General features: G+C 41.2%; 5 protein-coding genes and 1 pseudogene across 8 annotated transcripts; 5 read left to right on the top strand and 1 right to left on the bottom strand.

Moving 5' to 3' along the window:
- Positions 1-96: 96 nt before the first annotated feature.
- LOC133524630 (uncharacterized) lies at positions 97-14,132 on the top strand (annotated as a pseudogene).
- On the top strand, positions 4,676-5,083 carry LOC133524623 (small ribosomal subunit protein eS28-like). Its single transcript, XM_061860760.1, has one exon. The coding sequence runs from the start codon at positions 4,753-4,755 to the stop codon at positions 4,948-4,950; it is 198 nt and encodes a 65-aa protein (XP_061716744.1). The 5' UTR covers positions 4,676-4,752; the 3' UTR covers positions 4,951-5,083.
- Positions 14,133-27,496: 13,364 nt separating the features above from the next.
- Positions 27,497-36,972, bottom strand: LOC133524513 (double-stranded RNA-specific editase 1). 3 transcript variants are annotated; one of them, XM_061860590.1, is made up of 11 exons: positions 36,795-36,972; positions 36,461-36,519; positions 35,094-35,165; positions 34,469-34,576; positions 33,997-34,108; positions 33,098-33,219; positions 32,815-32,917; positions 32,388-32,501; positions 31,119-31,264; positions 30,435-30,657; positions 27,498-27,677 (listed from the first exon to the last, which is right to left on the bottom strand). In XM_061860590.1, the coding sequence occupies exons 1-11, from the start codon at positions 36,808-36,810 to the stop codon at positions 27,556-27,558; spliced, it is 1,197 nt and encodes a 398-aa protein (XP_061716574.1). In that variant the 5' UTR covers positions 36,811-36,972; the 3' UTR covers positions 27,498-27,555. The 3 variants fall into 3 exon arrangements, with proteins under 3 accessions (XP_061716575.1, XP_061716574.1, XP_061716573.1); XM_061860589.1 differs by having other exon boundaries at positions 27,501-27,677; positions 31,119-31,282; XM_061860591.1 differs by lacking the exon at positions 35,094-35,165 and having other exon boundaries at positions 27,497-27,677; positions 31,119-31,282.
- Positions 36,973-39,005: 2,033 nt separating this feature from the next.
- Positions 39,006-65,908, top strand: LOC133524535 (uncharacterized). Its single transcript, XM_061860620.1, has 13 exons — positions 39,006-39,757; positions 40,545-40,760; positions 42,290-42,420; positions 44,005-44,188; positions 45,551-45,742; positions 46,144-46,289; positions 46,750-47,388; positions 52,870-53,481; positions 53,989-54,146; positions 54,279-54,370; positions 54,712-55,042; positions 57,126-57,234; positions 58,128-65,908. Exons 2-13 carry the CDS (start codon positions 40,562-40,564, stop codon positions 58,323-58,325), a joined length of 2,991 nt encoding a protein of 996 aa, XP_061716604.1. The 5' UTR covers positions 39,006-39,757; positions 40,545-40,561; the 3' UTR covers positions 58,326-65,908.
- A 2,577-nt stretch (positions 65,909-68,485) lies between these two features.
- Positions 68,486-73,298, top strand: LOC133524512 (uncharacterized). Its single transcript, XM_061860588.1, has 3 exons — positions 68,486-69,264; positions 69,713-69,854; positions 71,141-73,298. Exons 1-3 carry the CDS (start codon positions 69,088-69,090, stop codon positions 72,049-72,051), a joined length of 1,230 nt encoding a protein of 409 aa, XP_061716572.1. The 5' UTR covers positions 68,486-69,087; the 3' UTR covers positions 72,052-73,298.
- A 1,212-nt stretch (positions 73,299-74,510) lies between these two features.
- Positions 74,511-78,712, top strand: LOC133524511 (uncharacterized). Of its 2 annotated transcripts, XM_061860586.1 has the most exons (3): positions 74,511-74,653; positions 76,360-76,954; positions 77,244-78,712. In XM_061860586.1, exons 2-3 carry the CDS (start codon positions 76,621-76,623, stop codon positions 78,167-78,169), a joined length of 1,260 nt encoding a protein of 419 aa, XP_061716570.1. In that variant the 5' UTR covers positions 74,511-74,653; positions 76,360-76,620; the 3' UTR covers positions 78,170-78,712. The 2 variants fall into 2 exon arrangements, with proteins under 2 accessions (XP_061716570.1, XP_061716571.1); XM_061860587.1 differs by lacking the exon at positions 74,511-74,653 and having other exon boundaries at positions 76,246-76,954.
- Positions 78,713-103,048: the final 24,336 nt, after the last annotated feature.

Genomic DNA, 103,048 nt, shown 5'->3' with positions numbered 1-103,048 from the left:
TTTTGGAAAGTCTCTTTGGTACGTTGTTAATTACGAGCGTTTTACGACTACTGTAAGCAAGACTTCAGAAAATAGTGGGTATAGTAAAGAATATTGTTTTACCGTTATAAATAAATAATCGGCCTCTGGGACAATTGCATCGCTAGGGCGCTACATATCGAAGTACAAATTGCACAGAAGCATTTAGTTTGCGATATCATTCACAGAGAATTTGCTAGATCTGGACGCACTGCTTCGGAAACATTCTCTAGACTTTGCCATCCAACTTTGTTATTTGCCGTGGTTGTCTGAATTTTTAGTAAATATAATATATAATTTAGTAGGTTACATAATTATATTAATTTCACGGTCACGTATTTGTAGTTACTCGCGCGACTTTCACTTCGAAACCTATAGTTCTCCATTTTCAAGCACTAACGGTGCATGAGTAACGGTCACGATAGCCGCGCACCACATATACAGTTTAGTATGTTTGATTGAGACTTCATTTGTTGCAGATGAGATGTGGAGTTCAGTGGACGGCAGCGGGAGCGCCGGCGCCGCGCCGTGCGCGCGCGGCAAGCACTCTGCCACATTGCTCGGAGGTTACGTTTACGTGCTCGGTGGAAGAGGGGGAGGAGGTTCTGTACCACTGCGAGACTTCTGGAGATACTGCTTAGGTGAGTGCGCTTATGAACTAGGAATTAGGGAGGCGTTCTACCTTTGGTGGGAGGAATGTTTGAGTGCTTGGAATCTATGGTCATAAGGAGTTAGGTAAGTACTTTGTTACATTGCTCGGAGGCTACGTTTTCGTGCTGGTAGACAGAGAAGGTGGGCGCTTAGTGTTGTTGAGCGACTTCTGAAGATACTGCTTAGATAAATGCGCTCTTAAACCCTTAGGGGAGGCCTTCTGCCTTTGGTGGGAGGAATGTTTGCGTGCTTGAAATCTATGGGCAACTAGTAAGTCAAGCACTCTGCGACTCTCTGGCTGCGAGGCTACGTTTACGTTCTGAGGGGTAAAGAAGGGGGGGTTTCGTGCCATTGAGGGTTTTTTTTTATTTTGATTATATAGTACAAACGGCCAATACATTAATCTCACTAAAGGAAACACTGGGAATAAAATTTTCATCACACTTGCTCGACGATACGGTTCGTAAATCCTTCGAAATTCGTCTTGCCGAAATTAGGCAGTAGTTTTTTTTCTCACAAGTGTGATGAAGAAAATTGTGTGTGGCACGGACGGTACAAAGGATTACGAAGTCGTATCGCCTCCGGCTTCGGGCTTCAACTCACACTCGTTCGTCAATTCTTGTTTACCGCCCTCAATATACAATGTATGTACTAACTATTACATGCAAGGATAAAGTAAAAGGTTCTAAACGATTCGGGATATTGAGGTAGTACTATTAGTTATTCTGTGACTTAGGTTAAGATGAAAGGCATTCACTAGGGTTATTGTACTGGAAATCTATAAGTAAATTCAGTAACCGCCTATATTTTCCTACAAAATAACAAGCAGCACTTAGGCTCAGGTCGTGCGAGTCGATCGAGTTTAACGAGGCTCGAGTCGACGAGAGCCGACTGTGCCGAGCGCTCCGCTGGCTCGTTAACGTCCATGTTCGGACGTAACCTACCCCAATTCTATATTTTCGCATAAAAGCAGAGCCAACTTTGCACCGTGTTAGATAGCACAGAGTGTGGAAGTGTTACTTTAAACGTAATGATTTTATGGAATTTGCTTAGACGTAGTTAGCTTAGACGGACTCTAACTATAAAATCCAGCAGATGTATGATGGTCGCGGTTGTACCATATGCCATCGAGGCCATCACGTTCGAACAAACGACACAATAGACGATTAAAGCTTACATTCATGCAGGATTCGACTGCCAACAAAGCTCGTTTGTGATTTGGCAGAAGTACCTTTTTTTTATACCACGACGGTGGCAAGCAAGCATACGGCCCGCCTGATGGTAAGCAGTCACCGTAGCCTATGAACGCCTGCAACTCCAAAGGTGTTACATGCGCGTTGTCGACCCTTTAAAAATCTGTACACTCCTTTTTTGAAGAACCTCATACTGTAGACCCTCGGGAAAACCTCGGCAGGTAGCTCATTCCACAACCGGAGCGTGCGCGGGAGGAAGTTCCTCTTAAACCGCACAGTGCGTGACCATATAGGTTCTAGGGTGTGAGGATGCCGACGGCGGGCGGTGCGGTGATAGAAAGTAGCCGTGGGCATCATGTCAAACAATTCTTCAGAGCACAGCCCAGCTTAGCCCAGCACAGCCTTTATGTAAGCTAAAGCTTTCCTGAATAGATATTTAGCGACTAGTGCACTACTATAGTAGCGTTGCATAATACATATTACAATAAAAACCCGCTTCCATCTCAGGCTTAGTGTTTTCATACACAAGGAATTTCATACAGGCTTAGTGTTTTCATACACACTTAGACCTGTACAGCAATCTTCTTTTGTTTTTAAACGTCAAGTTGTGACACAACGTCTTGGCATTCAACCATCAAATACGTAGTAGTAGATTCCTAATTTGTTTTTAGCTGTGTATACCTAGTGTGTAGTTTCAGAAAAACACTTAAGTATACAAATCTCGACAAAAAACGGGATTGCAGGCCGCGTATACCTCTCCTGTGTCTATATCTACTTGGCCTATAATCCTTCATTTCCCGGCCTCTATATGTACTATTTTTTTACAAGTACTAGCCTATTATGGTGTCCCACTACTGGGCAAAGGCCTCTCCTCCTCCAAAGGATAAAAGTGATTAGGTAAGTACCTACCTTCTTACCTTACGTACAACTTACGAAGACATCGTGAGTAATCTCTATTAAGTATGCCGTGTATTTATTAAATTCCGTTAACTCCGGGGCATGGATAAGCACGTTTAAAGAAATTAAATGGCATAGTTAATTAAAAAAAAAACTTTTATAAATGTATGTTGCATATAGCATTTTTGTAACATGGGCATTACAATTCATTCAACCATCATTCAACCAGACAATTGAAAACTATGACATAGCAATGTCATTTCGAACATCAATCGTCCAAGATAGTATTTACGTTTAGTAGCAAATGTACACACTCGTACTAAACACTAATCAATATGTAAACAGGCCCTAAGGGAAGTGTATACGCTCGTGAGGGCCTTATAAGATAAAAATAAATTATTGATTATCTCCTAAATGGAATGAATTAGAATACCGATGTCTTTGAAGCTCAAGAATATACCCTTAAAATTAACGGAAAAAAAAAACACGGTGTATAAGGCCTTACTTTTTCCTCTGAGTTGGGAGGACAGGTCAGGAGGATGGCAGTCGCTTTCTTAAAAACTAGTACCTATGCCAATTTTTGGGATTACATGTCAAGCGGACCCCAGGCTCCCATGAACCGTGGCTAAAAGTCAGGACAACGCCAAGAAGATGTCGATGTTGATACTAACTTCCTTGATGCGATGGTTTTATATCACTCTAAGTAATATTTGTTGGTTTAAAACGTTTCTATTGTCTATTTCTTACCTACATAAGATTTTCCTCAACGGGCATTCAGACTTTCTGGGGTATAATTTTGTTATTAGTTACCTATGTCTGAGCCTCGTGAACAAATTCTCTAAAGGTTTCCATTTTCGCAATTTTTTGTACCAATTGTTTTCCCATCAATCGACCGACTGAACCCGTTTAGCTAAAGAGCCCTAGACGATCGAAAGCCATTCATCCTTTCGCTCTGTGAAGTAAAAACGCAGATACCTATCTAACCCTAGATGGAGCACATAATATTACTTGCTATCATCACACAAAAAAAAATAGGACTATCTTACACAAATTGACTAAGCCCCACATTAAGTGTTGTTTGTGACAATGACAACGATGCCTATACATGAAGGTAATATGAAGAACAAATATACGAGCTGATCACACAAATAAATAATGCCTTTACCGGAATTAGAACCAACCACCAGACCACAGACCATCAACTTTATAGGCAGAGTTAGGTACTATACCGACTAAGGACTAGCCCAGGCCAGCGGTCATCCACACATTGGCATACAAAAGCAAGGCCCCTCATTCATTTGCCTTCATTATCACGACCATTATTTATATCACGTTGTGATCTTATTTTATTAAAAACTACTTCATAATGCGGTATCTGTGTAGTGTGTGAGCCTAATCAGGTCGAGAGCGGCTGCCGAGCGCTCGAATCAGCAGCTTTTCTGACAGCTCGGCAGAATTAATCGGTGGTTTCCATCTAGAAACGTGTCTCCTTGAAATACTTGACTCAGTTTAGCTTTGCGCTGTCTATTTGTATGTCTATTGTAGAGAGTTTCAGTAGATTACATAATGAGGCTATTTAAGTAGTAAGTATTTAACTGAACTTGCAACATAGCTAAACGGAGACTTGAAATCTGATCATCATCATCTTCCTCACGTTGTGCCGACAGTTTGCCACGGCTCATGGGGGTCCGCTTGGCAACTAAACCCAAGAATTGGCGTAGGCACTAGTTTTTTTCGAAAGCGACTGCCATCTGACCTTCCAACCCAGAGGTTAAAACTAGGCCTTATTTGGATTAGGTAGTCGGGTTTTCTCACGATCTTTTCCTTCACCAAAAAGCGACTAGTAAACATCAAACGATATTTCGTACATAATTTCCGAAAAACTCGTTGGTATGTACAAGCCGGGGTTTGAACCCGCGAAATCAGCTTTTTCGTACACGCCTCCTAGCGCGCACGTGTGAATTCCCAAGTTTTGCTTGATAATCCAAGTAAAATGGACAAGCCCAACGTTCTCGCCCGCGTCGTTAAGGTGCTGGGTCGCACCGGGTCCCAGGGACAGTGTACCCAAGTCAAGGTCGAGTTCATCGGAAAGACCAGCCGTCAGATCATCCGGAACGTGAAGGGCCCGGTCCGCGATGGCGACATCCTCACGCTGCTCGAGTCTGAGCGTGAAGCCAGGAGGCTGAGATAAACGGTCTTGTGCCGCTTCTAGGTTAAGTTCCATATAACCAATGTTTACACTATGTTACTCTACATAATATGAAGCCGTCAAAGATGAACATCTCAAGAGCTCGCAATACATCCCGAGTGCAAGTCGTACGCTCTTACCGCTAGGCCACCAGTCTGATATTGCTTTGATATTCCATATGAGTCCTCCTGAAAAAGAGCTTAGAAATCCGTGGAAATGTATAAGGCTGAACAGGAATCGCTTTACGAATATTAAAAACAATTTCTGTATCTGATAAATTGGGAAGTGGGATAAATAAAGACAACACACGAGTCAGCGGAGGCTCATCCTAACGACGCCATTAGTGACGGCGACTGAACCGAGATGAGTCGGCTTTGGAATTATATTATTGCTTGAGAATTACGAGTCGTAGAACTCGTAGATATTCAATTATATAGTTGGGTTGTGTCTATATCTGTAGATCGTGTCATTCAAGAAGACGCGAGCTTTGCCTCGTATTGTCGTGTTATTAAAGGTTAGATTCGACAAATCTGCGCGTCATCGTGGATGACACGCTATATATACGTTTTTATAAATGCCGTACATTGTTGCTATTGGTTATCTTAACGAATTCCTATTAATTGGCTTGAATAAATAAAGAAATAAATATTATAGGACATTATTACACAAATTGACCAAGTCCCACAGTAAGTAGTAATAGTAATAGTATATTGATTGTATGGCATAGCTGTAGTATACCTACCGATCTAGTTAAGTAGTGTATAAGTTATAAGTATGTAGGTTATAAATGGGTAGAACATAACATGGTAAAGAGCGCTTTATCCGCCAACAAACTGTCTTCAGTTTGGCGGAATATAATTATGTAAAAACCATTTAAGTTTTTTTGTGATAAATAAATTAAAAAAAAAAAGCTCAGCAAGGCTTGTGTTGAGGGTACTTAGATAAGATATTATAATAAATAAATCTTTATAAAAAATTAAATACATAGAAAACACCCACGACTCAGGAACAAATATTTATGCTCATCACACGAATAAATGCCCTTACCAGAATTCGAACCCGGGACCACCAGCTTCGTAGCCGGTCGTCAATATATACGTCATATTACACCTCGAAGACAAACGAATAACCTAAATATTTAAGGTCGAGGTCCTTAAGAGTCCTTATTCCTACAGACGAGCGTATTTTGTAAAATGCTTCCTTTTTCATTCAAGATTACGACGTAACTATTAGTATTTATTCAAAAACTGATAATACTTAAATAATCGTTTCCTAAACTAGGGGCTCCAACAGTTCAAATTTTCATTTTCTCTTTTAAACCTCTTTTTTAATGAGGTTTTTTGGGAGTCTTTTCCAAATTTTGCAGTGAGATGTGGCGTTTCGGTTCTCAATTTTGCTATAAACAAGAATCATTTGGTACATGAATGACTACAATTTGATTCAACATATCTCGTACGAGGGGCTGGAATGATTAACAATCGAAGATTCATTTGAAAAAACTGATAAAATACCTTCCGAGTTTTCTTCATTTTTTTGGCGAAAACAGGGTTTTATTATATTTTATTTCCGCAAATTGTACGCATATTTTGCTTTAATAATATTATAGCAAACTGTAACTTTATGTTAACCTATAAAAAAAAAATCGTAACTATGGGACCTACATTGCCGTAAATTTATATTTTTTTAAAACACGTATAAATCACGCAGCAGCGACGCCCCGCTCTCAGTCCGCGCGGAGCGCGCTTAGAGGACGGACCTGTGCTCGATTGTCAGGCATTCGTTGCGATCGTAATCAGCTACGGAGTTCCGAGAAGTGCTATATACTGCGATTAGAAAATCTTAATAAAAGTTCATTTTTTACAGTATGCCTAACAGACTCGCTTATTGATGGATTTTCAGTGTTACTTTTTTTTATACTACGTCGGTGGCAAACAAGCATACGGCCCGCATATGTACACCTGCAACTCCAGAGGAGTTACATGCGCGTTGCCGACCCTAACCCCCTCCCGCCCCTCGTTGAGCTCTGGCAACCTTACTCACCGGCAGGAACACAACACTATGAGTAAGGTCTAGTGTTATTTGGCTGCGATTTTCTGAAAAACGCATTTTCACTTGAAATTACGTTAGGGTTTGCATTATTATTTTTGACCCGGATGAAGTCCAAGTTCTCATGATGGAGTCAGGAGTTGGTCACCAGAACTCCTAATCTACTAATTATAATCCCATCGTGTTTGGGCTCAAAAGATTTGCCCTGACGAACACCATCGATCTAGATGAGGTCCAGGGTCTCATGATGGAGTCAGGAGTTGGTCACCAGAACTCCTAATCTACTCATCATAATCCATCGTGTTTGGGCTCAATAGAGTTGCCCTGACGAGCACCATCAATCTAGATGAGGTCCAGGGTCTCATGATGGAGTCAGGAGCTGGTCACCAGAACTCCTAATCTACTCATCATAACTCCATCGTGTTTGGGCTCAATAGAGTTGCCCTGACGAGCACCATCAATCTAGATGAGGTCCAGGGTCTCATGATGGAGTCAGGAGCTGGTCACCAGAACTCCTAATCTACTCATCATAACTCCATCGTGTTTGGGCTCAATAGATTTGCCCTGACACACACCATCGATCTAGATGAGGCCAGGGTCTCATGATGGAGTCAGGAGTTGGTCACCAGAACTCCTAATCTACTCATCATAACTCCATCGTGTTTGGGCTCAATAGATTTGCCCTGACGAACACCATCGATCTAGATGAGTCCAGGGTCTCATGATGGAGTCAGGAGTTGGTCACCAGAACTCCTAATCTACTCATCATAACCTCAACGTGTTTGGGCTCAATAGATTTGCCCTGACGAGCACCATCATCTAGATGAGTCCAGGGTCTCATGATGGAGTCAGGAGTTGGTCACCAACTCCTAATCTACTCATCATAATCCATCGTGTTTGGGCTCAATAGATTTGCCCTGACGAGCACCATCGATCTAGATGAGGTCCAGGGTCTCATGATGGAGTCAGGAGTTGGTCACCAGAACTCCTAATCTACTCATCATAACTCCATCGTGTTTGGGCTCAATAGAGTTTGCCCTGACGAGCACCATCAATCTAGATGAGGTCCAGGGTCTCATGATGGAGTCAGGAGTGGTCACCAGAACTCCTAATCTACTCATCATAACTCCATCGTGTTTGGGCTCAATAGATTTGCCCTGACGAGCACCATCAATCTAGATGAGGTCCAGGGTCTCATGATGGACTCAGGAGTTGGTCACCAGAACTCCTAATCTATTCATCATAACTCCATCGTGTTTGGGCTCAAAAGATTTGCCCTGACGAGTACCATCGATCTAGATTAAGTCGAGGGTCTCATGATGGACTCAGGAGTTGGTCACCAGAACTCCTAATCTATTCATCATAATGGTAATTTGATGGTGCTTGTCGGGTAAATCTATTGAGCCCAAACACGATGGAGTTATGATAAATAGATTTCGAGTTCTGGTGACCAATCCTGACTCCATCATGAGACCCTGGACTTCATCTAGATCGATGGTACTCGTCAGGGCAAATCTTTTGAGCCCAAACACGATGGAATTATAATGAGTAGATTAGGAGTTCTAGTGACCAACTCCTGACTCCATCATGAGACCCTGAAACATCATCTAGATTGTTGGTGCTCGTGAGGGCAAATCTATTGAGCCCAAACACGATGGAGTTATGATGAGTACATTAGAAATTATGGTGACCAAATCCTGACTCCATCATGAGATCCTGGACTTCGTCTAGATCGATGGTACTCGTCAGGGCAAATCTTTTGAAGCCCAAACACGATGGACATTATAATGAGTAGATTAGGAGTTCTGGTGACCAACTCATGACTCCACTCATGAGACCCTGGAGTTCATTTAGATCGATGGTACTCGTCAGGGCAAATCTATTGAGCCCAAATACGATGGAATTATAACGAGTAGATTAGGAGTTCTAGTGACCTACTCCTGACTCCATCATGAGACCCTGGACTTCATCTAGATTGATGGTGCTCATCAGGGTAAATCTATTGAGCCCAACTCGATGGAGTTATGATGAGTAGATTAGGAGTTCTGGGGAGTTCTGGTGACCAACTCCTGACTCCGTCATGAGACCCCTGGACCTCATCTAGATCGATGGTGTTTCGTCAGGGCAAATCTTTTGAGCCCAAGCACGATGGAATTATAATGAGTACATTAGGAGTTCTGGTGACCAACTCCTGACTCCATCATAAGAACCTGGATGGACTTCATTCGGGTCAAAAATAATAATACAAACCCTAACGTGATTTCCAAATAACACTGAAACTCTATAGCACTAATGTCGGTAAACGATTGGCATCTTGACTAGGCAGAATGGGTTGCGTAGCCACCATGCCAATCGATACGACAACGAAACACTATCTGCTCTCTCTCGTACTAATATGCACAAACGATTGGCATCTTGGCTGGGCCAGCATGGGTGCGTAGCCAACCATGCCAAACGTTTACGATACGACAAGGAAACACTATCTGTCTCTCTATCGCACTAATATGCGCAATCGATTGGCTTCTTGGCTAGGTATCATGGGTGCGTAGCACAACATGCCAATCGTCTACGATACGACAACGAAACACTACTCTCCTCTATCGCACTAATATACGCAAACGATTGGTATTTTGGCTAGGCACGAAGCAAGTGTGTGGCCAACATGCCAATCGTTTACGATACGACAACGAAACACTATCTGTCTCTCATCGCACTAATATACTTTATTTATACCTGCAGTCATTTACTAACTTCTTCATTTTCCATTGGTGTGAAAGAGACAGAATAAAAAGCAAGGGTTATAGTACACTCTGTAGTATGTCACTGTATAGTAGTAGTTGTACATAAAAAAAACTAACTGTGCATCTACAATAAAATAAAGGACGTGCCCATATGATATATCATATGACCACTAAAATTAATGTTGTCTTGAAATTATATTGAAAACTATCAAGATTATTCTAGTCCTGCATTGAAAACGCGCGTTCGCGTTGCCGGCGCTCGCGTACCGAGCGCCAACGCCATCTATCGAGCGTTATTTCGTGAAATCGGAGAAACGCTCCAAGGATTTAAGGGCTCTTGGGAACTAATCATGCACCTACCCCACAGGTTGAGAAAGACACATGTGTTATATATAGTATTAATTAGGTACTTATCAGGGTGAAGGTTACCTCAAATGCGTGCTAATAGTTACGAAGGTCAGGGTGTGGTCATAATTAGCACCTATTTTTGTAACTGCTTAACCTTGTAGAGTTCCTCAAAACACAACAATTAAGAATGTCTAATACCCTAGAATCATAGTACCTACCTATGGGTCTGATCTGAGGCGCCAACACTACAGTTTTCTACAGGTACATTCAAAGCACAGCGTAATCACCGGTTATCCGTCATTGGAAACGAAGTGTTGGAAGCTTCGGCCCGGCCTCGAACGGTTCTGATAGTCATCCTATAAAGAGAGGTGGGTGTACAAAAGTGTATGGAGAGATCCAAAACCATAAATAAAAATATCAGAAGTTACAAATTGTAACAGTTGTTCTGTTGTTACAGCCACGGGAGAATGGGAGCGACTGGCGTGCTGCGGCGAGCCACCTCCATCTTTACAAGAACACTCGTGTACCGCACACGGGAATAAGCTTTATGTTTTCGGTGGCGAGGCTGGTGCGCTCGGCGACACTCCACTTTGGGTGTATGACACAGAGGTAACTATTGAATAGAAAATGTACATTACCCCTTAACCCTTTAACGAGCAAGACTGAAAAAAATCCTCAATTAGGTAATCAAGCCTCATCGCCAATCTATAGTCCAAATAAATGTTATAGTATTTTTTGGGACCACTGCCCTATAAAGGGACCACCCCATAGGCGGCAAAGCAATATTAAAAATTTTCGAGCCGTGCGGCGCGCTGCCATGAGCCGGCCGGCTATGGCGGCTATCAAAGTTAAAAACCGGACAAGTGCGAGTCGGACTCGCCCACAGAGGGTTCTGTCCTTTTTTGTATTTGTTGTTATAGCGGCAACAGAAATACATCATCTGTGAAAAAGTCAACAGGACGGACGGACGGACGGACGGACAGCGGAAGTCTTAGTAATAGGGTTCCGTTTTACTTTGGTACGGAACCCTAAAAATGGCAGGCGCCGTATCGCGCACGTGCTGCTGTCGGAAAGTGGCTTGCTCCCGGCTTCTAGCCGCCTGAGGGGTATAGATAAAATTATCATAAACCTTGAGGTCTTGAGCTCAGAACAGTCCCTAAAAGGAATCCCACTTTGACATCCACACGCCCCGCTCTGTCCGCTTGCCGCCGCCAGGGCGCAGCACACTCTTCCTTGACCCATTGGTAAAATGCTAATGCCCCGAATGCTATACATAAAAGTAATAAATATTCGACTGCGCCGTAACAACTTTTCACATCTAGTTGCGGGTAGTAACGTAACCCACGTTGTACGAGTTTTTAAAGACGTTTCATGCACTCACAATCAATCTATTTCTTAATTTCAGCTCGGTTTCATGGCGCAAAGCTGCCCGGCCAACCGGCGCCCCCTGGACGCCGAGGCCCACGAGCTCGGGGCGGTGGGGCCGGGCCTAGGGGAAGACGTGGACATTCTGCTCATGCGCTGAAGGATTGTCTGCTGATCTTTGGTGGTTATAAGGATCTGAGGGGGTCTACTAATGAGCTGTGGGCTTTCCACTATGGTAAGTACAAACAGAAAACTACATAAAAATTAGGTAATAGGCATTTAATAGGCAACCGGCACCATCAGGCCGAAGCAAGAATTCTCATGGTAGTGGTGCCGGTTAGGATGACGTGGGCATTCTGAACATGTTCTGAAGGGTTGCCTGCTGGTTTTCGGCAGCTGTAAGGATATTGAGCCTGACACTATGGTGACTTGGTAAGCATATTATGGTTTACCTATTGTAGAGTTTGTGATTACATTCATTCGTCATTAGTCCCATTCGCCTTTTAGGCTAATCAAATTAGATCCATAGCGTTTTGAGGAATTAATTCCCAGCAAGCTGGAAATTGTTTTAATACCTTCATTTGGTCCTAAATGCATGTAATCCGAGTTTGCGCAATGCCAGGAGCTGCAATAACCCTTTTGCAATGTTATATATCAGAATCGAATCGTGGCACCAAGTGCGAACAGCCAACGCGGGTCCGGCACGGCACCGGCACGCCGCTGCACTCCACGACGCGCGTCTCTACGTTCACGGCGGACAAAGTGACCTTCGTGCCTGTGCTGATCTGTGGGCACTATGACACCAGTAAGAATTTTTACTTATTATTAATTATTCAAGAGAGCTGACTATCGATTTTTCGAGATAATTTATACATACCTACCCAGAATTAGATGGACCTTAGTTTATTCAGGAAGCTTTTTAAGAGCCCATGTTTCCCTTTCGCTTCGAAAAAAGCTTCGTATGGAAAGCAACAGTATCTAAAACAGTAAATTTTGGTATAAATGCGACAGACCTTGGCCAGTAGCAGTAAATATCATACTCCTAAAACTCATGAAATTCTATATAAATGATTTGTTCTATTAGTGTCTCGAGTATGGACAGCAGTGCGGGCCGCGCGCGGCTCGCGCGGCTGGCCGGGCGCGCGCGTCGGCCACGCGGGGCTGCGCGCCGGGGGCCATCTCTACATCTTTGGAGGAGAAGCTGATGGGCATGCTTGCAATGAGCTGTGGAGGTTCCACTTTGGTATGTACTATACGTTAAACACTACACAAAAACGACCCGACTTACTACGAGAAATTTAGCGGAGGAACTTATTAGGCCCATATACAAAACTTCCATAAATAAATCGTTGAGAAACCTGAGCTTTCTTATTTTTCAAATAATCTGCGTCAGCCCGGCAAATTTTCCCATCTTGTATTACATCACCAGTAGTTTTTCCAGAACAAAATTGATTCTGCCAGGATTCCGTTGAGAAAAGGTTGATTCCAGAATTGTGCCAAACCTCTTAGTAAGCACTTTAGCTATACGTAGAGGACATGAAAGCCACTGCTTTACGAATAAGTAACATTTTTCTCTCCTTGGCAAATAGCAGGCGAGCGTCAAGGTGAGGTTTTGGTATTTCCTAACTATCTAATTTGTCCTTTATCTTCCAGCGACGGAGACCTGGGAGCGCATCGTGCAGAGCGTGAACTGGCCGTCTCCCCGCGTGGACTGCTGCGCCCTCCTCGTGCCCGGCGCGCCGCGCCGCGTGCGCTCCGCCCCCGCCCCCGCCCTCGCACCCGCCGCACCCCGCCCCGACCCTCCTGCAAGTCTCCTTAAAGAACTTTCTAGATTATCCTCTATACACATGAGGCGAGCCGCCCGCTGCAGCTATTCCGCTCTAGGGCAAGATTCCACGGAAAGCTTAGCCAACTCCCAGCTATCGAAGTCACATTCCTCATACGTCATAGAGCGCTCGAGCGATGCCGGACCAAAAGAAGCTGACGAGGCCGAACGCTTCCGTTCTGATATCTCTCGGGAACCCATCTCGGTCCCAGATTTCGCTGATATGGTTCTCCCGACCCCAGTTTTATCCCCTATCGAGGCAGCTAAGCTAGTTTATCTGGACTCCGACGAAGAAGAGGATATGAAGCGAGAAATCGAGAGTATACGCAAGAAAGATGACGTTCAAATGCGACGACTCGATACACCAAAAGTCGTGGCGCTTCCTAAATCCGCCTCAGTCAGGTTTAGTAAAGATGTGACTACTACCGAAGAGGAGGAGGGTGAGCTGTCTACGTCAGACTACGCGAGCGCTGAACGCGTTAATAGACTATCAGGGGCATCGCTAGGGTTTTGTAATCCTCACTACTTAGGTCCTGACGTTCGAGCGTTAGCAGCATTAACGCCCGACTCAGGAGTAGGCGCGGGGGATATCGAGCTGCACGATTTAGGTGAGCGCCGCGCTCGAAGCGCTCAAACGCAATGGAGATTCACAGCTACATTTACTACTGGTTGGGGGTCGAGAACCACCCCACGTAGCCCGACTCCAAAGCCCGCTGTCCCTTTGGACTTACAGGCTGTTGTAGATTCGTCCGTTCTTTGTCGTGCTAGACTTAAATATATTTTTCTCGTAAGTGAAGTTTTTGAGATGTATCAAGTGCTCGCGTTGGAGTTGCCTTTTTTTTGTCTGTTACGTCATTACTAACATATGGTGTAAAACGGATGAATGCCGGTTTAATAGTTTCCAAAAAACAAACAAACCGTTTTTTAACCATTAAAAATCAAGGTAGCCGTCAAAAAGCAACTCCTGCGCAGAAGCACTGTAATATAGGTACTTCTAGCGACTCAGAAGCGTAAAACGTGTTTTCTTTGACGTGTTCCATATCCAAACTGTTAACTGAAAGACATAAAGACCCACTGATAGTCAGTTAAATGTTGTTAAGTACTTTCTCAAGTAGGTACCTATAGTGCTCATATTCTCAAAGGGTGAAAGATATTTGAACGCGGTTTACGCTCTTGAGTAGGTACTTCTAGTGTTGGCAGTAAGCGTCGTAGGATAACTTAGGGATCTGTAACGTCCATACTTCTATCGATTAATTACAATCAAGAAGCTTAAATTAAGACTGGAGTTTTCACGTAGACGTAAAGAAAAATATTGTGACATGTTGAAATGAGGCTACTACACGGTCGGTAATGGCTTCCGACTGCACTCTTTATGTATTCGGACCGTGTAGAAGATTATTAACCAAACCTAGGGGCCTACCGCGAAAACCGAAATCCGCAATTTCCGGGGATCTTTCTCTTTTACTCTCACTAAGACGTAATTAGAGCGACAGAGAAAAATGCCCGCAATGACGAACTTCGATTTTCGCGGTTATAGCCCTAATCCCTACCAAGGTCAGTTGGCTCTTATTTCGGGGATTCCCTTGCAAGGGAAGGGCTTATAAGAAGCCATAGTAGGGAATAGATTTCCCATGATGATTCAAAAGTATTTGCATAATTTCTAACAGTCAAGGGTTAAGAGAATTACCAAATGTTTATCAAACTCCAGATTTATTATAAGCTCCTTGGCTACATACAATACGCTAAGGCGTAGCCAACTCAAGTATTATAAGGAATACCTCTGTACATTAAGTTGTTCGTTGTTTCTGTTGTTTTTATACTGTTTTATTTGTAGATCGATATTGTTTTACTCAGTAAGCTTGACTCTGTTTCGTTGTTTGTATGTATTCGGTCGGCAGGTAACAAAGACCCTGGCAATAATTGTTTCTCGTTATCTTTTCTCAACCTACACCTGTCGTGCATCATCGTGAACATAGTCGCAAAGTTCGATATTGGACTGTACATAGTCGTGCGCATCAATTACCCCTTTAGCGGTCAAATAATTAAAAGTAAGGCAGCGTAAAACCATTTCGGGTTCTACACCTAGATGCTACTTGCTTTAGCTTGTTTATAATATATAATATGGTCTGTTTCGTCTCCAAATTTGAGGTTAAGCAGCCTGTTTTAGCTGTTTCGACAGCATAGATACATTAAATACAATTTATATAGATAAATTATGTACAGTACATTATATAGAACGTCAGACTAGTGATACAGTCAGACCAAGATAAGTTGGCTGCGATTTTGATAGTCCAGGCTGTGAGTGTTAAGTAAACATGATTTCATAGAAGTGTGACGTTTAAAATAACAGTTGCACCACTGTTTAGGCTGTCAAAATCTCGGCCAACTTATCTTGGTTTGACTATAATAGCACTTTGTATAATTAATTGGGAGAATTATTGCCAGTCTCAGCACCCTCGTTGACTAGACTAACGGTGGCCACACGTCAACCGCAAGACTGATAGCGTAGTGTAGAGTGTGGTTCTGTTTCGTCTGTTCTGTTGCCCCGTACTTAAAGTTCGTGCACGAGCTTCGAAGATTAAGGGGAATTCATTAAGAGTGGTTGCGATGTCCGCTTGTGGAAACAATCGCCATCGGATATATTAGAACGGCCAAGATGCTGAAAAATATCTAAACGAACCTTTTTAACGCCTTGGCAATATAGGTGTGTTAACATATTTATATATTCACGAGCACCTTGGATATCTGGCGACAGTACAGTGTACACTGGAGGTGGTCCAAGAAATTCCTTCCGATAACTCGAAGATCTTGTACGGGTCTAGATGTAGGTATGGCTGTTTTGTTCCGTAGTTAAACGTATCCACATTTGTGACGACTTGTCCATTAAGTACAATTTGAGGTTATTAAACGTATGATATCCAAACTGGTTTTATTGATGTACTTCCTTCGGCTACTGATTCATATCCCCTAATTACATTGGCCTGTAACATCAATAAAATGATTACAGTCCAACAATAACTGAGTAGAATAGCATTTCCCAAACTTTGGGTCGCGAGGGAAATTTGACTGGGCCCTGAAACATAAGACCACATGCCAACAACAAACAACGAAATTCTGGCCCTCGGTTGCTTGCCTGTCTAATAAAGCTATTAAAGTACTGATTTCCATTAGCACCTCATATCTATGTAAGGCCGGATTTTCGGCAATGATGAGGTGGGTCCCGAATTTAGCAGTTTTTGTTAGGTAGGGTAGGATCAGAGCCCAGTCAACTTTGGGAACCACTGGAGTAGAAAATTATTAGAGGCGTCAATAAGCTCTGCTTTCACATAATTGCAAAGTAGTCAATCATTGACCCTTTTCCAGGCATAGTAAGGCTTATCGACCACATACGCGCCAATAGAATTTCAACTTTATTAGCCTTCCCATTTAAGGTTCAAATTAGATAACGCTTTAGGTAAATGTAACATGTCTTCAAATCTTCGAGTAACACCGGTACAACACCGGCTTCCGCCACGTCGGAAGGGAGAAGCCTTAAGCGACATCTTACCGAACAAATCATTCTGCCATTTTTTGCGGGGAGAAACGTGCACGCAGTCGCACTTCTCACACACTAGGTACATATAAAATCCAATCTGTAATTACGACACAAGTACAAAGAAAATGACACACGTCAAAGACAAATCTTTCACACCTCGATCTTTTTGTGTACGGACGAGTCACATGCACCGCCATAGGTACAGTTGTACCTATGCAGAGGGGAAATAGTATTAATGCCGTCTCCCTTCCCGGTGTTGCTCGAAGCTTCAAATGAATCATCAAAGCTGGATTTATTGGAATAAGTATATTTCGATTTTTTGGGAAATCCTTGTAGGTTGGCCTGGAAAATACACCATAGCAAACACAAGTTCGTCTTGTACACACACAGCTACTTGTAGTGTAAAATTACTAGAGATGGAACGAATATTCGGCCACTATTCGTCCGGATACCGAAAAGTACGTTAACACGTAAATAACGGTAAATTAGGGATAAAAAAAGTAAACTACAAGTAATCAATTATTAAGAACAGTATAAGCTTTCAGACTACCTTTATATTTATAGATAGAACAAAGACATCTTGCATTATTGTATATATGCTTGCTTATCATGCATACGCTCAAGCTTGCTTACGCTATGGTGTCATGCTATGGGGAAATAGCACCTATGCACACGACATATTTTTAACGCAGAAAAAATATAGCCGCATACTTGCAAATATTCCTCAACCCGTAAGCTGCAAGCCACACTTTATTAACTTAAAAATTCTAACTTTACCTTCTTTATAAATATATTCTGGAAATAGCCACTTTTGTCAGGAACAACATTCATTTATTTAAATTTAATAATAGCGTACGTCGGAATAATAAACTCATCCCTCCAGAACCGATACTAAATATCTACAAAAAAGGCCCATATTACAACTCAATATTAATATATAACCAAATACCAATAAATGTACGAAATACATAGATATAAGAAGTAAGGAGATTTATAACGAAGCATAATTTCAACGAGTCTCGCTGTCTCCAACTGTCCCCACCACATCATTAAAGGCGTGGCCAGACAACCAACTCACGCGCTGTGATTGGCCAAACCGCGCGGTGTAGGAGCCTAGAGCGGCGGCACTAGAGTGAGGACAATTCGATAGAGCTATCGATATTTTACATGTTCTGAACATGAGTAACATGACCTTAGAGTTTTTTTTAAAGTAATAATTGCCATAGACTTAATTGATATTCCTTTAAATTTTTGACCTTATTTACGAGCTAAGAATTTTAAGGTACGTGTAAGGTATATTAGTTGATCCATAAATTCTCTCACAGAGGTTTTTACTGATAAAATGTAATACAAAGCTTTTAATTTAAAAAAAAAACATGTACAATGATGCGAAAGCTTGTTTATGCTTAACTAATCAAATTGGTTTAAATTTTAGTCATTATTTGATGTAATGTTTGTTTAAATTGTTTACTTTGGGATTGTCGTTAGACGTGAGCGCTTCATTAAAAAAATAGTTTCAGTTTATTATAGCATATTTCGTCACCAATTGAAAGCAATTCCAGCATGTTACATAGAGTTATGAAGAACTGCGAAAGCAAGTATAGTAAATTATATTGTAAGTAAGCAGCTAGTGTCCTGGAACGAGAGGCTTCTATGATAGGTCTCAGGATCAACCAGTCGAAAACCGAATACCTCCACATGAAACGGTACAAAAACACACGCGTCAAGCGTGACAGTCTTCATGTTGGAGGCACCGTTTATCGTGGAGTTGACAAATTTCGGTACCTCGGATGCACGATTACCGACACAAACACCAGAGAGGAGGAGATCAATATACGCATCCAAAACGCCCTGCGATGCAGCGCAGCCCTCCATAAGGTGTTGGCGTCCAAGCTTCTCAGCAGAAATACTAAGTTACGGGTATATAAAACTATAATAAGACCAATCCTTATGTATGGCTGCGAAGCTTGGACACTAACACTGAAAGAAGAGAGTCAGCTCCTGGTAGCGGAAAGAAAGGTGTTACGGAAGATCCTGGGACCTATCAAAAGAGATGACGGCACCTGGAGGATCCGTAAGAATGCCGAAATCGAGGAGTTAGTGGCCGAACCCAATATCATCGGCGAAACGAAATGCCACAGACTTCGCTGGTTCGGCCATTTACTGAGGATGGGTGAGGATCGAGGTGTTAAGAGAGCTTATTTGGGATAACCGACTGGTCGCCGTCCAGTGGGTCGGCCCAGATACCGCTGGAGCGACAGTGTACAGGCGGATCTGTGCCAACTCAAAGCCGACAACTGGCAGGAAGTGGCACAGGATCGGGACAGGTGGCATTCTCTCGTTTTGGAGGCCAAGACCCTCTTTGGGTCACTGCGCCACGATAGTTAGTTAGTTTAGTTAGTTAGTTAGTTTTATATTGTAAGTATAATGCACCATTAAATAAGCTTTTAAATCATATGTACGAATAATAAGGAAAGAGAAATCATAATTATCAGTAAAAATCTTTCTGATAGAACTTTTGGATCGACTAAGTATAACAATATACTATTATTTTAAACATATTTATATTCTATCGTTATATAAATGAGGTGAAGTGTAACTGGAAACATTTTTCTTGAAAATGATCCAAACAAATAACACTTTTCTCGCTCGTAAACCAGTTAGGGCCCTCTACCTGTAGCATCTATCAATTTTTTTTAATACTGGAATTTTTCGGGTACTGAAAAAAATTGCAATCATGAACATATTTGATTATACCTAGTGCAGTTATTAGAATCGTTGCTAAGAACCTGAATAAAATATACTTATAGGTATAAACTATAATGTTATAAATAAATTGTACTTAATTAAATCAGTTTATTTTTTGGCTTACCTATTCGATTTTTAATCCAAATTAATAAGTATTAAATTAAACATTAGGTGCATATAAAATAATTGTAAAATTTTACTTGAAAAATAATTACTTTCATTCACACTATATCCAAACATTTTTATCGATAACGCTCAAAGATCAATTATATGCACGAGCACCACTCTACTTCGCGGCGTCAATGAAGGGAGCGGTTGGCGGTCGTACCAAGAAACAATAATGCCCCTGTGAATATCGTTAGCGGTTTAATGCATTGCGCCGTTGCTATGGACACTACAAATAGTTTCCATGCCAAAGCGTCAATGTAGGATGCATAGATAAATTGGCACGCGTTTGTATGACAACATGGTCTGACTCAGAAAAATCATATGTCACTGGATTTATTTGTTAAAATGTGTGGTTTTATTGACTAATACGTGAAAAAAAATGTGGTATGTAATTCCATGATCCTTATAGTTTTTGGATGCACTCCTATTTCGACACAAAATAACGCTATAATTCGGCATTTCAATAAAATTGACGCGCACATTGTTCAATGACAGCTAATTTGCTACTGTCTTACGGCGGGCCGGTATGGCCACGATGTGGCCATGTCGCGGCGACACGCGCCACGCCTCCGTCAGCCATCTAGTACTTTCTATGATCTGAGACGAAATATCACAATTAATAACTTATTTACTACTATTAGATATTAAGGATATCTCGAACGATCTTTTAGTTTTATTTTGTCAAGTGACAGATAGTTGCCGCGGTTTTGGTAAAATGTGACATTGACATAACCTAATTCAGTATTTTAGTGATAGATCTCTCACAGATCGGCACTGTTCTGGACCCAAATAGCTTAAGAATAGCAATATGCTTGAGGTTAGGGTCCAGAATATGTGTACCTCACACGTGCACCTGCGGCAAAAATGTGGACCAGCTGGGCCGCCATGGCCTCTCTTGCTTAAGAAGCGCCGGTCGAATATATCGCCACGGTACTATAAAACGATTTGATCCGTCGCGCGCTTGCCACCGTGTCTGTGCCTGCGGTTTTAGAACCCGTGGGCATGGCGAGAGACGACGGCAAGCGTCCCAACGGAGCTACCTTAGTGCCGTGGAAACTAGGAAGGGCCCTGGTGTGGGACGCAACGTGTGTCGACACCTTTGCACAGTCCCACATTGGATCAACCCGCATTCAGGCCGGCGCTGCGGCTGACCAGGCCCAGATCCTCAAGCGACGCAAATACTCAGCCTTACTCAACGACTATGAGTTTGCGGCGCTCGCGGTTGAGACTTTGGGTCCCTGGTCAGCCGACATGAAAGCATTCATGAGGGCATTGTCGGCGCGGCTGGTCGACACAACAGGGGACCCCAGGACTGGCGCGTACCTCTCTCAACGCATCTCCCTTGCGATACAGAGAGGTAACGCCGCCAGTGTCATGGGGTCTATGCCGCAGGCCGACTTATTGGACGGGGTGTTCTCTATGTAATTGGGTTTATTATTATTTTGTAGGTAAGTATATTTTTTTTTCCTTTGTTATTTTTAGGTTTAACTAGTTTTCATTTCATAATAGTATTATTTAATTTAGTTAGTTTTATTTAATTTTATTGTAATGAATGTATTAGTAATCCCTTTATATTATGTATGTTAACTTGACAGAATAAATAATTAACCCTTAATTAGTTTACAATAGTTTATTTATATTTGAGTTTTCTACAATTAAACCTCTTATTCAACCGCTTGAGTTTTTTCTTCTCAGTCGTAATCTAACTGTCAATGTCACATTTTACCAAAACCGCAGCAACTATCTGTCACTTGTCAAACACTTGACAAAATAAATCTAAAAGCCTACTATTCTGTTGCAGAGTTCCTGGAGGATAAGTACCTATAATGGAAGAATTGTTATCACCCCATTACATTTGTTTTAGAATTATTTTAAAGAATATACTTGCTATACCCTGTCCGGGTCCATGTGATAATTTAATATTTTGTAACAACATGTGTGTACATACCATGATTTGCAATAAAGGAAACAAAGAAATAAAGACATGAGAAAAATAATACAAAATAAAAAAAATTACACACGACGAAAACTAACGCACCGCACTGTCCGCAATTCAATACGCACTGCGTGCAGAATAAACGCAATTTCTATCAGACTGCCTACAGCGAGAAACAAGTTGCAACTTGCACAGCGCACGCGCGCGTTCGAACTTACTTCATTTTAGGCATTTTAGGTAAAAGTACTAGTACTCCACGCTGCACTAGTCACAGACATGGGCACTTTATGTCATAGAAATATAGGTTAAATTTGAACAACGAAGATTTTTTCTGTATTCGAACTTAATCTTGTTACTTTGACATAAAGTGCCCATGTCGAGTACTAGTGCAGCGTCGAGCAATAGTACTTCTTTATTCAGTATTCGGCCAAGCCACTATTCGTTGCATCTCTAATAATTACGTTGGCTTTTGCCAGTTTGTCACCAAATGTCATATTTCTCTGCACAATTTTTTGACAAAACTATCGGGTTCCTTATTTTCTCTACAATTTCTACTCTTTTTTTGTCGGAAGTCTCGACAAGAATTTATGTGTATATGTGTAGGCTACTAAATCCGTGGGTTACAGATAGTAAAGACGGTTTCAGACTAGCCTATTTTTCTGCGCGTAAAATACGGTCACTTCGGCGTGTATGTATGTATGCCTACGTATTTGATTTTTGCAAGCTTACACGCGCGTTACTTTACCAAACTTTCTATACGAGCTTACACGCTCGCTTACGTTCGTATAACACGCTATTCTGAAACCGTCCTAAGTGGGCGCAAGAAAAACAAGGTCTTGAATACATTCATTTATTTCCATGTACTCATTACAAGTTTTAACACATCCGGGCGTTATACTTAACCCTTTCAAAACTAAACATGCAGTCGAAAAAGTAATTTTCATGCCTTTAGGGCATATGCTAGTGACATTTGTGTCACATGGCGATGAAAAGGCTAAGAAGAACGTCATTTGCCCACCATGTGTTAAGTACAGCTACTTTTGGGAAGATAAACTAGCTAGTCTAAAGTAGCTATCGAACGATTTCACGAAGTATAGGTAAAAAACTCAAGTAAGTCACCTGTTGTATGTAGTTGTGACGTGTTCGAATAGACAATGCATTTTTAAGACACACACAAACAAAACAAATGTCTATTCGAACACGTCACAACTACATACAACAGGTGACTTACTTAAGTTTTTTACCTATACTTACTTCGTCTACCTTAACTAATATACTCTTAATGACTACTTATAGCTATATAAAAATAAATTGAAGTCCACAGATAATTAACTACATATTTTAAAGATTAATTGATAGTTTGTTAATATATATTTGGTCTAGTCATGTTAAAACGATACATAAAATTGATCATCGATGTTTTTGAGTAATACAAATGTACAATATGGAGACGGCCTTGTGATAATTTCATATTTAGATGTAAGGATGTACTTGAAACAGGTACAATTTATCCCCATTCTGTATATTTATAAAGACATCAATTTGAGATCAATCAATACATGAATACTCATTCACTTTCTTCATCACATTTTGCGTTTATTTTCCTAAAATGCTGTCTCTTGAGTCTTGTGTTATCATGCTACGCGATGTTCAACTTTTGTCCATATATATATGCACTGTATACCATGCGATTTGATATTTAATATCGAAATTTAACAGTTGAAAAATCTTGATAACAGCTAATGTAAACTCACGAGATTCAAACTCTGGGACGAGGACTGTGAATATAAATATTTAGAAGAATTACTTAATGTAAGTTTAAGAATTTTTTCATACATATATACAGAGACAATGAATATAATGATGTGTGGGTTTCACGAGTTGCGCCTAGAGAAATAATCGGACAGACAGACGGACATGACGAATCTATAAGGGTTCCGTTTTTTGCCATTTGGCTACGAAACCCTAAAAACGATCCGATTTACAAAATAGTTACACTCTTTATCTATTAAATAATGTTTTTAGATTGAAGACCTCCCCTTCGCTTGTCTTATAATTAAGATTTTACAATGTCTTTATTTTACGTTTTTCTTTTGTTAGTATCCCTCACGACATTGAAGAAACGAGGATGGACACGTTGCAGAGCGCGGCGCACGCGGCCTCCTCCTTGTTGGACGCCTACTGCTGCATGGGCGGCGCGGCGCCGGGCGGGGGCGCGGCCGCGTCGGGGAAGGACACGTTGCAGAGCGCGGCCTCCTCCTTGTTGGACGCCTACTGCTGCATGGGCGGCGCGGCGCCGGGCGGGGGCGCGGCCGCGTCGGGGAAGGACACGTTGCAGAGCGCGGCCTCCTCCTTGTTGGACGCCTACTGCTGCATGGGCGGCGCGGCCGCGTCGGGGAAGGACACGTTGCAGAGCGCGGCCTCCTCCTTGTTGGACGCCTACTGCTGCATGGGCGGCGCGGCGCCGGGCGGGGGCGCGGCCGCGTCGGGGAAGGACACGTTGCAGAGCGCGGCCTCCTCCTTGTTGGACGCCTACTGCTGCATGGGCGGCGCGGCGCCGGGCGGGGGCGCGGCCGCGTCGGGGAAGGACACGTTGCAGAGCGCGGCCTCCTCCTTGTTGGACGCCTACTGCTGCATGGGCGGCGCGGCGCCGGGCGGGGGCGCGGCCGCGTCGTGGAAGGACACGTTGCAGAGCGCGGCCTCCTCCTTGTTGGACGCCTACTGCTGCATGGGCGGCGCGGCGCCGGGCGGGGGCGCGGCCGCGTCGGGGAAGGACACGTTGCAGAGCGCGGCCTCCTCCTTGTTGGACGCCTACTGCTGCATGGGCGGCGCGGCGCCGGGCGGGGGCGCGGCCGCGTCGGGGAAGGACACGTTGCAGAGCGCGGCCTCCTCCTTGTTGGACGCCTACTGCTGCATGGGCGGCGCGGCGCCGGGCGGGGGCGCGGCCGCGTCGGGGAAGGACACGTTGCAGAGCGCGGCCTCCTCCTTGTTGGACGCCTACTGCTGCATGGGCGGCGCGGCGCCGGGCGGGGGCGCGGCCGCGTCGGGGAAGGACACGTTGCAGAGCGCGGCCTCCTCCTTGTTGGACGCCTACTGCTGCATGGGCGGCGCGGCGCCGGGCGGGGGCGCGGCCGCGTCGTGGAAGGACACGTTTGCAGAGCGCGGCCTCCTCCTTGTTGGACGCCTACTGCTGCATGGGCGGCGCGGCGCCGGGGGGGGGCGCGGCCGCGTCGGGGTAGGACACGTTGCAGAGCGCGGCCTCCTCCTTGTTGGACGCCTACTGCTGCATGGGCGGCGCGGCGCCGGGCGGGGGGCGCGGCCGCGTCGGGGTAGGACACGTTGCAGAGCGCGGCCTCCTCCTTGTTGGACGCCTACTGCTGCATGGGCGGCGCGGCGCCGGGCGGGGGCGCGGCCGCGTCGGGGAAGGACACGTTGCAGAGCGCGGCCTCCTCCTTGTTGGACGCCTACTGCTGCATGGGCGGCGCGGCGCCGGGCGGGGGCGCGGCCGCGTCGGGGAAGGACACGTTGCAGAGCGCGGCCTCCTCCTTGTTGGACGCCTACTGCTGCATGGGCGGCGCGGCGCCGGGCGGGGGCGCGGCCGCGTCGGGGAAGGACACGTTGCAGAGCGCGGCCTCCTCCTTGTTGGACGCCTACTGCTGCATGGGCGGCGCGGCGCCGGGCGGGGGCGCGGCCGCGTCGTGGAAGGACACGTTGCAGAGCGCGGCCTCCTCCTTGTTGGACGCCTACTGCTGCATGGGCGGCGCGGCGCCGGGCGGGGGCGCGGCCGCGTCGGGGAAGGACACGTTGCAGAGCGCGGCCTCCTCCTTGTTGGACGCCTACTGCTGCATGGGCGGCGCGGCGCCGGGCGGGGGCGCGGCCGCGTCGTGGAAGGACACGTTGCAGAGCGCGGCCTCCTCCTTGTTGGACGCCTACTGCTGCATGGGCGGCGCGGCGCCGGGCGGGGGCGCGGCCGCGTCGGGGAAGGACACGTTGCAGAGCGCGGCCTCCTCCTTGTTGGACGCCTACTGCTGCATGGGCGGCGCGGCGCCGGGCGGGGGCGCGGCCGCGTCGGGGAAGGACACGTTGCAGAGCGCGGCCTCCTCCTTGTTGGACGCCTACTGCTGCATGGGCGGCGCGGCGCCGGGCGGGGGCGCGGCCGCGTCGGGGAAGGACACGTTGCAGAGCGCGGCCTCCTCCTTGTTGGACGCCTACTGCTGCATGGGCGGCGCGGCGCCGGGCGGGGCGGGGGCGCGGCCGCGTCGTGGAAGGACACGTTGCAGAGCGCGGCCTCCTCCTTGTTGGACGCCTACTGCTGCATGGGCGGCGCGGCGCCGGGCGGGGGCGCGGCCGCGTCGTGGAAGGACACGTTGCAGAGCGCGGCCTCCTCCTTGTTGGACGCCTACTGCTGCATGGGCGGCGCGGCGCCGGGCGGGGGCGCGGCCGCGTCGGGGAAGGACACGTTGCAGAGCGCGGCCTCCTCCTTGTTGGACGCCTACTGCTGCATGGGCGGCGCGGCGCCGGGCGGGGGCGCGGCCGCGTCGGGGAAGGACACGTTGCAGAGCGCGGCCTCCTCCTTGTTGGACGCCTACTGCTGCATGGGCGGCGCGGCGCCGGGCGGGGCGGGGGCGCGGCCGCGTCGTGGAAGGACACGTTGCAGAGCGCGGCCTCCTCCTTGTTGGACGCCTACTGCTGCATGGGCGGCGCGGCGCCGGGGCGGGGGCGCGGCCGCGTCGTGGAAGGACACGTTGCAGAGCGCGGCCTCCTCCTTGTTGGACGCCTACTGCTGCATGGGCGGCGCGGCGCCGGGCGGGGGCGCGGCCGCGTCGGGGAAGGACACGTTGCAGAGCGCGGCCTCCTCCTTGTTGGACGCCTACTGCTGCATGGGCGGCGCGGCGCCGGGCGGGGGCGCGGCCGCGTCGGGGAAGGACACGTTGCAGAGCGCGGCCTCCTCCTTGTTGGACGCCTACTGCTGCATGGGCGGCGCGGCGCCGGGCGGGGGGCGCGGCCGCGTCGGGGAAGGACACGTTGCAGAGCGCGGCCTCCTCCTTGTTGGACGCCTACTGCTGCATGGGCGGCGCGGCGCCGGGCGGGGGGCGCGGCCGCGTCGGGGAAGGACACGTTGCAGAGCGCGGCCTCCTCCTTGTTGGACGCCTACTGCTGCATGGGCGGCGCGGCGCCGGGCGAGGGCGCGGCCGCGTCGGGGAAGGACACGTTGCAGAGCGCGGCCTCCTCCTTGTTGGACGCCTACTGCTGCATGGGCGGCGCGGCGCCGGGCGGGGGCGCGGCCGCGTCGGGGAAGGACACGTTGCAGAGCGCGGCCTCCTCCTTGTTGGACGCCTACTGCTGCATGGGCGGCGCGGCGCCGGGCGGGGGCGCGGCCGCGTCGGGGAAGGACACGTTGCAGAGCGCGGCCTCCTCCTTGTTGGACGCCTACTGCTGCATGGGCGGCGCGGCGCCGGGCGGGGGCGCGGCCGCGTCGGGGAAGGACACGTTGCAGAGCGCGGCCTCCTCCTTGTTGGACGCCTACTGCTGCATGGGCGGCGCGGCGCCGGGCGGGGGCGCGGCCGCGTCGGGGAAGGACACGTTGCAGAGCGCGGCCTCCTCCTTGTTGGACGCCTACTGCTGCATGGGCGGCGCGGCGCCGGGCGGCGGCGCGGCCGCGTCGGGGAAGGACACGTTGCAGAGCGCGGCCTCCTCCTTGTTGGACGCCTACTGCTGCATGGGCGGCGCGGCGCCGGGCGGGGGGCGCGGCCGCGTCGGGGAAGGACACGTTGCAGAGCGCGGCCTCCTCCTTGTTGGACGCCTACTGCTGCATGGGCGGCGCGGCGCCGGGCGGGGGCGCGGCCGCGTCGGGGAAGGACACGTTGCAGAGCGCGGCCTCCTCCTTGTTGGACGCCTACTGCTGCATGGGCGGCGCGGCGCCGGGCGGGGGCGCGGCCGCGTCGGGGAAGGACACGTTGAAGAGCGCGGCGCACGCGGCGCGCGCGGCGGCGCGTCGGGCCTCCTTCTTGTTGGACGCTGCAACAACACCGACGGTCAACACTCGAGCCTTATTACTTTCACCACCGAGCAAGCCAACGAACAAATACCTAGGGACTCCGTGCACACTAAAGGAGGCAGTTAGCGACCCGAAAGCCTTGCTAGGCTTCGTGGAGGAGCTGGGGTGGTTAGAGTAGCGCTACCTAATTACCAGTCTAAACCGACTCTCGCTTATTGATAGATTTTAAGTGTTACTTGAAATTACGTTACGTTAGGCTTGAAATTATTATTTTTGACCCGGATGAAATCCAGGTTCTCATGATGGAGTCGGAAGTTGGTCACCAGAACTCCTAATCTACTCATCATAACTCCATCATGTTTGGCCTCAATACATTTGCCCTGACGAACACCATCAAACTAGATGAGGTCGAGGGTCTCATGATGCAGTCAGGAGTTGGTCACCAGAACTCGTAATCTACTCATCATAACTACATCGTGTTTGAGCTCAATAGATTTGCCCTGACGAGCAGTATCAATCTAGATGAGGTCCAGGGTCTCATGATGGAGTCAGGAGTTGGTCACCAGAACTCGTAATCTACTCATCATAACTCCATCATGTTTGGACTCAATAGATTTGCCCTGACGAACACCATCGATCTAGATGAGGTCGAGGATCTCATGATGGAGTCAGGAGTTGTTCACCAGAACTCGTAATCTACTCATCATAACTACATCGTGTTTGAGCTCAATAGATTTGCCCTGACGAGCACCATCAATCTAGATGAGGTCCAGGGTCTCATGATGGAGTCAGGAGTTGGTCACCAGAACTCCTAATCTACTACTCATCATAACTCCATCACGTTTGGACACAATAGGTTTGCCCTGACGAACACCGTCGATCTAGATGAGGTCCAGGATCTCATGATGGAGTCAGGAGTTGGTCACCAGAACTCGTAATCTACTCATCATAACTCTATCATGTTTGGGCTCAATACATTTGCCCTGACGAAAACCATCGATCTAGATGAGGTCCAGGGTCTCATGATGTAGTCAGGAGTATGTCATCAGAACTCCTAATCTACTAATCATAACTCCATCGTGTTTGGCCTCAATAGATTTGCCTTGACGAGCACCATCGATGTAGATGAGGTCCAGTCAAGAGTAGGTCACCAGAAAGGCAATACTCTAACTCCATTATGGTTAGCCAACATGCCAATCGTTTATGCTACGACAACGAAACACTATCTGTGTCTCTATTGCACTAATATACGCAAACAATTGGCATCTTGGCTAGGCAGCACGGGTGCGTAGCCAACATGCCAATCGTTTACGCTACGACAACGTAACACTATCTGTCTCTCTATCGTACTAATATGCGCAAATGATTTGCAACATGGCTAGGCAGCCCCCCCTATATATGTGCTTAGTAGACCTTGAAAAGGCTTTCGACCGCGTACCGCGCGAAGCTCTCTGGGTGTCCCGAAAAATTCGTTATCTTAGACAGTTTCATGAAAATATGATGGCTACAGTTCGGCATGAAAACGCGTTTTCGGAAAAATTTCGGGTCACCAGTGGAGTCAAACAGGGTTGTGTGATGGCTCCAACTCTTTTTGCGTTGTATTTCTCCACAGTGCTGGAGCACTCGCTTCTTAGATGCTCTGGACAAATACAACTAAGCGTTCTTTCTGATAAAAGTATATTCGACCTTACTCGATTCAAGTCTAAAACAAAGACCAGAAGGCTCCCCGTTCTGGAGATTCTCTATGCCGACGACGTTTGCTTAATGGCCGATAGCATGGAGTCACTTCAATCCTACATGGATGCTCTGCAAAGGTTGTACCTTAGATTTGGCTTAGTAATAAGCATATCCAAGACTCAAGTGCTAAAACAACCAGCCCGTAATTGTGAAGTGGCCACTTCCAAACTAACTATAGAAGGGAAACCCTAACAGAAGTGTCCTCTTTCAAGTATCTTGGGAGCCAGATCAGAAAAGATAACAGACTAGCCTCCGAGATCCCTTCAAGGATTGCCAACTGCGTCCACTTTCGGTCGGCTAACGCATCGTGTCTGGGGATCGCATGATCTAAAGCTGCAGACGAAGTTGTCAGTGTACAGAGCCATGATTCTTCCGATTCTTTTATATGCTTCGGAAACATGGTGTTTGTACAAAGGCGATATTCGCTCGCTAGACACGTTCCACTTGCGCTGCCTACGCGAAAATAGGCACAATAGTTGTCGATTTTCGGAAAATGCCCAGAAGCACTAACTAAACGCCAACTGACGTGCGCGGTGATAGTCCAATATCAACCTTCGTGCATTTCGACCAGGTTCACTATAAGTTCAAAAGTGAAACTATATGGTAGACAATTAACTATGATTAAAAAATTTAATTTACGACCGCAAACTACCATTTTATGATAAAGTAAATTAACAGATTTTCATAACTAAGTTTTACTTGGGTGATAATAAGTCATAAAGGAAGAAATCGGAAAAGGAGTTAAGACAGACGTATCATCAAGACTCGTCACAGAACGTCAACAAACTAGGTCGAGGAATAGAATCCACTCAAAAACAATATAAAAATCAATCCACCAACGGAGCAGCGGCTGACGCTCACATACATTTGGCGGCGTCATATATCTTCCCCCCAAGTCATTTAACGACTTATACTCCGAAAAAAGTTACTAGTTAACGTCGAATTTACTGCACAAATACACGCATAAAGCATTGAGAACCTCATTTACTTAAGATAAAATCCAAATATTAAGAGCCAGCGTTTTCAAGAGGAGCACATACCTTTACCGATGTAGGTGGCGCCGTCCACGTCGACGCCCATGGTGAACAGCATGGTCTGCGGCTTGTCGCCGCTGACGGCCAGCTCGCGGTACTCGAGGCCGGGCCGCATGTAGGTGAGCAGCATGCAGGGGTGCAGCGCGGCCGCGTTGGGCGGCAGCTCCTTGCGCTTCATGGGCGGCTTCGGCTTGGGCGGCGGGGGCGCGATCACCTCCATACACTCTGTCTGTGAGGAAAAATTGTCTAAAAATCTTGCCATGGAAGTCGTTTTCTAGATTTTTCGGTGAATAAATTTTATCCGATTTCGGCTTGTACAGTTGTATACCATGTCAACGGCAAAGAATACAGCACACCCTAGCTCCAGCATGGGTTTATATGTGCGATTTCAACCTTTTTAATCAATTTAATTATTTATTTCAGGTCTAGACAAGCCCAATATCGACCTTCATGCATTCCAACTACGGGCTTTAAAGCATATTTTCATATTTTAAATATAATGAAGACCAGGTCAAGTCTTAAGACCGCACAAAATGAAGACAAAATCATGTGGTCGCGATCCTCAGCAATGATGAAGGAACGAGGAAGAAGTCTTCCAGAGTTTTTGAGCACTAAAAATAATGATAATTTAATCTTTCCAAATTGCGGTCACGATTTTTCATATAAATTTTCCATTAAATATCTACTTACGCTGTTACCCTGCTGGCCAGTAGACTTCAGCTGCGGCACCTTGACTCCTTCATACTCCCACTCAGAGAACAGTTTGTGAAGAGCGAACGAAGCCAGTTGGATCATGGGCAGCGTCTCCTCGTTTTCGCCGTTCGCGTTGTCGCCCTCTGCAGAATCAGCATTTTCTGTATAGGAAAGTTGGGCTTAAAACTAAAAGAGAGTTCTCGAAAGTCAGCATTACAATACATATATCATGTGCTATTTTGAGTGTCACTTCAATCAACAATGATATGTGGCAGACCTGTAGTTCATTAATAACACTCATGAGGTTGCAATGTGCCTCCCTGAGTAGGTACTACTTTTGAACATTATAAAAGGAAGCGTGCGTGAACAATAGGGACCGTGCGCGTTGGAGGGTCTGCCATCTTGTGGTCTGAATCGGAACCATAAACATGCACATTTATACGTCAAGTGTTTTCTTGTGCATAGTAGGTTCTGCCATCTTGTGGGCTACATCGGAACAATAAACATCACATTTACGCTTCGCGCCAAAAATCTGACAGCTCCTGTGCTGCCTTCTACAGTTCATGCACGCTCCCTATAGGAAAATTTTTGAAGGAAAACTTGCAATGTACCTGTGTACGGGTCAAATCTTGCAAGTTATATTGGCCCACTTCCCGACTTCTAATGAAGCTGAAAATTTGCATACATATGTAAGTTGGGTGACAATGCAATATTAAGGTACTATCGAGCTGATCTGATGATGGAGACAGGAGGTGGCCATAGGAACTCTATGATAAAACAACGCAACCTAATTGTGTTTGGAATTTTTAGAATTGTCTCGATGAGTATTAGTTGCCTGTGGAGAAAAGTAGTCAGCAATAAAAGCTTGTACCAAAAATGAAATTTTTGCCAAAAACTTTTTAAATTTTCAAATAGACAAGTCTTGTTGCAGGAATTTGGCATGTAAAAAATTATAGGCATTCAGTTTTAATGCCAAGTTTAATGCCGGCTACACAAGTAACTATATATCGTAGCGAATAATTTATCGATTGTGTGTATGAAAAATTGTTGTAGATTATTGTTCATCGGTGGCAGTTTCAATTTATATTAAACCTTCGATTTATTTGCACAGTCTGAGATCGCTATGATATATAGTTACGTGTGTAGCCGGCATAGGTTGCAGATTAAGGTCAAAAATAAGGAATTTACTATGAAATTAATTATGATAAAAATGTATAGGTCCGTAGCACGTAATAAGTTTATAAGATTTGTTTCTAGGATACGTACCAGCATCGGCGGCATTGGCGGCATCGTTGGCGAACACCTTGGACATGCGCTTGATGATCAGGTCCCGGATAGCCTTCTCGGCCGCCGCGTTACGCGCAGACAACTTGTTCTCGCCTGCACACAATATACACATTTATTTACAAAACAATTAAGTTTAAGAGCCCATATCAACAAGATCTGCCGTAAAATAAAACAGGATTTTATAAACACTGAAAATTAAACTAGTCACATGCCATCTTTTACTCAGTAAATCACTATGCACCACCCCAACACGAGTTCATCCGTTTCGGGGCCGAGGCGTTAGTTGTGTGTGTTGTGTGTTGACAGCAAACGGCTCTGCATATTACGAAATGTACCTAATACCAGACTTGTTTGCCATTTACGAAGCAGTGCATAAGTAGTAATAACTATTAAATGTCCTACTGACCATATCCCTTGTATACGTTGCCATCGAGCGTGAGGTCCGCGCAGAAGCTCTGCTGGTTGGCGGGCTTGTAGAATTGGTTGCCCGCTGCCTCAACTTTGAATTGCTGATGACAAAAACCAGCAGTTACAGACAGGAGTGAAACATCTTTTCATTTCTATCTAAATACTTAATTAAGGTTCAATTTGGATCAGACTTTGTCACTTCTTAAATTAATTTTGGCGGTCTTCAATTTCTTTTCAACCCTTAGTGGTCTGGAAAAGTTTTATTCATGTATAGGAGTTACCGTGGCGAGCTGTTCGTTGGGCATCATCTCGTTGAGCACCATAAGCGCGTTCTTGGGCGTGAGCAGCCTGCGAAGAGTCTCGTTCTGGCGGCGGCGGCGCTCCTTGTTCGAGATCTTCTTCACTGTTAATTTAAAACAATCATTAACATTTCATTGACTACATTGACCGCCTTCCGCCTGCTATGGTTAAAACGTTTTGCGCGTCGAAATAAACAAAATAAATGCGCGACAGACCGGTCGGAAATAAAATGTGTTCAAAACGCCAAAATGTTAAGTTAGAGAGCCGACTGGTGCGTTGCGTCATCGCAAAGCATTTAATGGGGTTGGCCGGTCGAAGTATTAAACAGATGGCGCCATCATAGCTTGCCCTGTCAATCCCTAGAATTGTGTCAAATTCTTGTTTTTTTTTTTGGAATTTTGTGACCTGGATTCCAGTACTTTAAGCCAAATCTCATAGAACAAAACTAGAGACAGGGGCAAGCTATGATGGCGCCATCTATGCAAACCTTTGACAGTTGCCAACCCCATTGGGCATATTATACAAAATATATGGAAAAACGTGCAACAGCGCCTGCAACAAAACAACGCAACGCACCGGGCTCTTATGGTGCTTACGGTTGTGCATATAAACCAGTATTTTTACCTCTTCCCAACTTGTTCTTCATCCAGTGGGGATGACCACCACCAATGCAGTTGCCATCCTCCCCATTCCCATCCGTGCCTGGCTCAATCGTCATCTCCACTTCTTCTGTTAACAATCATGTCGTGACTCATCTCCTCCCAACATGTTCTTCATCCAGTAGGGACAACTACCGCCATTGCGTCCCTCAGCATCCCATTCCGTGCCTGGCTCAGTTGTCATTTCCAGGTGTTCTGTTAACGACCATGTCGAGACTCACCTCCTCCCAGCTTGTTCTTCATCCAGTGGGGGCGGCCGCCGCCACCGCCGCCGTTGCCGCCCTCATTGTTTCCCTCAGTCCCTGGTTCAGTTTTCATCTCCACGTCCGGGTTCTGTGTTTAAAACATGATGGCTTTAATTATAACATACTTATAGGTGTATGAAATTCGAAATAAAGTACTGCTGTAAAGTTAGTTTGGGCTTGAAAGACGGTTTTAACTCATTAGATTTGCCCACACTGTTAACTGATAATTTCTACGAGTTATTGCAAGAAGTATACTTTACTTCGGCCACGCTCAGGGCATCAGGAGCGGGCGTTTCGTGGCCCTAGGTTTAAGCTGCCTTTCACCTGAGGCGGAGATGAGATGAATTGCATTGGTTGTATTCCCCCGGAGGGGAGAATTGCTGCACACAGTTAAAAGGCAGCCTTAAGGTCCACTGACCAAGACAAGAGTGTTGCTTTAAGTACAAACCTGTTGTTGAATGGGCACATTCTGCAAGTTTTGCTGTTGAACTTGGCGGGGCTGCTGCGGCAGCGGCGGCTGTGGCACCGTCGTGAACGACTGCTGGTTGAAGGGTTGCTGCGCACCATACATGAATTTTGTTAGACAAAACATTGGACAAGGCGAAAATCAGTCTGAATTTAGTAATGTAAGCCCTTGCTTCTCACAGCCAGTGCAGGTAAGAGCATCAAGATTCGATTCTAAATGAATATCAAGGGAGTTTTTGACTGGCAAATCGAAAATGTGCTTCAGTTAATGGTTGTTGTCAAAAAAAACCCTCCATCTCCTTTGATGTAGGAAGTCTAATGATTAAATGAATCTTGTTAACAATGCCAGGGGTCGACATACGATGGCCCTAACACAGCATGCATCTCTTTGAATGTCAATAAAAAATACTTACAGTACATTGGTCAACCAAATTAACTTTTATGGCTCTTTGGGATTCCTGGGTTGGTTTTTTTTCTTAAATGCTTCCATGAGTATATTTTCAGTATAATAACGTTTGACAAAATATTTGCCTGTACCCTTACAAATCCCTTATAAAAATATTTACCTTTTGCCTGAACTCATGAATAATGGTAAAAAAGCTACTTACTCCGACAGCAAGATTGGGGTTGTTGTGCTGCTGTCTCTGGGCTCCGCCGCCCGGCGCCGCGCCTCCCGCCAGCTGGCACACACAGCCGTCAGGCGATGCCGTCCACCCTCACACACACACACTCGCGCAAACACACACACTTCACATACATGACTGTCAGGTAGAGGAACTATTCTCAAGCATTCATCTGCCATTCTGACAGACCCAAGCCTAGCCTAGACACATTACTGACTTTTGAGCGTCGGCGTCTAGTCAACGCTATGGAGTGTCACTGCACAGTTACGTCAATGTTGCGTCAAGCAGCAGCCATAGTTGGAGTCGCTAGCGTGGGGTCTCTTTGATATTCGAAAACAGTAATTTGACATCTATTAACATGCATTCAATGAAATTACCGCATTATAGAACAAATATTTTTCTCCAAGTGAAAGTTATTATTATTTCCATGGTTCAACTCCTTGTTATAAATATTTTCATAAACAAATTGCTAAAGTTATTGCAAGCTGCTATAACTCTACTCTTTCTAATACTAGCATTAGTAGCTTTGTTACATTTAGGTCTACTAATATTATATTCAGTTCAGTGCACATTCACTCTTACCATACTCAGTGCCAGTCATGCTACACAACATACTAATATTCAACACAATGTCTTGTGAAGTTGTGAAATGAAAAAAGGTAGAGGGCATGATAAAGATGTCATTTCATCTTTAAAAAGGAACAATGAAGGGCAGAATAATGAGTGATTTCAGTCATCCACAATCATACCAAAGGGTGAACCTGCATCGCCTAAACCATCCATATTCCTATCATGTCTCTTACCCAATGAAATTGCAGCAGTTAATTTTTGCATTTAATATTGAAAATTCAACTCATCTGTTGATGTTTTCAATCAAAGTTGTCAACTACAATTTCAGGGGGCTGTCAAGATGCTAGGAATCTGGGTTAGCTTGTCTACTTAAGTCTAGAGAACCCCGTATGTGCACGAGATTTTGTCTCGTGATCATAATGCATTCTCAACCCCAAGCCACCCTCGGAGAGGCCCCCACCTACATCTTAAGTGTCTCACCACAGGCCTAGTGACTCGGTAAACCCATAGTGTGCCATTGGTGGGGGCATCATTGCGAGAGATTAAAAAGTGTTAGTTCTCATCTCACACAATGATGGCAGACAGATGCTCAAGGTTGGAGCTCATTCAGAGAGTGGCTATTGACTTTGTTAGGCCAGTACCAGGGCTTTGGAGGCTCCACTTTGTGCTGGCAACAGATGCTGTTGTTAGCATATACATACATACTATTTTATTAAGTTATTTAATGAATGAGGTTATTATACATTATTGTTTAAGAATAACTCATAGTTAAAGATTATTACCTCTCCAGCAGGCACGAACTGACCCGGGGTGTTGAAACGGCCGGAATGGCGCGTGTTATCTGGTGGCAAATCATTATAATGACTTAATTTAGTTAGGTTAGGGATAATAGGCCGCCATTTTTGCAGCAGCTACCAGAGAAATCGATACAAAGCCGGGCAATAGCGGCCGGATACAAAAAACCAATTACTATGTTAAAAGTAATAACTAAACAAAATTGGCATTGTTTGTTACAATCAACTGAGACAAAACTAGAATAATTTAGCCAATGCGAAACGGCAAATGGTTTCTGAGAAAGTAGCTATGACGCATTATTGTTCGATAAAGTAAACTTACATTTGTTGTAGGACATCTCGGATTGGATCAGCACTAACAAACTGTGAATGGACAACAAGAAATCAACGACAGAATCGTTGATAACTTGTGTATTTTTTTCAAAATTCTGTAAGAATATAAACCGAGCGGCGGACCGGATCAGTTCATTGACAGGATAGAGAAAATGGCGTTGGATTGGATCAGGCTGACGCAACTAGGAACAAAATAAGTTTTGTATGGAACTTGTTTCGCAAATCTTTGCCAACGAAGAAAAATAAAACGTCAGTGCTATTTATTCTGTCAAGTTTACATCAAGTCAACTGTCAGCCTAATTGTTTTGTGTGTTATGAAGGCTTCAATGTTTTGTTCGGGTATTTCGTGCAATTTCTTTATTATTTTATTTATTATTTAGTGAAAATATCGAAAATAGTGAACCGTGATCAGAGTAAAGAACGAGTTTGTTACAATGCCACCGAGAAAACGGTTTACTAAGTGTGAAATATGTGGCAAGCAAGCCACTCGATAAAATCACGAAAAAAGGGATTTTATGGCGAAATTTCCCTTGGATAAAGACCGGTACGTATTGCTTTAAATATTTTTGACCTTATTTTGGTGCAGCACGCTTTAAACACATCGAAAATTTGATATTTTATATTATTTTTAGTTGTGAACTAGTGATGTACTAAAACTATCGATAATTGTATGTTTATTTGTATATCAGTCTAAGTAATTAAATAAAATATGTGAAATTTCCTGAGAACTTGCTTGCAATATGACACAAAATTAATTCGTCGAAGATTTTCAGTGGAAAATTATCTATCATCTATGCATTAATGGTCATTATTTAACATATTTTTTTTAATCTAGTAATTATTTAATATATTAATCTGAAATGTAAGTAAATTAATCTCTCTTTTTGTGATCAATAAAAACTATTATACGACATTATTGCACAAATTGACTTAATCCCATAGGAAGCTCAATAAGACATGTGTTGTGGGTACTTAGACAACGATATATACATATAAATACATAGAAAACACACATGACTCAGGAACAAATACGCATGGTCATCATATAAATAAATGCCCGTACCAGGATTTGAACCTGGGACCATCAGCTTTATAGGCAGCGTTACTGCTTAGTAGGCAAGACCGGTTCTCATGATTAACAGACATATAAATACATAAAAAGTTAGAGCATTGATAAAGGGTTGTTGATAATTGGATGCCAAAAAAAACATGATTTATAGTTGCATATTAGCGCTAAATAATCAGTTGACCATCTTATTAGCAAACACTTGGAATATAAACTGTACATAACCAAGGCTGTATGTTTTCAGATGCAGGCAGTGGGTCAAATTTGTTGGGAACGAAGACCTGATACATCTTCCCATGGAAAAGTTACATTTATTGAAACATGTATCTGCAGATCATTTTAAAAATAGTGCTTTTAATAAAAAAAATTAAGAAAAAAATAGTGAAGGATTTTGTAATTACATTCTGAGTGTAACGAGGTATTCTAAAATAGAATCCTAGCGTAGTGAGGGATTCAAGTGTTAACGCCTAAGGGTGTTATTCCACCTATACAATTTTTTTGTCCAATGTGTATTGCGTCTCACATTTTGCTTAATAGCAGAGTGAGACGCAATGACATTGGACTAAGAAATTGGATAGGTGGAATAACACCCTAAGGCGTTAACACTTGAATCCCAAATTATTATGGTACAAATAAAAAATAAATAAATTAAATAAATTTAATTAATGGTAATTAAATTAAATAGTTTAACCTAAGAAGTATGCAAAAAGAGGAAAAAAAAGTGATCCCTCCTAGTAGGGAAGAAAAGTGCTACTTTGATCCTTCCTAGTGGTGAAGAACAACAAGGTGTTCTAAAAAAAATCGGGTCCACATTAAGCTCGACCACGTATTAGTACACTCATAGAACTATCCACTATATAACATACAACTTAAATGTGGACTCGATCCTAACGTGATTTCGAGTACAAAATTTGTAGAGAAGAGTCTATATTTCAACCCTCCCCATTTTATCGATATCGATAAGAAACGCAAGCGTGTAGCGTACTACACTATTTAAATTGCTTATGTTGGTACTATGGTTCTTTGACAGTTCTTTGTCGTACATTTTGGTAATGATTTGCGAAACAAAGGGATTCCACTCGCTAGTATGGAAGTCCCGTCTCTTAAAACGTAGTGATTATATGCTCTTTGGATTGGATTGGGGGCCGTGTTGCCCGTGTTGCCAATGCTAAATTTAAAAATGGTGTATTACTTTGTATGGATTTTTATTCTCAGTAATGACTTGGTAATGACCAGCGTAATGACAGTTATTCATGATTTATAATTTTTTGATAAAAAATAACCGATAAATGTCGAAGATTTTCATATTATTATGACTTTATCCATATCTCTGTCTGTCTGTCTTTTTTAAACTTTTGTGCGTTCCAATATTATTTTTTAACTTACTTTGAGCTTGTTTTTAACTTTCTTCAAGTGGGTTTTTATAATTTAAAAGAAAACAAAAAACCACCAATGAACACTAATCATATAAAAAAGCTTTCATCTAATTGGTGGAACGAACTAATTCACATCTCCATGATTCACAGTTAGCTTAGGAATGAACAGAGAAAACAAAAACAGTTTTGTTTATTGAAAAAAAGTAAAGTTTTTGATAACTTCCTTTCGTTGTAAGCAATTATTTTAATATAAAAGAATTGTTATTTTTATACTCAGATATTGTGCTTTAAACATTGATCAAGTTCGTTTTAATAACTTTTAAATAGTGATGTCGGTGTTTGGTGTCATAAAAGACGCTGTCGATCTGTGTTGTTTACAATGCATACGCTGGTTGTAACCAGTAGCGTGTACTATTTTAGTTGAATTTGTTATAAAAAATGTGATACATTAATAATCGAGTCCACCAGAGCCAGTGTTTCACCAAAGAATCGAGTATTTACACAAGACTAGTGAGTATTGACTTAACTTATCGTGTTTTGTTTGTAAACATTCTTGAACCTAGTGAACTTGTGGTTGGTCTAGGTGTGTCATTAGTCAGGAAATCTTACAAGTGAATTAATCTGGTGTTTTAGCAGCCGTTTTAGCTGTTTGAATTATGGTCAGAAGGCGTTTGAGGAACTAAAGGAATTGGCAAGGTAAAATGGTGGGAAGATAATCTCGTCAAATAAGAAATAAGACTCGTTTGGCGGCTTGTCATACCAGTTTCTGACTACGTAATTTACCTTGCATTACTTAACGTAACCGTCTTTAGCTTAAAGTTTATGGGACCTACATTCATCTTCACATTTCTATCCAACTTTATTACATTTAGTAACATCTGTCTGTTATAAGATATGATATGATAAATGAGAGAACCTGGTTTTAAATGATTGTTGCACTAATTTCTGATCATCATCCTCTAGCCAGGAATATAAAAAAAAACCATCTGTTATCATGATATCATATCATTCTTGCAACCATTGTATTTACCAGTGTTGGCCGAATATTATATATATATATATATTAGATTTAAAATATTGAAAATTAACCAATACAAATTGAACAGTAGACTGTAACCGTCCGTTACGGTAGAACAAACAAAATGTGAAATGCTCGTAGGTACATCCACAGCACAGATTTTTTGTAGCAACTGTGGAGGAACACTGCAACAGTGAGTAACTAGGTAAATTACCTAATGTTACCATGTTGCACAGAGTTCCTTCACTAAATTTAACTGCTATCCTATCTTATTTTCAGAAAATGCCAAGTTAACAATGTCTTCTGTGCACTGTGTGGTGGTGTGGGAGTGGCAGTGTGAGGACCAGTGGATCCCACATACACCGAGTGTGGCACGGACATTAGAGCGGGCACATGCCAAGAAGTTGACCCGAGTGGTGCTGGCTGATGCGGACCCGGAGCTCAAGGGGCATTATGTCAATTTGAGGACACTTACACAGAGCTCTGATGCTAGTGGTGAGTATTTATCTCTGTGGCTAATAATATTTTAACCCAGGGATCACAGTTTTTTGCAGTTGTGGTGCAATTGCAGGTGTATAATTTAATCTCGGCTCCCTAACCTAGCTAGGCTATGTGAAATAGATTGGTAACATGGTGAGGATGATAGCCTCCCGGTGCCCATCTTTCGTCCGCACACAGTTTGTGAACCCCTGCTTTAACCAATATACTCTTTTTTTTATGTCTCAAATACTAAAATGACTTCAAAAACAAGCACTTCAACTATTATAAAATGACATTATGACATTTTGATTGCCCTAACCACTACTCACCACTACTTGATGGCCTCCTACCCTAGTTGGTAGTAAAATTGCCTATGAAGCAGGAGATTCTGGGTTCGAATCCTGGTAAAAGCATCTATTTGTGTGTTTATCACAAATGTTTGTTCCTGAGTTAGGGATGTAAGTATTTATATAAATAAATATTATAGGACATTATTACACAAATTGGCTAAAGTCCCACAGTTGCCTCAATAAGGCTTGTGTTGTGGGTACTTAGACAATGACATAAAAAATTATTACATACTTCATACATAAAAAAACACCCATGACTCAAGAATAAATAACTCTCATCAGTTCACACAAATAAACGCCCTTACCAGGATTTGAACCCGGGACCATGAAGCCAGGCAGGGTCACTACCCACTAGGCCAGACCGGTCGTCAAATTGTCAGCCATACATTTGATGCCTCCCCTCCCCTGCAAAAATCTGTGGACTGTTTTGTACAGAAAATGACATACAAGGCATCTCCAGTTGTTGAATCCTCCAAGAATAGAACAGTCATTTTAGTTTCTGAGCAGAATTGTTATCAGGAAAGTGATAGTTCTAAGATCTCATATTTTTTATATTATTAGTTTTCTTCACAGTCCCACTTAAAAAACACCCTTACAGCTACTTATCTATATTATTAATAATAGAATTGAATTGCAGTCCTATCATATATGGTAATCAAATTAAATGGATCTATTACAATCCTGTTACATTTTGCACTATCAGCCTAAGTAATTGATCAGAAAGTGGGACAAATAAATTAGGCCTCACATAATGTTCAATTGAACTTCCCAGAGTCATACAACAGCCAATACTGTTTTCTTTAATAGATACTGAGTAGGTTTGTAATAATAGTAAGTAATAAAAGGCTTGTTTTTTCAATACAATGCATTATTAATAGATTAATGTCAATAAAGCCTTCTCAACAAAATGTAATTTTGTATGGTACATGACTCAGTAGCTCTGACTGGTGTATTATTCTTGTGAGTTATACAATAGCTTTAACCTTGATTTATTTTCTGAATGATAATTTGATTAGGGTTTGGGCAGGTCCTTGCGTCAGCTATCAGGACACAACTAAAGATATCATGTACAGGTACTTTAGCTCTGTATTGCAATATTCTCACAGGGTTGTGATGAGACAGGAGAGAGAGCTACGAATAAATTTAATATGAATATGAACTACGAAGAAGATTAAAGCCATAATCTTGTTGTAGAAGGCGAAGGCGGCACGGAGGCGACATGCCGCGTTCGGCGCGCCTGCTACAGCGTCACGTCCGTGGGCGGGCGCGGCGTGCGCTGGGAGTGGGCCGCTCATGAGGGCTACTACACCGCACTGCCTATGGAGGTAATAGCAACACACTTTCATCATCGGTGGACCTCATGTCTTTGTAATTAGGATTAGGGACATAAAACGCCAGTTACGGAAAGAGAGATCTAAGCCCTCCTACGTGTACAGTCAAGGTGTCCAAATATCATAACTATTGCAATGGCGAAAAAATCTGAGCACGGTTTTTTTCAATAATTTCTTTGCACACGTCCAGTCGAAAATATCTGATACGTTTGACATTTTGTGCGATCAGATATTTTCGACTGGACGTGTGCAAAGAAATTATTGAAAAAAACGTACTCAGATTTATTTGCCATTGCAAAAGTTACGATATAAATGGCATTTGCTGTGTGCAGAATTTATTGAAATTTAGTCTTGCTCAGAAATATTTGGACACCTTGGCTGCTTCGAAATATCTGTTGGCGACTGTACACGTTCAACGTATATATACATATAATAAGGATTACGTATTGGTTATTAACATTTACTCTGGCAACCTTACTCACCGGCAGGAACACAACACTATGAGTAGGGTTAGTTTACTATTCGCGAAAAATTTGTCGGAAACAGCTTGGTCTGTATAGCGTATCTTGCAATGCCTCGGACTAGCCACGTCTTCACAGACCAAGTAAGCTACATGCGACAATTACCTCGGTGCGATGCTCCTGCTAGTGTTGGTATGTTGACACGAATTACTAGTTAGTGGTAGTAATCATTGTTACACTTTGCTCATGCCTGTGCCAAAAGTGACGGCGGCGGAAAAGTATAAACACTTAGGCTTAGAATGCACTGCGATTAATTTCATGCGATTTCAGAACCAGAAAAAGATGTACGGCATGCTTCATAAGCGGGTGCACTTGCACGACTGAAACCGCAAGAAATTAATCACAGCATTCTAAGCCTTACTATTCCCTTTGAAGATGAGCTTGAGCAGCAAAATGGGTAGCAATAGTATGTGCAGACAGGTTTACACGATGTTCTCGCTCCCTGTCTTGCTTACTTTCATTGTTTGTTGAAATCAGAATTTATTTATTTGCATCGATACAGTATGGGGATTTAACAATACAGTTTTACAGTTCATGTATCTAACTTGCATGCAAGCGTGCATATTTATAAATCAGTAAAATTATAAAAAATAAATTTAAATATATATAAAATGTCAAATCGAAATAATTGAAATAGTTTACATAATAGGCATATCACAAGTAATACAATTATATAACTAAATATCACTAATTTGAATACTGTTGGTATTCGAGATACGACTTTATGCTGTAAAAACAACACTCTAAGAGCCAGTTTGTAAGACTGCGCTTAAAGGCGTTTCCCTCTAGCAGCTTTAGTTCCTCCGGAAGATAATTATATAGATAGATAGATAGAATACTCTTTATTGGCACACCTCAGTAAAAATATACAAGAAAAATAAACCATTGATATACAACGATGCACATATTAAAAACGTTTTTCTTGTATATCATCTTGCGACTTCGAGGGTGATATAAACGGTTCACAATGTTTACCCTGGTTCGCCGTTCAAGAACTTCGCCACGTGTTTTAAAGTACGAAAGTTTCCGAAAGCTGGAGCGTGTATTATCGTTTCAGTTCCAATGCCAACTGGAAGAAGCCTGGGGCTCGGGCGCGGAGGTAGTGTGGTGGCGCGGCTGGGCGGCGCGGCCGCGCCAGCTGGCGGCGCGCGGGCCGGGCGGCGCGCTGCGCGTGCTGCGCCGCGCGCCTCAACCCCCCTACCCTCTGGCGCGCTCGCAGCCCGCGCCTCCGCCCAGACCAGGTCACTCATTATCCTATCCACTAATATCCTATATCACTAATAATCAAATATGTAAATAATATAACGTACTCAGCATGTATCAGTGCAGTTATCAGCCATAATCTTATGTGTTAATTTAATGTTTTATATTTTCCTATAGAGGCAATTACTGTGACCTGTAATTTTTATTATTAATAAATTGATTATGATTATCCCCTGTATATGCTAGATGACATTTTATTTTATTTTTTTATTTATTATATTTTAGAAACATACAGTCGTTTACAAACATTACTTATACAACATTGCTTAAGTTTAGACCTAGAGTTTCATTTTTTACATAAAATCAGTCTATTTTTTTTTCTTTAAGATTACAATTTTAAATGTTACCCAAAACTAAACATTTGAGAGCGTAAAGAAAAGAAAACATGCATTATAACCTAAAGAGCACGTTTTAAAGTATTAATGGAACAAGTAAATATATCTATGTTATAGAGCTTGTCATTTTCGTTAAATAGTTTGCAGGCACGTCTTATGAATATATTTTGTGCATAACACGTTCTACTGTTGGGAATCGAGAATAACAATTTTTATTAATTTTATCAATCATTCAGGTTCATTTTTAGAATCAAATGTCTATATGGGACCCGTTGCATTAGAGCAATACAAAAGTCAGAAATGGTAGTCAAAGTCCGACAGTCGTACTTCACTCGCGAAACGCTCCCAACAAAACGATAAGCAAACGTGACGTCACGGTCACCAAGAGCCCATCTTGAAGTATGAAAAACTTTAAAATTGCGATTTTGTCGGTGAAATATTGGTGTATATATTTGCTATACAATATTTCTGGATAAAATGTAAGGAATCGAATGGTGCCCTTACTTTATTTTTATGGAAATAAAAAAAAACCTTTAATTTTGAAACTTTCAGGTCCTATATTTTTTTTATCATTGCCATATATTATTTTAATAAATAAATAAATATTATAGGACATTATTACACAAATTGACTAAGTCCCACAGTAAGCTCAATAAGGCTTGTGTTGAGGGTGCTTAGACAACGATATATGTAATATATAAATATTTATAAATACTTAAATACATAGAAAACACCCATGACTCAGGAACAAATATCCATGCTCATCACACGAATAAATGCCCTTACCAGGATTTGAACCCGGGACCATCGGCTTCGTAGGCAGGGTCACTACCCACTAGGCCAAACCGGTCGTCAATAACCACATTATTGCGATAGATTGCTCATTTGCTATCTATTTTACTAGATTTTGTTATAAAATTCAACATGTCATCATCCCTATCGTGTCGACCCATAAAAAAAATAGATTTTTAAATTTCTGTAATTTTTTTTTTTTTCTGTTGATAGTTCCATCCCCTCACACACACATCCCGCAACAACACACCGGGTCCAGCGTGCACTCCGCAGCCTCCCTGGCAACTCTGGCTTCCACCCTGTCAGTCCGCTCCGCCCCGCCGCAGCCCGCACGCAGCGCCTCGCCGGGCAAGGAGCGCAAGCCTGGCCTGGCTAGACAGATACTGCACAATTTGAATATATTCAGTGAGTCATTCCAGATTATGGTTTGATTAAATACCGAAGCTGAGTTATTTAGGTACAGCCCTGGAGGCGCATATCGGGCAAATGCTTCGGTTTTTGGCCCTACGCGGCGTTCGGTTTCGAACTTCGCGGGCCTTGAAGCTTCACCATCGGTCCTTGGGCCTCCAATAGGGCTTGGCTCGCTTATTAAAACACTTAACCCCTTATCAATCATCGTTTGTCCCTTTTACGTCCTAATACGTCGGAAAGGGACAAACGATGATTAGCGGCATCGTAAATTTAGTACACGTTTATGAATAAGGGGGTTACTATCTGCATTACCATAGTTTGGATCTTGGGGTATAGAATCCGGGCTTTCGGCCTTTCGCCAAAACAAAATTTGCTAATATCTCTTATTTTAACAGGTAACAACAGTAGTAAACCCGGCTTAGAAAGCCAACACAGTACAGACTCGGAAGAACCTCGTGCGTCGCTTTCTCACGGCGGCCGGCGGCACAGTGTCGACACCGTGTCCACATATCTCAGCCACGAGAGCAAGGACAGTTTACAGGTAACATTTTACTTATATATACTCCTGCTGACGAGTCATTCTTGAAATCTTGAATCATTCCATTCAGCAGCATATCCTAGAAAGCTAACAGAGTATAGAATCGGAGGAGCTTCATACGTCGCTCTCTCACGGCGGCCGGCGACACAGTGTCGACACCGTGGCAACATATCTCAGCCACGAGGATAAGGACAGTCTGCAGGTGCTTACACGCCGCTTATATCCTCTAATTGACCAGTCACTTTTGAATTCTATGATTCAGCACCAAATCCGGCCTAAAAAGCCAGCACAGGACATATACCACAGTACAGATTCAGAAGAATCTCGTGCGTCGCTTTCTCACGGCGGCCGGCGACATAGCGTCACAGACCACCTCAACTACTTTGCTCTAATCTCACTCACACTTATTTAAATCCATTTGGATGTTGATGTTTTTGCCTCTAATGAATGTTCTCTTCCCCAGCAAGCGTCAACGGGCTCCCTCCTGAACTGCAGCGCGGGCAGCGACGACGTGTTCGACGCGCCCCCGCCGCCGCCGCCCGCCCAAGGTGAGTGCCGCACACTGCAGGCGACGGGCTGCCTCCTGAACTGCAGCGCGGGCAGCGACGACGTGTTCGACGCGCCCCCGCCGCCGCCGCCCGCCCAAGGTGAGTGCCGCACACTGCAGGCGACGGGCTGCCTCCTGAACTGCAGCGCGGGCAGCGACGACGTGTTCGACGCGCCCCCGCCGCCGCCGCCCGCCCAAGGTGAGTGCCGCACCCTGCAGGCGACGGGCTGCCTCCTGAACTGCAGCGCGGGCAGCGACGACGTGTTCGACGCGCCCCCGCCGCCGCCGCCCGCCCAAGGTGAGTGCCGCACACTGCAGGCGACGGGCTGCCTCCTGAACTGCAGCGCGGGCAGCGACGACGTGTTCGACGCGCCCCCGCCGCCGCCGCCCGCCCAAGGTGAGTGCCGCACCCTGCAGGCGACGGGCTGCCTCCTGAACTGCAGCGCGGGCAGCGACGACGTGTTCGACGCGCCCCCGCCGCCGCCGCCCGCCCAAGGTGAGTGCCGCACACTGCAGGCGACGGGCTGCCTCCTGAACTCCAAACGTCACTTTATTTTTTTATTTATTTTATTTATTGAGAAACAAACATATGAGTCTTAAAATAAACATATGAGCAACTTAGCTTATAGCTATGCATTGATTTCGTTATAGACCTATAGTTTCCTAATTTTAAATTTCGATGTACAATTGAAAAAAAAAAAAATAGTGTAAACTTATAGCGTACATAACAACAGCGTAAATGTATATAAAATATATATATATATATATGTAGAGAACTGAGAAAATACTTAAATCACAGGTACCTATTATCAGGTTGCTGCAACTTTTAACCGTTATTTTAGAAAAGAATATACTGCTCTTTTAAAGAGGCCTAATGAATTGCAAAACAAATCTGCGTCCATACATTTTTCATTGTACTGCCTACATGCGCGCCCAATATATGAATGCTGTGCGTATTCGTTCTGCTGTTAGAAATGCTAAATAATGCCTTACTGCGACAACTACGTTCATTTCTACGGGGGACACGGAAACCAATTTTATGTAATAAGTCGGGGTAAATCTACAATATTATTAATAATTTTGAATAAAAATACTAAATCTGTACAGGACCGTCTAAGTGAAAGTGGCTGGATATTATGATGTGTAGCCGAGGAAGCGTAATTTACATAGTTACGACCCACTCGAAATTCCAGTGCTTTAATGAACTTTTTCTGGAGTCTTTCAATTCGAGTCTTATGGACATTAAACAAAGGATTCCAAACCACAGAAGCAAATTCCAATCTGCTGCGAACGTAACTATTATGAAGAAGTTTATAAGTGAGAGGTCTTCGAAAAGGTTTTGCCACGCGAAGAACGAAACCCAGTTGTTTATATGCCTTGTTTAAAATATGATCTATATGAGGGTTAAACGTTAGTTTTGCATCCATTAACACCCCTAGGTCACGTATACTGTGCTGTCGTGTTAGAGTACTGCCACACAGCCGGTAACTGAATGCAATGGGATCCCTTTTCCGCGTGAAAGTAATAACTGAACATTTGTCACTATTTAAAAACAGATTATTTTCCACACAATAAGTTTCAACCCTAGTTAAATCATCCTGCAACAGAGCACAGTCGACGTCAGTTTTAATGACTCGAAATAATTTAGTATCATCGGCGTATAAAAGAGCTTTTGAATTTGTTAGACACTCCGTGATATCATTTATGTATAAAATAAATAATAACGGACCCAAATGGGACCCTTGAGGGACACCTGAAGTAGTTATTTTAAAAGCCGATGAGAAACCTCCGAGTACAACACTTTGGGACCTATTTTCTATATAAGATTTTACCCATCGAAAAAGATCACCGTGGATGCCAAGGTTCCAAAGTTTCACCAAAATCGTATTGTAAGAAATTTTATCGAACGCTTTCGCGAAGTCTGTGTAAACTGCGTCGGCTTGATACTTATTATCCATTGCATCTAGTATGACTTCACTAAAGGACAAAAGATTACTCTCCACACTTCGGTCCTTGTAGAACCCGTGCTGACTCGGATTGATATGACGCCGGACAGCGTATGATAATTGATCAGTAACAATTTTCTCTAATATTTTACTGAATTGGCATAACTTGGAGATAGGCCTATATTTTTCGATGTCCTGACTTATAGAACCTTTGGGTATAGGTGTGATCCACGCCGTTTTCCAGATTTATTTTTATTATATTTTATTTTATTCGGAAAACCAACAGCTTAAGTAAACTATTACTAGATTAACATAAATATGTACCAGAGAAGCGAATTACAGGTTTCCACAGACAGGATACAAAGGTAGGCATATTACAGGCTAGCACAAAATTAAAGACATTACAAACGCCAAAACATGCTATGAAAAAAGTAATTTGTTTCTTATTTAAATTAAATTAATCCTATGCTAATCTTCTGCAGGCAGGAAAGCAAAGAAACTAGATACCATGAGGTTTTTGATTATTGCGGGCTTCATTAGATGTAAATCCAGTTGATCGTTGCTATGACACAGTTCATTAATCGACATCGAAGCTTTTAAGATTAGAAGTTAGACAAAGTTCGTATGCAGTGTTGGCCGAACGTTAATGCAATTAACCATTAAAAATAACCATTAAAAAGGTTAATTGCCATTAACCGTTAACAATTAAGGAAAATTCAGGGATGATGGCAAGAGGCCTGATGGGGTGTCCTTGGTTCCTTGGAGCTTGGGACGGATGTTAGTATGGGATGCTACCTGCGTAGACACACTGGCACCGTCCCACCTCCAACGGACTAATGTAAAAGCGGGCGCAGCGGCGGAAAGCGCCAAAATTTTGAAACGTAATAAATACAAGAGCCTCGGTAGAGAATACCATTTTGTACCATTTGGCGTTGAAACTAGGTCCATGGGGTTCCAGCGCGCACAAGTTTTTTTGGAGAAATCGCGAAACGTCTGGTTGACGTAACTGGTGCCCGAAGAGCTGGCGGCTTCCTCGCACAACGTATCAGTATTGCGATACAACGAGGAAATGCCGCCAGCATCCTTGGTACAATGCCTCAAGGGCCTATTTTAAGCTAGTTATAGTAAACATCTGTATATATCCATTATGTATTTTGTTATAGGAAAATTCATTACTAATTGCAATTAACTTTAATTTGCATTAACATCAATTGCTTCACAAACCACTAAAAATAAATAAATTGTTAATGAAAATTAAAAACGTGATTAATAATTAACAATGAAAGAGAATAGATATCGTAATTTTATAAAAGGCGTCCAAGGGATTAAGGGTCTGCAAGACTGAACTTATACAAGTTTTAAGTATATACATATTACTCATCCTCCTGATGAACCCTGGCAGTGCCTAGTAGAACTCAGGTTTGGTGTACCAGAGGCATAAGCTGTTTTGTGTCTTGATGAGCACTTGGAAGAGCAGTGTCCAAGATAGAGCTGATGCTGAACCCTGGCAGTACCTAATGGAACTCAGGTTTGGTGCAACATAGTAACACACTGTTTTGGTCATCCGACTCGTCTTGATGAGCACTTGGAAGAGCAGTATCCAAGATAGAGCTGATGCTGAACCCTGTCAGCACCTAGTGGAACTCAGGTTTGGTGCAACATAGGAACACACTGTTTTGGTCATCTGACTCGTCTTGATGAGTACTTGGAAGAGCAGTGTCCAAGATAGAGCTGATGCTGTACCCTGGCAGTACCTAATGGAACTCAGGTTTGGTGCAACATAGGAACACGCTGTTATGGTCATCCGACTCGTCTTTATCAGCTCTTGGAAGAGCAGTGTCCAAGATAGAGCTGATGCTGAACCCTGGCAGTTGACCAAAATAGCGTGTCCCTGTGTTGCACCAAACCTGAGTTCCACTAGGTACAGTAGTACACACTTGATAAGGCACGTCGTGAATCTTCGTTCGCGCAGAAAGAAAATACGGCTCCGAAAATTAACGAAAGAAAACTTAAAACTTACAATCAACCGTAAGATCACAGTGCAAGGTCTATAGTACACTACAGGTGTTAGTTCCGTCTCACTCGCACGAGCCACGTCTCTCTGCAATTACACTTCTAGCCAATTTTACATGGCGACGGCTAGTGACCAATAGCAAACCCGGAAAAAGACGCGCGCTGCGTGGAGCGTGATGATTGGCCAACACCATTTCGCGCGCTTTTAAAACTCATCCTCTGCGCAGGTACATCGACGCGCCTTATCAAGTGTGTACTACTGTACTGTGAGGGATTAGCATTAGCTCTATCTTGGATACTGCTCTTCCAAGTGCTAATCAAGACGAGTCAGATGACCAAAACTGAAAACAGCGTGTGCCTATGTTGCACGAAACCTGAGTTCCACTAGGTACTGCCAGGGGTCAGCATCAGCTCTATCTTGGATACTGCTCTTCCAAGTGCTCATCAGGACGAGTCAGATGACCAAAACAGCGTGTGCCTATGTGTCACCAAACCTGAGTTCCACTAGGTACTGCCAGGGTTCAGCATCAGCTCTATCTTGGACATTGCTCTTCGAAGTGCTCATCAAGACGAGTCAGATGACAAAAACAGCGTGTGCCTATGTTGCACCAAACCTGAGTTCCACTAGGTACTGCCAGGTTTTAGCATCAGCTCTATATTAGATACTGCTCTTCCAAGTGCTCATCAAGACGAGTCAGATGACCAAAACAGCGTTAGTCCATGTTGCACCAAACTTGAGTTCCACTAGGTATTGCCAGGGTTCAGCATCAGCTCTATCTTGGATACTGATCTTCCAAGTGCTCTTCAAGACGAGTTGGATGACCAAAAAAGCGTGTGCCTATAGTGCACCAAACCCGAGTTCCACTAGGTACTGCCAGGGTTCAGCATCAGCTCTATATTAGATACTACTCTTCCAAGTACTCATCACGACGAGACGGATGACCAACACAGCGTGTGCCTATGTTGCACCAAACCTGAGTTCCACTAGATACTGCCAGGGTTCAGCATCAGCTTTATCATGGATACTGCTCTTCCAAATGCTCATCGAGGCGTGTAGGATGACCAAAACAGCGTGTTGCACCAAACCTGAGTTCCACTAGGTACTGCCAGGGTTCAGCATCAGCTCTATCTTGGATACTGCTCTTCCAAGTGCTCATCAAGACGAGTTAGCTGACCAAAACAGCGTGTGCCTATGTTGCACCAAACCTGAGTTCCACTAGATACTGCCAGGGTTCAGCATCAGCTCTACCTTGGACACTGCTCTTCCAAGTGCTCATCAAGACGAGTCAGATGACCAAAACAGTGTGTTCCTATGTTGCACCAAACCTGAGTTCCATTAGGTACTGCCTGGGTTCAGCATCAGCTCTATCTTGGACACTGCTCTTCCAAGTACTCATCAAGATGAGTCGGATGACCAAAAGAGCGTGTGCCTATGTTGCACCAAACCTGAGTTCCACTAGGTACTTCCAGGGTTCAGCATCAGCTCTATCTTGGGTACTGCTCTTCCAAGTGCTCATCAAGACAAGTCAGATGACCAAAACAGCGTGTGTCTATATTGCACCAAACCTGAGTTCCAGTAGGTACTACTTCCAGGGTTCATCATCGCTCTATCTTGGGTACTGCTCTCCCAATTGCTCTTCAAGACGTCTCGGATAACCGAAATCGGCGAGTGTCTATGTTGCTCCAAATCTGAGTTCCACTAGGTATTGTCAGAGTTCAGGGTCATTTTAAAACATCACGATCTTATAATTCACTGAAGCTTGTATTAATATGCTTTCAAGTAATAGTAACATTAAATATTTACCAAATTATTGTATTCCATTAATCGTTAATGCAATTGAGAGTGAATGTAATTAATTTAATTTTAATTAACGTATAAAAAATTTAATTCTAAATAACCTTAATTTTAATTAACCTTAATTCAATTACTGCTTAATGCAATTGGTTAATGGTTAATTAGACTTAACAATTGGCCAACATTGTTCGTATGTCCCCAGGCATGGAAGGGGCGGGCGGGCTGTGCGTGTGGGTGGGCGCGCCGGCGCCGCGCGGGCGCTGCGCGCGCTGCCGCCGCCCGCGCGGCGCCGGCGCCGCCGCGCTGCCCTGCCGCCACATGCTGCACCTGCACTGCCTCGACTCGCAGCTCACGCAGCGCCCGCAGGTATGTCCCCAGGCATGGAAGGGGCGGGCGGGCTGTGCGTGTGGGTGGGCGCGCCGGCGCCGCGCGGGCGCTGCGCGCGCTGCCGCCGCCCGCTCGGCGCCGGCGCCGCCGCGCTGCCCTGCCGCCACATGCTGCACCTGCACTGCCTCGACTCGCAGCTCACGCAGCGCCCGCAGGTATGTCCCCAGGCATGGAAGGGGCGGGCGGGCTGTGCGTGTGGGTGGGCGCGCCGGCGCCGCGCGGGCGCTGCGCGCGCTGCCGCCGCCCGCTCGGCGCCGGCGCCGCCGCGCTGCCCTGCCGCCACATGCTGCACCTGCACTGCCTCGACTCGCAGCTCACGCAGCGCCCGCAGGTATGTCCCCAGGCATGGAAGGGGCGGGCGGGCTGTGCGTGTGGGTGGGCGCGCCGGCGCCGCGCGGGCGCTGCGCGCGCTGCCGCCGCCCGCTCGGCGCCGGCGCCGCCGCGCTGCCCTGCCGCCACATGCTGCACCTGCACTGCCTCGACTCGCAGCTCACGCAGCGCCCGCAGGTATGTCCCCAGGCATGGAAGGGGCGGGCGGGCTGTGCGTGTGGGTGGGCGCGCCGGCGCCGCGCGGGCGCTGCGCGCGCTGCCGCCGCCCGCTCGGCGCCGGCGCCGCCGCGCTGCCCTGCCGCCACATGCTGCACCTGCACTGCCTCGACTCCCAGCTCACGCAGCGCCCGCAGGTACTTCCTCCTGCTCATCCCTGGACCTTATGTCATTGCAATAAAGTTGAACAATTATCACTTACCCGTATGAACGATGTACGAAACTTGTTTACTCGCCCCCATGTGAAGCATTTCAGGTTCGCTTATTAAGACGCTCGGCGGAGGTTAGTCGTCTGCGTGGGCCCGCCTTGCAGGCCTTAGGCCCTTGCGCTCTCGTAGTGAGGCGCTTCGGGTTGTCGTCGGCCCTACACCGAACTCGCCGTTCGGTTGATGCTCCACGATAACGCGTTCGCTCGCTAGATAAAATCATAATTAAAAAAAACTAAAACATTTTTTATATTTCATTCAGGAACCCCTGTACATCGAGTGCCTCGTATGCGGCCGCGTATACGGACAGGAGACTCGCGCTGCGCCGCAAGGCGAGCAGCCGCCCGGCAGCATGGCGTGGCGGCTCGAGCCCACGGCCCTACCCGGACACGACTGCGGCTCCATCCTGGTCACCTACAAGTGAGTCACGGACCCCACAGACAGACAGACGGCCGCCCGGCAGCATGGCGTGGCGGCTCGAGCCCACGGCCCTACCCGGACACGACTGCGGCTCCATCCTGGTCACCTACAAGTGAGTCACGGACCCCACAGACAGACAGACGGCCGCCCGGCAGCATGGCGTGGCGGCTCGAGCCCACGGCCCTACCCGGACACGACTGCGGCTCCATTCTGGTCACCTACAAGTGAGTCACGGACCCCACAGACAGACAGACGGCCGCCCGGCAGCATGGCGTGGCGGCTCGAGCCCACGGCTCTACCCGGACACGACTGCGGCTCCATCCTGGTCACCTACAAGTGAGTCACGGACCCCACAGACAGACAGACGGCCGCCCGGCAGCATGGCGTGGCGGCTCGAGCCCACGGCCCTACCCGGACACGACTGCGGCTCCATCCTGGTCACCTACAAGTGAGTCACGGACCCCACAGACAGACAGACGGCCGCCCGGCAGCATGGCGTGGCGGCTCGAGCCCACGGCCCTACCCGGACACGACTGCGGCTCCATCCTGGTCACCTACAAGTGAGTCACGGACCCCACAGACAGACAGACGGCCGCCCGGCAGCATGGCGTGGCGGCTCGAGCCCACGGCCCTACCCGGACACGACTGCGGCTCCATCCTGGTCACCTACAAGTGAGTCACGGACCCCACAGACAGACAGACGGCCGCCCGGCAGCATGGCGTGGCGGCTCGAGCCCACGGCCCTACCCGGACACGACTGCGGCTCCATCCTGGTCACCTACAAGTGAGTCACGGACCCCACAGACAGACAGACGGCCGCCCGGCAGCATGGCGTGGCGGCTCGAGCCCACGGCCCTACCCGGACACGACTGCGGCTCCATCCTGGTCACCTACAAGTGAGTCACGGACCCCACAGACAGACAGACGGCCGCCCGGCAGCATGGCGTGGCGGCTCGAGCCCACGGCTCTACCCGGACACGACTGCGGCTCCATCCTGATCACCTACAAGTGAGTCACGGACCCCACAGACAGGCATAGCATAGACCATATAATACAATTGAGATCCGATCCAGATTGGATGCCTGTTCCCATTATTGTTTCAACATTCCCCCTCGAACATCGGTTTCACCTTACTTATCCAGTGCAAGGCTGCTTAAGATGGAACATAGGCAACACCTTCAATTAGCTTCTCTTCTGTTTGGTGTAATTAAATACGGCTGGCCGTCTCATCTTTCATAGAAATTAATTTGGCGACAACAAAGGACAGAACGTAATATCCCTTACCTGAAGCCGCTCATTACCCCTAAATATAAATGTGCTGCATTCTTTATATATCTTATTTATATAGTTTATAACATAAAAATACGAATTTAATACTACTTTACAAAAACTTGAGATTTATTTTTAATTTCAAAATTAAAATATTAGTTTGACATTTTGTATGCCACGTGACCGATAACGCTGACCACCATATTTTTTTTCACTATAGCAGAAACGAGTGTTAAATTTGTAACGACGGCGAAAAGATTGCACTGCTTCGTTTCTTTGTCACTGCACTGCTATTGACTTTACAAGAATGGCTTGGCAAAAAAGGCACCCCATTTTGGCGCGAATATTAACGCATTCACTGCCAGCAACCCGCCAGGCGGGCGCTCCGTCCGTAGTCGCTTTTCGCTACATACGCATTTTCCCATGTTATCGGCTACGCTCGTAGCACGTAGCACGCGCTGGCACTGAATATGTTAATCGTTTAAATTTGAAACAAAATTTCTTTGCATATAGAAATATTCATTTCAGGAAATAATAGAAGTGTCTGTGAGTGCTACATAATGAAAGGCATTAAAATACGAGTGTGGGTTTAAGAAACGAACGAAGTGAGTTTCTTAATAGGACTACACGAGTGTTTTAATGCTTAATTATGTACAGTTAAATACACTATTTTATCTACACACATATTATAAACTTTCTATGATATAGTTACTGTTAGAGTACTTACTAACTCTAACATTTACTTGATAGATATTTTGATAGTAATGTGAAACACGAAAGACGAATTCTTGAGATAAACTTGTTTTATTATAACTTGATAGGTGTGCACACTTATATAATAGCGAACGTGAATATTTAGTGAATGAATGAAGGAGGATGAAGGTACTTATTGACTAATTACAACACTTTTATATAAACTAAATGCTGATGGGGCAAATGATCAATACGATGCATGTGCAATTTACTTGTACAAGATCACTGCTTGGTCGACGTGGCACTCAAAGGCCCGCAACTTCCCGATAATAATAAATAAAATAGTTGCAAAATAAAATACAATTTCTACAGGTGACCTTAGCCATTGGACAAACCCTGAAATCCCACGTAGGGTTACTTCTCAGGAATGCTCTGACGTTAACATTTTTTTTAAATTAGAACAAAAAATAAAAAAAAAAATTTTCGAACAAAAGTTATTTGCAATAATCGGCAACAAAAAAAAAACACACTGTGTTAATCTTTGGCAGTGTTTTTGACAATTTGTTCCAAATATTTGATAATGATGACATTTTTCAAAAGTCTGAAGCTTATTAGTCTTCTTCTTCCTCGCGTTGTCCCGGCATTTTGCCACGGCTCATGGGAGCCTGGGGTCCGCTTGACAACTAATCCCAAGATTTGAAAAAGTCTGAAGCTTATTAGTGTCATAAATAAAAATAAAAATGGTCGAAGAAGGTTCCATACTATTCTTTTAGGATATTACCTTAGGAGCTACTAACACATACAGACTGCTCCAAAGTAAAAAATTGTAAATTGTTAATTTCTTCGAAACCGCTACACTGGTTGTTATGATACTTTGTACACTGGTTCTAAATACCCTAATGCATATGTACATTTCGGCTTTGTCCAATGGCTAGAGACACGCTGTATAAAAAAAACAAGAGTTAACATGATCTATTTGATATCGTGTAATGTTTGTTATAAGATGTTCCGTTGCAGTTTCCAGTCGGGGCGGCAGGGCCCGCGGCAGCCGGCGCCGGGCGCGCCGTACTACGCGGTGGGCTTCCCGCGGCACTCCTTGCTGCCGGACTCGCCGCTCGGGAGACAGGTACTGTGGCGGCTCCTACATTATGTTGTTGTTGTCCTCAGACGTGTTGAGCTGGAGCGAGGCCAGAACGCGAGCTGAAGATAGGAAGACGTGGCGCGAGCTTGTGAACATTATTTTAAGTAATTTAAATTTATGTCTTTCGTAAATGCGCAATTTTTATTTTAGCAGACTGTAGGTACAGGTACCTTTATCGATCGAGAGGTTTATATTATCCTAAGTCCCAAAGCCATTTTGCAGTTTTGAATTTGAAACTTTTTTTTTTCATTGTAGTTCGTGTGAATGGGGCACTCAACGCTTTTATGAGCAGCCAGAAGGTGTCGCAAAAAGCACGGTTGGCTGTGCATAGAGGGGTGTTGGTGCCTACACTTGTGTATGGTAGCGAAAGTTGGGCAGAAGAAACATCAGAGTCAAGTGAATGCAGTGGAAATGAGAGCGTTGAGAAGTGTGTGTGGTGTAAAATTACAAGATAGAATTAGGAACAGTGAGATAAGGGAAAGGTGTGGACTGAACGAAGACGTGGTGACAAAAATTGAGAAAGGTATGTTGAGATGGTTTCACTTTGGCGGCGGACTTTCACTGATCAAATCGGGGGAAATCCTGAAGAAAGGCCAGGTCAAGAGCACCCTAAACCGACGAGCGTGTATGAGGAATGTCATGAAAGTGGAGGAAGCGAAAGAGGTACGTCAGGATCGTAGCAAGTGGAAATCCGTGGTCTCTGCCTACCCCTTCGGGAAATAGGCGTGATTATATGTATGTATGTATGTAGTTCAAAATCAGATTTCATTAATACTGTGTAATCTGTATGAATAAAAAAAAAAAAAAATTGTGCTTTTAAAGAACACCGGAACGTAGGCGGCTACAGCATCCATAAATATGGTAATGGTTTCCCGTAGGTGTTAGCTGCACTCCGCACCGCATGGGAGCGGCGCGTGCTGTTCACGGTGGCCAGCAGCCAGACCACGGGCCGCGAGCACGTGGTGGCGTGGCGCGCCGCGCCGCCGCCCGCCGCCGCCGCGCACTACCGCGCCGACGCGCAGCGGCTGCTCACGCAGGCGCTGGACAGGCTGCACGCTCTCATCAACGACCACTGATCCCCAGCCTTACGACAGGCGCTGACCAGGCTATACACGTCGAATACAGAATACAGAATACAGACTTTATTGGTAAATATAAACATAGTACATTTTACACGTCATAAATCTAAAAACTATTGTATTGAGTACTCATCTATGTCCTTATCATTATATATAAGTAACAAAACAAGGAAACAGTAACATTTGTAGGTAGGTTAGGTACTAAAAACCTGTTTTCCAAACGCTGCTGGGTCAATTTCGCACCGGCGCACTCATAAAGTCGGCAATACGATAGTATGCCTGATCTATTAGAAGGGATTTAAGCTTCTTTTTGAATATCGCATCGCTGGCAGAGTCTTTGATGACATTAGGTACCATATCGACAACCATATTGACAGTCCTCGACTAAGTTCTTCCATAAACTTCCTGTCTCGCACAGCTGTACTGTGGAACGAACTGCCCGCGTTTCCAGACCGATATGATCTTCAAGGAAAGAGCGTACCCCCTAAAGGCCGGCAACGCGCTTCCAACCCCTCTGGTACTGCGGATAGTTAAAATAAATAAAAAAATCTTTATTGTCACACAACTAAATTTACAATTTCTGTGAAAATAGCTAAAAAATACAAAATAAGTTAAACTAATTAACTTAAATTAACACAATAATTACAACTTAAATCTATAATGTGGCAAAGGGTGCCAATCTCAGCATGTGCAGTGCCAGAGGGCTGATGTTCCTTACCCTCCGTACTTTGGGTACTTTTTTGCCTGCTCGTTTGCCTCTATATCATAAAAAAGCCTCGGAACAGGCTAAGCTCCACGCGATGATCAGCGACCACACCACATCGTTTTTAGAAATCCATAATCCAGGGGATCAAGAAAATGTGACATGTTATGACAAGGGGGAGGGGGGAGTCACAAACTTTGTGACGTCACTTTAACTTCACCAGTATTTATTAAAAAAAAAATTCGCTATACAGTTAAGGCGCTCTTATAGACAGATTTTAGGTTTTTGAGGGGGTGAAGCAGACGAAGTGGTAAAGCAGGCCGGCGGGCGCCCCGCGCGCCGCGCTCGCAGCAAGCCTACGTCCTTATTCTGACGCCATCCGTATTCTGGTTTGTTAGTTCTGGGATCTTTTCCGTAAATTTATATTGATTATGATTTAAACTTAATGAAATTAAAAATTTGATAATTATATATAATACTAGAGTATACCGCGGCAAATTGAGAACCTAGTAAAATGATACCAAATCGTTTTGTGTTCAAATAATATTACTTACTAATTCAGACAAAAGTTACAACTGTCTGCTTTAAATCATATATAGATACCTATTCAAAACTTAGTTGACCTTAAAAATGCAATAGAAGTCAATTTCGGGCAAGTAGTGAAAAAAGGAAGAATACTAGCAAAGCTAAGTAATTTGTGGAAGTGAACGTAAAAAGATAGCATGTTTTTGCTGGTATTGAGATAACTGAAAACACAAGCATAATAATAAAAAGTGTGTTTTAGTGAATAACGCCTTTTTGCTGGCTATGTCGCCAGTCGCCACTTTGGGACCTAGTCTAGACTACCTTCTTGACAGATATCAAAGTCACAAGGTACCATTTGAATAGACTAATTTTTACGAAAAAAAAATGTACCAATTTATATTAATCCATAAATTTTCCAAGAACATGAACTTAATATGTTTAAAAACATATAAAAAGTAAAAAAATAAACAATTTTTTTTTTGCGGAATTGACTTAAACTTGTACATGAAATTCTTCTTATGACCTCAGGAATACGTGGTTAAAAAAATTCCGTTTCTTCACGGGCACTTTTTATGACTTAACCTTTGAATTTTAAGCCCTACGTAGAAAATTAATTAACAATTACCTCCAATCATAACTTTGTTTTGTGGTGGTAGTCATTTTTAATAAGGAAACTGGAAAACTGTCACTGTTGCTAGGTTTGATTAGTTAGGTGCATGTGGCGAAATGCATAAACATTACAATAATTTAACAACAACAAGGACAACTTCAACAGAAGGACATGATGTCACGATCCTCAGCATTGAGGGACCAAGAAGAAGAAGAAGACAATAATTTAATTGTTCTATTCGAATAGCGTATTTAGTGCTTATTCTAACGATATATGCTTCAATATATACTTTTATACATAGATAAGCTTAAATAGTTGAATTTGTAATATTCTCTAAATCCGCGCTGAACACCCGACGGGGCCCGCCACGTGACTACTTTTTACGTTTTGGCTTCTGCCACTTGAAGGGATATACTATAGGCCTTGACTAGTGATTCATTTCAAAATAAACTATTTTAATATATACATATTACACATAAGCACCCTAATGCAAAAATGAAGAAAATATATTTTTCGAAACTTTCGATTGATTTTTCCACTTATATTTTGTATTGGCAGGAAAAATAGTAAAAGCATATCACAAAGACATAACAAGGTCCAAGGTTTTAAAGAAGAAGGTAAAATTGGCTGAGACCTGAAATTGACGGCAGAGTGTCATCGAAATTTATACTTGAAAAAAGAAATAAAATGTCACCAGTTTTCATTTCATACAAAACAGAAATAGCATGGTATAAAAGTATTATACCAAACTCTTACAAAGGACTTTATGTTTAACATTATCAAAAATGGAATTTAGTGACATTCTTGAATTTACAGAATAATTAACCAGTGAAATAAAAATATTGGCGAGAGGTATAAATATATACGAACTTCCGAACCGAGTACTTGCAAAATTTTGAATGGAATTTGAAGGGTAAATATCACTCCTGCTCACCTTACAAAATAAAATAGTTGATAAATGTTGTAAATAAAGTCTTAAGTGTATACCATATGAAAATTAATAAACCAGAAATACCAAACAAATTCAACACTTATAACATAAACTATTACAGCCATTAGAGCACTTCCACAAAAACGTGAAATAGTACCTTTCACTAAGCACTATTTAAATCCCTCATATTTAAATCCAGTATATCTCCTGCATCCTGTATGTGTTAAAAATGAAGCTGTTCCAATATAATGACTTATATAAATGAAACAAGCGGATTAATTTTATTTGTTTACGTTTAAAAATAGGTATTCAATTTGATTATTACTGTAATAGCCATTTAAAATATTATTTTACCTAAATTGATAATTAAAAGTAGGTACCCCTCACGAAATAAGTACTACTGAATTTTATACTTAGCAGTGTTTTTTAAAATGTACATGTATTTTACCTTCCTCGTATTAAAAATGAAAAGTAGAGTGTTTAACTCGGGTGCAAGGCACCATTTCATCATTTGGTTAATCGTGGCTGTATGCCGGACAGATGCGTGTGTAAAACTTGTCAAAAAAGATAATATGACGGATGGATGTCTGAAATGTCACCGTATTTAAGAATCAATTAGCTTAAAAATTAGTTTTTTCTTCGTAAGAGTGATGAAAACATTGTGTGTATAACATATTTGTGTATTTATAGTGTGATTATCCATTTTATGTAACGTCCGCTAAACTAGCACAGGTCCGACGCTGACAGTGGTCACGGGCGTACTGGCGTACTGACGGTATTGCCGCGCAGGGTAACGTTTAGTAGACAAAATGTTGAATTCATAATTATGAATGAAAAATTTAACGCATCGATAAACTGACAAGCAAAATGTTAAAGTTACTTAAAAGCTATTGAATGAAGTAAATTTCATATTGATATTCATCATAGTACTTCTAAAATATCGAAATAAATACAGTTTTAAGCATATTTTCAAAGCGAAAATCTATCGAGAAAAAGATGAGCCATCGTGTTTCTGACAAGCATACGGCTAGTTCAAAGACTGAAGTTATACATACTAGAAAATAATCGATGAAATCCTTGTACAAGCCTGTAAATATCGATTTAAACATAGCGCATTTTACTATACACCGCGCCTTAAATGACGAGTTTTTAGAACGATAATCGTACGATTAATTTTCTTTCCTAGTCGGTTTTGTGTTATAATTACTAATATTTCTTTTGTCCAAAATAATTTGATAAAATATTAATAGTAACAAATTCGATTCGCCGATTTTGTTGAAAAAAAAAAATGCGAAGAATGTGACGTCACACGAGGGGGAAGGGGTTTGCCAAATGTGACCAAGTGTGACAAGGAGGGAGGGAGGGGTCAAAAAACCTAGAAATTCGTGTGATGTAATTAATGGATGACCCCTAACGTAAAAATATAGGGAGCGTACATGAAAGGCAGCACAGGAGCCGTCAGATTTTTGGCGCGAGGCGTAAATGTGATGTTTTTTGTTCCGATGTAGCCCACAAGATGGCAGAACCTACTATGCACAAGAAAACACTTGACTTGTAAATGTGCCTGTTTATGGTTCCGATTCAGACCACAAGATGGCAGACCCTCCAACGCGCAGAGTCCCTATAATACTTCAAAACATACAAATTTCCAAAAGAAGACAATACTAATAAATATACGTGATCGTCTTCCAAATTAAATATATTTACAGTATTTTTATAGTACATATGGTGCTAGTGCGGGAATTGGCACTTTCCATACCTATGTCAAAAGTTAAAAGGGCTATATGTACTGTAAAACGTCCGATACTCGTGCGAACAGGTATTTCGCAACTCGTGTCGATTTAAAACACTCCCTTCGGGCAGTATTGAATGTATCAACATTCCTTATATGATTAAGACAAAGCTAGCGAGGGAGATGCTGTTGCATTTAATATTATATTTTGCTATAAGTAAACAAAACGAACGCCAAGAACCGTTAAAGGCGTCGTAAGAAGTGCCCTGGCACCAAAAACGCTTATAAGTGCTATGGCGTGCGTGGACAAAGTAAACTTCAACGTTTCCACTACGATTTATATTATGGAGTATGGAATTAAAAGAAGTGAAATCTCTTATGGAAGAACTGTTGCAAAAGTGTCCAGCTGTACATAATGGTTCCAAATCTGTCCAGAGTAGCGCTAGAGTAGCTAAGAACCTAGGCGTTATTGACGGAGTGAAGTGCGCTGTCTATGATTTGATTTTTTTTTTCAAGAATTCTAGGTATTGTAGCGCCACCTATTTAATGTTTTTTGATGACACTTTTTGGTACATGGAGATCTTATTCCTTACCTCCTCCTTCCATAGTTTAATATGTATGATTACCTAACTGTCAAACAACCTACTAAATGTTTGTACTAATTTTTACCAAAATCGCAAATCGGACCGACAAATTGAACCAACCCAACTGTCATTGGGGATTTAAAAAAAACAAAGATTATAGTCAATGGTCCTCCCGACGTAGACTGGTGTTGCACCTATCCCAACGAGGTATAAGCAGCTGCCCAACCGGCGACGATGAGCGAGAATCGAGTACCTAACGATGCAAGCGTTTTTTTTTTATCAAAACATTTTCGCCGAGGAATAAACAGCATTAACCCGAAATCTAGATCTTCAGCTACACGCTTTTGTGTACCTGAAATTAGACGATCACAAATCGCTTTACCCCTGCCGGTCAGCCAGCTGCCTTAAAAATATTGTAATATACATATATTTAATGTTGTATTATATAATTAGTATTGTAGTAATTATATCGTCTTCCCATTGTTATCGAATGTTATTGTGATATTCGTCTTCCTCGTCTCTCGGACCATATTTTGGTAGCTATGTAAAGAGACTGATAGTATATAATATTATGTATTCGTATAACGCAAGTCGATATATTGCCTTAGTTTGTTTACATATTTATGGACGACTTGCTTATTTTTTAAGTTATATTTTTACTGAATTTTATAATTTTAAGTAAGATATAGATTTTAATAGCGCGGAATATTGTTTTTTTAGTATAATTTGTAAAGGATATATTTATGAAAAGTTCCATTAGGAATCTTGCCAGTAAGTGCCTTTATTTTAATCTAAGTTAGATCAATGTAAAAAAAACACGCTTAATTATTAGGCCAAAACTATCAACAAAACAAATACAACAAATTTTGGTTAAAGTCATTTCCAGTGAACTAAATCAGAGAGCAATGATACCCCAATGCCGGCTCTAACACATGGTTAGTGAATACATTATAGAGAGTTTATGTGTGTAGATAAAATAGTGTATTTAACTGTACATAATTAGGCATTAAAACATTCGTGTAGTCCTTTTAAGAAACTCACTACGTTCGTTTCTTAAACTCACACTCGTACTTTAATGCCTTTCATTATGTAGCAGTCACATAAACTACTATAACTATGTATTGTTATAGATTTGGTCAAATATATTAGCGGTCTTTGTAGATATAGGTTATGTCATTCGATAGAAATGGCAAAATGTCTTACACTAATTACGGAGAATTATTTGTTTCCATTTTACATTTCTGTTGAATCGAAATATAAGTTAGTGTATGCCATAGAAGTCTTCCAGAGGCAACGAATCTTCCAATAAGCTTTATTATGTAATTATTTACTAGGATATTAATAAACACATTTGTTATCATACATTGTATGATTATTTACTCTTTCTAAACATTGTTCAAAGTAGATTTCTTTGTTCATTGACTTTCTAAATTATATCCATAATCAAATACACCCTCTACTTGCACAATTGATTGTCTATGTATTATCGGGAAACAAATATTTTTATATGATAATTACCCATACAGTCTTGACATCGTACAGTCGACGTCAGAAATATGTTTACATTTTCGTTGACGAAATATTATTAGGACCGATTGGTTGCATGGTTGTCTCTTTACGAATATAAAAGGACAAAACAGCGGCAAAGCACGTCCCATCCATATAGTGACAATAACTAGTTATGATATATACTTTGTATTTCTGGGATTATTATTATATGTGAATGAAACTTTTTGGACACAAATTGTATTTACTTTGAAAGTTACGTTTCTTTAGTTAAATAATTTATCGACAAAATATGAATTGAAAAGTTGGAATACTTTAGAAATTAAAATGTAGGAAAGTAATTGGGATGAAGATTGTTAAGCTCAAGTATACTTTAAGCGAAACCGGGTGCTATTATTATCCAGCATTAGCAATAATATTCATTGGTGCAAATAATATTTCTTCAACTGTAGATTAGATTAGATGATTTATTTCATGAAAGACGTCAAAAATATAAGATTTTTTGTCATGATCGTCAAAATAAAATAAAAATGAAAATAATATTGTCAATACAATTAGAATAAGAGTAAGTAAGTAAATACTTACAAAATCCAAAATATAAATAAACAATGTAAAAATTTACGAAAACAGACATACAATGCAATAGAGTAAACATATGTTTCACGACGACTGTATATCTTCTGTCTGACATAATATTGTTCAATGAAAACAAGATAGGTTACTATAGGATATCATGTTCCTATTATCATTGATTTGGATAATTAATTTTAGTTTTTATCTAGAGTTTTTACACGTTTTAACTAAGATAGTGCCAATGATTTATAACTCAAGGTAACCGGCAAATCTTCCGTCGCGCGGAACTTGCAGGAACAGAAGACTGTTCCTTTTTAATTTCCTGGGTTTACGCTCTCTTAAGAAATCGCATAAAGACTATGTAAAAATGTTAAGATGTATAATATAAATAAATGTTTATAATATTCTACAGTAAACTTGTTTTTTTACTCATTGCCCATATACTGACCATTTTCTTACAAGCTTTTATTTAACTTGCAATGTAATACCTATGTATGTAAGTATAAAATAAATTATAATAATTAATAAATATGATCTGATGATGGAGACAGGAAGTGGCCATAGGAACTCTGTGATGAAACAATGCAACCTAATTGTGTTTGGGGTTTTTAGAATTTTCTGAGTATTAGTTGCCTGTGGCAAGAAAAGTACAGTCAGCGACAAAAGCTTGTACCAAAAATGAAATGTCGGCCAAAAACTTATTTACTTTTCTTTTGGCGATGTACGATTGTCTTTTTGGCTAGACGGCCTGGGCTACATACCCACCGCCCTTTCCCGCTCCAAATTGGACAACTTTCCCATCAACACACAGTAAAAAATTAAAAAAAAAAATCGATAAATTCCTTCGCCGCCCGTACTCAGATCAGCGCCTCGCATGCATAGCACCAAGGGCGTAGCCAGCCAGTGAACCAGGGGGGGTGAGTTGATATCGGGGGAGGGAGAGGGGGCAGACGCCGCAGAGGGGCATACATTGTATGCAAAATTTGAGCAGCAGGCAGCACCTGCTTCCGCCCATGGCGAACACCACCTCCTTTCGGTCCTCATACGTCTCCGGGTAACTATCTTACTCGCCGTCGCAAAGTCCATTAACACAAAAGGAAATACAGACAGCGCTGCCACCATAGCGAAACGCCCCGGGCCAGAATAGGCTAAACGGGGACTATTTGTACCTAAGTATCATGTACATTTCAAGCACAAGCCTTCTATATATTATCTTCGCAGCGCTTTGTACGTCTCTGCTAAGAGCAAACTTCGCAATAACCCAAAATTTGCTGGACCGATCATATTCGCTATAGTTTTCATTTAAAGCTTTTGTTTTACGATTTTTTTTTCACCTTTTTGGACCCATGGTTCAAAGGGGGTGGGGGGTTTGGAGTTTTTATTTCACCGTTCTATCGCCATGCATAATACATATATCCATTCCAAATTGCAGCTTTCTACCACTAACGATAAAAGTGTGCAGAAAATGATATTTTTAGGCACTAGAGCATTTGATTTACCCAGTACGTTTTTTTTTATTTATATTACGTAAAATTTATTTGTTGTACCATTTCCATTCTAATATTTAACATCCCATAAATTACTATATTTAAGTATCTAAATTGTTAATTCAAAGTACCCTCAAGAAATACTTACTATAAAAGTACAATACAATACAAATATACTTTATTGCACACCTCAATACAGAAACAGTACAAATAATACAACACATAAAGAAGAGGTAAACAACAGGCGGTCTTATCGCTAAAAAGCGATCTCTTTCAGACAACCTTTAGGTAGCAGATTAATAAAAAAAAATGTTATGTCAGTAGGTGTTCCAGATGCAATAAAAGAAGTCTAGCACAGAATAAACACAAAACTAAACAATACAAAGTATATACATACATATTTTTTTTTTAAACTGTATATTAAATTTGAGATTGATTGTTGAATTGCTGGTGGCCTAGCAGTAAGAGCGTGCGACTTGCAATCCGGAGGTCGCGGGTTCAAACCCCGGCACGTATACCAATGAATTTTTCGGAACTTATGTACGAAATATCATTTGATATTTACCAGTCGCTTTTCGGAGAAGGAAAACATCGTGAGGAAACCGGACTAATCCCAACAAGGCCTAGTTTACCCTCTGGGTTCGAATGTCAGATGGCAGTCGCTTTCGTAAAACTAGTGCCTACGCCTAATCTTGGGAGTAGTTGTCAGGCGGATCCCAGGCTCCCATGAGCCGTGGAAATGCCGGGACAGCGCGAGGAAGAAGAAGACTGATTATTAAATTTTACTTTACTCGTATTATAAATGAAAAGTAGAGTGTTTATCGCGTGTGAAAGGCACTTTTTCAGTCTCAGACTATTGGCGCTCTCTCTGCGTGCGAACGCCAAATTACCTCGACAGAAATGCGTGCCTATCATCCTTGGTTAACAATTTAGGTACTATGCTTTTCGTTACTTTCAAGATTTTGTCGTCATCGCAAAACTTATATGAATATATACGAGGTACGTTATTAACTAATATTTAAGTATAATATATATGTATAAGATATCTCGTTCACCTTGATACTCTAAACAGGTTTCTGGACATAATCTAGCCAGGTTAGCTAACAAGTCAAATGTGAGCCTGGTCTAAAACCACGCAAGATTAAAGATTGCTTAACTTGATACAACACAGAAAAAGCGGCCAAGTGCGAGTCGGACTCGCCCATGAAGGGTTCATTCTCTTATTTTAAAAGTTAAAGGGGTGGGTGGGTGGGTCACACATTTTATCACTTTGGAAGTGTCTCTCGCGCAAACTATTCAGTTTAGAAAAAAATGATATTAGAAAACTAAATATCATTTTTGAAGACCTATCCCTAGTTTTTTTTGTAATTTTATGACGTATTAAAAAAAAACTACTTACTAGATCTCGTTCAAACCAATTTTCGGTGGAAGTTTGCATGGCAATGTATATCATATATATTTTTTTAGTATTTTCATTCTGTTATTTTAGAAGTTACGGGGGGGGGGGGGGGGGGGGACACATTTTTCCACTTTGGAAGTGTCGCGCAAACTATTCAGTTTAGAAAAAAATGATATTAGAAACCTCAATGTCATTTTTAAAGACCTATCCATAGATACCCCACACGTATGGGTTTGATGAAAAAAGTTTTTTTGAGTTTCAGTTCTAAGTATGGGGATAAGAAAACAATAAGGGTTCCGTTTTTTGCCATTTGGCTACGGAACCCTAAAAAGGGAATTTGTTAATTTCTTCGAAACCGCTACACCGGTTGTTATGATACTTTGTACACTGGTTCTAAATACCCTAATGCATATGTACATTTCGGCTTTGTCCAATGGCTAGGGACACACTGTATATCATCATTTTAAATATTCCATTTTAAAGACAATTTAAATATCAAGGCCAATACTGATCTAGTCAGTGTCCGTCGGTTCTATTTTTGGAACATTGCAATATTGTGTTTTGCTAAGCAAAGACGCACGCGTTTTGTAAATCCAAAAAATATAGTTTTTAGTACCGATATAAATAGAGTAAGACATCTCTTGATTAAAGCTATGTAAAATCTTCCTTAAATCTGTTAAAATTTTAAACTTCACCCCAAAACGAATACATGAAAATGAGTGATAAAAAGTCGACAAAAATTGAGGATGTATTAACGGAGCAGCAGCTACAAGACATTGCGAGTCGCTGTGTGGCTGGTCAGGTGGTAGGCAGGGTGCTGCGACCGGCGAGTGAGGGGCTGGGAGGCTTTCTTGGTGACCACTTTCGTCTGACCCTCGAAGTGCAGGTGAGTAGGTACACTGAGTTATATTTTGGAACGGTTGGGTGGTGGGCAGGGTGCTGTGAGCAGCCAGTCAGGGGTTTCTTGGCGACCAGTTTCGACTGAATTTGGAATCAGAGCAGACGGGTCGTAACATAAGTACTTAATTTGGGTTCTAATTAGTATTTCTGGTCCCGGCGGATCGAAGGGGTTGTTTAATTACCTAGGTTTGAACACCGGCTTTTCTTGGACTTTCGGTGTCTGGTGAGGGCCGGACCGGACTAATTTCAGTGGATTTTCCCCTCTGAGTTGGAAGGCCAAATTCTCTGTCGTAAAAACTAGTGCTTGCGTTAATTCTTTGGGATTAAGTTCGCAAAGCGAATCCTGAACTCTAAGCTCTATCTATCCTTACTTTTAGGAATAGTAAGTAGAGTAATAGACAATATACATATTTTAATTCGTGTGTATTGTTCAGGCGGATGACCAGCGCCGTACGCTGCCGCTGTTCGTGAAACGCGTACCGCTTCATAACGAGGGCAAGTTGGCGTTTGTAAGGGAAAACGCTTTCTTCGAGCGGGAGATGACGGTGTTCAAGCTTCTGGAAGATATGGAGACTGGTGAGTGTTAAATCGTTTGATACTTAATTAACCCGCGGTGGAAGCATGGTTCCATTTTTATCACCTGTCACTATGCCCGTCACTTTCGCGCTCACATACTTGTTAGAACGTGACAGGCATGGTGACAAATGATAAAGAGCCGAACATTTTAATTAATCTTTATTGCACCCTACAGATGTATTTGTTTAATCTGATTTATTTATAAATAAATGAATATACTTTTTCTTTTTTCTTTTCTTCCTCGCGTTGTCCCGGCATATTGCCACGGCTCATGGGAGCCTGGGGTCCGCTTGACTACTAATCCCAAGATTTGGCGTAGGCACTAGTTTTTACGAACGCGACTGCCATCTGACCTTCCAACCCAGAGGGTAAACAAGGCCTTGTTGGGATTAGTCCGGTTTCCTCACGATGTTTTCCTTCACCGAAAAGCGACCGGTAAATATCAAATGATATTTCGTACATAAGTTCGGAAAAACTCATTGGTACGAGCCGGGGTTTGAACCCGCGACCTCCGGATTGCAAGTCGCACGCAGCGCACGCTCTTACCGCTAGGCCACCAGCGCTCCATCCAAATGAATATACTTTTATTTGCTCAAGATATGGTACAGTGAAATGTAAAAATATGGGTGCCCACAAGTTGCTCAAAAAAAAAATTATTGAAATATGTGCCATAGCTCTCATGTCGGCGAATTAAGAGATATGGGACTAATGGGACCTATCGTTGATTATTTTTGAGTGATGTTTGGCACTTGATTGTAATCGGGTAAGGTTAAATACCTATATTACCTATCTGTACTAAAACATATTTTCCTAGTTTAGCATTCCAATCTACACTTAACTAAATACCTACTTAAAACAGTACCCCTAGTGTAAATTTGATCGACATCATAACGTGACGAACGCGTTTGCGTTAAGTCTCATTTTGTATAGGATTTTGAGTTTCCAAAACGTCCCGCTTGGCGCGCTCTTCCTAAATCCAATACAAAATGAGACTAAACGCAAACGCGTACGTCACGTTTCGAAATCGAATTTATTTACACTAGGGGTACTGGTCATCATCTATTTAAAAGATACTTTGTCCGTCTAAGTTAACTATGCAGCGACCTTTGTATAACGTTATCAAAATATACCTATTTAGTTACAACAAAGTACTCAATCAATTCAGAAACCTAGTACTAACTCTAATAGATAGGTAAACTTGCCTATGACATTTTTTAATATTTTTTATACCTTTCTTATACTTTAATTAACCATAAAGTTTACCTACAGTTTACTTGTCATTTCAGGTCCAACGCCATGGGCTCCAAAAGCGCTCTTCTACAGCGACTCCGTGCTCGTGATGCCCGACCTCGCCCCTGAGGGCTACAGCGTCCGCGACCATCTTCAGACCTTCGACCTACCCCACATTATGGCCACTCTGACCTCCGTGGCGCGCTTCCACGCGGGCTGCGCAAACCTCGAGACTAACCGCGGTCTCGCTCTAAAACGCCCCTACTCAATCATGGAAGACCAAGGCAAAATCATCGTCGAAAGCAACTTCCAAGACACACCCTGGATACACGCTGCTGCCAAACTTACCACTAATATCATCCGAAAATTTACAAAGTATAACTTTGAAGAAACTGACGTTCTGAAACAGTTTCTAGCGAGCTTTAATGACCCAGCAGAGAGTAAGGGCTTAAATGTGATAATCCATAAGGATCTTTGGGTGAACAACATCATGTTTAAATACGAGAACGATGTCCCAATCAATGCAATTTTGTTAGATTTTCAATGTGCGCGCTACGGACCTCCGGCTTTTGACATCGCTGTGCTTCTATACACGACTACTTCTCGAAGCTTCCGTGAGAAACATGAAGACGCAATTCTTCGACATTACTTTAAAATCTTTACAGAATCTCTAAATGTCGACACAAAGGTTAGATTGAAAGATTTGGGGTATGATTATGAAGAGTTTTTACGCTGGTTTGAAATAAGTCGTCGGTTCGGCATGGTGGTTACACTAATCTTATTTCCATATTTTCTTATGGATCCGGTGACGGCACATGCAGTATTTAATAATCCGTTGACATTTGAGCGTGTCGCATTTGAAGACCGAACTCCGGAGGTGCTGGCGCATATAGAGCGCTGTCCTCAGTACGGGGAACGGATGGTGGAGGTTACTGAGGAGTTTGTCGAGAGATGTCTGCGGCACTAGCTAACTTTTGAGCTACCTATCTGAGTGGACTCTCGAGGGGGGCGTCGAACGTTATCTTCTTCTTCTTCCCTAGGGTCGGCTCTCCTAACTATTTTGTTTCACGAGATTCTGTCGAGGGTTATCGAAATATTTTTTCTTAATTAGTTGGGTCATGCTGGTCCTCTTGACGGCGGGCGTCCCTGAGCTCCCATTTTCTCCGGAAGATTTAGAGTTCTTTTGGAAATATACTCTCCGCCCCTTCTCTTTGCGTCACCTACTCCCTTCATCTGAGTTAGCGGGCGTCTGACGTCCATGTTATAAACATTGTACGCCGAGTCTTTTGGAAGCTCTAACCAATCTGCACTATATGCCCCATCGATTGCGCCGCTGGATGCTCACTACTGAAACTGAAGCAGAAAGTACCTCCTGCGGTTTTTTACCTTTCTAAGTATAGAAACAATGATCGAATGTCCGACGTAAAAAAATTGGATACTATAATTAGTCGCGTTTTTTTTATTTATTGTTTAGTCCGACAATGAAGAGTAGCAAATAATTAGGTACACCATAGAGAATAAGTAAATTATAGTTGAGGCATGGAACTTTAACAGGTAAATCCATCCATCATATTCTACGTCCTGTAGGTTCGTTGGTGGCAGGGCTAGGAAACCGTTATATTTTTAAACCGTTTTCGGTCATTCACCGTCACCGGTACCTAACGAAAAGGATTTCGTTTCCGTTTGCGGTTACAGGTTAATCATAATCATATCATTTATTCAACTGTTCTAATGCGGTACCAGTTTATCCTGTCCGGTCCCTCCGGTTAAATTGAAAATATCGAAGCGAGATAGAACGAGTAAGTATTGCTGTCTCTTTCACGTAATGACAACGAATTTAATAAGTCTCTGAAAACCGAGAGTAACCAGGATTGTATCGTTCCCCGCGAAAATTCCGATCCCTCTTTTTACCGGATAACGTACTTTTTTAGTTCGCGTTCCATCAATTTTTTGTTTTATTTTATTTTAAAGAAATCTGTTTACTCGTAAGTCTCTGTATCAAATATTACAATTCCTCTTTAGTACTCTTGCTCGCACTGTAAAGACTGAACACACCGACAACAACACACAACAGATGCGAATGCAATTTGCAGCACACGCCCTTAAACTAGTACAACATACCAGGCGCTCTCTGTGTACACACTAAACAAATCTTTGATAAGCTATTTCTGTCTACCAATAAATCATCATTAAATATACTTACTGATACCTAAATGACTGTTTTTATTTATTTTGACATTAGACATGACATTTACCTACCAATTCACTACACACGATGTATTGTATCTTAGAGTTATTTTATTTTGTGTACACTACCTCCTAGTGAGTATTATATTCTTTGTACACTACACTCTAAAGTTGGACACTTTTTTTGTACACTACACTCTAAAGTTGGACACTTTTTTATGTACACTACACTCTAAAGTTGGACACTTTTTTTCCTATAAGTATCAAAAGAGCTCGTGATTTCTGAATCTACTCAGGTAGATATAACACAAAAATGAAAAAGCGGCCAAGTGCGAGTCGGACTCGCCCATGAAGGGTTCCGTTCCATTTATGACGTAAGTATTAAAAAAAACTACCTACTAGATCTTGTTAAATCCATTTTTGGTGGAAGTTTGCATGGTAATGTACATCATATGTTTTATCATTCCGTTATTGTAGAAGTTACAGGGGGGGGGGGGGGGGGGGCACATTTTACCACTTTGGAAGTGTCTCTCGCGCAAACTATTCAGTTTAGAAAAAAATATATTAGAAACCTCAATATCATTTTTGAAGACCTATCCATAGATACCCCACACGTATGGGTTAGATGAAAAAAAAGTTTTTGAGTTTCAGTTCTAAGTTTGGGGAACCCCCAAAATTTATTGTTTTTTTACTATTTTTGTATGAAAATCTTAATGCGGTTCACAGAATACATCTACTTACCAAGTTTCAAAAGTATAGTTCTTATAGTTTCGGAAAAAAGTGACAAACGGACAGACAGACGGACATGACGAATCTATAAGGGTTCCATTTTTTGCCATTTGGCTACGGAACCCTAAAAAGTGTAGTGTACGGCCACAAACTTTAATTATTGAGCCATTTAGAAGAAAAGCCACTTTAAACTGTATGGCTCCCTATTACTCTATTAGAACAATGTGAGGAGTGTCATTACAAACGTCATATTTTCATAAAAAATTGACAACGATGACAATTCCACTTGTTATTGCAAATACCATGCACAGTTATGTTGGTCCGACTCCACTTAATATTATTTATTAGTCTCCGACAGATTGCGTAGCTAAAAATAACAGTCCTACAATAACTGCTCAGTTCTAAAACGTCGGAAGAGCAGAGAACGCCCATAGATCCTTATCCCTTTTGATTCTTTCGACCAATGAGTTCCTTGTTAAGGTATCCTGATCGTTGTTATCAGTGTGGAAATAAATTGCAGCTGTGGTCCTGTGAGCCACTCACGTGCCGGACGCCTTCCAATTGACAAGTGTATATCGACAGTTGTTAATAGTTCCCAATTTAAATTTCCGAAAAGACTTCGACAAATATATCAACATAATCTTCTATAAAATGTGAGTGACTCAATTTCATTTATAAAAAAAATATTTGACCCCTTAACGCATGTCATAAAAATATATTGTTTTAAATTAAACTTAAATAGCTGTCGATAAAGTTGAATATTATAACTGCCAAATATATGCGGTAAAGGGTTAAGGGGCTCCCTGGCGCCAATGACCTTAGATCTGAATCCCTTAGTTTTCTAATGTTTTTGGTAGCTTATCATATTAACAACTGTTTTAAACAATATATTATCCCATAATTACTTCAAAGTTCTTTGTCTTCGAGATATTTGGCACCAGGTTTTGGGCTCAAATTCGTTCAACTTTGACGTTGGGTTTGGCCATAAATAGTTTAAAATTAAAATCTCTAACTAGTTTTTAGAGACTTCAAAGACGAACCCAAATAAGTAAATTTCGAATATGTAAGTGTTTTTTAGACAATGTTTAAAAAAATAAGTATTAATTTCTTTCAAAATCTGGGATACCACAATGGAGATAAGTACCTATAAGATTGAAGAACCGATAGCCGTGTCTCTTCTAATTCTATCTATAGTGTAAATGTAGGAGTAACGACTTAAAACTTGTCAAAATCGATGAAAAATGCGGGGAATTAAATTAATAGTTAATTGCTTTTGTGTAGTCAACTTATAGTTTCGCCATGTCCGTATAGATCGGAACTGTTATGGGCTGTCTGTCTGTTTGTCCATCCGAGGCTTTGCTCCATGATCGTTAGTGCTAGAAAATTGCTATTTGGCATGGATATATATATATAGTAATATAAAGTCAAAAAAAAATCTTTAAGGGTATCTATCTCTACTACACGTAAAGTGTGGATGATTTTTTTTTTGCTTCATCCCCATGATGTGGGGTATCGTTGGGTAGGTCTTTTTAAATTAATAAATGTCTTCAGCAAGCATACAATATATGCCCCACAAGAAAAACAATATATGCCCCCCCCCCCTCTAACTTTTGAAACATGGGTCCAAAAAGTATGAAAAAAAACGTGAAATAAAATTTTTATAAATAGGTACTTTAAATGAAAACTATAGCGCACATGATCGGTCCAGTTGTTTTTGAGTTATTGCAAAAAAAATCCTTTGTTAGTAAATACGCTGCAAAGTGACTCCATTATGCTTGTAATATACATGATAATTACTAATTCGGCCTATTTTGACAGTATGGTAACTAAGAAACCCTACACTGAGCATGGCACGACATGTTCTTGGCCGATTTTATTTTATTATTATAATTCAAATTCAAAAACATGATATTCGCGATACCGGGCACGCACTGCCATCTCGCTCATGCTTGCGCTCAGTGAGAGTGAGAGAAGAACGCTGGACTTACGGGGCCTTAAAAAACACATACCTACGATGGCATTGAGAATCTCTGTTTTAGAATTTTGATGTCGATTGAAAATAGGTATGATAATAATAATCTAGGCTATATAGTAGCTAGGGATAGGTCTCCTTTCATGTGGCATGATCAACGCATTTTGGGTATTCCACAATTCGCAATCCAAAATTATCAGACCAAACTCACTAGCATATTCAGAAGTATAAGATTAGCCCTTGTAAGCTATACTTTAATTAAGTATTAATACTATTAGCATAGTTACTTTGAAAATAGGTATTTTATCAAAACCAAAATAATCTACCTTTGTTACGTCAACACGCAGCAAACAGTATCCACTGCTCTGAATGCCTGTTTGTCCTCAGAATCCCTCAGACAACACTAAACTGTATACGAGACTCTTATCACAGACAAAACGTCTGTAACGTTTGTCTATTTACCAGCACGTGTCACACAATAACCGCATCTATTCCAACCACAAAAAGTTCATATGCTTCGCTGATGCTACTAGTCTTTAATTGATTGACAGCACAAAGAAGGGTTAAGAAAACAATGATCTTCGGAACGATAGTTGGTATATAATGGTGTCTAGAATTAGCGACGACACAGTCTGAACCATTAGCAACATGGGTAAAGATCGCAGAAGCTCAGTTCGAGTAGGAGATATCTTGAACGACAGTCAACTGTGTCATATAATAAAGAAATGGGTTGGAGAAGGAAGCTGGCAGGTGGTGAGCGCAGAGCTCAGACCAGCAGCGGTCGAAGGAATAGCCGGGTTTCTCGGTGACCACTTTAGACTGACCGTGCGAATCAAGCTGGAAGGACGCCTGGTGACTATCCCCATGTTCGTCAAGTCTCTGCCGCTGAACAATGCGCCGAAAGCGGATTTCATTGATGAGCATCATTTTAACAAGAAGGAAGTGGCTATATTCAAATTGATAGACGAAATGGATATAGAAGGTGAGTATTTAAGTATTTATATCTGCTTAAAAATCTATTCTAGTTTGTTTTAATTTCAGTAGTCACTATACTCTCGTAATGTGGACGGACATGTAGAAATATTTTTAATGAAGACATACAGGTAGCTTGTAAACATTTCTTATTTTTATGTCTCAGATACTAAAATTACAGTTTTATTTCATCAATTCGTCCAGGCGATCTGATACATTAGTACAAAATTGGTAACAGAAAAAAAACAAAAATGAAAAATAAATGATGATTGGGTAGTAAATTACTAATTTGGTTTCAGGTCCAAACCCGTTTGTGGCTAACGCGCTTCTCTACAACGAGTCCATCTTAGTAATGCGCGACTTGACTCCCGAGGGCTACACCACCACCAACCAGCTGGAAACCTTCGACCTTCCCCACGTGCTGGTCACCCTTGCCTCTGTAGCACGCTTCCATGCTGCCTTTGCGAACCATGAGACCAAGAAAAGCCTCGCTCTCCAACGCCCATACTCAATCTTAGAAGAACATGGCACCGTCACTGTTGAGAACAACTTTAAAAACACACCTTGGATCCACGCAGGAGCCAAACTTAGCGCCAACATCATGAAACACTTTTCAGATAAATACGGAGACATCCCTGATTTAGAAGCTAAATTGTTGAAACAGTTCTTAGAAGCTTGTGATGAATTAACAGAGCACAAGGACACCTTAAATGTGGTGCTCCACAAGGATCTTTGGGTCAATAACATAATGTTCAAATATGAAAACGGCGAGCCGATAAATTCAATCCTAGTGGACTTCCAATGTGTGCGCTACGGACCACCCGCTTTCGACGTTACTTTCTTCATATACAACACTACCTCACGGAGCTTCCGCTACCAATATGAGGCAACTTATCTTAAACACTACTTTGACATCTTTACAGAATGCTTAGACGTGCATACCAAGTTGCGCCTAAAAGTTTTAGGGTATGATTTTGAAGAGTTTCTCCGCTGGATAGAGTTTAGTAAAAGATTCGCAGTTCTCGGAGGGCTTATGCTAGGTCCGTACGTCCTGATGGATCCAGAGTCGGCTCGGGTGAACTTCGACGACCCGGCCACGTTTGAGAAGTATACTAATGAGGATCGGTCGGAGCCTGTGTTGGCGCATGCGCACCGCTGTCCACAGTACAAGCAGCGGCTGGTTGATATAAACGAGGAGTTCGTGGAGCGGTACGTGCAACCTTAGACCGGGAAACCAGTACAAAGCTGTTACACGTGATATTTGTGATCATTTTATACTGTTAGTGTAGTAGTTACCCAATTAAAATAATGCGCTCCGTGATGAATAAAAAATTAATATTATAGGACATTATTACACAAATAGACTAAGCCCAGCAGTAAGCTCAAGAAGGCTTGTGTTTTGGGTACTCAGACAGCGATATATATTATATATAAATACTTAAATACACGGAAAACACCCAATACTCAGGAACAAATATCCGTGCTCATCACACAAATGCCCTTACCGTGATGTGAACCCAGAACCATTAGCTTCATAGGGACGGTCGTCAAAATTACTAAATTGCTAAATTTGTCTTCGCTTGACATCTGTATTAAATAGTTAAATAGAAACGCTCAAATTAACCAACGTGAACTTTGATAACTTTAGGACGAACCGTACTAGTAACACTATTTGTATATTTTAAATTAAATTTTAGGGAAATGTGATGGGTGACACCTCCACCTAATGTGTAAATAATGTAATTTAAATAATCTATCAAAATCTAAATAGATATACCAATGTTTTTATATTTTTTTTATTTTAGCAGCCCGTCACTTTCGCGCTTACATATTTGTTAGAACGTGACAGGCATGGTGATAAATGATAAAGAGCGACCACTACTGGTATTATTAAAGGTTGTTATTTAAGGTCGTAAATTCAATTTTAAAACATTACCTAGTAAATTTAATTATGTATAGAAAACTATAATCGTTACAGAATACTACTCAAGGTACAAGCAGTCATTTTTGTTGCAATTCATGTTTCATTTTTTAATGAGTACCTAGGTAAATTAATAATTGTTCATAACAATGATTATGGAAAAATTACCTAAGCATTAGATATTAGACGGTGTGTTTTCAGACATTTCTACGCCAGATGGCAATGGCGTGACGATGGAAGCTAGCCTGAAATTTGTTTAAAGTGTATATACCCCTAACTAGTGTGTTGCATCAACGTCCTTACCGAGCGAACATATGGTGTAGGCCGATCTGTGATCGGAGCCGACAGCAGGGTTAGTCCATGCCCAGGCTGTCTACAAACAATATATTGTGGGATATTGTCGTTGTAGTGACATGTTGTTTGGTCTATGACAGAGGAACCTCCAGGTGCTTGCGTCAGCGTCCTTACCGGGCGAGCATATGGTGTACGCGGATCTGTGTCAACGCGCAGCCGACCTAGGGTTGGTCCATGCTCAAACTGCTATATGCATAAACTTTTTTTGTCGACAAGTAGTTCTTCTAGAGGATAAATTATTTTACCTAAAAATAACAGAAGTATTCATAATTAGATAAATATGTAAAAATCCGAATTACAAGGCGAGGTGTAGAGGAGAGTGGCGAATACATATATACAATACAATAAAATAATCTCATTAAATCGTCTGTTGATTCTATCTATTTACTGTCAATTAGTATTTTAAAGTTTCAAATACAAAACCAACGACATCGGGACATAATGAATACGAGGAAAATAAGTATGTTTACAAATACAAAAGTTACATGTTGATAAAAGAGATAACATTATCATAAAGTAGGTAAATAAATAAGAATAGCTAATGAAGATTATCATACTTATTTGCGATTCTATGGAAAACTTACGACACACAATGACATGTATGACATTTATAAAGTTACATTACTTACAGTTACTATACCTGATTAGTTATTTAATTCATATCAAGATTACTTACCTCCTATTACATATATTCATGTTAGAAAAACAATTTTATCGGTGTATGTTAATTACTTAATAGCAAAATAGTTGCTAGCCGAACCAGTTTTGGGATAGAAATAGAAACACACTTCTGAAATGTACAAACATTCGTCAGTTCATAAATGCGTGTTTGACAACCCTGATCAGATGGTCACGACTGCAGCTCTCCATATCGAGAGAAAAATGTGGAATGACCAACTCCGAACCTCGCCCGGTGAGGCAATGAAGTTTGACAGACAGATGAATCGGATGGATGGATTCTTGACTCTTTGTAACAAATGTCATGTTATCCATCATTAGGACATAGTCAGACAAGCCCTTACAAACAAAGTGTGTACGTCTCGAGAACCTGTAAAAATATTGTCATCGAATTATCAGTAATGTTCAGTTATCAGATTTTTTCCTCTATATACACCTACCTAGTAGTCGTTCTACGTCATTTGGAATTGAGATAGGTCTTTGATTGAGAATAGGCCTGTATACAGCAGGAGAAGATATAAACAGGTTGATGATGAATATTTATATTAATTAAAAATAAGTATTACCTAAGGTGGCCCCAATAATACTCTGACAAAGATTTTTGCTGCGGCACACATTGTTCATAATTTTAACAAAATAATATTTTGAAGATGATACGTTTTGTTTTAGTGAAATGATTGTAGTTTTAATTTTAAAGGGTATGTAAGTAAGAAAAAAAAATTGTCAATGTATTTTTGCGACAATCTGTAAGAACCTAAATCTCAACCTCCGTTAGATCCAACACCCGAAGTGTGTAAATAAGAGATAAAGCTAACAGTAAACATCTTAATTTATGTATTACGTGTTGATATACTAGATAAAGTTGACATATCGCACATTCTTTCATTGTTGTGTAAATAAATGCACTCGGAGCCGCATCTCAATTCAAAACAATAACCAAAAGAAATGAAAATGCGGCGGTGAATGACAATGCCTTAAGTAGCCATTTAATGAACATTTACACAATGTTCAATGTTGATAAAATGTGGTAATGTGTAATATATAGCTAATAATAATAATAATAGACGACGGCATTTTCAGGGGCCCATCTAGTTGGCGGCGAGTCACCGCCTGCCTCGATAACTAGTGAAAACATTGTTATGGCAGGTGTCCGGACGTCTTTGCAATAACCCAGTCTCATTGTCCTCCCAAACTTCAATCCATAGACCGTTATACTGTTCACTTTACTACAATAGTCCCAATGCCTGTTGCGACCGGTTCATAGGTGTCTATTGTTGCGCTCGTGAACGGGTTCCAGCAGGCGTTCTACATGACATTAAAGCTCTCCAAGAGGCCTCTACGTGTTGGATCTATATCCCCACGCAAGCCTATCAAAAGACCGGGATTTATAGGCCCGTGAAATCCAAGGAGATACAATAATAATAGTAATAATAGCTTTTCGTTTACCTGTTAAAAAAACATACATATAATCCTCTATGTCTAAGTACTAAGTAGCGAAATAAGCGAGGCCTTTACGGGTAAACAATTTTTAACTTTAGGGAAAAAACTATATACCAAGTCAGCAACTAAGGCAATCTCACACTCGTCGACATGTCAGTGTGATCAGCTAACGATCAGCCTACATTTCTGCGCCAGAAAAAAATCGATCACACTCACATGCATGGTGGTCAGATCATGGTGATCGCTTCTTGTTCCCAGTCATAGTTATTTATTATGGTAGAGCTGTGTAGAGAAATCACGCCGCCCTCGCCTCACTGCGTGAGTCTTCAGGGTTACTCGCTTATTTCTTTATTTTATTTTATAGTATAGCATGCATGGTTAGGCAATCAGAGAACAGCTTTGAGGTTGTTAAGCCAGGTAGCTACGTCGGGTATTAAGACATCTATATCCTCAGCTGGGCCAGGATAGAAGTGAAGTGGGCAGCGCCGAAATATGTGCTCAATGATTTGTTCTTCTTCGCCGCACTCGCAGAGCGGACACTCCTTCCAACCGCTCTGTTAGTCGCTAAAATATAGCAAGTCTCACAACTCTCATAGCCGCTGGTCGGACAGTTGCTTTAAGTCATAGTTATTTACGGTGGAGCTGTGTAGAGAAACCGAGAGTTCTCCGTATAGGGCGACACGCCGCCCTTGCCCCACTGCGTGAGCCTCCAGGGTTGATCGGTAAAATACTACAAGAGGCCTTAAGAGGAAAGTATCATCCATACAAAAAGATAACTTTTTTCCACTTCTAAATATTTTCCATTCTCCATGTTTTTTTAGTATTTTATTGAAACAATGAAAAACTGGATTTATAGGTTTTCCTGTTTTTCATTTGCAAAACAAAAAAAATTATAACGAAACCTATAAACCTAGAATATATTATTGACACAATGAACAACTAGGTTTATAGGTTTTCCTTTTCTTCAAAATTTGCAAAACAAACAAAAAAATTAGAAACCTATAAGCCTAGAATATATTATGCTCAAGCGACTGACATCAAAATCAAAATAATTTGTTTAGACTTAGTTAGTGGAAAACGTTTTCTCCCGAAATGGAATTTCATAGAAAAAATTACGTTATTTACTTAAGCAATTTAAAACTCTTATCACACTAAGATCTTAATTAATAAGTACATAACTTTACAAGGAAATAAATGAAGTAGATTGAATTGTGTGAGTAAGATTATCGCCCGATATTAGTTTATTTATTAAAGTTCCCTGGTATGTATTTTATAACGTAATGAGAACTAATGTAAATTGTATTTTTATTTGTTAATGGCCACTTGCACGTTTCAGGTTTACCCAACTAACTTATTGAGTTTACTGTTTTATACCTTGCAGGATTTAACAACTGCAGTCGCCTTAAGAGCTTACCCCTCTGTCAAAAAGCTCGACCAATAGTCATATGTATTGTATGGACTGACGTTAATCTGACATGGCTATTTGTACGTAACGTACCAAGGCATCTCCAATTGTTAAATCCTCCAAGGTTTAATAGAATACAGAAAAAAACAATCAGCGTTACTTAACATAATATATAAGGTATTTTGTCTTAAAAATAAAAAAAATCTCGTATCTTGATATAGACATATTTTATTTACTGTGTTATCTTCCATCAAAGCCCAATTTGGAACTGGTCGCAATTCTGGCAGAGAATAAAACCATTTCACACTCCCTAAAACAGCACATAATCGCCAAAAAGGCGTACTCAACAAAACATTATCGAGTGTAAATACTTTTCCATGTAACATGAGCCTAGATTTATTAACAAATAAGTTTAATTAGAGTTCAGATTTACACCGGTCTGTAGCAAAAAGGACGGTAAGCGCAATGAATATAAACATGTTAGTAAATATGGCGCCTGCGCTGCAGTACTGCGCAACGGACAACAGCTGGCGCGAAAGGTCTTTACTACAAATAAAATATATGTAGTATTTTGTGAAGAGGAAAGAATAGCTTTGAAATAACGGTATTTTTTCTATGAAATTCCATTTCGGGAGAAAACGTTTTCCACTAACAAAATCTTAACAAAACACTTTGATTTTGATGTCGATCGCTTGAGCATAATATATTCTAGGCTTATAGGTTTCTCATTTTTTTTGTTTTGCGAATTTTGAAGAAAAGGAAAACCTATAAACCTATTTGTTCATTGTGTCAATAACATACTAAAAATCATAAAGAATGGAAAAGTTTTAGAAGTGGAAAAATGTTTTGTCTTTTTTTCTGGGCGACAACGTTCTATACTTCCTTCTTAACATGGCTAAAACCTTCCCGCTTGCAGCCCTGAAAGAGTGGGAGGCTATTTACTAGACTGAGAAAATAATATAGGAAGATGTTTTCAGTTCACTCTAGCAAATAGCTGCATATTGTTCTTTCAGGTCAGTACCGACGATCTAGTAAAGATCGTAGAGAACTGACGCATAAGTAAGATAATGGAGGTTTTTGGAATTAAATGGACGTCTCTCTTGTTATGATGACGATGAGCACTTATTACAATGGGTTAAATAATGCTTCGACTTTAGCGATTCAATTTCTATGCTGACAATCAACAGCTAATAAAAGCATCTAATTTTATTGTCGCCGATTCAGGGGCTTACTTATCCCAGAAGGAGTCATGGTCCAGGGGGCCGGCTGTGAAGAGAGGCACAAGGCGGACTATGTAGACGGCTATAGGAAACCTAAATAAAGGTATGGGCGCAAAATCTTAAAATATGCCATTGCACCAATCGTCATTCAAAGTCCATGGCAAGGTGTGTCTAGACATTTCTTTATGTAAACTGAAATAAATGTCATACACTAAGAAAAAGTGACCAAAGCCTCCGATGCCCCAGACTGTAATCGAACCAGCGTCGTCTGCTATCGCGGCAGGTGCCTGAGGTGCCTGAGTCACTCGGCCACCGGGGTCACGGCGGCATAGGGCGAATTTTTCCTTTTTTAAATAAAACAAATAAATTAAAAATAGATGATTAATTATATTACTAATTCATTATTAATTTTATAATAATATTTATTTTTTATTTTTATAGTAGTGTTCCTACTTGAAATAAAAACAAATTAAATAGTTTCTGAAAATAATTTAATTTGTTCTATTACTTCTAATAGTATTTCTTTATGTAGATTCGTATGTTTTAAGTTGAGATACTGGTAATACTAACCAAGTTGTGTCCTCACCTTATCTGAGGATAGAATGATCGCACCAAATATGGTTTAGCCGACTTAATTAGAACTTAAGCCGCAAACAGGAAAACACATTTCTCGCAATTTGTCGCAGAACCCTGACCTCATTGCGATATTTAAAATGTTTTAAAACAAGTAATATAAATGGTGACATTACTAGTAGTATTTACATGGACCTGGGGCCCGATTTCTGAATTTCTAGTGCTCGAATTCGTTACTCGAAAATCTGTGGAAAACGGCGAATTGATATTTTAGAGATACGAGCAATAGAAATTGGGGATCTAGTGGTATCGACCACTCGTTTTCAATTATATTAGTAGGATTTAAATGCCTAGTACATAGTGGAAGTATATTGAAGGGAGCCACACGAAATCAAGCGCTCGAAATTAAAAAATCGGTGTCTTGGAGCCCGAGTCAGAATGAAGAACTTGTTACGGGTTTGAATTGGTTTTGATGCGACCTTGATGATTGTCTTGGTCATTGGTGCGTATCTCACGCATGACTCTTGATTTGGGTAAAACCGGTTCGGGAAAACTGCCGTCTTTTATATATGTGGACAATACGAAACACTAACGGCCCGATTCGAAGAATGAGATACGATAGCGATAAGTTCTGGTTTAGATAAGTTCTCATTTAGATATCGTTTGTATATCGTATAATTGACAGAAGCAGCTCGATTCCCGCAAGCAATGTCATTTTGACGCACTGACATAGATGTACCAGACAGGCTATCGAGAACAAATTGTATCCGCCATTTTTGGCGTTTGACGTCTGTCACTAAGCTAAAGAATTAGGGCTCATTTAGACGGTGCGCGAACTCGCATGCGATTTTAGTTACATAGCGGACTATTGAGGTTACATACAATTCAGCCGGCCGATCAAATATCGCAATGTAATGAAACTCGCATCGTCTAAATAAGCCATGCGTGCTAGCCAGAGGCGAAACTGTTATGACAACTGTTCATTTTCTGCCTACATACGCACTGTAAAGAACCTGTATGAAATGCATTTTTATTTCCTTACAAGTCTATTGAAATTGTTTTAGATATGTGACACTGACGATATTTAAACTTATAAAAATAATCATAAAACTCTTTCTATTTGATTATCATAGGTACTCGTAGCAATTTTGATCAAATCGTGCTTATAGCATAATATACTCTTTAAATATAAGCAAAAAACTACAAAAATTACGAAATAAAGAGTAATATATCATTGTTTCTTGATAATATTAGAATACATTTTTAATTTTTACAATTTTTTTTAAATTTCGTTTCATGCGTGACATCTCGCCAGTAGCCGGAGACGTACTAAACGCAATGTAGTGCCGGCACTTCATTGCGGTGCGGAAACATTTTGTTACGGATGTCGACTCTAGTACTTTACCTCAATTTTTTGACGTTAGAAATATCGTAGATAGATCTTTGGCTATAACCGCGAAAATCGAAGTTCTTCAATTGCGGGCATTTTTCTGTCACTATAATTACGTCGTTGTGAGAGTAAAAGAGAAAGATCCCCGCAATTCGCGAATTTCGATTTTTGCGGTAGGCCTCCTTATTTGGATCACAGCGGAATCGAAATAAACGTCAATTTTGACATGTCGTTTAGTTATCTCCCTTTTAAATATCTTTCCAAGATCTTAAACGTGTCTTAATCATTCTTCAAATCGGGCCGTAAGTTTAAATCACATACCTATTTTTAATCACACGCTAGACAAATTCTACAAATTATACGTAAGTTAAGGATTTGTATTACCGTGTTGTCTGATTAGATAAAAGTAAAAGAAAATGTTTTTGACGCGAAAGATTTTTGGCTTTTGTATGAAGAGTTGGCCGGCTTGAAGGACTTCCCCATAGAAAAAAAAATGTGTAAAAAAATGGTTGCTTCTACTTTTTCCTAATAAGAATACGATACCGAATATGTTTAAACGGATCCCCGCTATTTTATCGCTATTTTTGTTACACCTGTCAAGCTTCTATGAAAGTTGGATAGTTAGAAAGTGGAATATGTCTATAAAAATTCGGTAACATAAGTTTGTTTGAAGTACTTCAATTCAATTCAATTCAAATATACTTTATTCATGTAGGCCTAGCAACAAGCACTTATGAATAGTAAGACAGTATTACATATAATTATCTTAATCTAATTATCAGAGCAATTTATTGATGTTGTAAATATTATTCCATATATAATACTAATGAATATAATTCATAGATCAAATTTAATACTAAAACTTTCACAAAATACAGTCATACAAAAAAAATGTATAAAAAATACTAGTCTAGATTGTTTCTAGAATAAATTCTAAATGTCAAACAAATATAATAAAAACAACAAAGGAAATACATGCATTGGAATATCCATTTCATCATCATTATTCAAATATAATAAATAATTAATCATTTCGAATCACAATTAATCCCACGTTGTTTTATCATTCATGTAGTCTTGTGTGGTATAATAAGCTTTAGAAATAAGTTTACGCTTTACATGATTCTTAAATTTATTAATTGGTAACTCAGTAATATGGTTTGGAAGTTTATTATAAAATCTCACACAATTACCCATGAATGATTTTTTAATTTTATGGAGCCGAGTGAAGGGCACGGCGAGCTTATGTTTATTTCTAGTATTAATATTATGAATGTCACAATTTTTCTTAAAATCGGCAATATTTTTATGCACATACAGAATATTCTCATAAATGTATTGACAGTGCACTGTCATGATGTCAATTTCCTTAAATTTATCTCTCAGTGAGTCTCTATGGTTCATTTTATATATTGCTCGAATAGCCCTCTTCTGCAGAACAAAAATGGTATTTATCTCTGAAGCACCACCCCACAGTAAAATACCATATGACATAATGCTATGGAAGTAACTAAAATATACTAATCGAGCTGTTTTGACATCAGTTAACTGACGGATTTTGCTTACTGCAAAAGCTGCAGAACTCAGTCTATTCGAAAGAGTAGCAATATGGGGACCCCACTGGAGTTTAGAATCTAAAGTTATACCAAGAAAAACTGTACTATCAACTAATACCAATTCCTCATCCTTCACAATGACACTTGTTTGTACATGCCTTACATTACTAGTGACAAACTTAATACATTTAGTCTTATTCTCATTTAACAATAAATTATTAACATTGAACCAATTTACTACTTTAGAAATAGCATCGTTTACATCATTGTAAGCTTGTTGCTGTCGTTTGTCTTTGAAAATAAGTGAAGTGTCGTCTGCAAACAATACTATATCATGGTGGGTCTTTACAAGGAATGGCAAGTCATTTATGTAGATAAGGAACAGGAAAGGTCCCAATATTGACCCCTGTGGTACACCCATAGAGACCAATGACCCCGGTGATCGCTGTCCATTCACATCGACCCTTTGTATTCTACCATTTAAGTAGGACTTAAGTAAATCCAGTGCCGCTCCTCTAACTCCATAATAGTGTAGTTTCCTGATTAATGTTTCATGACAAACGCAGTCGAAGGCCTTAGACAAATCACAGAAGATACCTATAGCATCTCGTGACTCCTCCCAGGCATCGAAGATATGCTTAATTAGCTCAACACCAGCATCGGTTGTCGAGCGACCCCGAGTAAAACCAAACTGCTTATTATGCATTAAATTATTGACGTTAAAATGTCGTACTAATTGAGAAAGAATTAATTTTTCAAAAATCTTACTGAACGTTGGTAGCACAGATATCGGTCTAAAGTTAGTAGGGTCAGAGTTGCTACCCGATTTAAATAAAGGAGTTATTTTACTATGTTTCATTAAATCAGGAAACTCGCCGCAATCAACACTGTTGTTAAATATAATTACTAAGTCAGGCGCTATAATTTCTACTAAGGATTTGACAGCATGGACAGAGACTCCCCAGAGGTCATTCGTTTTTTTGACATTAACCGAATTAAACGCCTTTACTACATCGGAGGTACAAACACGTTCAAAATGAAAATCTCCACAACACTCTGGAGCGTTATCTTTTAATAGAGTAACAGCAGATGAGGGTGATGAATTTAAATCCTTAGTTGTGAAAACTGGTACGTCAGTGAAAAAATTTTCAAATTCTGTAGCTACTTCTAAATTGGAATCTATAATTTTGTTATCAATATTTAGTTTAAAATCATTCACTCTGTGTTTCGAGCGACCAGTCTCCACATTGATTACTTTCCAGGTTGCTTTAATAATGTTGGTACTATTTTTTATTCTTTGACTTAGATAATTTCGCTTAGCTATATGACAATCTATTTTAAACTTTTTCGAATATTGCTTGACATGTTCTTTAAATTCATCACTCGTGTTAAACCGCCGTTCCTCATACAAGGCATACAGTGCACGTCTTCGTTGATGTAAGTCCGCAGTAGCCCACTCACTAAAAACTGATGCACCACTAACTACGACCGATTTTGAAGTAAATATCGCATTATAATGATCCATAAAAGTGTGAAAGAATGAATTATACATACTATTTGGACCCATATCGGAAGACAAAAAGGGTAGCGCCTGAACTAGACTTTGCTTCATTCTTTCTACGCGGTCCGAGGTTACTGGTACAAAAGTTATTTGTTTTCTCAAAGTATTTTTCCTTAATGTCTCAAATACCATTAATTGACCTAAGTGGTCTGATTCTAAATTACTGATAACTTTTTTAGTAATAGGAACAATATCAGTGAAAATATTATCTATACAGGTTGCACTAGTAGCAGTCACTCTAGTAGGCTCCATAAACATGTGGTTGAGATTACCAGATTTGAATAGATTCAACAATCTACAAGACATTGTTGAATTTTCCAAAATATTTACATTAAAGTCGCCGCATATAAATAATTTCTTACTAGAAGATGATATTTTAAGTAGCACAGAATCCATTACACTTTCAAATATTTCAAAATTACTTAATGGCGGCCTATACACACAGACAACAATAAATTGCTCCAATTCTACTGCACTTAGTTCTATAGTCCGTTCAACAGACATGGATACAATATCCTTACGTTCCTTAAATTTTAACTGACTATTTAATATAATTAACGACCCACCATGTATGGAACTAATTCTGGTGAACGAACTTCCCACCTGATGATTATTAAATTGAGGCATTAATTCATTATTTGTTAACCAATGTTCAGTAATACATAAAATATCAACATAAAAATCGTTCATAAAAAGTTCAATCTGTAAATCTTTTCCTCTAATACATTGAATGTTTTGATGCACCAGGTGGATATACTTTCCATGTTTACAGAATTTTTCATTATATTTATTTAAAACTAAATTGCCAGAGACAGAATCTTTTGTCTTAACAGCTAGTTTAAATCATTGGTTATGACTGGAACCAATTCCAAGCTCACATTGGGCTGCTCAATAGGAGCAGAGTTGTCTGCCAAATTCTTGGCAGAAATGTCAAGTAAATAGGATAGCGATAAAGCTATTTGTCTCTTGTAATAATTTGAAAGGTAACACTTACCTTTAGTCAAAAACACCATAGGCATATGGTATTTACTAACAAATTTGTTAGTGTCAATTATGATAAACTTACTACTATATGTACAAAGATTATATAGAGATATATTCAACTTATGTCTAATGTTATTTTCTGCCTCTGACATTTGCTCACAATAGGGGAATGTGAAAATAATAATTTCATGCACTGCAAGTGAATTTAACTGTTCAAAGTATTTAAGTAAATTATTTTTGTTCACATTTCCCCTATTACCCATAAGAATTAGCAGTGTTGTCTTAGAATTAATATTACTGTCATTTAAAATTTGTTTTAAGATATTTTCAAAGCTACTGTGAGGCAGACAATTGCTGATTGTACTAAGTCCCTTTAGGTGATAGTTTAAAAATGAGCTCATATTGCTCCCAATTTCATCACAATACATAATAATATTAGGTTTAGGTGTGCTTTGTTGTGGAGTGTGGAAGGAGCTATTATCATTACTTTTAAAGGGTAATTTCAATTAACAATTTAGGTAAAAGTATCGTTATTTTTGGGATGGGGACTTAATATCAGAATGGATACTGTCCAAGAAATGAATTTAAAAACAAATTTTTATTACTTATGTACTTCCTTGGAATGTAAAATTCTCTAGTGGAGAAACGTATCTGCACACTTCATAGAACAACAATGATCCATTTTCAGAGCACAAGAAATGAATAGGTTTTTGACCATAATATATAGGTATAAAATAAATAAGCGAGTAAAATTCACGTTTGCGTCCGCACGATCTCAGACCTGTACCCCTAGTGTAAATATTTTCGACTGCGAAACGTTACGTACGCGTTTGCGTTAAGTGTCATTTTGTATGAGATTTTTGACTTTCCAAAACGTCCCGCTTGGCGCGCTGTTCAAAAACCCATACAAAATGAGACTTAACGCAAACGCGTACGTCACGTTTCGCTATCGACTAAATTTACACTAGGGGCACTGATTGTTCCCGTCTGAACTGGCCTTTAACCAAAACTCAATAAAGTACGATGCCATTAAGTATGGTTAAATACGATGTCGACTAATTGCCGCAGCGAAAGTATTAAAAACCCATCACTTTTCTTAAAAACCGCTACAAAAATTTGCAAAACTTGGCATCCATTAACGAACCCATTTGTCAACGTTGTCACTCTCACTCTCGTCTAGAAAGTGATTTATTATATTATATTCACTCGATACCCTTTTATTCACAAACAATCATTTATGTAACGGCACTTAGCGTATTTGATACTACAATTAATGGAGTGAACGAATATAAACTTTACTTCAAGGATATACGTTCCAACAATGGTCACGAATTTTGCTATTTGTCCGAGTTTGATTTATGTGCGTCTACAACAGTCGCCATTGTTAATTGACAAATTTTCAACCATATTGCAAAGGCATAAGGTCCACCTATGGGCAGTCGAGAGTATTACAGTTATAGTAGCCACAAACCAAACCGAAACCGGGATGATATCACTAACTCTCTCACACTTGCCATGACAACGTAAGCGTGAAAGAAAAGACCCTAGTCGTCATTTGGTTTGAGGACAGTATAGTACTATTGCCTACAAATAATTGACCATTTGTAAACCTTATTGCAAAAGACGTAAGGTTCACCGATAGGCAGGGAATGTTGCTATTCAATCTCTCTTATTGAGAAACGGTTCCGATTTGTATCCTGGCGATAAGTGGTATGATAATAGCTGGTTGGTAATAGCTGAGCTATTTGAGATTTGGCTATAATTAATCATACTTACGTTTACCGCATATTGTGACACATAATTTCTAACTCAATTGGTGAACTTTATCATAACAAACATTTATAGTTGCAAAATGGCACTCAGTTTTCTTAGAAAAATGGAGTAAATAAGTAACTAATTATTATTAATTAAAGTTTCGCTTGTTGGATGAAGCGCTGGTGGCCTAGCGGTAAGAGCGTGCGACTTGCAATACGGAGGTCGCGGGTTCAAACCCCGGCTCGTACCAATGAGTTTGTCGAAACTTATGTACGAAATATCATTTGATATTTACCAGTCGCTTTTCAGTGAAGGAAAACATCGTGAGGAAACCGGACTAATCTCAACAAGGCTTAGTTTTACACTCTGGGTTGGAAGGTCAGATGGCAGTCGCTTTCGTAAAAACTAGTGCCTGCGCCAAATCTTGGTATTAGTTGTCAAAGCGGACCCCAGACTCCCTTGAGCCGTGGCAATATGCCGTGCTGAGGGAGGGAAGGGAGGGACAACGCTAGGAAGAAAGAAGTTTCGCTTGTTGGATGGCGTGACGGCATAGTAAATAACAAATATATTGATGATTCAAAATACTTATTCAGAATTGAAATCCGTAAAATCGAAAAAAAAATAGTTATCAAGGGTGGACTGGGTAGCAGTGGCGGGCGTTCATTGAACTCAAGCACACACAAGTACCTTATTCTACGGGTACTAGTACCTATCGATGACAGAGCAAGTCATAATTAGTTCGGGCTTGCCCAATGCTTGATGCACCACTTCTGCCATTAATAAATTTTTCTACAAGCATATCATTATCTAAGATCACTGTAGAAGACCGTCTATAAGGGAAGACCGTCTACGAGCTCTTTCGCCGCTTTTAAGGTGCAATAGCCAGCAGTTTTTGAAAAATCGTAGCGTTTTTTAGATAACAAATATAAATGCCAAAAAATTTAATTAGCAGTCTTGAGGCGTTCTCTGGTAACTTCATCAATTCGAATTTCTTGAAAACGCACCTTTAAAATTTGTATCAATTTTTGCACAAAAACTAAAAATATGAAAATTTTATCACATTCACCTTATCATTAAAAATTAGTAAGATTTCGTAACCGTAAACCATTGTAATGTAGGTTGAAAGTTCAGTATGTTTCCAAATGCAGGTATTTCCTAAGTCTTCCGGGACTGTGGCGGCGGTTCGTCGGCTCGCGTTACGGCGCCGCCATCTTGAACAGATACGGCCCGTTGTAGGTAATGTTAATTAATTAATTTTAATATAATTTTTTTATTTAGTGCGGATAAAAGATAGTTTTTTTTTAATATTTTAGAAACTGTATGAAGGCGCCTGATCGGATCTATGTTTGAAGCTTTGTAGTACTGTGAAATCACCAAAATATCCAAAACTTACTCGAATACCTTCGCTCCGGTGAGAATATTAAAGAATGACTCACGTTAGACCGGCCCGGGTCCGGGCCGGGGCGTCCAACACTTCGTTTCCTATGACGGGTGATCGGTGATCACGTGATGTTTTCACGTCCAACACTTAGTTTCCGATGACGGGTGATCGGTGATCACGTAATGTTTTCACGCCAACACTTCGTTTCCTATGAACGGATGATCGGTGATCACGTGATGTTTTCACGTCCAACACTTCGTTTCCTATGACGGCTGATCGGTGATCACGTGATATTTTCTATAAAACGAAGTGTCGGGCGCCCCGGCCGCCGGACCGTTGTAACGTGAGTCATCATCATTTGTATGTCTCAGTTCTGAGACAAAATAGTATCATAAAAGATGAGAAAACTCAGGCAGCACTTAAAAGAACATTCGTAGTTCATATGTGGCTTTCCATCACAGAAGTGCATCATGAATATGCTTCAAGTGCAATAGGGACCATTCTATCTAAAATTCCAACAGGAATTTTTGATAGATAGGTTCTTATTGCACATAAAGCATAAGGACCCTTCTCTGATGGACACATATAGGTGTTCAACTTGTGAATGTTGAATAGTTGAATAATACCTGTTTATACCTAGTACAGTACCCCTAGTGTAAATTTGATCGACATCATAACGTGACGAACGCGTTTGCGTTAAGTCTCATTTGGATAGGATTTTGAGTTTCCAAAACGTCCCGCTTGGCGCGCTCTTTCTAAATTCAATACAAAATGAGACTAAACGCAAACGCGTACGTCACGTTTCGAAATCGAATTTATTTACACTAGGGGTACAGGACTATAGTTTGGTGGTATTGTTAGTCAGGTGCATTAGGTTGAAAGCGGAGTTTTAAAAAAGTCGTAGCGTTTTTTTGGATCACATACGGCTGCCATAAATTTAATTAGCAATCTAGAAGCCTCTCTCGCTGTTTTGATTAGAATCCTGAGTTTTTTTACTTTCGCTTGATAAAAAAAAATCACGAACATAGATCTAAAATGCACTTTAAAATTTTGTAAGAAATTTTGCATAAATGCTAAAAATATATAAACTGCTTCTAAAAATTCACAATATTATGTTTCAGGGAACGCTTCTCATCGATCACTTTTTAGGGTTCCATAGTCAACTAGGAACCCTTATAGTTTCCCCATGTCCGTCTGTCTGTCTGTCTGTCTGTCTGTCTGTCTGTCCGAGGCTTTGCTCCGTGGTCGTTAGTGCTAGAAAGCTGAAATTTGGCATGGATATATAAATAAATAAAGCCGACAAAGTCGTACAATAAAATCTAAAAATTTTATTTTTTTTAGGGTACCTCCCCTACACGTAAAGTGGGGGTGAAATTTTTTTTTCGCTTCAACCCTAGAGTGTGGGGTATCGTTGGAAAGGTCTTTCAAAACTAATAGGGGTTTTCAAGAAACATTTTTTGATAAAGTGAATATATTCGGAGATAATCGCTCCGAAAGAAAAAAAAACGTGTCCCCCCCCTCTAACTTTTGAACCATAGGTCCAAAAAATATGAAAAAAATCGTGGAAGTAGAGCTTAAGAAAGACATTAAATGAAAACTATAGCGGACATGATCAGTTTCGCTGTTTTTGAGTTATCGCAAAAAGTTTTCCCTTCATAGTAAAAAGACTTACTTTAATTAGGTACTGATTATGCAAATTTGCCTATTTGTTTAACTCGGGTGAAAAGTACCGTTTCATCCCTTGGTTAACAATTTACTATACTTTAAGCTCCAGTTTAGCTTATTGTGACGGAAGAGTAACTACGGAACCCTACACTGAGCGTGGCCCGACATGCTCTTGGCCGGTTATTATTTGTTATTTTAAATTTAAACGTACAAAAGGATTCAAAAACATGAAATTGACTTGCGACACGTGATACACCGCAGCGTCTTCATCTGACTTTGCCTAATATGGCGTTGTATTCACTCGTAGTACTTATTCGTGGTCGTTTAGCCCTGATCTTTGGAAACTAAGGGCCGGTTGGAACAAACCAGTATTCGTATTTTATTATTTCAGTGGCCCTTCAGTAAAATAAAAATATCGCCTTGGAATTTCAATGTTTATTTGCAACCAAGTAAAAACAGTAGACGCAACTTAATGCTAGGTGCATACATAATCTACCAGGACCCGAAAAGGACCGGTCTGACCTAGTGGGTAGTGACCCTGCCTATGAGGACCGATATTTGTTTCTGAGTCATGAATGTTTTATATGTATTTAAGTATTTGTATATTATATATATATATCGTTGTCTGAGTACCCACAACACAAGCCTTTTTGGCTTACCGTGACTTAGTCAATTTGTGTAAGAATGTCCCTATAATATGACATCCACTGGCTGTGCCCTACCACACAAAGCGAGATGAAATTCACAATGCCCATACCTCTCTTAAATGCCCATACCGTATGGGCATTGTGAATTTCATCTCGCTTTGTGTGGTAGGGCACAGCCAGTGGATGTCATTCCAGATCTAAAGCAGAGCCCAACTGGGGAAGTACCTCCACCTGCCAAAAAAAATTTTATTATTAATAATATTATACACTATTAAAATATTCCTAATCCAGATTTCATTTGCAATAATTATTCATTCATTCATACATAATAAATACATAATTTATAAGTATTTTTAGATAATATATATTTTTACAGAAGTAAATTTTTACAGAAATCCATGACATAACAAATTCCTGGACAGGGGTTTACGGGGTTTATCTGAAATCCCGGTACAATTCCAGATTTCCCGACGACCTTACAACTTGCCACCCTCTCGACTGAGGCGGAGGTGGGAAAGTAATCGTGCAGAAATCAACCGATACCGACTGAGCATTTGTTGTAATCCAGCGAAGCGGAAGAGATGTGGATTACAAACTATGCTATTTATTTGTTGATTCCCGCATGTCTCCCTTCATGCCCGCTCATCTCTGCCTCCGTGGAAAAATTCAATTGTCGGATATTGGGAAATGTTTATATATAGGCCGTTAACGCTCTGTATCGTAGTCATCTCTCTATCAATCTTCTATTAGTGCGACAGTGATAGTTGCGTTTCGTTCGCTACGGAGCGTTAACGATTGGCACGTTGGGACGCGGGCCGGCTGTTAATTTGGTCAGCTGCAAATTTACGGGATAAATATATAGGTCATAGTAGAACAACATTACTACTCGTATTAGACCAACACCGAAATCGAGAAAAAAGATTGACTCTCTCATACAAAACGTCAACATCAGCCAGCAAAAATGTATGGGACAATCAATGCTTTTTTTTCGCGATATCGGGGTTAATTTACACCCTGTATGTTTTTTATTGTGAAAGTCAGTAAACAAGCAGACGAGCCGCCTGATGGGAAGCAGCCATCGTCGCCCATGGACATACGAGTAAGGCTGGTTGTGTGTGGTTAGATCCTTTTCATGATACCGTCAAGACTTTAGATCGTAGGCGTAGCACAGGTGACATGGCGCACGCCTCACGTACAGATCGTAGTCTATGTTTGCGTGAGATATGGATTTATGAACCGTATTGCAAGCTGACAGACAGTTCTGAAAGTATCAGGTCGTAGATCTTATGATATGGCGGTGTTTCCGGACCGAAATGGCCTTTAAACCTTCAAGAAAAGAGCGTACCTATTTCCATCTTATGTAGGCTAGGCTTTAGCACGCACTTGCAATCTCTCTGGTGTTGCAAGTGTCCGTAAGTGACGGTGATTGTTTACCATCAGGCGATTCGTCTCCTAGTTTTCCTTCTGTATCATAAGAAGGGTGAAGAAAGTATCAGTTATTTTGACAAGCTTATAAGGTGATACGGAAAAGGTAATTTTATATCACGGGTGGTGAAATTTTAAGCGTGAGATCAGAACGTATATAATACATACATTACTATATAAAATTGACCATTATGGAGCTTTAATTAAAACTTATTGTACCTACATTTCTGGAGATTCGGTGAATTAAGTATACCAATGTTGTTCATAGGAGTGGGTTTGTTAATATTCTCATTTATGTTTATTATTTTATTAGATTTAATTTAGTTAGTTTATGTTAATTGTATAAGTATACCAATGTCTACTTTTTCTTTATTCTGACGTAAGCAATTTATCGTAAATGTTATTCAATTTTTCAGTAGACATTAGAAGTTGAAACAAAAATGTAAGGCGTAATCTTCAGACTGGTGTATTGGGCTACTTTATTCCAATAATTCATCGAACACTGTTTAATATTCCACTTGTCACCACGACTTAATACCGTCATAGGTATATCAATTATGAAAACATCACCATATCTAAAATAACACGGAAAGTACGGACTGCGTGCAGGCGTGCAAGCAAGTATCTATGACAAAAAGCCATAAAAACAATGTAACACTCTCCTTTTCACTCCCATAATTCAAAATTGATTGGAAAGGGACGTATGCACTTTCTGTGTTACTTTTTTAAGGTTCTGAACATATCATGCACGCGATTGCTGAGTCACGACTCACGCGACGCTTCCTTACAACATTGATTTTTATACACCGTGGGACACTCAACCAAGATTTTAACAATGCATCTGAAATATCAAACATTAAATTTAATGTGTAGTTTAGTCTGAAACCATCATCATCATATCAGACGAAGGGCGTCCAATGCTGGACATAGGCTTCCCCCGGAATCTCCATAACGACCGATCGTGTGTTGTCCTCATTCATCGGCTCCCTACGATCGAGTTGAATGTCTTTGACTGCTGAGTTTTCCGGTTCACGTATGACACCCAAAAACCTTTCTGCCCCATCGGCCATAAGTCTTTCAAGATCATAAAATCGCCAAAATAGGAACTACGAGGAACACAGACAAACAGATATATATCTCTCTGAAAATTACGATGTTGATTACAGAATAAAAGCGAAGAACGATGTTAGGGATAAAATAGGACTCCACCGCCAAATTTGAAAACAGCACAAAGAGCGGGCGAGTACGTTTTTTCTCACAACACATAATTTAACTAATATGATTGCTTATTAATATTTACCTATAAAATAAGATGTTATATAATACTTTTTCTTAAGATTAAAATACCTACTAATTTATTCACATTATGGTATTTATCTCTCTAACTCGGCCGAATGCTGTTAAATAAATAATATAAATTTTTTTTTGTTTGTTTTTACATTTTCATCTTTACCACAGTATAATGGTTAGGAAACACAATATTTCTAGTATTTTTAGGTTCTAGGGAAGTAGTGGGTGGGAGGAAATTCCCCTTTAATAGCACAGTGCGCGACTATTTAGGTTCTACTTCTAGGGTAGTGGTGGGAGGGAGGAAATTCCCCTTTAAAAGCACAGTGCGCGACTATTTAGGTTCTACTTCTAGGGTAGTGGTGGGAGGGAGGAAATTCCCCTTTAAAAGCACAGTGCGTGACTATTTAGGTTTTACTTCTAGGGTAGTGGTGGGAGGGAGGAAATTCCCCTTTAAAAGCACAGTGCGCGACTATTTAGGTTCTACTTCTAGGGTAGTGGTGGGAGGGAGGAAATTCCCCTTTAAAAGCACAGTGCGTGACCATTTAGGTTTTACTTCTAGGGTAGTGGTGGGAGGGAGGAAATTCCCCTTTAAAAGCACAGTACGTGACTATTTAGGTTCTAGTTCTAGGGTAGTGGTGGAGTGGTTTTGTGTTGAACACGCTGTATTCCCTACGCCTTATAGAGCGCTGCATACCGATGCATGTCTGGTGCAACGTGACGTCACTGTGACGTCATTGCCATTGTTCTACTGTAAGTGCAAGCAAGTCTGTTTTGTTTTAGGGAAGTGGCCGTGACGGGTGTAAGATCTCTGCTATAATACTCGTATTATTATTATAATTAAAAGCGTCATATATATTTAGGTTTCTGAAAGGGCTTGGGCTCTAAAGCAATATTTATGTCCTATATATAATATAGATTTAGGTGATAATGGATGATAGGCATTTCACAGCCGGTGTATGATTATACACTTCTATTTTTTCTATATATTTTTAACCTGTACTTTGTGTATATTTTACTTGCAATGTAATTTTATATTACTTAGTTTAAGTTTTTCGGTGCATTGGTATAGGTATGAATTTATGCTGTAATACCGTTTAACCACACCTATATTAAATAATACAATAGAAAACCTCTTTGTAGTCTTTCTAAAACATGAAAAAATACACTTCTTTGATATGTCTAACAATTAGGGTTTACGCCGCCAGCATTCTGGGCCGGGGCAGAATTTGAGGGTAGATTTTATAACATTTAACTATATTTATAATTGGTTTAATTACCTAATTGGAATTAAATTTCAGTTTCATGTTCGTTTTATCTTCTTTCCTTCTTAGTTGTCGTACATTTCAACCTGAGCTTGGTGTAATAAATATCTATGCATAACATAAAAAAAAAAACAAATAGGACGGTGATTGCATCAGATGGCTACTAACCCCTTGATTCGGCTCGAAGGACCACTGTACAATAAATGCATATTCATACATATCAAACACGAATAGATATTGAAATGTAATCAATGAACCGGTACCAATGAGTACTCGATACGAAACATGCAACGAACCTACACAATCAGGTATGTCACCTGCGTGGGCGCCGTGACGTCACTGCGCGCGCATCCCTTATACGGTCACATCCAGAAGTGTCATTACAGTAGCCTACTTAGTAAACTACTTATTAACTGAAAATGGGAATTCCCGTGAAAGCTAATTCGGATGATGATATATGTTGAATTTTATAACAAATTATATATAGATAGAAAATTAGCAATGAATCACAATAAATTGGACACTAATCAAATATGGAAATCATAAAAAAATACAATAGAAAAGTTTTTTGTCATTTTTTTAACTTCCAAAACGGAAAAAATAATCGACCCCTCACATTATATTAAAAAATAAATCGCATAGCAAGAAAATTATGCATGTAAATTTCACCCTCAAAATAGCAATTTTCTTGTTTCCCATATTCCTAGACGGCTAGCGAGAAAATGAAATTTATCAGAGCCACCGTAGCGCACTGACTACCAAGGAGGCCGATTCAGACTTTACAAAACTGTTATGGTTTTAACACGACCTTACGAACGACATTCACTTCATTTGTCGTTACAAAAAATCAAATCAGTTTCGGGCTTAAGGTCACGTTACACTGGTTAGTCTATCACCTCAACTCGGATATGGGCCTGAGCAATAAATAAGAACACAGGGACGATTGCAAGCGATTATTCTAACTGTGCTGTGTTATAGAGAACTGTACGTGTATATTGATGTCATAGATGGCTGTTGATTGGTTCAAATTGAAACCTAAATCACTTGGAAATTAAATGGTGCTTATACTGCCTTTTGATACTTAATGTACCCATTAGAAAAAGTGTTAATTAATTTTATTTCTTCAAATGGTCGAACCAAGAAAGAATTTTATTTCTTCACGTTAGGAACGCATATGATTCGTGTCAATGAAGTAACTAAAGTACTTCCCAGTGAAAGAATTAGGATCAAAGTCAAATGGCGTTCTAAAAGTTTTAATCATGTGTCGAAAGATCGCACTAAATTTACTGTGGATACAACATTTTCTTTGACAACCCACCTCTATTTCAAATTCTCTTTGCTTATAAGCAGGTAGGTAGGTCATATTCCCTATAAAAGCATGATTAGGTTTGTTCAATAAAATTAGGTATAATTTTAGGATTGATTTCGATTTGTTTAATTTAATTGCATGTTAAGTTACATAAAAATATATACATTTATCACCAAAATCTATGCTCCAATTAAATGGCAACCATAAACTTTAATATTAACAACAATATTATTTTAACCAAACCCATCTTACCTATATACGTCTTCAATAATTTATGAGATGCAGTCAAAATATCCTTTTACACGACCGCGTGATTTGGTCTATGGTCTGTCAAAAACTATTTCAATTTAAACAACGAAACTCCATATGATTTCAATGAGACTTACGCCATATTTAATACGCGTTTTGTGTCGTGCCCACGCGCATGCGATGATCGATCGCAGATCGCTCAGATAGCAACGCGTGAGGCGTGGGCGGTGCGGGGTCTAAGTAAACAATATAAGCAAGTGACATCGCTTTTGGCATGTTATCCTTGATTATTGTGAATATGAGCAATATCTACATATTTACTATCAGTAGTTAACAAGTAATGACTTTATTCATGGGCATGCCGGAAAATCTGAACGGTAAAGCTTTAATGCTAAATAATACATATTAGTATTGTGTTCGAATATACATATGTAGGAAAAACAAGCATAATGTTGCCTTGTCTGCATTAATTTCAATTTAAATAAAAAAAGTATTATTTTATGTTTTTCCAATCACTAAGGGCTCTTTCCCACTGGACATTCCGTTTTTTGTGGGTATGGTTTTCTGCAGCTAAAAGAGTAGGTACCTAACGTTCACACGAGCATTCTGTTTGCAGAGAACGCATACTCCTAAAATGGGATCCTGCAGAAAACAATACCCGCAAAAACGGAATGTTCAGTGAGGAAGAGCCCTAATAATAGTAATAATGACAATTTTATGTACGAGTAGTATTATGAAATCTAATAAAAATCAAACTTGATAGGTACCTATCGTTTTTATGGACAAATCTATTAATATAGAATCCTATTATGTACTCGTCGATTAAAGTTGCATGTTAGTGCTTGTATATTTTTATCATCGGTACTTATTAAGTCGCCCACGCAGGTAACTAAACTGCGCATTGATGTGACCATTAAACGATAGGTAGGTCAATAGGGTTAAGAAACATATCTACGATTAGATACTTGTAATATATCATAGTAAATTAAATCATACAATATGTAATTTTAATTTTTCCCACCTCCAACGGACTAATGTAAAAGCGGGCGCAGCGGCGGAAAGCGCCGAAATTTTGAAACGTAATAAATATAAGAGCCTCGGTAGAGAGTACCATTTTGTACCATTTGGCGTTGAAACTCTAGGTCCATGGGGTCCCAGCGCGCACAAGTTTATTGGAGAAATCGCGAAACGTCTGGTTGACGTAACTGGTGACCGAAGAGCTGGCGGCTTCCTCGCACAACGTATCAGTATTGCGATACAACGAGGAAATGCCGCCAGCATCCTTGGTAAAATGCCCCTTGGACCTATTTTAGATATAAGCTAGTTATAGTAATCATCTGTATATATCCATTATGTATATTGTTATTGAGTGGGAACGCGTATTCCGCTTGCAAAAGCGCGCTGTACGCACCTTGGCCCGCGCTAAGCACGACGACAGCGCCAAGCCTCATTTTATAGAACTAGGGATACTTACATTACCTTCACTTCTAATATTCCAGGCGGCAGTCTATGCAAGAGAGAACTGTATGGGAGACGAGGTGACGGAAATGCACGGGTCACTCCAAACGCGCACAAAATTAAGACCATACCTCACACACTCAAAAAGACTGCAAAGTCTATTCATATTGCAGCACCTGTAGTTTACAACAAAATGCCAAAAGTTGTAATAGAAGCTGAAAGCGACACTAGCTTTAAATATAGATTAAAAAAATGGCTCATTGGAAAATGTTTCTACAGTTACAAAGAATTTATTGAACAAAAAGAAATAAAAGAATATGCATAATCACTAAAGTATAATTATAAAATAATATGTAAATAATATGTATATAATAACTAATTTATAATAATAGTTAAGAACTATCATATATTATAATTCAAGTACCTATTAAACATAATCTAAGTATTTATAAACACGACATAATACATATAAAACTTAAAATCTAAATCTAAAAATAAATAAAACTAATCTTAAAATAAATAATTAAAAACTATCCCCCTGCGGCATGGTGCCGTAGATGCTGGCAGCATTTCCTCGTTGT

This window comes from Cydia pomonella, chromosome 13 (genome assembly GCF_033807575.1).
Source record: "Cydia pomonella isolate Wapato2018A chromosome 13, ilCydPomo1, whole genome shotgun sequence".
NCBI lineage: Eukaryota > Metazoa > Arthropoda > Insecta > Lepidoptera > Tortricidae > Cydia > Cydia pomonella.
Note: the sequence above shows the minus strand (reverse complement) of the source record. Positions and strands in the feature narration are given on the sequence as shown.

Bases quoted from the DNA above. Each gene is read 5' to 3' on its own strand.
- LOC133524623 (XM_061860760.1), top strand. From the start codon at position 4,753: ATGGACAAGCCCAACGTTCTCGCCCGCGTCGTTAAGGTGCTGGGTCGC.
- LOC133524513 (XM_061860589.1), bottom strand. The intron at 35,166-36,460 runs GTAATAATCTTT...TGTGTGTGCCAG, and splicing joins AGTTCGTGCCTGCTGGAGAG to CTGGCGGGAGGCGCGGCGCC. The intron at 31,283-32,387 runs GTACGTATCCTA...TTTCCTATACAG, and splicing joins CGCCAATGCCGCCGATGCTG to AAAATGCTGATTCTGCAGAG.
- LOC133524535 (XM_061860620.1), top strand. From the start codon at position 40,562: ATGTCTTCTGTGCACTGTGTGGTGGTGTGGGAGTGGCAGTGTGAGGAC. The intron at 47,389-52,869 runs TTTTTATTTATT...TGCCGCCGCCCG, and splicing joins ACTCCAAACGTCACTTTATT to CGCGGCGCCGGCGCCGCCGC. The intron at 54,371-54,711 runs GTGAGTCACGGA...CCTACAAGTGAG, and splicing joins TCCATTCTGGTCACCTACAA to TCACGGACCCCACAGACAGA.
- LOC133524512 (XM_061860588.1), top strand. From the start codon at position 69,088: ATGAAAATGAGTGATAAAAAGTCGACAAAAATTGAGGATGTATTAACG. The intron at 69,265-69,712 runs GTGAGTAGGTAC...TGTATTGTTCAG, and splicing joins GTCTGACCCTCGAAGTGCAG to GCGGATGACCAGCGCCGTAC. The intron at 69,855-71,140 runs GTGAGTGTTAAA...TTGTCATTTCAG, and splicing joins TCTGGAAGATATGGAGACTG to GTCCAACGCCATGGGCTCCA.
- LOC133524511 (XM_061860586.1), top strand. From the start codon at position 76,621: ATGGGTAAAGATCGCAGAAGCTCAGTTCGAGTAGGAGATATCTTGAAC. The intron at 76,955-77,243 runs GTGAGTATTTAA...ATTTGGTTTCAG, and splicing joins AGACGAAATGGATATAGAAG to GTCCAAACCCGTTTGTGGCT.